We start from the raw sequence: 117,986 nt of genomic DNA on the forward strand, positions 1-117,986 counted from the left end.
TGTAGGTTAATGACCCATTATCAAGAAACTCCCCCAGGAGAATCACATGTTCGCTCTAATAGGTCCTGAAACTGAATCAAAATGTCTCTAATGAGTATTAATGCGCTACAAATCTGCTATGGAGGGCTGTGTGACATGCAGGAAAAATAGAGAGAGAGAGGGGTGGGGGAGCGACGGAGGTAATTATTGAACTGAAAACTAAAGTGCTCTGGCCTAATTGAATACACTTTTAAGTTGAGAGAGAGAAAAAAAAAAACACGTCAAAGAAATTATATTTTCACGCAGTTATGAACCGCGCATGTGATGCGACAGGAAATTCATTTTGATTCTATTAAACCGCGTTGAGGAGAGGAACCTGGAGATTTCGGTGCAGAATAAATAACATGCTCTCAGTCAGTACTACTATAGGTAAGAACTTTTTCATTTCTCAAAACGCCCTTTTCCAGCTTCCATGATCTTCAATGGCAATGCAGACACCTCCATGGCAACACTATGGTAGCATAAGGCCAGCTGCAATGAGGTGAGGCTGGTAGAATGGGACCACAGTGTGATAACTATACCCTTCCCAAATGATCTTCAATGGCAGTGCACACAGCCAGACAGTGGCACTACAATGGCAATGGTTCTGTATTATACTGAGGGGCAATGGAAGCACAAGTATAGGGCAGCTACAATGGGATGAGGCTGCCATTGATAGAATGGGACCACAGTGTGCTAACTACACCCTTCCTGAATGATCTTCAATGGCAATGCAGACAGACAGACAGGGGCACGACAATGTCAATGGTTCTGTATGATACTGAGAGGCGATGGACCCTGTCAATTACACAACAGGTTTCTTCACTTTTCGTTTCTGACCCCCTGAGCTGAGCTCGAGGGGGGCGGAGCTATCCAGAGCCAATAGGAAAGCGTCAGGTTAAAACATAAACACGCCACTCTGAAAGGTGAGGGATGGATTACGGTATTTTGAAAAACAAAGAGCAGAAAAGAGTAAAGGCTATCAGTTATGTTATATTCCGCCACAGGGAAAAAACAAAACTGGCAGTTTTCTTTCAGATTATTATTATTATTATTATTTATTTCTTAGCAGACGCCCTTATCCAGGGCGACTTACAATCGCAAGCAAATACAAATACATTCAAGTGTTACAATATAAGTCATACAATAAGAACAAGAAATACAATAATTCTCAAGTGTGACAAACCACAATTCAATAATACAGCAGATAATAGTGATAGTTACATCAGGATATGATTAAATAGTGATAGTTACATCAGGATATGATTAAGTACAAAATACTACAGATTAAACACTTGGCAGATTACAGTATTCTGAAGTACAGGATTAAATGTAGTAAAATAGGGGGCAGATAAGAGCAAAATAAAGCACATTTACATGAAGGGTGATAGTGTCCCAGGATACAAACAGAGGAGTTCTACAGGTGCTGTTTGAAGAGGTGAGTCTTAAGGAGGCGCCGGAATGTGGTCAGGGACTGGGCAGTCCTGACAATAGGCAATAGGAGTCTTATTCCCATCCCTGTTTTATTTTAAGAAACCAGTTAGTCTGTGGTGTGACAATGTTGTCAGGCAGAAACGATGCCAGACTATAAAGGCTGAGATGGCTGGTTATTTTAAAGCTCTTTGTGAACAATAGACCTGTTGTCTGTGAGCTGCTGTCAGAGTTAGAATTACAGCTCAGAGCTAAAAGCAAAATAAACAGTCTAGATATAGATGTATAAATAAAGATTTGGGTACTTGAAACAGGTTTTTAAAATGTAAAATATGTGTTTGTATTTAATGCATCTCAGAGCACCATCTGCTAGATGTATTAGGGTCACAATTAAGTGACAGTGAAAGCGCTCTGCTTCAGAGAGCGTCTGTCACAAGCTAAAGACAGCCCCACAGATTGAACAGTGTTAGGATATTACAGAAAACATCACTTCAATTCTCCAAAGCTAAATGAACATAGAGGTGAAGTGAATGCGTGTCAGACGACAAGCTTAATACAGTAATCAGATCTTATCAATGAGATCAATGAGTTAAACTGATTAAAATATATATATTAGAACGCGCACGCACTCAGACAGCCTCAAATGGTTTTAATTTAAGCAGTTTTGAGATGGTATTAAGTTGCAGTTTCCCCCACCCACCCCCCTTTTATCAGGATAGTTGGTACGGTCCTGGAGTGGCGACACAGACTCATTAAATAATCATGGTGACCTTGCTGCTCTCCTTGACATCATCGGAACCCGGTAACAGTAACTGCGGCAACGGGCATGGGATGGCAGTTCTGATCCAGTGAAACCTGGTTAATTATCACAGCCCAAGAACCAACAAAATGTCCTTAATAAGGGACGCAGTCGAAATGTTAAAAGAAGTTAACTAAATTGTTATTGAGTTTAGATTTCTCTGATGCAACTGCTCTGATTTAGATGTATAATTCTGAATTCTCTCTTTCGCTCTCTCTCTCTAGATATAGATAGATAGTTCTAATGAATGTTCTAAGAACACTGAGACACAGTTTTGAGGTTGAATTCCAATCCTAAAATGATGCAGGTTCAGTCTATCTATCTATCTATCTATCTATCTATCTATCTATCAATCAAACGAGGTATCCAAGTTTTCAGAGGCTTTGTTTTAAAAAAAAAAAAAGTTTGGCAGCTTCCAGCACACTGTTTTTATTAAGCAGTAATTGAGCAGGGGCTTGATATTCTTGTTGTTAGCATTGGGGGCTGGCTTAATACTGAACATGCTTCACATTGCTGTCAATGGGAGGAGGGAGGGTTCTCCAGTGGTCTTTATATTATTATTTATTTCTTAGCTGACGTCCTTATCCAGGGCGACTTACAATTGTTACAAGATACCACATTATTTTTACATACAATTACCCATTTATACAGTTGGGTTTTTACTGGAGCAATCTAGGTAAAGTACCTTGCTCAAGGGTACAGCAGCAGTGTCCCCCCACCTGGGATTGAACCCACGACCCTCTGCTCAAGAGTCCAGAGCCCTAACCACTACTCCACACTGCTGCCCATAGTAAAACCTGGAATGGGTGAAACGTCTATGCAATAGGAGTCTTATTCCCATCCTTGTTTTATTTTAAGAAACCAGTTAGTCTGCGGTGTGACAATGTTGTCAGGCAGAAACGATGCCAGACTATAAAGGCTGAGATGGCTGGTTATTTTAAAGCTCTTTGTGAACAATAGACCTGTTGTCTGTGAGCTGCTGTCAGAGTTAGAATTACAGCTCAGAGCTAAAAGCAAAATAAACAGTCTAGATATAGATGTATAAAGATTTGGGTACTTGAAACAGGTTTTTAAAATGTAAAATATGTGTTTGTATTTAATGCATCTCAGTGCATTTGAAACACATTGATTTCACTTTGCTTTAAAGGCTTAACGGAAGTGAAAACACACCATTACCCTAATGTTACGATTAGATTAGTTTAATGCCTTGCTTGCCTCCCTCGTTCTAAACTGCGTCGGCTTCAGCTGGTTCAAAATGCTGCAGCCAGAGTGCTTCCTCTGGGTGCGTCGTTCACAGCACATCTTCACTGGCTTCCTCTTCGATTCAGGATTGATTTTAAAAGTATGCTTACTACTTATAAGGCCCTTCTTGGTTTGGAGGTTCTTTCTATTTAGAGGAAATGTTGGCGCCTTTTGCTCCGAGTCGCTCCTTGAGATCTGCGAATGCTTTGGTTGCTCCCTGCCTTTGGGACTCCATCCCAAGTCATAGCAGAGTCTTTTACGTGAAATTTAAAAACATATTTGTGTGCGTTAGCGTGTCCCTGAGCTGGCTTGATTGGCCAGTGTTTTTTTTTATTTTATAGAGTTTTTATTGGAAAGCGTCCTGGGATGCTCCACATGAAGAGGACATTGCTGCTCTAGAAAGAGTGCAAAGAAGAGCAACCAGAATTATCCCGGGTTTAAAAGGCATGTCGTATGCAGACAGGCTAAAAGAATTGAATCTATTCAGTCTTGAACAAAGAAGACTACGCGGTGATCTGATTCAAGCATTCAAAATCCTAAAAGGTATAGACAATGTCGACCCAAGGGACTTTTTCAACCTGAAAAAAGAAACAAGGACCAGGGGTCACAAATGGAGATTAGATAAAGGGGCATTCAGAACAGAAAATAGGAGGCACTTTTTTTACACAGAGAATTGTGAGGGTCTGGAACCAACTCCCCAGTAATGCTGTTGAAGCTGACACCTTGGGATCCTTCAAGAAGCTGCTTGATGAGATTCTGGGATCAATAAGCTACTAACAACCAAACGAGCAAGATGGGCCGAATAGCCTCCTCTCGTTTGTAAACTTTCTTATGTTCTTATGTTCTTAAGAGTGCAATATAAAAGCAGACTGGATTGGATTATATTGGATTGGATTGTTAACTAAAAAAATAAAATATTTAATTTAAGGCAAATTATTTCATATTTGGTTTAGGTTGGAATTTGTGATTTTTTATAGCAGACCCTGATACTGATGTGATACAGCCATCTGAAATGTCTTTATAATATATAGCACTAGACCCTGATATTGATGTGATCCAGCCCTCTGAAATGTCTTTATAATATACAGCGCTAGACCCTGATATTGATGCGATCCAGCCCTCTGAAATGTCTTTATAATATACAGCACTAGACCCTGATATTGATGCAATACAGCCATCTGAAGTGTCTTTATAATATATAGCACTAGACCCTGATATTGATGCGATCCAGCCATCTGAAATGTCTTTATAATATATAGCACTAGACCCTGATATTGATGAGATCCAGCCCTCTGAAATGTCTTTATAATATATAGCACTAGACCCTGATATTGATGTGATCCAGCCCTCTGAAATGTCTTTATAATATATAGCACTAGACCCTGATATTGATGCGATCCAGCCCTCTGAAATGTCTTTATAATTTATAGCACTAGACCCTGATATTGATGCGATACAACCCTCTGAAATGTCTTTATAATACATAGCACTAGACCCTGATATTGATGCGATACAACCATCTGAAATTCTTTGTATCAGATGGACTTAATATGAATATAAGCTATACTGTTTATTATTCTTATGTAACGAAATATCATAAAATCTATAGTGTGTACTGGTGCTGTGTAAGATATACAAACCAATCTGTATCCACTTGTGGTAACCATTCTGACCTCTCAATTGTGGAGTGGACATCAGCTTGCATCGTACCATATTCTATAGAGAAATATTCCTCAGCTGAATATGTTTCAAAGACAAAACAAGAAATGACTGCAGAGATGGAAATAAGACTCCCATTGCGTAGCATTTTGATCCATTCCTGGTTTTACTGGGAGTTTATCAAGATACCCCTGAGCTTGTTACCTATACTCACTGGGGTTAATCAAGCTCGGGGTAAAACCTGGAATGGGTGCAACTGCTCTGCAGTAGGAATTATTTCCATCCCTGCATTGAGAAATCGATTAGTTTGTGTCTGAGGGTGAGGATTAACTAATCTTTTTAATTGGCGTGGCATTAGCAGAGACCACTTTGTTTCAAGACAAATTAGTTTGAAATCCAGCCTGTGAATAATTTACTGTTGTCCGCGAGATAGTAAGATTTCTAATTAAAGTAAATTGCAAGGGCTTGTCGTCAGTGCTGAACTCAAACCAAACTCTAAATCAATCTGAGATACACGCACAAATACAAGCACACACACACTGACACGCACGGACAGACACAGACACATTGAAACTCACACACAGACACACACAAGTTTATAGTGTTTATAAGGACATTGCATTGACTCCCATATGGGGGGGTGGGTGGGGGGGGGGGGGAATCGACACAATAATGAAAGTTTCAGGGGCTGAATAGTCACATAACCAGTGCCCAGCACTTTGGAGTTCTCCAGACAAGCGCAAAGCAGTTCAAAGCCAGGTATGATCAGATTAGAGAATTGAGACTGGAGAAACCTGGGGGACTCCGAATGATTGCAAACACCGTCCAATAGTCGTAAATAAAAATCCATTAAGATGCCATTTGAAGCTTTTTACTGTTTAGAAATTCCCTTTGCAGAGTGTTTTCTTACAGAACCCCTCTCCTGTGACCTGTCCAAGCAAACAACACTTAAAAAAAACAAAACATTTTTGCCAAATAACTCTTTATTTTTTCTTTTTTTCTTTAGAAATGGAAATATTTTGAGGTTTTTTTTTCATAATATATTTTTATATCGTTTATCTTTTTTTTTAGCATGGCACAATGTAGATGACAGTAACATCACCTCAAACAACACAACATAGTTTATGAACTGGAAAAAAAGAGCAATAAAAAACACATCAGAGACAATGATAAAGACCCAAGAAGATCCAATCCACCACTGACACTAACAACACTGTATCCTGGACAGCACGTTCTGGTACAAAAGCACATCATGTCTTTATTTACAGTGGGGTCATTCTCTTCAATTAAACAGCGGAGATCTTTTCAAATTGTGAAGCAATTGAGTCTGTCCTGCATTTCTGTAATAATGCAGGGAGGGACCAAGTTAGTGATAATAAATAGACTTCATTGGTAAGGTAGTCCAAGGCTTGTGCTAATTGGGGGTGAAACCAGCCATCAGAGTATTCATGTATTTAGTTAGTATTTTTATTTAGTGTGCCCAATTTGGAATGTCCCATAATTTTTTCCCCCTCACCATCGCAATCCCACGCACAGCTGCTCAGGAGAACTGAAGGTTCAGCGGGCGTCCTCCAACCCCAGCTTCCTCTTCTACACCCAGGAACTCAAGAGGGGATGTCAGCGAGCTACCGACCTCTGCAGGACAAAGGCCAGCCCTGCAGGTGTCCACTCTGAGCTCACTGGTCACCTGGCAGCAGGGTTTGCCGTAGCGAGATGTCTCCCTAACCCACGGGAGCGCCAGAGCCAACGCGATGCTCCCTTTGGAATCCTCTGCCGACTCCGCACAGCCAGGAACCTGCGCTGTGTGACTCACCCTGCACACCACGCGGCTGCGCTTCCACCAGGTGAACCATTCGGGGACCCCCCCTACCATATTTATTTTTAAGGGGGTTCTTAATTGAAACATTGTGAAACCTGTTTTTTTTCTGCATCGGGTTGCACAGGCTTTCCTTACTCAATGCCATCGTTCTCAATGTATTCTTTGCTTCTGACCAACTCCATCCGGAGCAGAGATCTCCAAGCAGAGGAAAGTCTAATGAAACGGGTGTCAATCACACCTGACGCTTTCCTATTGGCTCTGGATAGCTCCGCCCCCCTCGAGCACAGCTCAGCTGCTCAGAAACGACTCATAAACTGATAGTGGACTAGCCTGTTGTGTAACTGACAGGGTTCATGGGATTCTAATAGAGAGCCCCGGTCAAATGCACTACTCCAAAAGGTGACCTTGCTCTGCAGTTGAGAGGGAAGTGTCTTTTGTCAGCTAATGTAAAGAATACGGATATGTCATTACCTGTTTCAACCACAGGGGTCAGGGTTGGTCCCTGTTTGGGTGCCACTGTAATTAATTGGTATGTCAGCCCATTGAATTTAATGGAAAGGCAAGGGCTGGACACAAACCACAAACCGCAAACCATACGATTCAAAGAGCAAGCTCTGGGGTCTTGGCTGTCTATGTGTGTGTGTGTTTTGGGATAGCAGGGGTACTAGTTAAAGATCAATTAAAAACACTGAAAATAGATATAGATATATAAACATGATCTCACTACTGATGTTGTCATTAAATACAGTGTTTCATTAAATGACTACAAGCTGTACAGGAGTTTCAAACAAACCCTCTTGTTTTACCCAAAGGGTGGTTCTGCTCCATTATAAAACACACACAGAAACAAAAACACACAGAATCAGTTATGAGAAGGATAACTGCAGTCTGCTGCACTGAAGGCTCAGTCACGGATTTGCTGTTTCACCTCTTGAAAACGTCACTAAAGAGACTAGAAGAGCTCTCGTTTGTCCACACAGCTTTCTGTAGAGGCTCGGAGGTCATTCAGAGCGCTAGCGAGTCTAAAGCGGACCGGTACTTTCTTAACCCCTTAACTGCCACTCATTTTTTACACATTGCAATAGTCCAAATCCAGAATACACTGTGATACAAAGGATTCAGTCCACAGCGGTGAAGGGGTTAATGACGATGTGCATTAGTGTGGAAAGGTGGTTCTCAGATTGACAGAGGGAGAGAGAGAGAGGGAGAGGGGAGGAGAAAAGAGTGTTTTCTCTTATGCTATCATTAGCATTTCCTATTGAGGCACATTTTTAAAAAATGTGGATCATCAGAAATAGATTGAAAGAGGAAAGGGAAGATTTAAGGAAAAGGGAGAGAGAACGACTGAAAGAAAGAGGAACTGGGAGAAAGGAAGAAAGAAAGAAAGAAAGCGAGAATAACAGAACGATTGAAAGAAAGAAAGAAAAACACGAGAGAAAAAGAACGACCTCAAAAAACAGTGAAAAGGAGAAAGAAAGCAGGAGCGTGTTGCCTCTCCCTTGTCTCCAGCAGGGCGTTCAGTTCTGCTGGTGTTGTGCGCTGTGTGGCGGTCAGGCTCTCTGCCTGCTCTCCTGTGTGACTCTCCTGTCCCAGTCCTCCCATTGATCTTGGAGAGCCATGTGTTTAAAGTCCTCTGCTGTGCAGCGCCATCGATACGAAACACGTTGCTGCTTCTCTAACACAGAGCAACACGAAGCAACCTGCAGCCACACAAAACAGCCTAGCTGCTTAATCAAGGCTGCCTCTCCCATTCATGTGCATTGAAAACAATGTTACTCTTGTGACGTTTTTACATGCTGGCTGTTAAAGCAGGCTAGTGCAGGTGTCCATTGATACAGGTTTTTGCTTTCAATGGACAGGGCGCTGGGGACTCCCATTCAGTTGCATTGAATAGAAACAATTGTTTGGTTGCTTGATGAAGGCACCCGCTTAATACAGAGGTTTTAATTTCACATGAAGTCTTCAGCACATTTTGCTGGGTGTGAAAATCTGACAGCCCAGTTTGCCACACATTCCTAGCCACCAGCTTTCTAATGCATCCTCCCACTGCACTAAGAGCCTTGATGACTTTGAGAATGGTTTTGGATACAGGTGCATTAACCACACTGGACTGTCATGTTTGTTGCCTTATCTAATACCCGTACTTACAACAGAATGATCGCATGATGTGAAATACATGGTGTTAATGACAGACTCGTGTGGCAAGAGGTAATATTTGAGACTGCATTATAGCAAACGCACTGGGACAGAACATGTTCCTTCTCAGAGGTTCGGCCACTGAGATTGATACTGCACACTTGGAGTGAGCTCAGAAGTTCAGTCTGTGGTGTAATTTGGAGGTACAGTGGCGGAGGCTCTGTCTGGGGTCCCCCCTCTCTCGTGCCGTCTGCAGTTGGAAGGCCTCTTGTCCCCCCCCTCCTCCTCCCCCTCTCGCTCCTCTACCCTCTCGTGCTGTCGCTCCTCTCTCCCAGCAGCCAGTAGGTCCTCATCTTGCCCTTCCCCTTCATCTCCACATCTCCACGCAGCTCCAGCTCGAAGGTGCTGAACTCCTCCAGCACGGCGTGGGTAGCAGCGGACATGTGGATCTTCAGAGCTGCCACACAAAAACATGAATGTGTTGATTTCAATGCAAGAAAAACCGACCTTCCCCCATCTGTACAGTTAGGGGTGTGCTAATACTAGTACCTATACTGGTGATTGCTTTTAGAAGTACTGATGAACCCGTTTTACATCATCTCGCTTAATATCATACCCCGTTGTTTATCACGATTTTTCAAAAACCACTCCAGGTTCTTTGAGAAATTACCTCTCTTAATATCATCTCACAAACCCGCTTATTGTTTTGTGCAGCCTGTCAAATGCTGCGTGGGCGGGCTTTACTAAGCAACCACAGGATAGAATTAATTTCCAACGCAACTAACAACCAATAATCATCTCGGCTGATGAACTGACAGTTTGTGCAGCCTGTCAAATGCTGCGTGGGCGGTCTTAATGGGATGCAGTTCTGTTACAAAACACCAACGTCACCAAATTTTTCTTCTTTAACATAGTCTTATACAAATGCACACAAAACAATATCAAGTGCAACACCTAACTGATCGCTCTCATCAGTCGACAGTTCATGCCTTTTTTAGATAATGACGCAAACTGGTTAGTTCCAGTTAATGATACAAAACGTATTTGTCCTGCAGTAAATGATATGCATTTGATTAAATTAAAGAATGACTAAATGTATTAAAAACACTGCTCTTTAATTCACTGTGAGTTTCTTTTCTCGCACGCATAATGTGCTGTCATAGGCAAACATGAAACCTGGTTTATTTATTTATTTAAGGAGGAAGTCCAGTGATTAAAGTCTAGAGCTTACAACCAGGAGGTCACCGGTTCAAATCCCACCTCTGCCACTGACTGACTCACTGTGTGTGACCCTGAGCAAGTCACTTAACCTCCTTGTGCTCCATCCTGCGGATGAGATGTTAAATCAATGTCCTATTGTAAGTGACTCTGCATATAATGCACAGTTCACAGCCTGCCTCTGTAAAGCGCTTTGTGATGGTGGTCCACTAAGGCGCTATATAAAAATAAAGATTATTATTATGAATTGCAGTAAGAATCGCTCAGAATGATTGCAAACGACTATGGAGTTCCTGAGGGCTCTATGGAGTGTATGGAGTTCCTGAGGGCTCTATGGAGTGCATGGAGTTTCTGAGGGCTCTATGGAGTGTATGGAGTTTCTGAGGGCTCAATGGAGTGTATGGAGTTTCTGAGGGCTCTATGGAGTGTATGGAGTTTCTGAGGGCTCTATGGAGTGTATGGAGTTCCTGAGGGCTCTATGGAGTGCATGGAGTTTCTGAGGGCTCTATGGAGTGCATGGAGTTTCTGAGGGCTCTATGGAGTGCATGGAGTTTCTGAGGGCTCAATGGAGTGTATGGAGTTTCTGAGGGCTCTATGGAGTGCATGGAGTTTCTGAGGGCTCTATGGAGTGTATGGAGTTTCTGAGGGCTCAATGGAGTGTATGGAGTTTCTGAGGGCTCTATGGAGTGTATGGAGTTTCTGAGGGCTCAATGGAGTGTATGGAGTTTCTGAGGGCTCTATGGAGTGCATGGAGTTTCTGAGGGCTCAATGGAGTGTATGGAGTTTCTGAGGGCTCTATGGAGTGCATGGAGTTTCTGAGGGCTCTATGGAGTGTATGGAGTTTCTGAGGACTTTATGGACTGTATGGAGTTTATGTGGGCTCTATGGAGTTTCTGATGGCTCTATGGACTTTCTGAGGAGTGTATGGAGTTTCTGAAGACTATGGAGTTTCTGAGGGCTCGATGGAGTGTATAGAGTTTCTGAAGACTATGGAGCTTCTGAGGGCTCAATGGAGTGTATGGAGTTTCTGATGGCTCGATGGAGTGTATGGAGTTTCTGAAGACTATGGAGTTTCTGAGGGCTCGATGGAGTGTATGGAGTTTCTGATGGCTCGATGGAGTGTATGGAGTTTCTGAAGACTATGGAGTTTCTGAGGGCTCGATGGAGTGTATGGAGTTTCTGAGGGCTCTATTGAGGCTGTGCTCTGAGAGCTCTATTGAGGCCACACTACCGGTTCTGTCTTACCTTCCCCATTGGACTCCATGCGGGACGCAGTGTTGACGGTGTCTCCGAAAAGACAATACCTGGGCATCTTCAAGCCCACCACCCCGGCACACACCGGACCTGAGAGAGGAGAACAAACCAACATTAACACAGCACAGTGAAAGCATGGTAACGAACAGCGAGGTATGGTAATGCATAGTAATAAGCAAGACAAACCAGGATAAACTATGGTAAATGCATACTATAAGCATGGGGGGAAACTGCATATCACATATCATGGTACGCTTTTATAAGGGCCTGCAGGGGTCTGATGGTAAGTTCTATTCACCTTGGCTGCCCTTCCTGTCCTCGGTCAATTTAGAAACCTAAATTCAATGACAAAAGTTTAGACTAGAAGTCTTTCTCATCCGTCTCTGTCTATCTGTCTCATGATGAACATAATCTGATAAACTCTCAATTTCACACAACTACTTAAAGAAACTTCAATTTACTGTCAAGCTTTTAGTATTTCTAAATTTAGTGTTTTATGGATGGATGATCTTTTTTTTTTTTAAGATGCTTTACCACTCCTCTCTGGGCTTTACAATGCTTACCTATGCTTTAACATGCTTTCACTGTGCTTTAACTTTGCTGGGCTTTTATTATGGTTTTATAAGGGTTCGTTTGTTTGCTTTTTACCACACCTCTCACAATGCTTAGCTATGCTTCCCCATGCTGTGCTTGACTACACTGTGCCTGTACTGCTCTCTGCCTCACCGCTGTGAATGCCGATCCTCAGTTTGAGCTGCTGGTCGGGTCTGTGTCGGATCTTGAAGGTTCGGACGGCATCCAGCAGAGCAAGAGACATGCGAGCGATCTCCCGGCCGTGCAGCTTCCCATTGCGCACAGGCAGCCCAGAGACCACCATGTAGGCATCCCCTATCGTCTCCACCTGCAATCAATAATCAATACATAATCAATCACAGCGTCCCACTGCGCACAGGCAGCCCAGAGACCACCATGTAGGCATCCCCTATCGTCTCCACCTGCAATCAATACATAATCAATCACAGCTTCCCTCTGCGCACAGGCAGCCCAGAGACCACCATGTAGGCATCCCCTATCGTCTCCACCTGCAATCAATAATCAATACATAATCAATCACAGCTTCCCATTGCGCACAGGCAGCCCAGAGACCACCATGTAGGCATCCCCTATCGTCTCCACCTGCAATCAATAATCAATACATAATCAATCACAGCTTCCCACTGCGCACAGGCAGCCCAGAGACCACCATGTAGGCATCCCCTATCGTCTCCACCTGCAATCAATAATCAATACATAATCAATCACAGCTTCCCTCTGCGCACAGGCAGCCCAGACACCACCATGTAGGCATCCCCTATCGTCTCCACCTGCAATCAATAATCAATACATAATCAATCACAGCTTCCCACTGCGCACAGGCAGCCCAGAGACCACCATGTAGGCATCCCCTATCGTCTCCACCTGCAATCAATAATCAATACATAATCAATCACAGCTTCCCATTGCGCACAGGCAGCCCAGAGACCACCATGTAGGCATCCCCTATCGTCTCCACCTGCAATCAATAATCAATACATAATCAATCACAGCTTCCCTCTGCGCACAGGCAGCCCAGACACCACCATGTAGGCATCCCCTATCGTCTCCACCTGCAATCAATAATCAATACATAATCAATCACAGCTTCCCACTGCGCACAGGCAGCCCAGAGACCACCATGTAGGCATCCCCTATCGTCTCCACCTGCAATCAATAATCAATACATAATCAATCACAGCTTCCCTCTGCGCACAGGCAGCCCAGACACCACCATGTAGGCATCCCCTATCGTCTTCACCTGCAATCAATAATCAATACATAATCAATCACAGCTTCCCACTGCGCACAGGCAGCCCAGAGACCACCATGTAGGCATCCCCTATCGTCTCCACCTGCAATCAATAATCAATACATAATCAATCACAGCTTCCCACTGCGCACAGGCAGCCCAGAGACCACCATGTAGGCATCCCCTATCGTCTCCACCTGCAATCAATAATCAATACATAATCAATCACAGCTTCCCATTGCGCACAGGCAGCCCAGAGACCACCATGTAGGCATCCCCTATCGTCTCCACCTGCAATCAATAATCAATACATAATCAATCACAGCTTCCCATTGCGCACAGGCAGCCCAGAGACCACCATGCAGGCACCCCCTATCGTCTCCACCTGCAATCAATAATCAATACATAATCAATCACAGCTCCCCACTGCGCACAGGCAGCCCAGAGACCACCATGTAGGCATCCCCTATCGTCTCCACCTGCAATCAATAATCAATACATAATCAATCACAGCTTCCCACTGCTCACAGGCAGCCCAGAGACCACCATGTAGGCATCCCCTATCGTCTCCACCTGCAATCAATAATCAATACATAATCAATCACAGCTTCCCTCTGCGCACAGGCAGCCCAGAGACCACCATGTAGGCACCCCCTATCATCTCCACCTGCAACCAATAATCTATAATCAATAACAGCTTCCCATTCTACACAGGCCGCCCCAAGACCACCATTTAGGAAGGCAACCAGTCAATAATAATAATAGGGTTGTGCTGATACCTGTACTGGTACAATTGAGTACCAAGCCGATTGGAAATGAATGTTCCTCATCCGGGGCACTGACATGTTTACTGCCGAATATTCAGAAGTTAATCGCCACTGATTGGTACTCAATTGTAAAGGTGAGGGAAGGACAGCTTTTCTTGTTTTCACATCATCACGTTAATTAATGGATTTATTGAATACCTGCCGATAAGTGCTTAAAGGAGTACACGCCTAATCAATAATCAATCACAGCTTCCCATGTAGGAATCCATTCATAATCAATAATAACCGGAAAGGTCTGGGGATAATGGGGCCCTCTGATCCTTCGCACCTCAGTGGACGGATCATCTTCTCGAGTGTTTGTGTTCTTTACCTTGTAGACGTCGAAGTTGTCTATGATGGCATCGAAGCAGGTGTACAGATCATTGAGAAGGGTCACAACCTGCGGAGGACAGGGAGGCACAGTTACAAAAACCGGGCTCTCTCAGTGATCTAAACCAGGGCAGAGTGGGACAGCGCCTCCCTGAGCTCTCCTCTAGTGAAATCTTCAGCAGTGAGCCGACAAATAGCATCAAGGTCTCAAGGTCCTTTCCAGAGAATTATACAGCAGTTACTTTGCAATATTACCCACTTATTACAATGCAATCACACTGCTTTCTAATCGGACAATTACAATAAAACCTTGTATGTATAGCAACGGCCAACAATTTAGCATCACCGAGAATTTTAATCTTCTAATCAAAGAAACTACAAAATGAGATCACAAAAGTCTACCAGGAGCCATAACAGCAGTACAGTATTTCGTGTTAGATTTTGAAATGTCAAATTTTGTCAGTTTTCCGTTAACTATATGGAAAACTACAAAGCAGTGTGGAATTCAATATGTTAACGTAAGCCAGTTTCATTCGACTTTATGAAGCAAAAGTAGTTAATTCTATAGGGGGATGCTTTTGGCCAGAGCTGTATGTTTCTAAGTGTTCGGGGCTCTAATCAAGTGGAGAGTGTAAGAGGAAGTCGACTCTCATCTTGATTAGAGGTAACCACCAAACACATTCAATCTAAAAAGCTGATATTAACATATCTATTTATGTACAACCTGGTGTGGTTTTAAACATTTTGAGTGCTGTGTTGTGGACATTCTCAGTGCGACATTATGATATTATAAGCAGTGGTGTAGTGGTAAATAAAAAAGTGGGTACACTGCCCTGTTTGGTAGAGTTGAACAGATAGATTGAACAGATAAACATGAACAGATGCATTGTTACTGGCCCTCAGCCAACCACAGCCACCCACGCAGTTGCTTTCAGGTTCTGTTCATGTGAACAGCCACAGAGCCCATGGTGAGCTTCACTGAACAGTTCGGTGATCATCCTTTCATGGGCTAGGATGAAGTCTACTGGCACCGCCCTGCAGGTCCAGTGTGCCTACCAACATAACATTAACAGAACACAAACAACCAATCATACTCACTCACACACACACGCACACACACACACACAGGACACGCAGTCCAGTGGCCACGCCCCCTTCCTCATGCCACAGTTCAAAGAGAGCTCTCAGTTGTCAGTCTCGCGCCCAGCAACGCAACACAGATCATTAAAATATCTTGTCTTTAATCCAGGATCTGCATGTCACAGGAGAGTAGAAGTGAGTAAACTCTGTATCCCTTATTTGAGAAGATGGGTAAACGCTATATTGCCAAATTAAAAGTGCGTAAATGCCTTTTACATGTGTATACCCTCGACTACACCGCTGATTATAAGTGGAGCTGCTTCCAAGAGGCTCCAATGGGGATGTCACTAATAAAGTCACTTCAAAGGGACAGAGCCAGATGGTGACTTTATCGGGAGTTCACTGATAAACAGGCAAAAAGCAAGTGCTAGTAAAACAAACATGCCTATTTTGATGTGAATAATATGTGCTATGTGTTAATAATACTAACATCAGCATAAGACCCGTGCTGGCCCCTCCACTACGGAGCGCTCTGCAGTTGAAGGGTGAGGCGTTGGGCTCTGAAGCTCATGGTTTGCGGTCCAGCCCTCGTCTCTCCATTCAGTTCAATGGGCTGAGATGCCAACTCATTACAACACGTACTGTAAACCTTACAACCTTTCTCAAAAAGTGAGAGTAAGCTGAAATCAGATGTCTAACGTAGAGTGATATTACCCAGACAGTAACCACAGTGATATGATCAGGCGCTTTGGCTCCCATTATATTCTGGTGATCAGGACTTTCCAATGCGACCATAAGAGTGGAGTAGTGGTTAGGGCTCTGGACTTCTGACCGGAGGGTCGTGGGTTCAATCCCAGGTGGGGGACTGTGGCAATGCGCCCCGCCCCTGTGTGCATTTATGTGTTGTATGTTGCGTGTGTTAATGTTGGTGTATAGATTGGTACACGGGATATAAACGGGTCTGTGTTTCACGTGTGATTTAAAAAGGTAGATTTGTATTTAGGCACGAGGAGGGCACAAATCACTTCACGTGCTGGTTAAATGTAATATGTGAGCACGGGGTTGCACAGAATTAATTCACGTGCTGGGATTCAAGTGAATAATTAATTAGTAATTGAATCCCAGCACAAACAGTATATATAGACACATTTTCATTCAGTCGGTTTTGGGTGTTCGAGAGTGGAGAACGGGAGAGAGAGAAGGAGAAGGAGAAAGAAAAGCGAAATAAAAACGTAAATAGTGTTTGTTCTCACCGTGTTTGTTTGTCTCTGTGCACCGTTTGTTAAGTGTTAGTTCGTTTTGTCTGTATTTATTTTGGCTTAAAGTGCCGTGTCCTGTTTTGTCTGTTCAAACCTTTTATTTTCTGTTCTGTTATTAAATGCTGAGCGCGGTCACGCGCTCAGCTTAACCAAAACCCCAAATCTCTGTCTGTTTATTTCCTGCATCTGGTCTGACGCCACCCACTCCGGCCGTCTTTGTGACAGGGACAGTGCTGCTGTACCCTTGAGCAAGGTACTTTACCTAGATTGCTCCAGTAAAAACCCAACTGTATAAATGGGTAATTGTATGTAAAAATAATGTGATATATTGTAAGACGCCCTGGATAAGGGCATCTGCTAAGAAAGTAATAATAATAATAATAATAATAATAATAATAATAATAATAATAATAAGCGACACTAACAGGGGCACTATCAAGTGGCCGATTGGTTATTGACAGGGAAGAAGGCAGTGAAGGGGTGGGGACAGTTTCACTCTCCAGGTGCAAAAATGTTTTAAAATGAAAATGCATGTGTGCTATAACACGTGTTTCTTTCAAAACTGCACATTTGAGACCTATACAATGATCAGCTGTGCATGGCGGTGAGCAGCGGTGTGTCAGCCCCTTGTTCTGGGGCGCAGCGGGATGCGTACCTGCATTGGGGTGCTCTCCGCAGACAGGGCGGTGAACCCGATGATGTCGCTGAAGTAGATGGTGACGGAGTCGAAGGCTTCAGCCTGGACTGTCTCCCCTTTCTTCAGCTGCTCTGCCACAGAGCTGGAGGGGAGAAGAGAGAGACAGTTGTGTAATGCAGTGGTGAGGTTGCGTAAGGCACTGGTGATACTGTGTCCAGTTCTGTTTACCACAGAACCAAAGGGACACTGTGGCCCTGGAGAGAGTCCAGAGAAGAGCGACCAGACTAATCCTAGGGATTAAAGGACCGAGCTAAAAATAAAGGCTGAAAGCACTGAATCTCAGAACTGTGTCATTCCGGGTCTTACAAGAACTGAATCTATAAGCCTGGAACAACGAAGAATCAGGGTGGGTAACATGATTGAAGTCTTTAAAATCTTACAAGGAGCTGACCTAGTTAAGCCCGACCGTTACTTTAAGTGCAGCACAGAAACCAGGACCAGAGGGCACAGCTGGAAATGAAGTGGAGACAGATCTTAGGACAGAGGGAAGGAGACACTTGTTCACTCAGAGTGGGGAGGGTATGGAATGGGCGACCCAGTCACACTGTTGATGCTGAAACACTTCGGTCCTGCAAGACCCGGACTGACAAAATTCTGAGCGGCTAGGAAGCGGACGAGCGTTGACGGGCTGAACGGCCTCCTCTCGTTCGGAAACATTCTTATTTTGCTATGTTTAAGAGAGAGAACCACAGCGTTCCCACTTTATAACAGTCAGGAGCCATAGCTACCAAAAAAACACCAACACCTTTTGTAAAATGGATCCTCTTATTAACTTTTCCTTTGAATTTACCTGAAGGAAACATTACTGAAACATTACTTCTGTTTTTAATAAATACTCTCAGCACGTCACAGCCCCTGTAGGCCTGCATGCATTATTCAGGGTTTGTGACGCACAGTCTTCTAACCCCTAGTGGCAGACAGACTCACTGCGGCAGTATCTGGTAGAGCAGGGCCTCTGCTCTGCGTTTCTCCTCCAGGTATGCCTGAGTTCGTTCCTCCACGAGCTCCTCCAGGTTGTTGGCGTACTGCTCCATGCGGGACAGCAGGTTGTCCAGGATGTTGGTGCTCAGCTCCCTGGGACACACAGGAAGGTTTAATATCAGTGCAGGACCGGCTGGACTCCTGTTCAAACTCACACAGTCTCAACTCTGGTTGAACTATCTCTCCTGTTTCCCAGTCTCTCCCTGTCCCTCCCATTCCCTATCTCAATCTCTCCAATTCCCTCCCAGTCTCTCCCTGTCCCTGTCCTTCTCACTCCCTCCCAGTCTCTGGTACTTGTTAAATTTGCACAGAATTTTCTTGATATAATTAAACCTGGGTCTCTTCATCCTCTCAGCCCCTCAGCACCTCCCTCAGTCCCCCCCACCCCACCCTCCCAAGTCATCCCAGTCTCTCTCAGCCCCCCCCCCCAAGCCCCTCAGTCTCTCCAATCCCCTCCTCTCCCAGGCCCTGGTACCTGTTGAACTTGCGCAGTATGATCTTGACCTGGTTGAACTCGGGTCTCTCGAGCGTGTCCTCTGCCCAGCAGCGCTGCATGAGTTGCCCCAGCTCCTCGGTGTGGCAGTGCGCGTTCACCAGGGGCCGGAAAAAGGGGTGCTCCCCCCGGACCACCCTGTCAATGATCTCTGAGAGAGAGAGAGAGAGAGAGAGAGAGAGAGACCTGTCAATGATCATAAGAAAGAACATAAGAAAGTTTACAAACGAGAGGAGGCCATTCAGCCCATCTTGCTCGTTTGGTAGTTAGTAGCTTATTGATCCCAGAATCTCATCAAGCAGCTTCTTGAAGGATCCCAGGGTGTCAGCTTCAACACATTATGGGGAGTTGGTTCCAGACCCTCACAATTCTCTGTGTAAAAAAAGTGCCTCCTATTTTCTGTTCTGAATGCCCCTTTAAATCTCCATTTGTGACTCCTGGTCCTTGTTTCTTTTTTCAGGTCAAAAAAGTCCCCTGGGTCGACATTGTCTATACCTTTTAGGATTTTGAATGTTTGAATCAGATCACTGCGTAGTCTTCTTTGTTCAAGACTGAATAGATTCAATTCTTTTAGCCTGTCTGCATACGACATGCCTTTTAAACCCGGGATAATTCTGGTTGCTCTTCTTTGCACTCTTTCTAGAGCAGCAATATCCTTTTTGTAACGAGGTGACCAGAACTGAACACAATATTCTAGATGAGGTCTTACTAATGCATTGTAAAGTTTTAACATTACTTCCCTTGATTTAAATTCAACACTTCTCACAATATATCCGAGCATCTTGTTGGCCTTTATTATAGCTTCCCCACATTGTCTAGATGAAGACATTTCTGAGTCAACATAAACTCCTAGGTCTTTTTCATAGTTCCCTTCTTCAATTTCAGTATCTCCCATGAGAGAGAGAGAGAGAGAGAGAGAGAGAGAGACCTGTCATTGATCTCCGAGAGAGAGAGAGAGAGAGAGAGAGAGAGAGAGACCTGTCATTGATCTCTGAGAGAGAGAGAGAGAGAGAGAGAGAGAGAGACCTGTCATTGATCTCTGAGAGAGAGAGAGAGAGAGAGACCTGTCAATGATCTCAGAGACAGAGAGCGAGAGAGAAAGACCTGTCATTGATCTCTGAGAGAGAGAGAGATAGAGAGAGAGAGACCTGTCATTGATCTCTGACAGAGAGAGACCTGTCATTGATCTCTGAGAGAGAGAGACCTGTCATTGATCTAGTAATGTCTAGCAATGACCATGTCCCTGCCACATTACAGAAATATACAAATGATAGAAGGACAATAAAGCAATCACGCAATGAAGCAATCTCCAACATTGAGAGAGAGACGTTTCCTGCATCGCGGTCGAACTGAAGCAGAGCTGTTAAATGGCTGACCACAGGGGGCGCTGTGTGGCAATCAGCCCTGATCAGCACAGTGGGAAACCAATCAGAAGCAAATCCACTTACTGAAGAATCTCAGTGTGTAGAAAACACTGGAGAGAGTCTAGAAACAGAATGAGGGGGAGGGACGCACGCACAGTGAGTGGTAATTGGTCAGTTTTCTACATGCTTTTCCAATGGTTATAACATACTTAATACATACTTAATATGCTATAACCACATGCTTTACCATCCTTCCCTGAAAGAGGGTGAGGATGAGATAGGGATAAAGAGGGAAAGGGAGAGGGAGGAAGAGAGGGATTGACAGGGTTAGAGAGAGAAGGGAAGAGGAGAGAGGCACACGCTTCGGAGGACAGCGTGTGTTCGTCTTCGCCACTCCAGAGTCAGCGCAGGGGTGGTAGCGCTGAGCTGAGCCTGAAATACAACTGGCTATTTCAAACTGGGAGAAAAAAAAATCAATTGGAGACAACTAAATTTAAAAATAAATAAATAAATAAAAATAAAAGAAAGAGGGATGAGGGAGAAAGAGGTATAGAGAAAGGGAGAAACTGATGAGAAAGCTGAAGCCACTCTAAAAAAAAAAAAGAAAATTCAGTTTCCATGCTTTCACAGATAGCGTCGCACTTTCCTGGTCACCTACTGAGTAAAATGATCCAAAACTAATTAATATACATTAATATAATTATTTATTTCTTAGCAGACGCCCTTATCCAGGGCGACTTACAAGATATCACATTATTTTTACATACAATTACCCATTGATACAGCTGGGTTTTTACTGGAGCAATCCAGGTAAAGTACCTTGCTCAAGGGTACAACAGCAGGGATTGAACCCACAACCCTCCGGTCAAGAGTCCAGAGCCCTAACCACTACTCCACACTGCTGCCCAGAAAAAAAAATATTAATAAAGTAGTGTGACAGAGATCGAATGACTCTTGGTGTTAGATCTCCCTCTCGACCTGTGAGGGCACGGTGCACGAGGAACAGAGTACCCTTAATGAAATGGCACGACAATTTATTCCGTAGGGTAGATGGAAGTCGGGCATTTCGGAAGGGGGCGGAACCATGGCACCCGAGCTCAGTGACCCGGACGGTAAGCGGCGTGGCATCCGAGGACTGGAGGAGCGGATGCGCTCGTTAACCTCGGGGTCATGGGCGAGGGTATAAATAGGGGGCATGGCTTGAGTGATCTGTTCCTTTGTATATGGTTAAACAAACTAACCGAGAAGGAGCCCGTAGCGTGAAGAACTGTGAGTGTTTTCGTGTCTGTGTCTAACCTCTGTGTGTCTTGTGTGTTATTTAGCCACTGAGGAATACTGAGCACGATCCGGAGCTGCAGCCGCAGGCCAGCGACAAACCCGGACTTCACCATTCACGCTTTGCACTGTCCGAACTGTCTTTGTTTTCACCACTAGCACTATAATCACGCACCGTCAAAACTGTGTCTGTGTTTTGTGTTTTGTGTGGGTGACTGAACGGGATTTTTGGGGTTACGGGTCAAACCCGTGGATTACAAATAGAAGTGATACACGCCGCTGTATCATTTCCAACACTATTATTATTTGCAGGTTTGCCTTAAGGCTCTGGACATTTATTGAATTAAATAAACACCCTTGCACCTGTACCAGCGTTGTCTGTGTGATTATTCTGCACTGCACTCACCTGCACGTCGTTACCACTTTGCCAGAAGTAGTTATCAGATATCCCTTATGAAAGTTTACCACTCTAATTTTGTTTTTCCACAGTTTGCCATGTTTATGACTGTTTTCCTGTAACTTTCATGAGGGTGGTGCCTTCCTAACAAACGGGAGAAAGCCCTGGATGAAACGTGTCTGATTGGATAAAGAAAAGGGCAGGCGCTGGCGATCAGATCACTTCAATGATAAAACTGCTTGCTCTGGGTTTAAAGCACCACTCCATCAAATGTTAATGAAGGGTTATTGAATTAGATGATATTTCCCTGACACACGCAGCCTGCCTCCCCTCCTTCTCTCAAGCATGATCTCCCCTCCATCTGGACGGCCGGGACGTTAACAAATCCAATCTCCTTTTTAACTAATCGCATTTGCGGCTCTGCTTTCGAGGCAATGTTTTTGTGAGACGTGATTTAGGGGGGGTCTGCACCTCCTGGCACGGGCTGTTCTAATCCTCTGCGTGTGACGATCGTGCAGGCAAATAAACACTAAAAATAAAAGGGCTTCTGTTCAGATGAATGATTTACAATGCTTCCCTATGCTTTACCACACCTCTGTGTGCTTTACAATGCTTCCCTATGCTTTACCAGACCTCTCTGTGCATTACAATGCTTCCCTATGCTTTACCATACCTCTCTGTGCTTTACCATGCTTCCCTATGCTTTACCAGACCTCTCTGTGCTTTACAATGCTTCCCTATGCTTTACCAGACCTCTCTGTGCTTTACAATGCTTCCCTATGCTTTACCAGACCTCTCTGTGCTTTACAATGCTTCCCTATGCTTTACCACACCTCTGTGTGCTTTACAATGCTTCCCTATGCTTTACCAGACCTCTCTGTGCATTACAATGCTTCCCTATGCTTTACCATACCTCTCTGTGCTTTACCATGCTTCCCTATGCTTTACCAGACCTCTCTGTGCTTTACAATGCTTCCCTATGCTTTACCAGACCTCTCTGTGCTTTACAATGCTTCCCTATGCTTTACCAGACCTCTCTGTGCTTTACAATGCTTCCCTATGCTTTACCACACCTCTCTGTGCTTTACAATGCTTCCCTATGCTTTACCAGACCTCTGTGCTTTACAATGCTTCTCTATGCTTTACCAGACCTCTCTGTGGTTTACAATGCTTCCCTATGCTTTACCAGACCTCTCTGTGCTTTACAATGCTTCCCTATGCTTTACCATACCTCTCTGTGCTTTACAATGCTTCCCTATGCTTTACCACACCTCTCTGTGCTTTACAATGTATCCCTATGCTTTACCACACCTCTCTGTGCTTTACAATGCTTCCCTATGCTTTACCATACCTCTCTGTGCTTTACAATGCTTCCCTATGCTTTACCACACCTCTCTGTGCTTTACAATGCTTCCCTATGCTTTACCAGACCTCTCTGTGCTTTACAATGCTTCCCTATGCTTTACCAAACCTCTCTGTGCTTTACAATGCTTCCCTATGCTTTACCAGAACTCTCTGTGCTTTACAATGCTTCCCTGTGCTTTACCAGACCTCTCTGTGCTTTACAATGCTTCCCTATGCTTTACCATACCTCTCTGTGCTTTACAATGCTTCCCTATGCTTTACCAGACCTCTCTGTGCTTTACAATGCTTCCCTATGCTTTACCACACCTCTCTGTGCTTTACAATGCTTCCCTATGCTTTACCATACCTCTCTGTGCTTTACAATGCTTCCCTATGCTTTACCACACCTCTCTGTGCTTTACAATGCTTCCCTATGCTTTACCAGACCTCTCTGTGCTTTACAATGCTTCCCTATGCTTTACCAGACCTCTCTGTGCTTTACAATGCTTCCCTATGCTTTACCAGACCTCTCTGTGCTTTACAATGCTTCCCTGTGCTTTACCAGACCTCTCTGAGCTTTACAATGCTTCCCTATGCTTTACCAGACCTCTCTGTGCTTTACAATGCTTCCCTATGCTTTACCAGACCTCTCTGTGCTTTACAGTGCTTTCCTATGCTTTACCAGACCTCTCTGTGCTTTACAATGCTTCCCTATGCTTTACCAGACCTCTCTGTGCTTTACAATGCTTCCACTGTGCTGTATTCGTTTGCTGTGCTTTTACTCTGGGAAGCTTTTATAAGGGGTAGTACCAGATATCACGTTTTAAAATGAAAATGTTAAGAATTAAGGCCGACACAGCGAGTGGATGTGCACTGTGGGTAATTTATGGGATTGACAGGTGAGCGAGGCCTTGCTGTCATGGCAACCATGCACAAAGTGCTGTCGCTCGCACCACTGCCCCCCAGCGCAGGCTATTCGCTGCTCAAACACTCCCCCCCCCTCCCCTCACCCGCTCCCTCTCGCCTGTTGCTACGCTATCACACGGATCTGACACATCGAGGAAGGATAAGATGCACTTAGTCAGCACCAGCTTCAGCAAACTGGGGTCTGTGAAACAAAGCCCCTTCAATTAACTCATTCAAAGCATGTTAATATTACAAAATGAGGTCCAAAAACACACGGAGAGTGCTGAGGAGAGCTGGAAAGATACAGCTTAGCTGTGTGGTTCTAGTGAACCTCTTTCAGGAAAAATGTATTTAAGACTGGAGTTAACGCTTTGAAACGATGGCCCTCTGTATTCAAGTACTGAGTGCTTCTGGTTTTGTAAAACTGAATTGGAGACTGGAACTATCAAACACACAACAGTGCTGGACTGAGGAACCCTAAAGGAACTCAGATTGAAAAAGACTTCCACTCCAAACGTTTGTCCTTGAATTGAAGTTTCTTTACATAGCAGTGTGATCCATTCTTGAGTTTAAAAAAGACTCATAATTGAGCTTGTTACCCATACACTGGGGCTAATCAAACTCATAGTGAAACCTGGAATGGGTGAAACTGCTATGCAATAGGAGTCTTATTTCCATCTCTGCTATATCCAATCCAATCAGATAGGCAGGTCCTAATAGAGTGGCCAGGTGGTGGACCTCAGCCATTAAGAGGTTAAGGTAGAAAAGAGAAGCAGGACACCTCAGCATGGAGTTTACATTAGTGTGGGATAAAATGGAAAGTGTCTGTAGTGTTAGTTCACACTGCGATTGCTCCTGATAGTTTCACAGCCTTCCTGTTTATTTTAGGTAATAAATGAGTCCACTCTGAAAGCTTGGCCCCTTTCCAGCACCTCTTAACAACTTTGTTTGGATTTCAAATAGAGCTAACCATGCCAGAATCTGATCTGTAACTCATGGTGCAGCAATCTCCAACATTGCTGTATCTCTCAGAGAAAGACGTTTCACTAAAACAATCTCAGCTCCATTACATGCACTTGTCTAAACACTCCATTCTCAGCTCTCCAGTGCTGTGTCACTGCGTGTGTCAATGGGAGCGCCAGTGTGTGTGTCTCAGTATCTCTATGTGTCTCTATGTGTGTCTATGTTTCAGTGTGTGTCTCAGCATCTCTCTGTGTGTCTCCATGTCTCAGTGTGTCTCTGTGTGTCTCCATGTCTCACTCTGTGTTTCACCTTTAGGGCTTGGCAGGAGACCCTCCAGGTAGAAGGGTCCATTCCTCAGTGCGATCTCCTGCAGGATGATTCCAAAGCTGTACACATCCCCCTTCTGAGTTCCCTGGGGCGGGGGGGCCTCCATGCGCAGGAGCTCAGGGGCTGTCCACAGCTTCTCTATGAGAGGGGAGAGAGGGAGGCTTAAAACAGCACCCCTCAACCAACACAGCACCCCTCAACCCAACACAGCACCCCTCAACCAACACAACACTCCTCCACACAGCACCCCTCAACCAACACAGCACCCCTCAACCCAACACAGCACCCCTCAACCAACACAGCACCCCTCAACCCAACACAGCACCCCTCAACCAACACAACACTCCTCCACACAGCACCCCTCAACCAACACAGCACCCCTCAACCCAACACAGCACCCCTCAACCCAACACAGCACCCCTCAACCAACACAACAATCCTCCACACAACACCCCTCAACCCAACACAGCACCCCTCAACCAACACAACAATCCTCCACACAGCACCCCTCAACCCAACACAGCACCCCTCAACCAACAAAACACTCCTCCACACAGCACCCCTCAACCCAACACAGCACCCCTCAACCAACACAACAATCCTCCACACAACACCCCTCAACCCAACACAGCACCCCTCAACCAACAAAACACTCCTCCACACAGCACCCCTCAACCCAACACAGCACCCCTCAACCCAGCACAGCACCTCACAACCCAACACAGCACCTCACAACCCAACACAGCACCCCTCCACCCAACACAGCACCTAACAACCCAATATAGCACCCCACAGCAGCAGCCCACAACCCAACACAGCACCCCACAATACAACACAGCACCCCTCAACCCAGCACAGCACCTCACAACCCAACACAGCACCTCACAACCCAACACAGCACCCCTCCACCCAACACAGCACCCCTCAACCAACACAACACTCCTCCACACAGCACCCCTCAACCCAACACAGCACCCCCCCTCCCTATAGAGGAGCATCCATTACAGATGCAGCAGCCCTGGGAGCTGGCTGGTGTTCCAGCCCCTTACTGGCGTAGAAGGCGTACGAGTCTTCGCAGTCTACAGCGGCCACGCGGAAGCTGGCGAGCCCGTAGTCCGTGATCTTCAGAACGAAGCGGCTGTCCACCACGCAGTTAGAGGATTTCAGATTCCCGTGCGACACGATCACGCTGTTGTGCAGGAACGCCATGCCCTGTGCAAACATCCCCATCAAATCAATCAAGCAAAATCACAGGGAAGGCTGGGTCACAATACCTGCAGGCTTATCGGATTACAAATCACACATTACAAATCAGCCAATCACAGTCAAGTATTTGCCAAAATTCCAGCACATCTTATTCCTGGTACCTTCTATAAAATGGAGCATCCTCTCAACTTCACTCTTTCTTTACATTATGATGAACTTGATTCTAGTTTCTCCCTTTTTTTTTTTTTTTACTGAAATCGCTACAAATTCCTGCTGCACCGCGACACGTTGATTTTGGAATGAACCATTTCACGACGGGGGGGGGGGGGGGGGGGGGGGATTTATGTTTTACAAAAATAAAAATATTTTCCTGAGTACAATCTTCATTCATGTGATTTCTAATAAGTTAATATGTATAACTCTTACTGTATGAGAAACTAAATTCAGTATGGTTTCGCTCAAACTGCTTGAGATGACACAAAAACAAGTCACTAACACAATACAGTACAGTAAAATACTTTACTCCAATTTTCTCCAATATTCTGACCCCCACATTAACCTTTAAAGAGCTGAGGATCAATCTCAGCAACAGTAAGCACATGTTTGAATGAGAAGTCACTCCATGGTGTGCAGTTGTCTCTTATTGAATGAGATGTCATCTCCTGCAGAGATTTTGGCTGCTCAAACAGTGTGAAATGAGAGACACCCTACACACAAAGTATTGATTTATATTATAAATCACATAAATGAAAACTGTTCGAGACAATAGCTTTAAAATCTAAAAAGAATGTCATTTTTCTATGAAAAATATATTTTTATTTACTCCCCCCCCCCCGGGTCATGAAATAGTTTAGTCCAGAATCAAATGCCACAGTCTGTGAGTAATGCATGCGGGCCTACAGGTGCAGTGAGAGTATTTATTAAAATTAAAAGTGTTTTTCTGATTGCAAATTCAGTAATATTTTCTTCCAAGAAATGTTAGTTAATAGGACAATCCATTTTACAAAAGGTACCAGTTTTTTTTATTTTTGAACATTGGAATCCGGTGTGGTGTTCTGTGCACGACATGACATCATTACACAGGATACGAGGTACTGAAATGCTGCACTGTGATTGGTTGATTCCTGATATGGGGATTTACAAATAAACCGATGACTCTTAAGGCTTCGTTATAATCTGAGGCAGACGAAGAGAATATACATGATTATTATTATTATTATTATTATTTATTTCTTAGCAGTCGCCCTTATCCAAGAGCGAGCACCTGACCTGACCTGACCTTATCCAAGGCGACTTACAATTGTTACAAGATATCACATTATTTTTGCATACAATGACATTATTTTTTACACGTTATTTTTACATACAATTACCCATTTATACAGTTGGGTTTTTACCGGAGCAATCTAGGTAAAGTACCTTGCTCAAGGGTACAGCAGCAGTGTCCCCCACCTGGGATTGAACCCACAACCCTCCAGTCAAGAGTCTAGAGCCCTAACCACTACTCCACACTGCTGCCCCTGGGTTAGGGTCATGATTGTGACCCTAACCCAGGACCCAATGAGGACTGGCGCCCCCACACTCACCTTCACGATGTCGTTGATGAGGGAGTACCTGAACATCCAGTCGAGGTTAATGCTCTCGTTCTCCATGATATCCTGAAACAAACAAGACAGCTCAGTAACACGCCTGACAGCCGGGGCACAAGCTGAGAGAGTCCCAATGCTGAGCTTCAGATTGAAATACGTTGTTCATTCCAGCACACACACACACACCTTCACATTAGGGTCAGGACCAAATTGGGCAAGTCATATATCTTTCAACACTCGATATCGTTGAAAAAAACATCAAAGCTCACAGGAGGAGTTGTAAGCGGTGGGGTGCGGTGATCTCGAGAACAAGTAATGGATCAAACACAACGGTCTCGTGTGTTTGAAAGAACGGAGCACAGTTTACATTGGCCTGTCTTTCTGCACCAGGTAAAGAGCGTGGCCCGTCTTTCTGCGCCTCTGCCAATTTCCCATTATAAATTAAGTTTATAAAGTAAGGTTTGGGAGGAAGGATAGTCCCCTACATGCATTATATCACCCAATTCTGATCTACCAGCTATAAAAACAGACCTTACCCTTCTACTGTGTTCATTCACACCCCTGCTTCCTCCACCTCACCCCTCGCAGCCCCCCCTCGGTACTCTCTGTTATGGGGGGGGGGTCCAGGGTTCGAGGCAATTATTCATTTCTATACATGGCATAATCAATGAAGAATTATTCAAATCCCCGTGTTGTGGTCCCAGGGATGGGAATACGCCTCCCATTGCAGAGCCCTGCCTGTCTGGCAGACCTGCAGTGACAGCATTGGTCCTGCAGGGCGGCGCTCACCTGCAGACTGCCCCGGGGACAGTACTCTGTGATGATGCAGATATTGGGAGGGTCGATGCAGGCGCCGATGAAACGGGTCAGGTGCTCGTTCTGGACGTCCCGCATCTGAAAAACCCCAAAAATATTATTAGGGAAGCTGGCGGAACAGCTCTGCGTTACCCGTCGAGAGATCAGAGTCAGAGTGCCGGCCCCTAGGTACTCACGTGTTTGAGCTCGAACAGAACGTTCCTGGTCAGTTCAATCCTCTTCCTGTTGATGTACTTAATGGCCACGATGTTGCCCTGAAACCCAAGACCAGAGTGGCACACTTTATTACAGCCTGCGTTAACTGCAGTGTGAATTGACACAAAGGAGGATTATCGCTGTGCAGATAATCCTGTGAGTTCACATCCCGGTTTTCTGTTGCTAGCTTGCTACCAATCCCATTGCAGAGTCGTTCTCAGAAGTAGCCTTCTGTGAGCACACTGTGGGTCCTGCTGCCTACCTTGTAGTGTCCTGTCTTGGCGTAAATCTGGAAGTTTCCATCTGTGGTGATTAAGGAGCCATAGTTGGAGCCTCTCTGTCAGGAAGGGAAAGAAGAAGGAAGGCACTGGGACAGTATTGCAATGCATTCTGGTACTTGTAGTCCCCAACCCCCTTTAAAAGGCGTTTAATGAAATAATTTCACACATCAAAAGGCATGAACACATATACTGGATTATCAGACCGGTAGTCTTATCAATGCAGGGATGGGTTCTGCAGAGGTTCTTGAATATCGGTGTGGGGATGTGACTGGTCTATACTGGTCTATCATACTGGGATTGATTCTCACCAGTGACAGTGTCAGCTTGCTCCCAGCACTGCGCAGAGTCTTTTCCAAGTTGCTGATCTGAATGTCCTCCCAGTGGAGTCTCCACAGCTCTGCAGCCAGCTCCTTCTCCAGCTTCATCTTCCTGTCAACACACACACACAGAGGGAAGCATTGTAAAGCACAGAGAGGTCTGGTAAAGCATAGGGAAGCATTGTAAAGCACAGAGAGGTCTGGTAAAGCATAGGGAAGCATTGTAAAGCACAGAGAGGTCTGGTAAAGCATAGGGAAGCATTGTAAAGCACAGAGAGGTCTGGTAAAGCATAGGGAAGCATTGTAAAGCACAGAGAGGTCTGGTAAAGCATAGGGAAGCATTGTAAAGCACAGAGAGGTGTGGTAAAGCATAGGGAAGCATTGTAAAGCACAGAGAGGTCTGGTAAAGCATAGGGAAGCATTGTAAAGCACAGAGAGGTCTGGTAAAGCATAGGGAAGCATTGTAAAGCACAGAGAGGTGTGGTAAAGCATAGGGAAGCATTGTAAAGCACAGAGAGGTCTGGTAAAGCATAGGGAAGCATTGTAAAGCACAGAGAGGTATGGTAAAGCATAGGGAAGCATTGTAAAGCACAGAGAGGTATGGTAAAGCATGGGGAAGCATTGTAAAGCACAGAGAGGTCTGGTAAAGCATAGGGAAGCATTGTAAAGCACAGAGAGGTCTGGTGAAGCATAGGGAAGCATTGTAAAGCACAGAGATGTCTGGTAAAGCATAGGGAAGCATTGTAAAGCACAGAGAGGTCTGGTAAAGCATAGGGAAGCATTGTAAAGCACAGAGAGGTCTGGTAAAGCATAGGGAAGCATTGTAAAGCACAGAGATGTCTGGTAAAGCATAGGGAAGCATTGTAAAGCACAGAGAGGTATGGTAAAGCATAGGGAAGCATTGTAAAGAACAGAGAGGTCTGGTAAAGCATAGGGAAGCATTGTAAAGCACAGAGAGGTGTGGTAAAGCATATTTAAAAATAAATGGCAAACCATGGTAAACTGTAGTAAATGCAGAGTATAACCATGGGACAAGAATGGGGGGAAAACTGCAAAATGATGGACTTTTTCGAAGGATTCCCTGTTATATATCAGCAGGCATTCAGAGTGCAGGGATGAGCCACTGTCTGGTTTGTACCTGGGTTATGGATTGAAGCAGTTCTGACGTTTTCAGGTCGTTATGTTAATATATGGAAAAATGCAGAATTGTGTTTACCACCACAGATGACTACTTTCTATTTAAAATACATTACTAGCAACCTATTTTACTCTTGAAAGTAGACTGAGGACCGCTATTTTCTATTGAAATAGTTCCCTTGCAGTATCCTTGTGTGGGTGTCTGACCGTGCTGGACAGAGGCAGAACGGTCCCCAGTGCTGAAACACTGGAGCAGGAGTCAGAGGGTGTGATTCAAGCGCAGGGCTGCACACTTTTAGTAAATTAAATAAAAAACGAAACACTTTTAAACATGCCAACAATACGTCTCCCCCTGTCACTCCCTGCTACTCACCTGTATATGAAGAAGGTGATGATGGTGATGCTGAACAGGATGAGGCTGACCACGATGCACATGATCTCCAGTGTGAGGAGGGTCTCTGCAGTGAAACAACAGAGAGAACAGCACAGCCCGGTCAATACACACACACACAGCCCGGTCAATACACACAGCGGTCAATACAAACACACAGCCCGGTCAATACACACACACAGCCCGGTCAATACACACAGCCCGGTCAATACACACACACACAGCCTGGTCAATACACACAGCCCGGTCAATACACACACACAGCCCGGTCAATACACACACACAGCCCGGTCAATACACACACACACACACAGCCTGGTCAATACAGACACACACAGCCTGGTCAATACACACACACACACACAGCCTGGTCAATAGACACACACACATCCTGGTCAATACACACACACAGCTTGGTCAATACACACACACACAGCCTGGTCAATACACACACACAGCCTGATCAATACACACACACAGCCCGGTCAATACACACACACAGCCTGGTCTATACACACTCAGCCTGGTCTATACACACACACGACCTGGTCAATACACACTCACACACACTTGTCAATACATACAGACAGCCCGGTCAACACACACACACACAGCCCGGACAATAGACACATACACACAGTCCAGTCAATACACACACAGTCCGGTCAATACATACACACACAAACACACACACACACACACAGTCCGATAAACACACACAGTCCGGACAATAGACACAGACACACAGGCCAGTCAATACACACACGCACACACACACACACACACACACACACACAGAGTCCGGTCTATAAATACATGCAGGATTTGTGCCAAAGTCTGATTTCAGTAGAAGTTCTTGATATATTTTATAAATGAAGTAAATCATGCCACTCCTGCCCTGCTTTCCAGGCAGGTTTATGTTGCGTTTGCAGTCAGACACAGAGCACAGCTGAGCACAGTAATTATGGAGCGTCTTCTCCAACGCTGAGAAATGACAGTAAAAGCAGCAGCACCTCTACAGGTACAAACAAACAACCCTCTCACTAAAGGGATACAAATCTAAACTCCAGGTGGGGGGCCTCACTCAGGATGCCTAATGCCAGAACACCTGGTATAGGCAATTGGGACAGCAATGGACTACAGGATATTATTGATCAGTTGAGCCCTATTCACAACGTATTTCCCACAGTTTATACATAAAAAGGAAACAGAAGATCAGTACTGGGAACTCAGAGCTGTGCTTTTTAGACAGGCCCCTGGCACGGACAGACCTTGGCGGCAGGCGGGGTCCTCGTTCTCGAACCCGCAAACCGGCACGTCTCTGGGAACGCTGTTTCCTGGCCAGTGGATCTCAACCCCCGGGACTGGGATGATGCGTTTGTCAGTGCCGTTATAGTTCGACACGATCTGGGAACGACAACACAGCAAGGAGCGTGAAACATGGCAGCAGTGTGGAGTAGTGGTTAGGGCTCTGGACTCTTGACCGGAGGGTCGTGGGTTCAATCCCAGGTGGGGGACACTGCTGCTGTACCCTTGAGCAAGGTACTTTACCTAGATTGCTCCAGTAAAAACCCAACTGTATAAATGGTTATTGTATGTAAAAATAATGTGATATCTTGTAACAATTGTAAGTCGCCCTGGATAAGGGCGTCTGCTAAGAAATAAATAATAGTAATAATAATGACCGGAGTGTGTGTGGCAGGGCTGTGCTGATGCAGTGTGTGTGTCAGGGCTGTGCTGCTGACTTCCTTATTCTATTCACACCTAACTAGCAGTGACACATTTACTGTGGGAAGCAGAGACTTACTCCCAGTTTATGAGGCAGTACTTACAATGAAAGGCAATGAAATATTAACCTCATAACAAACAAACAGTACAATACAATGATGGTGTCATAACTACAGTGCTGGTGTCAGCGTGTGAGAAACTGTATTGCAGATAGCTGGAGGTGCCATTGACAGACAGGGAGGTTGGGTGTCATTGACAGGCAGGGAGGTTGGGAGTCATTGACAGGCAGGGAGGTTGGGTGTCATTGACAGGCAGGGAGGTTGGGTGTCATTGACAGGTAGGGAGGTTGGGTGTCATTGACAGGCAGGGAGGTTGGGTGTCATTGACAGACAGGGAGGTTGGGTGTCATTGACAGGCAGGGGGGTTGGGTGTCATTGACAGGCAGGGAGGTTGGGTGTCATTGACAGACAGGGAGGTTGGGTGTCATTGACAGACAGGGAGGTTGGGTGTCATTGACAGGCAGGGAGGTTGGGTGTTATTGACAGGCAGGGAGGTTGGGAGTCATTGACAGGCAGGGAGGTTGGGTGTCATTGACAGACAGGGAGGTTGGGTGTCATTGACAGGCAGGGAGGTTGGGTGTCATTGACAGGCAGGGAGGTTGGGTGTGATTGACAGGCAGGGAGGTTGGGTGTCATTGACAGACAGGGAGGTTGGGTGTCATTGACAGGCAGGGAGGTTGGGTGTCATTGACAGGCAGGGAGGTTGGGTGTCATTGACAGGCAGGGAGGTTGGGTGTCATTGACAGGTAGGGAGGTTGGGTGTCATTGACAGGCAGGGAGGTTGGGAGTCATTGACAGGCAGGGGGGTTGGGTGTCATTGACAGGCAGGGAGGTTGGGTGTCATTGACAGGCAGGGAGGTTGGGTGTCATTGACAGACAGGGAGGTTGGGTGTCATTGACAGGCAGGGAGGTTGGGTGTCATTGACAGGCAGGGAGGTTGGGTGTCATTGACAGGCAGGGAGGTTGGGTGTCATTGACAGGCAGGGAGGTTGGGTGTCATTGACAGGCAGGGAGGTTGTGTGTCATTGACAGGCAGGGGGGTTGGGTGTCATTGACAGACAGGGAGGTTGGGTGTCATTGACAGACAGGGAGGTTGGGTGTCATTGACAGGCAGGGAGGTTGGGTGTCATTGACAGGCAGGGGGGTTGGGTGTCATTGACAGGTCTGACCTGGAAGGTTCCGGTCTCGGTATCAGTCATGTCCCAGAGCGAGTAATCAATCTCCCGCTCGCCGTTCTCATCAATCTTCATCAGACCGGTGACTCCTGAGAGAGAGAGAGAGAGAGAGAGAGAGACAGGAGATCAGCACCGGATAATAACATCCATCTGACACACACACACACACACACTGACACACACACACACACACACCCACACACACACTGACACACACACACACACACACACACACACACACACACACACACACACTGACACACACACACACACACACACACTGACACACACACTGACACACACACTGACACACTGACACACACACACACACGCACACACACACACACACACACACTGACACACACACACACACACACACACTGACACACACACACACGCACACACACACACACACACACTGACACACACACACACACACACACACTGACACACACACACACACACACACACACACACACTGACACACACACACACACACACACACACTGACACACACACACACACACACACCCCCCTAATGGACACACTTGAATGCACTGAGGATCAGAATATTAAAGACACTAAGAAAGAAAGCTGTCAGTGAGGTCTCTTATAAAAAGTCTCCCACAGTAAAAGCACAGCAAAGTGTAATAAAGCCCAGTGAAAGCATCGTAAACCACAGGTAAGCATTGTAAAGAATAGCGAGGTATGGTAGACCATATTAAAAAAAAAACATGGCACACCAGGGTGTCTCTGAGAGTGCTGTCAACTCCAACTGTGCGAAACCATTTCTGTAAGAGACACACGATGTGTCTCTTACAGAACTCATCAATAAAATCACCAGCTTTAACAACGTCAAAAGAATTGACCACAGCTTACCCTGGTTTGCCATGTTCATCAATATGCTTCACCATACCTTGCTGTTCTTTATTACAACGCTTGCTGATTCGTTACCATGCTGTCACTGTGCATTTATTATGGGTTTTATAAATTTCTGAGCCACATTTTCAAAGCTTTGACTCTGGTCTTTAATGAACTCCTATTTGTTTGCAAGGCTTCAGGTGTTGAGGGATGTGTGGAGACTCTGGGCCTCATTTTAAGTCTTTTTTGAAAGTGTAAAAAGTTGTCAGGATGTTAACAATGAAAAGCAAAATGACAGGTACGTTATTTAAACAGCAACACGTGGGGACATGGAACGCTAGATTTTTCAGAACCCTGCTACTAAATCTTTAATATTAACTGGAAACAGAACCACAAACCCTCAAATACCTAAACTGGCAAAAGTTCCCATGGAATCTCTCGGGGGGTGAGGTGGGGGGGTTCTCAGCCCCTTCGGAGATGGTAACGAGTTAACCGAAAACACATTGAATAATAAAAAGCTCTCTGGAAACGCATCCTTGAGCACAAAACAGCTTTAAACAGTTACACAACCCCTTGTGAACATCCCGTTCCTCCTGGACTGCTCTCAGACACTGCTGTGAGAGATGTGTCCGCAGCGGAGCATCTGCAAAGCCAAGGCCCATTCCCTGCTTCCCAGCACAGATCAGAGTCAATTCCTCTTTTCAAAATCAATTCCATCTCCAATCCCCACTCCCTTTTAATCAATTCCAACTGATCAAAATTGCCTATAGCAGCATTCTGTTAAAATGAGCTTCTCGGAGTGGCAACACATGACTTCAGTGAAAATGAAATTGGCTTCTAATGAAAGCAGCTGAACAATGACAAAGATTATGATGTCTTTAAAACAAACATTACACTGGATTGGGAATTTTAAAACTGGATTTGGAATTGAAAAACAAGGAACTGATCCAGCCCTGGGACAAATCCCTCCTCCCCCCAACAGCGCCCCCTATGGGAGGGTCAGGGTATTACACCCACTGCACCGCAGCCTGATTCAGCTGCAGCCCGGGACCGACCTTCCTAGTCCGTTCTCAACGGAAAAATCCCACCCTCGGCCAGACCACAGGTCTAAACTTCCCAGGCACCGAGCGATGCTGCCAGTCCCAGTGGTGCCATTTAATTCACAAATAACCTGGACTAAACTGGCTGCTGTTACTATGATGGACCCTTTGTGACATTCTTTCTCCGAACTGTACCCTGTCGTGTTATATTCACAGAATCCCAGGATGGGTGCTGTCTGTATAACGTGCCAGAGCAAGCACTGGCAATGAAACTTTCTGTGAACAAAAACAAAGCATTCCCCGGTACCCAATCTGGGGGGGGGGGGGGGGTCCTATCAGATAGCTTGAAAACACAAAGTCGTGTGGAAATGGGAAAAGATTACTGATATGTTAAAACAATGCAGTAGCAAAATGGTTCATTTCTACTGGACAGCACCAGCGCGGCAACTTTATTGAGAGAATCATAGAACACAGCTTGTGAAGACACTGTCTGAAAGCAATATGGTTTAACATTTGCAGAAATATTGAAGGTTCTCTGCAGTGGGAGTCTTCCGATCTGCCTGTCTATCTATCATCTATACACAGACCTCTAGAGTTTTAGTTTTTGTGCAGACAGATCCTAACTGTGTGGCACAGCTGTCCATATATTTATTCTGACCTTATAAAAGTTTCCCAGAGTAAAAGCGCGTATGGTAAAGCATACTGATAAACACGTCAAGCCAGGATAGACTGTGGTAGAGGCATCGTGGGAAAAGCATTGGAAAATTGCAAATATGTGCACATTTTTTTTTTTATAAATACCGTGGCAAATTTTTATATGGGAAAGATGAAAGAAAAACGTTTCACCATTATCATTTCACCTATTATTACAATTCAGAAACCCAGGTAGAATAAGCGAGGTAACCAGTGGTGTACCACAGGGATCAGTATTAGGTCCTCTGCTCTTCCTAATCTACATTAATGACTTAGATTCTGGTACAGTAAGCAAACTTGTTAAATTTGCAGACGACACAAAAATAGGAGGAGTGGCAAACACTGTTGCAGCAGCAAAGGTCATTCAAAATGAATGACAGCATTCAGAACTGGGCAGACACATGGCAAATGACATTTAATAGAGAAAAGTGTAAGGTATTGCATGCGGGCAATAAAAATGTGCATTATAAATATCATATGGGAGATACTGAAATTGAAGAAGGGAACTATGAAAAAGACCTAGGAGTTTATGTTGACTCAGAAATGTCTTCATCTAGACAATGTGGGGAAGCTATGAAAAAGGCCAACAAGATGCTCGGATATATTGTGAGAAGTGTTGAATTTAAATCAAGGGAAGTAATGTTAAAACTCTACAATGCATTAGTAAGACTTCATCTAGAATATTGTGTTCAGTTCTGGTCACCTCGCTACAAAAAGGATATTGCTGCTCTAGAAAGAGTGCAAAGAAGAGCAACCAGAATTATCCCGGGTTTAAAAGGCATGTCGTATGCAGACAGGCTAAAAGAATTGAATCTATTCAGTCTTGAACAAAGAAGACTACGCGGCGATCTGATTCAAGCATTCAAAATCATAAAAGGTATTGACAAGGACTGAAAAAAGAAACAAGGACCAGGGGTCACAAATGGAGATTAGATAAAGGGGCATTCAGAACAGAAAATAGGAGGCACTTTTTTATACAGAGAATTGTGGGAGTCTGGAACCAACTCCCCAGTAATGTTGTTGAAGCTGACACCCTGGGAACAGCCAAAAACATGGCAACCCGGGGTAAACTATGGTACATGCTGAGTATTATCATGGGATAAGCTAAAATAATGTGCAAATTTACTGTGGTAAACTTTTATAAGGGGGTCCTTGAAGGGCTGTATCTGTATCATGAATGTAGCTCCCCTCCAAAGACAGACAGACAGACACACAGACAGACAGGCGTACAAAGACAGACAGACATACACACACACACACTTACACAAAGACAGACATACACACACACAAAGACACACACACACAGACACAGGCTGTGCTTACAAACACAGCACTATCAGATGTGTGCTGATCGCTATCTCAGTGAAAGCGTATCACTCATCCCTCTCTCTCTTTCCCTCCCCCTCCCTCTGTCCCTCTCCCCCTGCCTCTCTCCCTCTCTCTCTCTCCCTCTCTCTCCCTTTCCCTCTGTCGCTCTCCCCCCTGCTTCTCCCTCTCTCTCCCTCCCCCCTGCTTCTCCCTCCCTCTGTCTCCCTCTCTCTCCCTCCCCCCTGCTTCTCCCTCCCTCTGTCTCCCTCTCTCTCCTTCCCCCCTGCTTCTCCCTCTCTCTGTCTCCCTCTCTCTCCCTCTCCCTCTGCCGCTCTTCCCCTGCCTTGCTGATATGATCTTCAGTGCTGTGGAAGCGCCAGGCTCTCAGAATAATGACAGCAGTTTAATTCTGTGTCCCAGACAGACAATGGAGCACCCAGCGCAGGGCTGGATACACAGGGCTGTGTGAGCTCCTCACCCAGCACAGGGCTGGATACAAAGGGCTGTGTGAGCTCCTCACCCAGCACAGGGCTGGATACACAGGTCTGTGTGAGCTCCTCACCCAGCACAGGGCTGTGTGAGCTCCTCACCCAGCACAGGGCTGGATACACAGGGCTGTGTGAGCTCCTCACCCAGCACAGGGCTGGATACACAGGGCTGTGTGAGCTCCTCACCCAGCACAGGGCTGGATACACAGGGCTGTGTGAGCTCCTCACCCAGCACAGGGCTGGATACACAGGGCTGTGTGAGCTCCTCACCCAGCACAGGGCTGGATACACAGGGCTGTGTGAGCTCCTCACCCAGCACAGGGCTGGATACACAGGGCTGTGACAGCTCCTCACCCAGCACAGGGCTGGATACACAGGGCTGTGTGAGCTCCTCACCCAGCACAGGGCTGGATACACAGGGCTGTGTGAGCTCCTCACCCAGCACAGGGCTGGATACACAGGGCTGTGTGAGCTCCTCACCCAGCACAGGGCTGGATACACAGGGCTGTGTGAGCTCCTCACCCAGCACAGGGCTGGATACACAGGGCTGTGTGAGCTCCTCACCCAGCACAGGGCTGGATACACAGGGCTGTGTGAGCTCCTCACCCAGCACAGGGCTGGATACACAGGGCTGTGTGAGCTCCTCACCCAGCACAGGGCTGGATACACAGGGCTGTGTGAGCACTGTCTGCAGATTCCCAGAGCTATCCGCGACTAATATTGCATGTTCATATAATAAATATTGGCTATAGAAATCCTTATTTCAAACTCCTTGTGAAACATGGTATGCAATCAGCTGCAAACAAAGAGCTTTCCTTTTCATATCATAGGGACATGGAGGGGAGCAAATACACTGGACAGGGCTTCTTTTGCCAAGTCTGTGAAAACTTTCTGAATTTTACAGACAAGGAGGGAAGGAAAGAGAGAGGGAGAGAGGGATGTTTAAACAAATCAAGAGAGATGGAAAGGTAAAGAGAGAAGGATAGCAGGCAGGGAAAGAGGGGGAGAGAGGAAGACAGCAGTTTGAGATCTCTTGTTCCTGCCTGCCTCCCCTAATGGTCCATGTATTAGTGTGTTTGTGTGTGTGTGGGCGTGTCTGTGAGTACATGCATGTGTGAGTCTGTGAGTGCATGTCTGTCTGTGAGTGCGTCTCTGTCTCTCAAATCAGATTACTAGCCATTAGCAAGGAAGCAGATCCGTCTCTGTGTGCGTGAAACTCTACCCAGGTCAGCACAGCAAAAACGCAGGACAGGGTCTTTCCATTGAAGAAAATGAAACACAGAGCACACTAGTGCTTGAAAAATCTTACCTCTTATCAGCTGGATTAACAAACTTTTATAAGGTGGTCCTTGAAGACAGACAGACAGACACACACACACAGACAGACAGGAGTACAAAGACAGACAGACATACACGCACACACACTTACACAAAGACAGACAGAGGAAAGGGATCACACAGCACAGTGCACTGCACCGTGACCCAGGGAGGAAAGGGAACACACAGTTTTGAGAAAATAAATAAACGCCAAAATCTGGAACCAAAATCTGGCCCAATATCACGTGGATGACAGTTTGTTCATACTCATGGCATCCCTCCTGTTTACATAATTATGAAAACGTCAAACACATGTCTGGAGCACCAGAACAATCCTGGGCTTCGCCTCGTCAGTAAAGTCAACATGTGACTCTGCTCTGGCTGCACGATCCGCACATCAAGGCCAGATTTCAGCCAAATTAATTAGCTTTGTTTGTTCTTAACAGAAAAACGACACCTGTTGTTAATTTATCAAGTCTAGAAATTCTAAACAAAATGAAATGATCTTTTAAAGCTGCAGGTCCAATCACGCTCACTGTTTCCTCTCATTGATTGCAGGAGCGCACATTAGAAGGACCAGCACATAATATCGGGTTGCGGTGATCACAGCCTTGACAAGGCAGAGACCACAAGGGGCTGGAAGGTGAATCCACTCAGTCGTTATTATTGACAAGCCTCTCTCTCTCTGTCCCTCCCCTCCGTCCGTCACTGTCTGCAGCACCAGCTGTCTCTTGCTTTCCCTTTGTCATTGCTGATGCACTCTGATGCCTGCTGGAGCAGCCTGACCAGCATCACTGCTTCTGCTACTGTATCACCAACATGCCCCCCCTTCCATTCCTCTCCCAGTGATCAACATGCACCCCCTTCCATTCCTCTTCCAGTGATCAACATGCACCCCCTTCCATTCCTCTTCCAGTGATCAACATGCACCCCCTTCCATTCCTCTTCCAGTGATCAACATGCACCCCCTTACATTCCTCTCCTAGTGATCAACATGCACTCCCTTCCATTCCTCTTCCAGTGATCAGCATGCACCCCCTTCCATTCCTCTTCCAGTGATCAACATGCACCCCCTTCTATTCCATCTCATATCACATCATATGGTCAACCTGATCTCTAATTGACGGCCCTGCCAACACTGCTCAGGATCAATCAAAGCACACATTTCGCCTTCTCTATTCCACGCCACATCTAGAGAAACCCTATTCATGACATCACCACATCAGCGTGCTTGACATCACCTGCTTTAAAAAAATGATACCTGAGCCAACTTTGGGAATTCCATTCAACTGCAAAGTCCCCACGCACACACGTACGTACGCACGCACGCACGCAAGCACGCACGCACGCACGCATGCATGCACACACCAGGAGTTCACAAAGTTCCTGCTCCCTGGTTCTGACGGACTCACCGTTGTAGGCCCGGTTCCACATCTGTTTGGTCACCACCTCCCCGTCAGGGTTCACCTCCCCGCTCTCCGTTAGAGTCTCGTTCACCGCGAGAGCGTACAGCATCACACCGTCATGGAAACCACCAGCAATCAGGTTGACCTGGGGGGGGGGGCGAGAGGGGGCAGTCAGAGCCCAGGTAAGGACTGAGCTCCATGCAGCTTGAACAGCACCACTATTCAACACTCAACACGGCAGAGTTCAGCAACACTGCAACCAACCCAATCCAGCTGTCCAATAGTCATGCGATTGGGCATTAGCATTATTCAGCATAAGCTATTAAGAGGATCAGATTGTGAGGCGCTTGTCTGTACATCTGTCCGTCTGTCTGTCTCACTTACCATGTTTGTATTAACTTGGAGAAATTGGGAGGTCCTTGTCGATTCGTATTCCATGCTATTGTAACAGTAACGGGTTATATTTAAATGGCCAATCAAGGGGTAGAAGTTATAATAATTAGAGATTTTAAATACCATTTATTAACTGAAAGTGAAACCAAGTGCAATGGTTAAAAGTAAAGCAATGAGACTTTGTGGTAGTGTTTCTAGAGGGAATGTTTTGACAGTAGCGCAGTTCCGCCCTGGAGAAGAAGCGAGTGTCTTGTGGACGCTGCAATGTTGGACCCTGATTAAAATCACCTCTGGAATGGTCTTGATTTTTTCTAAACCCTCATGAAGTCTCCGAAACGTCTTCCACTATTCTGTACATCCTGTTCCACTTTTCCATCACACTCACAGACGCCCTCCTGCCCTCTCGCTGACTCTTCTGGCTGAGATCCCAGTCCTTGTTAATTACTCTCATGTAATTACCGTGCTCGAGTGTGTAATTGGTGATCTAATTAGGGGACCTCCAGCCCCTTAATTTAGGAGGGTAAATCATTTCGATTTTTTAAAAAATGTTTTCCATCCCCTTCTGATGTTTGTAATTAACAATAAAAAATCAAAGAGAGAAACACTAGAGGGAAGAGCTATCTCCCATTGATTTAGAAATGTTTGCCACGGTATAGTTGCAGTTTTACCATGCTTTTTTCATGATTATACTGTGCATTTACCACAGTTTACCCTGGTATGCCATGTTTATCGATATGCTTTACCAGACCTCTCTGTGCTTTACAATGCTTCCCTATGCTTTACCATACCTCTCTGTGCTTTACAATGCTTCCCTATGCTTTACCACACCTCTCTGTGCTTTACAATGCTTCCCTATGCTTTACCATACCTCTCTGTGCTTTACAATGCTTCCCTATGCTTTACCACACCTCTCTGTGCTTTACAATGCTTCCCTATGCTTTACCAGACCTCTCTGTGCTTTACAATGCTTCCCTATGCTTTACCAGACCTCTCTGTGCTTTACAATGCTTCCCTATGCTTTACCACACCTCTCTGTGCTTTACAATGCTTCCCTATGCTTTACCAGACCTCTCTGTGCTTTACAATGCTTCCCTATGCTTTACCAGACCTCTCTGTGCTTTACAATGCTTCCCTATGCTTTACCATGCCCCTCTGTGCTTTCCCATGCTTCCACTGTGCTTTACCACACTGTGATGTGCTTTTACATTGGGAAACTTTTATAAGGGTATACCTTTCTGACACTTGCTCCTTTCTGACGTTTATTTTTCAGGGGCTCACAAAATACCGAAAAATACAAAATCATTCCCTCCCATTTTAGAATAACGTATTTGTTTTCCAGTGGGTTTGTAACAGGGTGTAATAGGGGTGTGGGTATGGGCTGACAGACTGGAGAGAGGCTGGAGGCTCAGGAGTTCAGCTGCAGTGGCAGGTGGCCGCTGAGCCACGAGGGTACCAGCAATGACAGCGCTGCTGCGGGAGGACACACACAAACACAGGGGAATGAAAATGATACATAAATGAAACCTAATGAAATGGGTGTCAATCACACCTGACGCTTTCTTATTGGCTCAGGATAGCTCCGCCCCCCTCCATCACAGCTCAGCTGGTCAGAAATGACTCATAAACTGAAAGCAGAGAAGCCTGTTGTGTAATTGACAGGGTTCATGGGGTTCCAAAGAAGAGTCCCAGTCAAATAGGTAGGTTTTTAAACAGGGCAGGCCAGTATGTTTATTTTAAACACAAAACAAGAGAAACACAACCAACCTTCCAGGAGTGCTAAACATTTCCGTTCTACACCAGACAGCTAAGCAGTAAGCCGGTCACACAAACCCATATAATTTTACAAGTGGATCAAACACAGTCCCTTCTGTTTGTTCCAGCTCCCTGGTAGTCTCTCTCTATTGGAGCGTCTGGTTCTCTTTTCATAGGATGTGGCTGTTCCCAATTAGCTCCAGTTATTCCATCTGGGAGCAGCCACGTTCTCACAGGTTTACATACACACCAACGCTATTTACAGACAGGGCTCTAGCGCTGCCACACTTACGAAAGGAGTTCCCATAGAAACTGACAATACAGAATAATGCTTCAGCAGTTGATTCTCTCTCTCTCTCTCTCTCTCTCTCTCTCTCTCTCTCTCTCTCTCTCTCTTCTCTCTCTCTCTCTGCACACAGAGTTTAGTTTCAGTTCAAACTCCTTACCAGAATCCAGGATAATAGATGATATAATTCATCAATCACTACAAATACTTCATGAAGAACAAAAGTCATTGTCGCTGTAGTGTTTCAGCACCAGCACAGAAACTGTTTAAACTGGAAATGAGCGTTTCTGTGAACAAAAACAAGGCATTCCCCGGTACCCCAATCTATCCCTGCACATCATCACAACACACCCCTGCACAGCAGCAGCTACCCCTGCACATCACCACAGCACACCCTCAGCAAGTTAACTGGTGCCTGTGCTGCCGGATGCCATTTTATTTATTTAACTGTAAATCCTGTGTCCCCGATGCCATAGTTGGTAATAATAATAATAATATATTTATTTTTATATAGCGCCTTTCACAGTGGACCACCATCACAAAGCGCTTTACAGAGGTAGGCTGTGAACTGTGCATTATATGCAGAGTCACTTACAATAGGATATTGATCTAACATCTCATCCGAAAGACGGAGCACAAGGAGGTGAAGTGACTTGCTCAGGGTCACACAGTGAGTCAGGTGGGATTTGAACCGGTGAACTTCCGGTTACAAATCCTGGACTTTAACCACTGGACCTCCTGATAACAGGGATCATTTAATTATTTAAATAAAAATAAACAGGACAGAGTCCCTGTTGTAAATAGACAGCAGTGTTGGGACATCTGATTCTTTCCCACTCCACTCCCATCTTGACAGATTATGATGATTATTTTTTTAAGCTCACACCTGGGCTGGCTCACAGTGCTGTGCAATGGGAGTCTTGCTGTGGTCATTGTTACCCTGAAGCTGAGCTCACTCACCAGTGAGTCCTGGATGGTGAAGTTGTAGTTTTGGAGAGCCCCTCTCTTCAGGTCTTCCACAAACACCCCGTACTCTGGGTTCTGGGGCTCACAGTATGTGATGATCAGCACTGCCTGCAGGGGGAGACAGAGAGATGCACAGCTCAAACAGGGATCGACCCAACCCAATTAAACCCCATCCAACCCAACACAACAGAACACAGCCCAACACAACACAACACAACCCTGCACAACCCAACCCATCACAACCCAACACAACACAACCCAACCCAACACAACACAACACAACACAACCGAACACTACACAACCCATCACAACACAACCCAACCCAACCCAACCATACACTACACAACCCAACCCAACTCAACCCAACCCAACCCAACCATACACTACACAACCCAACCCAACCCAACTCAACCCAGCCCAACCCAACAGAACACTACACAACCATACACTACACAACCCATCACAACACAACCCAACACAACTCAACACAACACAACCCAACACAACCATACACTACACAACCCATCACAACACAACACAACCCAACTCAAACCAACCCAACACAACACAACACCACCCAACACAACCCAACCCAACACTACACAACCCAACCCAACCCAAACCAACCCAACACAACACAACACAAACCAACCCAACACAACAACCCTACACAACCCAACACAACACAACACAATTCAACCCAACCCCATTCAACCCAGCCCAACCCATTCAAACCAACCAAACCCAAACCAACCCAATGCAACTCAAAGCAATTCAACTAAAGTAAACCCAATTCAACCCAAAGTACAATCCAGTCACATTCAATTAAAATTCAGGAGGGTGGAAAAAACTGACTATGCCCTATCTGTCACATTCGATTGAATTCAATTCAATCCAGTCTCATCACATTTAATTCAATTCAATTGCATTACATTGAACTGGAGTCAGCTCTGGCAAATTCAGTTCTATTTTCTATATTCATGGATACAGTGTAATGTTCTACACATTTTTAATTCAAACATTATTATTATTATTATTATTATTATTATTATTATTATTATTATTATTCTACACAGTGAGCAACAGTCCTATACACTGATTTCTTTTTTTAAATATTTATATAAAACATTCTGTTTTCCAATGTTTTCTCAAAACTGCTTCTTTCATTCTTAAAAATAAACACTGCTAGCTTTGCGATTTCAAGACCCTGTATTATAACATGTTAACAAAAAATACACACCAAACTTGGGCATGTAAGACTGTAATTCTATACTGGGTTTCTGCAGACAGTGATAAATGACTCTAGTGAGCACTCTCATGGTTTATATGTGCCCGGAAACCCTTGATAGAATTACACGGTTATTCTGCACAGTTGGGTGTACATTATTATTATTATTATTATTATTAGACTTTAAATTTTAGAGGGAAATTCTACCAATCTGATAATTGCAATGTATACTTTTATTTATGTTTAATATTATTATTATTATTATTATTATTATTATTCATTTCTTAGCAGACGCCCTTATCCAGGGCGACTTACAATTGTTACAAGATATCACATTATACATTATTTCACATTATACAGATATCACATTATTTTTACATACAATTACCCATTTATACAGTTGGGTTTTTACTGGAGCAATCTAGGTAAAGTACCTTGCTCAAGGGTACAACAGCAGTGTCCCCCACCTGGGATTGAACCCACAACCCTCCAATCAAGAGTCCAGAGCCCTAACCACTACTCCACACTGCTGTAGTGAAGAACAAAATTAACTGATAAACTGAAAGCTCACCATTTCAATAATTAGCTAACTTTTCTGCTTCCTCTTCCTCAGATAGCCGGTAGGACTGTGTGTGTCTCAGTGTTCTTAGAACATTCATCTGCCAGTCACTTTCACACTTTCAAACTTGCATTGCTTTTTAAATGGAATGCTTGTGCAGTAACTAAAGCCATTGGGTCATTCTCATTTACATAAACCATGACTATAGGTTCTTCCAGTAGTGCGAGGCCATAGCTCATTCATTAATTAGCCACTCCCTCGTTCCTGTTCAGGCAGGAAGCTCCCTCTCTTATTAACCGCACATCTTGTTAATTAACAGGCCTCTTGTTAGTTTTTGTTTCAAGAGGAATGTGTGGAATGCAGGGTGATGTCAGGGGGGGGGGGACTCCCGCGCATCACAGCGAGGTAACCACGGCAATGCAGGACATTCTAGAATGAGGTTAGTACAATGCTTCTGCTAGTTGCACTGTATACTATAAGCACAGCATTTATTCTCAGTGTCTAGGATATTCACTGAAAAACAAACCCTGGTCAGTATGAAGCTGTTTGTGCACAGAGACCCGACACAAACAGCTTCATACTGACTGCACAGCACACCCTGCACAGAGACCCGATACAAACAGCTTCATACTGACTGCACAGCACACCCTGCAAAGAGACCTGATACAAACAGCTTCATACTGACTGCACAGCACACCCTGCACAGAGACCCGACACAAACAGCTTCATACTGACTGCACAGCACACCCTGCACAGAGACCCGACACAAACAGCTTCATACTGACTGCACAGCACACCCTGCACAGAGACCCGACACAAACAGCTTCATACTGACTGCACAGCACACCCTGCACAGAGACCCGATACAAACAGCTTCATACTGACTGCACAGCACACCCTGCACAGAGACCTGATACAAACAGCTTCATGCTGACTGCACAGCACACCCTGCACAGAGACCCAACACAAACAGCTTCATACTGACTGCACAGCACACACTGCACAGAGACCCGACACAAACAGCTTCATACTGACTGCACAGCACACCCTGCACAGAGACCCGACACAAAAAGCTTCATACTGACTGCACAGCACACGCTGAACAGAGACCCGACACAAACAGCTTCATACTGACTGCACAGCACACCCTGCACAGAGACCCGACACAAACAGCTTCATACTGACTGCACAGCACACCCTGCACAGAGACCCGACACAAACAGCTTCATACTGACTGCACAGCACACCCTGCACAGAGACCCGATACAAACAGCTTCATACTGACTGCACAGCACACCCTGCACAGAGACCTGATACAAACAGCTTCATGCTGACTGCACAGCACACCCTGCACAGAGACCCAACACAAACAGCTTCATACTGACTGCACAGCACACACTGCACAGAGACCCGACACAAACAGCTTCATACTGACTGCACAGCACACCCTGCACAGAGACCCGACACAAAAAGCTTCATACTGACTGCACAGCACACGCTGAACAGAGACCCGACACAAACAGCTTCATACTGACTGCACAGCACACCCTGCACAGAGACCCGACACAAACAGCTTCATACTGACTGCACAGCACACCCTGCACAGAGACCCGACACAAACAGCTTCATACTGACTCCACAGCACACCCTGCACAGAGACCCGACACAAACAGCTTCATACTGACTGCACAGCACACCCTGCAAAGAGACCCGACACAAACAGCTTCATACTGACTGCACAGCACACCCTGCACAGAGACCCGACACAAACAGCTTCATACTGACTGCACAGCACACCCTGCACAGAGACCCGACACAAACAGCTTCATACTGACTGCACAGCACACCCTGCACAGAGACCTGATACAAGCCAGGCATGGGCTCCCTGCCAGCAGCACTGACTCCCTCACATTACAAGAAACCAGCTGTGCTGGGACTCCGGCAATCCCAGTGTTATTAACCAGCATACGGCTTCAAACCTTGTGATGCTGCTGCTGTATGAAAATACAAACAGCTTCTTATTTCGGTCCCCATTTCTACCAATGGCAGCCTGCCTCATGCCACTGTAGCTGCCCTTGTGCTACCATGGTATAATACAGAACCACCGTAGTGCCACTGTCTGTCTGTCTGCATGGCCATTGCAGTGCCACTGTTTAGTTTAGTTTAGTTTCTTCACTTTGTGCCCACAGGACCAGCACAGGTACATCTCAATAGTGCAGCACTAATACAGAGAGAGACCAAAGCAGACCAAACTCAGTAATAAATAATACAACAATATTATACATCCAAGTAATATCCATAAAAACACACATATACACACGTGTGTACATCTAATTAACGCAATTAACTAACTAGCGCAGTGGAAATTTATAAACAGAATTGGGCGATTAGAAGCAGAACGAAATGCAGGTTCAAATAGAATAAGGTGAGTTGTTAACTCAATCATGACAGCAGTGTGGAGTAGTGGTTAGGGCTCTGGACTCTTGACCGGAGGGTCGTGGGTTCAATCCCAGGTGGGGGGACACTGCTGCTGTACCCTTGAGCAAGGTACTTTACCTAGATTGCTCCAGTAAAAACCCAACTGTATAAATGGGGAATTGTATGTAAAAATAATGTGATATCTTGTAACAATTGTAAGTCGCCCTGGATAAGGGCGTCTGCTAAGAAATAAATAATAAGGGGGTTCTTAATTTGAACATTGTGAAACTTTTTCTTTTTCAGCATCGGATTGCAGGGGCTTTGCTTACTCAATAGCATTGTTCAAATCCATCCGGAGCAGAGGAAAATCTAATGGGTGTCAATCACACCTGATGCTTTCTTATTGGCTCAGGATAGCTCCGCCCCCCTCGATCACAGATCAGAAACGACTCAAACTGCAAGCAGAGAAGCCTGTTGTGTAATTGACAGGGTTCATGGGGTTCCTAAGAAGAGTCCCAGTCAAATACACAAGCACAAGAGATTTATTAAACAGATCTCAAAAAGCCTGTATGTAGAATATCACAGACACTTCATTTGCTCACAACCCATCACAAAGAAACCCCAGTCATGACACATATTGAGTCTTCACTCTCAATATCAGCACGGCTGACATGACCTGCTTGAGACATTCATAGCTGAATTCAACAGCAAAGTAAATTGAAAACGGTGACCTTGTGTAATGAACACAAAAGCTCTTAGCTGGATTGATTTAACTTGTGTAATAACAACAGAGCAATGCACAGGGGACAGAGAGACAATGTGTGCTTTATATAGACACTCTAAATTATATCTGTGCTCAATCTCTCACAATGACTTTGAATTCCCACAGTGCATGTCAGAAATCACAGCACGCTGCCCAAGGTCATACCAGGTGTGTCTGTTTAATTCAGTGTTACACAAGACCATGTTTTCAAAGGAGTTCACTCCCGTCTTTAAGTTTTTTGAAAGAGGTGAAATGCCTCTTCATTTTAGAAAACTACAGCGGAACAGCTAAGTGATACAGTCCAGGTCTTCCAAGCGCTCTCTCAGGGTGTTTGTGTCTCTTTAACAGTAAAATGATTTTTTCTCCTTTCAAAAAACAGGAGGTAATTCAAGAATGGAGGAAGTGCCCTGAAAATACGGTTCATTGTGTCCAATTATAATGTGAAACTATCGCTGCAGAAAACACCACACACTGCTCAGCTGAGTAAAAGCTGCTGTTATCATTGCTGCTTCTTAAAATCAGGGGTTAATTTGTGTCGGATCGCACAGGACACCAGATTTTTTGACAAAGTGAGAATTATGAAGTTTGCAAACAACGAACCATATGAAAAAACCAAAAAGAACTGTATACATAACATGTAAAATAAAAAAATGCTTTCCTGTTGCATGAATTGAATGACAGCCGTGTTCTGTAACGATATGTTTTAGGAAGCGACGTCTCTCAGTAAGAATATTGCTACTTTTTTTACACCCTGTGACAGGCTGGCTTGCAGTGGTGACGTCACGGACCAGGAAGTAACTGAGTCAAAACAGTGGGTGAAGCTGAATGCAACGGCATTCAGCGTGGATTTATTAATAAACAAACAAAACAGAAACCAAAGGGCACGAGGGCCAAACGAATAAACAGACAAACAAGTAAGTGTCGTGCTGGCTAATCCAGCACGTTTTAGCAATTGTTAATTCTGTAGTATTATTCTCCTCGTGCTCTCTCTCCAATCTCCGCTCTCCCGCACTCTCCTCTCTACACTCAGCCCCGAGTGCAGAGAGCTGCAGGTTTATATACTCTGGCCGAGGGATTAACTAGTTGTTAATTATCTTATTACCCCTCGGCCAGAGTCTGCACGCGTTTGGTAAGGATGCATGACTGTCAGCTAGTTAAATAATCAGTAGCTGATCAGCCATGCATCCTCACAGGGTTTTTAAATATAATAATAAAAGACGCAGCGCTTTTATCCGCGCCGCAAATAATAATAAATAGGGGCGGGACACTCCGCCACACACCCCAAATGGTGAAACGCCAAAAAACTAACTCTCCTCACAACAGCAGTGCCCGGGCTCCTGCTCCTCAGATTAGTCTCCCAGCCGCTGGTATCGTTCAAACATGAAGATGATGTTTAAACACAGCGAGGCAAAGGTGGGCATGCAGCTCCCAACACCAGCAATGAGACACAAAACCTCCCCGATCCACAAGCAGAGGGGAACTTGAAGCATATCTGGGAGCTGCTGTGAATCAAGGGCAGCGCATTACTGTAAACATCTTTGTATAAGTCTATTTTCTAGGTATTTTTAGGGGGTCCTAAAAAGGGGGTAGCGACTTATACACCAGTGTGACCTATAGGCTTTTTCCTGAAATTGTTGTTTCAAAAAGGGGATGCGACTTATACACCAGTGCGACTTATAGATCGTTTTTTACGGGTAGTTCTGGAAACAAAAAATGCATTCCCTTTTCCTTAATTATAAAATCTGTGACTTTCTTTAAAATGTATTTTTACAAATAAACCTCTGCTTAAAATGTAATAATCTCTCATCTTAGATCTCAGACTTTTTTTTTCAGTTCCTAAAGTTCATACAGAATTTGGAAAAAAAAAAGGCATTCAGTTTTCTTCCCTCCCTGCTGAGCTGGAGGGAAGGCTCGGGGCGGGGTTGTGAAAGTCTCACCTGATAGGCCTCCTTTGCGATGACGTCATCGGCGTCGCCCCTGTACCAGGGGCGGGGGGGCTGGGGCTGGAGGCTGGACCCAAAGACGTCGATGTAGAAGAAGGCGAACTCCCCCAGGGGCAAGCCAGCCCTGTGCACGTGCACCATCAGCTGCCGAAAAGTGTCCCACGAGCAGCACACATACACAACTGTGAGACAGAGGGAGGGAGCGGGTGAGCTGCTAGATAGTGTCCTACAGGTATACACACACACTGAGAGAGGGACAGAGGGACCCTTACAAGAGTTCACCATAGTTTTTCCCTCATGCTTTTCCCATGTTGCACTATGCATTTACCATTGTTTACCCTGATTCGGCATGTTTATTAGCATGCTTCGTCATGCCTCGTTTTTCTTTACAATGCTTTCACTGTGCTTTATTATGTATTACTTTTATAATGGAGCTGCTAGATAGCGTCCCACCGTCAGCATACACACAGAGCTGTGGGAGCGAGAGGCAAAGAGGGAGGAGGTGCTAGATAGTCACGCAGTAAAAGCACAGCAAAGTGTAATAAAGCATAGGGAAGCATTGTAAAGCACAGAGAGGTCTGGTAAAGCATAGGGAAGCATTGTAAAGCACAGAGAGGTCTGGTAAAGCATAGGGAAGCATTGTAAAGCACAGAGAGGTCTGGTAAAGCATAGGGAAGCATTGTAAAGCACAGAGAGGTCTGGTAAAGCATAGGGAAGCATTGTAAAGCACAGAGAGGTCTGGTAAAGCATAGGGAAGCATTGTAATGCACAGAGAGGTCTGGTAAAGCATAGGGAAGCATTGTAAAGCACAGAGAGGTCTGGTAAAGCATAGGGAAGCATTGTAAAGCACAGAGAGGTCTGGTAAAGCATAGGGAAGCATTGTAAAGCACAGAGAGGTCTGGTAAAGCATAGGGAAGCATTGTAAAGCACAGAGAGGTCTGGTAAAGCATAGGGAAGCATTGTAAAGCACAGAGAGGTCTGGTAAAGCATAGGGAAGCATTGTAAAGCACAGAGAGGTCTGGTAAAGCATAGGGAATCATTGTAAAGCACAGAGAGGTCTGGTAAAGCACAGGGAAGCATTGTAAAGCACAGAGAGGTCTGGTAAAGCATAGGGAAGCATTGTAAAGCACAGAGAGGTATGGTAAAGCATAGGGAAGCATTGTAAAGCACAGAGAGGTCTGGTAAAGCATAGGGAAGCATTGTAAAGCACGGAGAGGTCTGGTAAAGCATAGGGAAGCATTGTAAAGCACAGAGAGGTATGGTAAAGCATAGGGAAGCTCTCCCAGCCCTAACACTGAGCTGTGCTCTTCTAATTGGAATGAATTAAAAGCGAGATGACCTTTAACCCTTCTGCAAACAGAAGTATGGAATCCTATCCTGATAAAGATCCAGCTCGAGTGGAGCTGGAGAGCTGTGATTAACGCTCATTATTTCTCCTTGGTGTTGTGATGACTATGAGCACGGTCGTCCTCACAGCCCTTATAAACACTCCAGCGGTAATCAGGGGCTCACAGCGGCTTGATGTGTAACACAGCACAGTGAGGGTCGCAGGTGTGGGTCAGGGGGGCAACAGTTACTGAGGGGTCTCTGAACCCACAACCTGTCATTGGTAGAATGGGACCACAGTGTGCTAACTTTATTATTATTATTATTATTATTATTATTATTATTTATTTCTTAGCTGACGCCCTTATCCAGGGCGACTTACAATTGTTACAAGATATCATATTATTTTTACATACAATTACCCATTTATACAGTTGGGTTTTTACTGGAGCAATCTAGGTAAAGTACCTTGCTCAAGGGTACAGCAGCAGCGTCCCCACCGGGATTTGAACCCACGACCCTCTGGTCAAGAGTCCAGAGCCCTAACCACTACTCCACACTGCTGCCCTATAACTATACCCTTCCTGAATCATCTTCAATGGCAAAGCAGACAGAGAGGCAGGGGAACTACAGTGGCAATGGTTCTGTATGATACTGAGGGGCAATGGTAGCACAAGTATAGGGCAGCTACAATGGGATGAGGCTGCCATTGGTAGAATGGGACCACAATGTGCTAACTATACCCTTCCTGAAAGGGGCACTACAATGGCAATGGTTCTGTCTTTTACTAAGGGGCAATGGTTGCACACACACACACACACACACATACACACACACAGGCAGACCACACTAACACACTCTCTCTCTCTCTCTCACACACACATTCCAGTTCTTGCTGGTAATTCTGTGCTCTCTCACTGGTGGGTTCAAGATTGTGACACAGGGGTTTTAATGGTATCTTGTATCCATTGTTCCAGTGTTTTCCTGGAAAAAAGGATGCAGGACGAACACAAAGCTAGCGGGCAGCTCTGCTGATGGAGACACTGACACTATCCTGTGTGAACCCGCAGAGTCCGCTCCCTGCAGGGAGATTTACTGGACCTTCCTTCCCTGACAGCTTCCTCTTCCTTCTTGACTGGAGGCTTGCTTGGGCTGTTCGAGAGAAGGGAAGGAGGGAGGGAGGGAGGGGAGAGGAGAGGGGGTGGGGAGCGGGGGAGGAAGAGTTAGAGGTGAGGAGGAAAGAAGGGAGATGGAAACAGGGAGATAGGAAGAGAGGGAGAAGGGGAGAGGGCGAGGGTGAGGGTGAGGGTGAGGGGAGGAGGTGAAAGGGCAGGTTTGCTTGGGCTAGACAATCACTACAATACACACGGACACACACACACACACTGAGACACACACACTGAGACACACACACACTGAGACACACACACACACACACACACACTGACACACACACTGAGACACACACACTGAGACACACACACACACACACACACACACTGAGACACACACACTGAGACACACACACACACACACACACACTGAGACACACACACACACACACACACTGAGACACACACACTGAGACACACACACACTGAGACACACACACACACACACACACTGACACACACACTGAGACACACACACTGAGACACACATACACACACACACACACACTGAGACACACACATACACACACTGAGACACACACACTGAGACACACACACACTGAGACACACACTGAGACACACACACTGAGACACACACACACACTGACACACACACTGAGACACACACACTGAGACACACACACACACACTGAGACACACACACACACACACACTGACACACACACTGAGACACACACACTGAGACACACACACACACACACACACACACACACTGAGACACACACATACACACACTGAGACACACACACTGAGACACACACACACACTGAGACACACACACTGAGACACACACACACACTGAGACACACACACACACTGAGACACACACTGAGACACACACACTGAGACACACACACACACTGACACACACACTGAGACACACACACTGAGACACACACACACAAAAAAAAACACACACTGAGACACACACACACACACACACAAACACACATGAAGACGCAGACACACACACACACTTTGCAGGCAATTGCCTGAGCTGAGGTTTTATTGTGGGGGAAAGACATTTTCAATAAAGCAAAAAGAAAATTAATTTAAAAAGAAAGAAATGAACCACACTTCAGAAGGGGAGCACGGGGCTGACGTGCGGGACTTTACATGTTGAAATACAGAAATATTAATACGCAGATTGACTTGATGCTTTTGTTTTTAATAATGTTAAAACCACTCACTGTTCCAGGAAGTGAACTCTTTCAGCTCAGCATCCTGTACAAACCATTGTGTAGGATTGACCGGGCTCTACAGGATAACCCAGCGACATCCACACAGCTCCCTCCTCATAGAGAGAGGGGAGAGGAAAGAGAGGGAGAGAGGAGAGAGGGGAGAGAGAGAGGAGAGGAGAGAGGGGAGAGAGAGGAGGGGAGAGAGGGGAGAGAGGGAGAGAGAGGGGAGAGAGAGAGAGAGGACAGAGGGGAGAGAGAGGGAGAGGGGAGAGGGGAGAGGGGAGAGAGGAGAGAGGGGAGAAGGGAGAGAGAGGGAGAGAGGAGAGAGGGGAGAGAGAGAGGAGAGAGGGGAGAGAGAGGAGGGGAGAGAGGGGAGAGAGGGAGAGAGAGGGGAGAGAGGAGAGAGAGGGGAGAGGGGAGAGAGAGGGAGAGGGGAGAGGGGAGAGAGGAGAGAGGGGAGAAGGGAGAGAGAGGGAGAGAGGAGAGAGGGGAGAGAGAGAGGAGAGGAGAGAGGGGAGAGAGAGGAGGGGAGAGGGGAGAGGGGAGAGAGAGGAGAGGAGAGAGGGGAGAGAGAGGGAGAGGGGAGAGGGGAGAGGAGGGGAAAGAGGGAGAGGGGAGAGGGGAGAGGGGAGAGAGAGGGAGAGGGGAGAGGGGAGAGAGGGGGGCGAGGGGAGAGAGGGGAGAGAGGAGAGAGAGGACAGAGGGGAGAGGAGAGAGGAGAGGGGAGAGGGGAGAGATGGGAGAGAGGAGAGGGGTGTGGGAGAGAGGGAGAGGAGAGAGGGAGAGAGGGAGAGAGAGAGGGGAGAGAGGAGAGAGGGGAGAGAGAGGGGAGAGAGGGAGAGGGGAGAGGGGAGAGATGGGAGAGAGGAGAGGGGAGAGGGGAGAGGGGAGAGAGGAGAGAGGGGAGAGAGAGAGGAGAGGAGAGAGGGGAGAGAGAGGAGGGGAGAGAGGGGAGAGGGGAGAGGGGAGAGATGGGAGAGAGGAGAGGGGTGTGGGAGAGAGGGAGAGGAGAGAGGGAGAGAGAGAGGAGAGGGGAGGAAGGGAGAGGAGAGAGAAGGGGAGAGGGGAGAGGAAAAAGAGAGAGGGGAGAGGAAAGAGAGAGGGGAGTGGGAGAGGTGGGGAGGAGAGAGGGACAGGGAGGGGGAGAGAGAAGGGAGAGGAAGAAGAGAAAGGAGAAGAGAGGGGGAAGTGGGAGTAGAGGGGAGTGGGAGAAGAGATAAGAGAGGCGAGAGGAGAGGAGAGAGGAGAGAGGAGAAGGAGAAAGTGCAACAGTATAATTCTCTGAGTGTAAAACGCTCTGACCTCAGCAGCCCCACGTGATGTCTGTCCCTGCGCTCTTCAATGCCATGTTTACATCGTCTCCCTGGTCCTCTCTGTTAATACAACTGCACTGACACACACACACGCAGGCACGCACACGTTACACACTCACACGCACACACACACTCACACGCACGCACGCACGCACGCACGCTCCCACTCACACCGATGTGATGTTTTATTGAAATCCACTCCAGCGCGGACACAGACTTCAAATCTTTAACGCGGACGCTTTTTAAAACTCACTTTCTTTAATTGAAAGTTGCCCTTCTGCCTCTGTGAGTCCCTCTAGACTTTCTCTTTGCTTTAAAAACGGAAATAAAAGGACAAATATATACAATAAAACACTGAGTCTCTGTTAAATGGCCTCTCTAATGACAGTGGGTGCAACGTGCTCGAACCCGTTTGATTTAAACCCGCAGTGGTACGTTCCACCAGGCTGCCATCAGTGCACACCTGAGGAGGAAACTAATTCAGACATACTTTCAATTACTTTCAAACAGAGACCCTTCCCGTGCTGGCAAAAGCACTCCCCCTCTTATCTCTGATTGGCTACTTAACGCAATACAGCTTTCTCATTGGCTCTGGCACTTGAATGAAACATTCTGATTCATTTCAATGAAAAGTATTTTCATGATGAATCTGATATTGGTGCTTGTTTGTGTTTGGGAAGATTTTCTTTATAAAAAGTAGATTCCTGGTGTTCTGGATTTACATTTTAATGACTGTAAAAAAAGAATTTCTCCCGGCTGTCTGTCTGCATTGTAGTGCCTCTGTCTGTCTGTCTGTCTGTCTGTCTGCATTGTAGTGCCTCTGTCTGTCTGTCTGTCTGTCTGTCTGCATTGTAGTGCCTCTGTCTGTCTGTCTGTCTGTCTGTCTGTCTGTCTGTCTGCATTGTAGTGCCTCTGTCTGTCTGTCTGTCTGTCTGTCTGTCTGTCTGCATTGTAGTGCCTCTGTCTGTCTGTCTGTCTGTCTGCATTGTAGTGCCTCTGTCTGTCTGTCTGTCTGTCTGCATTGTAGTGCCTCTGTCTGTCTGTCTGTCTGTCTGTCTGTCTGTCTGTCTGTCTGCATTGTAGTGCCTCTGTCTGTCTGTCTGTCTGCATTGTAGTGCCTCTGTCTGTCTGTCTGTCTGTCTGTCTGTCTGCATTGTAGTGCCTCTGTCTGTCTGTCTTACAAGTTTATCTTATCATCTTAATCACAAGTACCCTGTTTTTTCTTTTTATTCGGCATATTTCTTTCAAACATTATCAGAGAATGAACAGTTATTTGGTCCCTTCTCTTCAGCGAACTAAAATGAAATAGCACTCACTAAGTTGCTTTTGTTAGTCTGAAACTTAAAAGCTTACTGTATACGAAAACGGATTTGGGTTTAACCCAGTATTCGAGGCTGTAGTGCAGCTGGAGTAACAGATGAAGTAACAGACGTGGTGTTTGGTGAAGGAAACAGCTCACAGGAAAATGTCAGATTGTCACTAAAAGTGATGACTTGTACTTGTCTTGCAATACGATTCCATATCACTAGCAAACAGGCGTGATGAATTGATTGATCGGTCGGAGAGCGGACCATTCATCGATCAATAGATGTCGAGATCAAAAACCATTGCAGTGCCACTGTCTGTCTGTCTGTCTGCCAGTGAAGATCATTCAGGAAGGGTATAGTCACCATACTGTGGTCCCATTCTACCAATAGCAGACTTACCCTATTTAGCTGACCTTGTGTTAACATTGCCACTAGCATGACACAAAACCACTATCGTAGTGTTGCTGTTTGAATTGCCATTGAAGATCATACCAGATCAGGACCCCCCCACCCCCCCACACTCAGGACAATAGACAGCCCTGGAATTCTCATCAGCAATCTGTCATTTCCGCACATCCATTATTCAAAGACAATGGCTTCCCTGCAATGGGGGGGGTGAAGAATCCTGCAGGACTCCAGCATGGCAGCCAGACTGAGGAGGAGTCACCAGGGTGAATGGCTGTGCTCTCCATCTATTACATTCCAGTGGCTTCTATAACCTCAACCACATCCTGTTCGATATGCTGCTTGCTTTCTGTTTCATCGCTGTTGTTCAGCTATCCCTCACAAAAGGTTCAGTTTGCTTTTCCCCATGTTTATACAATGCATTTACCAGACTACGGTTTGCCAGTTCTTTTCCATATGCTTTACCAGACCTCTCTGTGCTTTACAATGCTTCCCTATGCTTTACCATACCTCTCTGTGCTTTACAATGCTTCCCTATGCTTTACCATTCCTCTCTGTGCTTTACAATGCTTCCCTATGCTTTACCACACCTCTCTGTGCTTTACAATGCTTCCCTATGCTTTACCAGACCTCTCTGTGCTTTACAATGCTTCCCTATGCTTTACCATACCTCTCTGTGCTTTACAATGCTTCCCTATGCTTTACCATTCCTCTCTGTGCTTTACAATGCTTCCCTATGCTTTACCACACCTCTCTGTGCTTTACAATGCTTGCCTATGCTTTACCACACCTCTCTGTGCTTTACAATGCTTCCCTATGCTTTACCAGACCTCTCTGTGCTTTACAATGCTTCCCTATGCTTTACCAGACCTCTCTGTGCTTTACAATGCTTCCCTATGCTTTACCATACCTCTCTGTGCTTTACAATGCTTCCCTATGCTTTACCACACCTCTCTGTGCTTTACAATGCTTCCCTATGCTTTACCAGACCTCTCTGTTCTTTACAAGGCTTCCCTATGCTTTCACTGTGCTTTATTACACTCTGCTGTCCTTTTAATATGGGAAACTTTTATAAGGAACCTGAAGCAAGAAGTTGCAAAATTCAACACTGTCAAGTCTAGGTCATCGTCCTCCGTGCCGTTGCTGGAAGCTGGCGGTTGCAGAGGCCAGTGCCAGCTCCAGTGCTGGTTGAGGTGAGAGGTTGGCTACACCGCTCCAGGGTTCGGTCTTTGAAAGAAAGCATTGCATTAATAAATATGACTGTTTATTTATTCACCCCCAGAGAGGCTGGCAGGCAGACAGGCTGCTAATGAATTAGGGTCAAGCCTGTGGAGTCCTGCCTAATGAAAGCAGACAGCTTGATCAATCAACTGTGCTGGCACCCCGTCTCACTCCTCTCTCTCTCTCTCTCTCTTCCTTCCACGTCCCCCTCGGCCCTGGTCTTTCTCTCTCCCTCCCTTTCTCACTGTCTCCTTCCATTCCATCCCTCTTCCTCCCCTTTTCTCTACCTTCACCTCTCCCTTCTTTTCATTTCTCTCCTTCCATCTTCCTCCTCTCCATGCCTTCTCCTCGCTCCCAAACACTCTTGCTCCCCCTCTCTCTTCCTGTCTGTCTGTCTGTCTCTCTGTCTCTCTTTCTGCATTTCTGTCTTGAATTCACAGTTTACATATCATCCCTCACTCTTGAAAACCAAATTGAACAGCCCCCCCCCCCAAAAAAAAACTAAGATAAAAAACAAACTGGCTAAACAGGTCCACAGGAAATACCTTCTCATCTGATATTTCTTCACAGTGACCTTATAAGGCAGCAAACATGAGCCTAATATAAAATACTACAAGAGAAAGCAAATAGAAAAATGTCATCTTTAAAAAACAAAACACAACTGGCAAATCAGAACGAGCGAACACCGCTTTGAAAACCGTGCTTAGAATGAGGACAGGAAGAGGTGATTCAGATATCAACATCTTCCCTCTGCTTTACCAGACCTCTCTGTGCTTTACAATGCTTCCCTATGCTTTACCAGACCTCTCTGTGCTTTACAATGCTTCCCTATGCTTTACCATACCTCTATGTGCTTTACAATCCTTCCATATGCTTTACCAGACCTCTCTGTGCTTTACAATGCTTCCCTATGCTTTACCAGACCTCTCTGTGCTTTACAATGCTTCCCTATGCTTTACCAGACCTCTCTGTGCTTTACAAGGCTTCCCTATGCTTTACCAGACCTCTCTGTGCTTTACAAGGCTTCCCTATGCTTTACCAGACCTCTCTGTGCTTTACAATGCTTCCTTATGCTTTACCAGACCTCTCTGTGCTTTACAATGCTTCCCTATGCTTTACCAGACCTCTCTGTGCTTTACAATGCTTCCCTATGCTTTACCATACCTCTCTGTGCTTTACAATGCTTCCCTATGCTTTACCAGACCTCTCTGTGCTTTCCAATGCTTCCCTCTGCTTTACCAGACCTCTCTGTGCTTTACAATGCTTCCCTATGCTTTACCAGACCTCTCTGTGCTTTACAATGCTTCCCTATGCGTTACCAGACCTCTCTGTGCTTTACAATGCTTCCCTATGCTTTACCATACCTCTCTGTGCTTTACAATGCTTCCCTATGCTTTACCAGACCTCTCTGTGCTTTACAATGCTTCCCTCTGCTTTACCAGACCTCTCTGTGCTTTACAATGCTTCCCTATGCTTTACCACACCTCTCTGTGCTTTACAATGCTTCCCTATGCTTTACCACACCTCTCTGTGCTTTACAATGCTTCCCTCTGCTTTACCAGACCTCTCTGTGCTTTACAATGCTTCCCTCTGCTTTACCAGACCTCTCTGTGCTTTACAATGCTCCCCTATGCTTTACCAGACCTCTCTGTGCTTTACAATGCTTCCCTATGCTTTACCAGACCTCTCTGTGCTTTACAATGCTTCCCTATGCTTTACCAGACCTCTCTGTGCTTCACAATGCTTCCCTATGCGTTACCAGACCTCTCTGTGCTTTACAATGCTTCCCTATGCTTTACCAGACCTCTCTGTGCTTTACAATGCTTCCCTATGCTTTACCAGACCTCTCTGTGCTTTACAATGCTTCCCTATGCGTTACCAGACCTCTCTGTGCTTTACAATGCTTCCCTATGCTTTACCAGACCTCTCTGTGCTTTACAATGCTTCCCTATGCTTTACCAGACCTCTCTGTGCTTTACAATGCTTCCCTATGCTTTACCAGACCTCTCTGTGCTTTACAATGCTTCCCTATGCTTTACCAGACCTCTCTGTGCTTCACAATGCTTCCCTATGCGTTACCAGACCTCTCTGTGCTTTACAATGCTTCTCTATGCATACAATGCATCAATATCAGGGTGTAGTGCTGTATATTATAAAGACATTTCAGAGGGTCTAGTGCTATCAATATCAGGGTCTAGTGTTTTATTTCTGTGTTCTGTGATTGGTTGTTTATGGTCTGTTTATGTGTTAGGGACACTGAATTTGCAGGGCGCTTCTAGCCCGCGAAAAGTGCGGGCTAGAAGGGGGAGGGGGGGGGGGGGGGGTTGGCTGAAGGTCAATAATAATGTCGGGTTCGTACGGTCGTGGAAATTATGGAATTTTAAAACAGCTATTTCCAGACCTGGAAAAAGTATTGTAAAAATCATGAAAATTTTGCTTAGAAAAGGTTTAATATTATTTCAACTGCGCTATACAGTAAAATTCACCCTACACGAACATTGGTTTGACCCAAGTCCGCACGGCACTGTTTACAGCTGACGTCAGCAGCAGCGTGTCTGCAGCAAGAGACTCCGACGTTTTGTTTGGTTTTGTGTGCGTGGGTGTGACTTCATTTTAATTTTATTTTTTTATAATAAGTAACAAGGTTTGTATTCCTGCGGGGTTATCGGATTCGCTGTGTAATTACTGTTATTAAGCACTAGTAATAATCCGAAGCAGTGGTCTTTCAAAATAAACAAAATCGTGGTTTTACTTCAGCGAAGTACGCTAGAATGGTGTCGTTTTTTTATTAAAATTTATTTCAGATTTCATATTAAGCTTTTTGTGCTCATTCAACCAAGGAATTTGCTATCGCCGTTTAAAACGTTTTGCAAGTCAAGTAAAACTGGCAAAAGTAAAACCAAATTATTATTATTATTATTATTATTATTATTATTATTATTATTATTATTATTATTATTATTATGTTATTTTATCGACAGACTTGCCTAGCTCCCCAATGTAATGCTGGTGCGCCACTGAATACATACGACATTTAATTCTGAAATATCTTGAAATATCTATTTTAAGACCGTGAAATCCCGTGAAATAAGCTGTATTTTACAGTGAAAAAAAAATAAAAAATACAGCCCTAATTATAAAGACATTTCAAAGGGCTCTATCACGTCAATATCAGGTTCTACTATACAAAGGCTCATTTTAATGAGACGTTGTTTCCACCTGATAGAAGATAGATAAATACAAGCCACCTGAATCAGAGACATTTCTCATGGCTGTCTCACAGCACTAAGTGCACTCGGCTGCGGGTCACGCCCAGTGCTGCGGGTTTACTCACTCCTGCCCTTAGAGCGAATCTCCCTAATGAGCTCCTGGTAGTCGACCCCTCCCGCCTCCTTGAACACCGAGTCCCTGACGGTGATGTTGACTCGGGTCAGCTCCTCGTACAGCCCCTCGGCGGTGAAGTAGCACGGCCGGTCGTCCATCTTCTCGTCCACGTAGAGCATGAGCGCCTGCCGGCTCCAGTTGAAGGCGCGGTGGATGTGGATCACGAACTCGCCCAGCTTCTTCTGCGTGGGGCCGGTGCGCGTCACGAACGAGTACAGCTCCTTCTGCGTGTAGAAGGCGTAGGCCGAGGCGCCGGCCGTGACCATCGGCACCTTCCAGTGTGAGGCGAAGCGGCCCACGGGCGCCGAGGTGTAGTCACAGCCGGGCCCGATGAAGGCCGAGGGGTTGTGGGCGAACTTGAGGTCGACAGCCACCAGCGGCGCGATGAAGTCAGAGCAGTTCCCGGCCGAGTCCTCGCTGCTCTCGAAGACGTAACGCAGGTGGAAACCCCGCAGCAGCCCCGCCGAGCCCTGGATCCGCTCCAGCGCCAGGTCCACGGCAGGGCCCACGCGCGGCCACGCCCAGGGGTAGGCGGTGTTGTAGCGTGGCAGGACCACGGCCAGCGTCAGAGTCTTTGTGGCGTCGCGGTCGGTTTTTGGGAGAGGCTTTTTGCCGGTGACGGCTGGGGGCACCAAAATGCAGCTGAGCAGCAAAAAAAACCAACAGCCCAGTGCTGTCATCTTGACTGATTCTAATATTATTATTATTATTATTATTAGCGATATATCAGGCGACCCTCCCTTGTCTCCTAAAACTATCCGTTTTGAAGCCAATTGCTGTTTTTCAATGAGTGGTTTAGTCGGCTACAACAGTATTGATATTGGTTATATCTACTCTCTACAGCACAGGTCTAGAAGATACTTGGCAATGTCAATTAGCAAAGGCAACCTGTATTATATTAGTGAAAGTGTGATGTGTTGGGCTCTCCGGTTTTAGAAAGAGAGTGTCTTCTGAACTACTCCTTTAGCACTGCAGTAGTTTGAATTTAAAGTTTGAATGAAAGGTCTTGCAGCTGATATCTCTTGGTTGAAATAAATGTTATCTTTCCTATAGACCTCTATACAGCGCTTTGAAAGGGTTAAGCTTGGATAATAATTCATTAAACTGGGATAATATCTTCAGAATTCAGGCTCAGAATTGAAAATGTTGTGTACACAAGTACTCTAAATGCAGTCGCTTAAAATGTACCGTTTAAACTGAAGACATTTCCACTGACAGATTCACGAAGAATCTTGTAGGTAAACCAGACGGTCATTTTGTAAACTAGCAAGCTGTGCTGCTAAACTTAAACAGTAAGAAACCTTTTCAACAAATAACAAAAGTAACTGAACTGATTCTGTGGCTAGTGTCGCCGAGTTTAGATCAAACTAAACTGATACAGAATATTTATGATCTTGTCTCACATTAAAGACTTTATAGAAAATTAGATTAGATTGCATTATATTGTAATCAAACCGATTTCCAACCTGATTTTTTTTTTTATTTAATTTAATGTTAGTAGCTAAATTCCCCCAGCAAAATCCTGTATGGTTTTAATGGCAGCAAAGTTTTTGTTCTGGCAATGATATTTGTATTTGAATGTTCAGAAAGACCTTATCTCTAGTTTGAAATAGTGCTGAGTTAGGTCAGCCCTGCAAAAAAATATAAATATGCATATTTCTGTGTATAAATGTTTCAGTTGCTGCTCAGCTCTTGCAGAACAATACTGACCATCCGAATACAAAAACTCCAGCTTCTCCAGATAGTCCTGGTTGAAATATCTCCAAAACAGACATCAATTTGGAATTTTCAAAGAAAAGAAAAAAAAAACAAGCTCAACAGGATCAGTCTATGATGAACAAAACAGGGATCTGGGTTCAAAAATAACTCCTGTCCCAAAGGTCCTGAAAGTTGATCTAAATAACAAAGGTATTTTTGATCAGCTTGAGCATTCAGTGATCCAGGGTTCCTTTAAAGAGAAGCTGTCATTTACAGAGAGCAACAGAAAAAAATCAATCAGTCTCTTACAGTGCGTCTGTGTTTGACCACTCAAACCAGAGAGGGCTCGCACTGTTTTATATCCTTAAGGCGAAACAGTAAAACAGCAGCTTGGTTTTCAGTCTCCCCCGTCTCTCCTAAAGGTCCCACAGGCAGGAGGGTTGCTGTGGTTCTCTCTGCATGTCCTGGGCTGCTCGCTACAGGAATCACATTCTGGATATCGAGCGTGATACAGCAGACAAGCAACGGTGCAATCCCAGAGCCACTGCAGCTGGTATCTCCCTCGTTCACTCTTCCTTCCTTTAGCTATCTCTCTCCCGTTCTTTCTTTCCTTCCTTTCAACTTCAAAACATCTTTTGTTTTAATCGTCCGAGAAAGAAATTCCTCTGAAGAATGAATTGGCTTTTTTTTTTTTTTCTAAAAGTAGTACACTACTTCAAACAGGACTGGTTTGTTCAGCATGGGACGGCATGAGGCATTGTTAGAAGCATCACAAGTATTACCTGCCCTGCCCTGCCCTGCCTCTGAAACTCCAACACGATCAAACAACAGGAAAGAATGAAGCAGGACTCCCCAGAACATCGGAAAACACCTTCCTTCAGAGGAAAAGTCTGCTGCAGCCAAACTTTCCAGTCCCAGGGCTCATTCCAGTCAGGCAATCTTCTTAATGCTAGCGCTGGAGTTTTTCAAAGGAAAGCTTCTCTCAAATATGCTACTGGTTGCATTAGCAGAGAGATAACTGCAAGGATATTGCATGACTCTCTCTCTCTCTCTCTCTCTCTCTCTCTCTCTCTCTCTGACTCCCCCCTCCCTGCCTCCCCCTCTCTCCCTCTCTCTCTCTCTCTCTTGCAATTGGCCTCTCAATGTATTCGCTATATGTAGAAGCTATTATTGGTCAGTGGGTGTTTGCTTTCCCCCCCCATCTCCTTTATAGTTCAGTTCAGCACAACAGCTTTCCACTACAGGCTGCGTGGGGCAGTGGGTGGGTGAGTAACAGACAGGATTCTGTGTATCAAAATAAAAAAAAGGCCAGCGAATGCTTATTCACCAGCATTTCTACTGAGTGACACGGACTGGCTTATCAGCAAAGACACACACAGACTGCCCGCCCACGCCACCTTCTCCATTGAGATGTGGATGGGTTCTGTATTCACTGTGGAGGATTGCAGCGAAAGAGGTGTATTTAAAACATGAAAGAATTGAGTTTTTATTTTGAATTTGAAAATGTTTTACTAAGTTCAAAATAAATGTGTATGTTTGTAGGTTATAATTTCTTGAGACTAAGTTGTTTAGTTTTTCAGAGGGTCTTAATTCGCTTGAAAGGCATTCTTGAAATAAATATTATTATTATTATTATTATTATTATTATTATTATTATTATTATTATTATTATTATATAATTTTTTTTCAAATGTATTTTAGAGCATGTTTTTAGTATCTCGTATTTAAATCTCGCTTATTTCAATCTTAAAGCTGGATGTGAGCTGACATCGCACAGAAACAACGCATTTATTTTTTAGGGCCTACAGTAAGGATATTTTCAAATGTAAGATAACGCTGTATCATTTTGGACGGATGGGGGTGGCAGTCGGCAACACAACAGGTTTTGAAATATCACAATAAAAACACACATTTCAAAAAAATAAAAGCTTTTTTTTCTCGTGAGTTAGCATATCGTGTAGTTCTGCAAACACAGCGTGGAAACAGACACCCTCTGAGGAGTCATTAAATCATTTGAAAAGGTAATTATCCGTAATTAGCTCCAGAAACCACTTGCAGGAGCTTGCTTATTTAATTATTAACACGTGAGCGAGAACATTGTGTTCTGCCTGCCAGCTATCCCAAAGCACGGGGTCTTCCAGATAAAGTCCGCTAAACCAAACTTGCAAACCGCGCTCAATCGATTTCCAATGACGTGTACGTCAAGTGGCGAAGAGAAACACAACGTGTACCACACGTTTCTATAGCACGTTTTAAGTGTTTAAATGCAACAGCTTTTAAACACGGATTGCAGTTCATTAATTGTTTTAGACTCACGGAAATAAACACACTGCAATGTAAATTATATCAATGATATAGTACTTGCATAGGACTTAAACGTTTACAGTAAACGATCTCTGTTGCTGTCACTCGAATGCATGCCTGCTGGTCTCGAAAATTAACCGTTTAGTTTTACTGTGAGTGCAAATCTCATTTTAAAAGGCCCTGTTCTGGGATCCTGAGTTAAATGCGTTTCGTTGCAGTGTTTTAAAATACCGCAGATAGAAAGGCAACCTAGTTTCAATCATTTCTGAAGTACGTGATTTGATAACACCTCTTGTGTTATAACCTGAAGGAAAAACTCATTTTAATTGTTTAATTTTAGAATTTCATTTTTAGAATCATCATTCTTAGGCAAAAAAAAAACACTCTGCCGTGCTCCCTTGGCAGGGTGCGAAGTTATAAAGCCATTTCAAACAGTTTGTGCATATTGGAGAATGAATAAAATATTGTTTTCATTCATAGCTTTCATAAAGATTAGTCGCTTATTAACATGTCGCGATCTCGTTTGTGCCTTCTGTTGTCAATCAAAAAATGAAGGCTTGACCAATTTAAAAGACAATTTAGTTGTTTCACAAAAAAAAAAACGTTAAATGAAATCAATTTTACTATTAACACGTTTCTCAGTGTGATTGAGATACACGAAAGGCTTAACGGGTATCAATTGAATTCTTAAAGGAGAGGAGAAAAGTCGCGGTAAAGTATGGAAAACCGGAAGCCCTACATTATAAAGACATTTCAGAGGGCTGTGTCACATCAATATCAGGGTCTAGTGCTATATATTATAAAGACATTTCAGAGGGCTGGATCGCATCAATATCAGGGTCTAGTGCTATATATTATAAAGACATTTCAGAGGGCTGTGTCACATCAATATCAGGGTCTAGTGCTATATATTATAAAGACATTTCAGAGGGCTGGATCGCATCAATATCAGGGTCTAGTGCTATATATTATAAAGACATTTCAGAGGGCTGTGTCACATCAATATCAGGGTCTAGTGCTATATATTATAAAGACATTTCAGAGGGCTGGATCGCATCAATATCAGGGTCTAGTGCTATATATTATAAAGACATTTCAGAGGGCTGGATCACATCAATATCAGGATCTAGTGCTATATATTATAAAGACATTTCAGAGGGCTGGATCGCATCAATATCTGGGTCAGATATATATTATAAAGACATTTCAGAGAGTTGCATTGCATTAATAGCGCCCAGCATGCTAGATTGTGGAAGTCTGTCGAGAGCAGCACCAGGAGTTCCCGTTTATGGTCAAATCCTCCGGGGCTCCGCGGATCTGCAGCCGCCCTCCTCGCCTCTCTGCTCAGAGGGACGTTTGAGGACGAGCGCCTTTATTCTGTTTGTTTTCTGTTTTTTGCTATCGATAAAAAACTATTTCTCGGAACCACCCCGAGCTGTGCCGACTAAACGAAACTTACTGTTCAGTATTAGTGATCGGAATATAAAACAACTTGCAGAATAAAATGTGTATTTGTAAATTTATGTATGTTACGAAAGGAAACATTGTGGTCTTCAAATATGGTCAGTTTATATACTTACCATTAAATTAATGCAATATTTGTTCAAATGTGTCGATAATGACTCCTGTTATCTAAGTAGTGCTCATCGGTCAATTAGTGCGCTTTATTATATAAATAAATAAATAAACAGCGTTTTGCAGAGGCATTAGAGAAGCCTTATTATTAACAAAACGGCTGATAATCTTACTGTAGCTCAGGAGATACAGTATCACGCAGAAACGCTGAGCCACATTAAATATTGAACGGGGACAGGAATGGCGTTCCAGTATTCCCGTTGGATTCAGTGTTGCACAATGCACCGTGCCACGACCGCACGGGTTTGTATTTCAAGAGGACGTGACCCCCAGCGGCCAGTCTGACAAACTGCACCGTCTGGGATTAGTCACTCACATTGCATCGATATTGCAGGGTACTGTTATGAAATATACATCTGTGTTTGTGGAATAATACAACGTGGCAAAATCGCCTCAAATCTAAACCCTAAATGGTCGATTCTGATGTCGTGCAGTTCTGTATAAACACTTACAGTGTGGAGCGTAAGATCCCAACACTCACGCCACAGTCCTGAAATCTGAGTGATTATTATTTATTTCTTAGAAGACGCCCTTATCCAGGGCGATTTACAATTGTTACAAGATATCACATTATTTTTACATACAATTATCCATTTATAAAGTTGGGTTTTTACTGGAGCAATCTAGGTAAAGTACCTTGCTCAAGGGTACAGCAGCAGTGTCCCTCACCTGGGATTGAACCCACGACCCTCCGGTCAAGAGTCCAGAGCCCTAACCACTACTCCACACTGCTGCCCCCCAGCAGAATTACGTCTAGCTAATTCTATTTTAGGATTGTTATAAATCGTTACAAGATCGATTTTTTAAAAAGAAACCTAACATCTTTGTTGTTTTTTAAATTCACATATTTTTTTTTGAACTTATGAAAATCATGCACAGAAATGTATTTGTTCTAGTTGGTACGATATCGCAAGCCTTTAATCTATAGAAATTGCTAGACTAACTCAGTATCTTCTATCTAGAGGGGCAACTGCAGCTGCTTTGGGTTCGTTGCAATTGAGACACATTTTAATAAGCAGTTGGGGGACTATCTTCAGCTGCTTGGTTTGTTGCAATTGGTATTATCTTCCGTGCTGGTTTAGTACCGTCCTCTGTACGGGATCACCCCCCCGTTAGGACGCTCCTTTCAGTTCGTTACAATTGACCCAAAACGACCGGAACTCCAAATATTAACGGGAGGAGCGACGCGTTTGTTTCTGCACACACATATACATACATATATCCTGTGACGGTTATTTAAAAGGTGAACCAATTCCATTGCTGTAATTGATTTCGCATTGTTTGTAGGCACCGTTTAGATCATTATTTTCAACATCTGTTGAACGTTTTGGTGATGATGGTCAAGACAAAAGGAGTTGGATTCACGTTTCAGAAAAGCACTCCAAATTCAACTGAAACGCTTGAAAGAAAATCAGACACCCGAAGAAAATTAGATACAGCAGGAGAATGGTCTCCAAGCCAAGGACTTGAATAAAGATTTAGAAGCGCCAGGCAGGCTAATGCAAGAACTGTACAAAGACTCCTGAACGCAGAAGATCTGTCTAAAATGTGACAAGAAATATGAACAGGAAACTGAAGCATGCAACAAAACACTCTGGTCCAACAAGACTAAAATATAACATTTCCCCCAAAATGGAACATCTTCAATGAAAAAAAACTTTGTATCTACAGCTACACATGGAGGAGGTTTGATCATGATATAGGGGAGTTTCAGCAGTTCAGGGAGTGGAGATATTCATGCGATTGAAGAAGGAATGAATGCAGCAAAACATTCTACCAACACGACAACGACCCAAAGCATACAGCTAAGTCAACTCTGGAATTCTTGAAGAAAACGAAGACAAGAGTTCAGGAATGACCTTCGCAAATCACCAGATCTCTATCCAATAGAAATGCTTTGGACTGATCTGAAAAAAAGCTGCAGCCAAGCATTGTGTATCCAGTCTGTCTGAGCTGAAGAAATATGCAAGACAGAATGGGCTCAGATTTCACCAGCAAGATGCAACACACTGGATAAGAATTATCAACGTCTGAAAGTCGTATCAATGCAAAAGGAGGACACACGAAATACTGAGGGTCTCCACTACCTTTGTCATGAACGAGTACTTTAAATGAAATATGTTTTTGATCAAGATTTGTTACATTTCAAAGAGTGTTTTGCTTGGTTCTATTATAAAATGGTTAAATTCTACTACATGCTTGTCCTTAATCTGTCACCTTGAATTCTGGTGTAAAGTGTAGTGGGCCAATACTACAGTCCGCAAATGTGCAATTAATGTTTATATCTATAGGGCAGCAGTGTGGAGTAGTGGTTAGGGCTCTGGACTCTTGACTGGAGGGTTGTGGGTTCAATCCCCAGTGGGGGACACTGCTGTTGTACCCTTGAGCAAGGTACTTTACCTAGATTGCTCCAGTAATAACCCAACTGTATAAATGGGTAATTGTATGTAAAAACAATGTGATATCTGTAAAAAAAAAAAAAAAAAAAAAAAAAAAAAAAAAGTGAAATAATGTATAATGTGATTGTAACAATTGTAAGTCGCCCTGGATATGGGCGTCTGCTAAGAAATAAATAATAATAATAATAATATAACATGAACCTAACGTCGAAAAATGAAATCCATTATCTACATACTTAAAAGTTAACTGGATTTTTTGTTGTTGAAAGGAGTGTGGGTCTCAGAGTGGGTGGATCATTATTCTTCTGTTACTTCACATTTGCTATTTAATTGGAAATGTAATCTAAAAACGGCTGGTCCACTGGATTGGGTCAGTTCACCAAAACGTGTGACACAAAAACACACAACGGGTTTGCTCGCTGTGTACCAGGTGAAGCAATCCTCCATCAGACAGCCTCCCTCCCCAAAAACACATGGAATAAATTCAAACCAAACAAGCTCCGAATAAAACCAACACACAAACTTTTAATTTGTCACCACGCAAACATCTTAAAACAAAATAATAAAAAAAAAAAATACAAATGATGCAGACGGTTTGGGAGGGTTCAAGAAAGTCGGGTGACAGGTCTCGGTTGGTCCAGGTCAGTGCCGAATAGTCTGTCCGCTAAGGAACTGCAACAGCAGATGCCTGAGGAAGAAAGAAAAACACAGGAGTTTACACAGCAGACTCATAAGAAAGTTTACAAACGAGAGGAGGGCATTCGAACCATCTTGCTTATTTGGTTGTTAGTAGCTTATTGATCCCAGAATCTCATCAAGCAGCTTCTTGAAGGATCCCAGGGTGTCGGCTTCAACAGCATTACTGGGGAGTTGGTTCCAGACCCTCACGATTCTCTGTGTAAAAAAGTGCCTCCTATTTCCTGTTCTGAAAGCCCCTTTATCTAATCTCCATTTGTGACCCCTGGTCCTTGTTTCAGGTCGAAAAAGTCCCCTGGGTCGACATTGTCAATACCTTTTAGAAGTTGCCCCATTGCTCCCTGTATATACCCCTAATCTCCCCCCATTGCTCCTTTGGCTGGTCTCTTATTTAAACCCAGGTCTGGATTGAATCAAATCGATGTGACCGGCATATCCATTAAAAGAGGTATAGCGGCACCATACATCAATTTAATTCAGGCCTGTTCTGCATCGCCAGCGCCCCTGCTTTAGAAAAAAAATCATAGAAGGCATTTTTGCTCTAAAACAGGTAGATACAAAATCACCAGTTCCAGAGGTAAAAATGAATGTTATTGGAAAGCGCACGTGGGAGGGACACATTCAATGTCCAATTAAAAACTAGCAAGTTTGGTTTGTTTTTGCCTCTCCATGCTACAGCAAATCATTAAGCTTAGCTTTTGCAAGTCCACATCCTCACAGCTACCAACTCTCCAAGCAGTATAAAAACCTGAAGGCTTTTTTCACAACCAGGTCCCCAGATAAAGAGCCTGTTGGCTGATTCTGAAGACCATGGGAAAAAAAAAACAAAAAAAACACACACAACTCATTTTTAGCTGCCAAAGCCCCATGAAGCTGGCAAGCCAGATACGAGAGGGGACAGCTCACAAATATTCTCCCACGCCAGCCCCAGCTTTGAAGAGAATGACAGTTTGCACAGCCTCTGGCACTGACAGCAGGGGTCTGGCACAGCTTAAAAACACGCTCTGCACTCGTTACAGCAGGTTTAAGCAGGGATCAGTGTAGCGACTGGCAGCAGAGGCATCCTGCCAGTGTAGTGACGGGTATCAGGAGGTGCTGCAGGGTGCGATGCTGGAGCAGGCAGGGGGTGTGAAACCAGTCCCAAGAGACTGGCATGAACTATTGGCACTAGCCTTGTGGTCCTTAAACATTAATCTTGTAATAATGATAGAAATGTGTGAATGTATGACCAATAAATCCTGGTAAAGGGTCACACATCTAATTGCTCCAGCACCTTGAAATTGAGACTAGGCTGGCCTTGTAACCATAGCAATAAGTCATCCTAATTATTTATGTTGCTGCAGTTATGACAGGTATGCAAGTTCAAAAACAGGTATGGCAAATGACATTTAATAGAGAAAAATGTAATGTATTGCATGCAGGCAATAAAAATGTGCATTATAAATATCATATGGGAGATACTGAAATTGATGAAGGGGACTAGGAAAAAGACCTAGGAGTTTATGCAGGAGGAGACTGGAAATGTAACTGTTGGCACAAGCCTTGGAATAACAATCTCATCTGGAACTATGATTGAAACGTGTTTCTGCTTTAGTTTGCTTATTTCCTATGCAAGTGTGTGATGAATCCATCTCTGCTCTGTATCCATCTCAGGTATCCGCAGGGGTGGATTTCCCTCACACAGATTCTCTATTTCACACAGAGGCGATGCAGATTCACCTTCACACATTACATGCGACACCTCGGTTAAACACCTACACTGTTGGAAAGCGCAGACGAGTAATGAGAGTGGTGTGTACACAAGCACAGATTTCCAGTGTGCAGAATGATGCCAGCCCTGTATTAGTTTCCACGGTGATAACACCATGCTGATGTATGGGAGGACCCCCCACATTTTCCAGCACAGACTGCAACGCAACTTACTGGCATATCAAGCAAAATGTCACAAGAAACACGTTTTGCATTAAAATAATCTCGAGGGGTGCTAGACAAGATTTCAATAGAGCACTTGGGGATTTAATGCACTACAACACGAGGGTCAGTCTTGTACTGGCTGAACGTGATCATGGCTATCTGAAGACAGGTTTTAAATCTACCCTGGTTGCTTCCTCACACTTTTCTTGAGTTTGTTGGCTTTGAGTCACCATTGTTCTTTCCAGCACCACAGGGATATTGAAATAACTCGGATGCCTGCTTTAGCGATTGCAAATACAAACGTCAGTATAGTAAGCAAGACTCAAATATCCAGCACAAAGATTGTTCCAACCCCATTATTGACTGAATCTCTGAACATTCCTGACTGTTCAGAGGAGCATAGTTTAGAGGCACTCACCTCTATTCCTGTGTCTCCATGCTCTCCTCCTCTCCCTCTCCTCCTTCCTCCAGATTCTCCTCTTCTCCCTCTTTCTTCTCAGGGGGCTTCTCGTAGGCTTTCTCTGAGGGGGTCACAATCACTCCGTCCCACGTGGACATTTCAGAGGCCAGGTCTAAAACAAGCAGAGCAGAGTGCGTTACAAAGAGGATTACACTGCAAAGCCACAGACAGTGCAATGTGGGTTATAATGAGAATAAAAAAAAAATCAGCAGGGGAAAGGAATTATGGGGCAAATGGGGGCCACAACCGCATCGCTTTATAACCGGTTCTACAGTATAGAGGGCCACCTTAAAGGGGGGAGCAGTTTTAAGAAAGGTAAGGGAGTTGAAAAACTGAATTGGTCAGCAATAAGGGAAACATGGATAGCCTATCTAAAGAAAACGAACGGCTCTGCGTCACAGGTGCAAGAAGATTCATTCAATCTTATCAAAAGGAATTCAAAAATAGAGAACTGTAATCCAAATACTCAGCTGTCAATGACGGGCAAGGACAGAGAGTATTGCTGGAATACTCAAGCACACACACAGCCTAATAAATGCAATCCCTAAAATGCATCTTCCACTAATCCCTCTTGAACAGGGAGCCCTTCTGGCAGTGTTCGTGGAATCAACACTTCAGAAATCTCAGTTGATGAAAATAATGATCCGAGGGTGCGTCACACTCGACACAGGTGCAGATGCGGGCAGCCGAAACTGAGCTGGAGTTCCGGAAAATGTGAACGAGCGATTTGCTGCAGCAATCAGAGCTAGAGTGCCTGTATTGGGATGTACTGCAGAGTTCTGCGAAATGGATTGAAATCTGCAGATAGAAGCAAGCAGCACAAGGACAAAGGAATCCTGTGCTATTAGTATAATACTGTGGGAGTGCGTGTGCAGGAACCCACACACACCATCAAGCAGGAGCCACACGCTACTGAAAAAACTGTACAACAAAGTCACAAGGTTTCAACGCACATGCATTTTAAAAAGCAGTCTTGTGGTTTGCTTTTTTCAGGGGACAAATGTAAGCTTTCAATAGTGTCTTGCGAGGTCCTAGTCCACTTTCAGGCACATCAGCACTCCTCGAAAGGAATTGAATTCACACCCATCCCCTTATTTGTCTGACAAAGTTCCGTTTGGATGAGGGGGGGAAGTCAATAATACTCCTAAAAAGGTGACGCTAACCCTCATGTACACCCTCTCTGCCTGGCTGTTTTAAATAGATTTACTTACAGCTGGCATCTCCTTCCAGCCCCAGGATCTTCCTGTAACCCCCATGAGAGAGGATCCTGACGAGGGACTGCGCTGTGAAGCACACCATGTCCTGCAAGACAAGACAACCCATTAGAGACGAGACTAGCGCCGCACCCTCCCATTACTGGGACTGAGCTCCGCCCAGAAACCAGGCGAGGGTCGCCGCTGTGGAAAAAAAAAAATCGGGTTAATGTACCATAGAGCGGAACGAGTGTAGGAACAGCCGCTTGGGTTTGTGTGGATTGTTGTTCTCCACGGTTAAGAAAAGCAGCAGAAAAATCACAAGTTTGAAACGGTAGAATCAGATTCAAGTCAACAGCAATGACTCATCCGACCCGATTTCTGTGGAAAGCTCAACCCAATAAATCTGTTCATGCAGCTCTGCCATGCGCAGACACATTAACCCCAGCGTGCTTAACAGAGGTGCAACAGTTCACGGTGTACATTTGTTACATGGGGCATGATCTGTAGAGACAAGACCAAAAGCACACTATAGCTCACTGTAGTTAACTGAACAGTTCTTCTATGAAGTGCTGTTTATAGTTGGTATGAACACACTTTCCCATTTCATTTGTCTTAATGGTCCATTATTAAATCATGCAAGCAGCCCATCACGTGTATGGAGACACTCGTGCATCGTTACACATCCTAGTGCTCAACCTCACCCGGGAAGAGATTTGCACAGAGACACTTTCCTACACGTAGCAATGTTCCCTAGGCTTGTGTACAGGTGTGGACACGCTGGAGGCTCAGTGGTTTACATGTTCAAATTGAATGTGGGTAACAGCCCAACCTTGTGGCAGAAAATGGTAATGTGTTCAAGTTATGCAATGATTTAGGAACTAAAAGCAACCTTATGCTAGTACAAGATTAATACCAATCAAGGTCTATGCAAGTCAGCTGATCTTACCCAGCACCCTATACTGTATGTTTTTGCAGTATCGCCAATCCTAATGTGACAATTTCCACATGATACAAACTGATATACAGCACCCTACACTATATTCTTCATATATAGTTAAAAGCATGATTAAACCATATAGCCAAGTGTGATGGGAGGTCATACCAGGATCTGCTATATATTGCACACAAGCATGCTAATACAAAGCAAGTCTTGTAGTCTGAACTCCAGTATTTCTGTTGGTAACCGCGTTGTTACCTGCTGCTCCAGAGTCATGACCGTGTGCACGCGGAAGTTGCCGCTCTCACAGGGGTCTGTGATTCCAACAGAGCCAGGCAGGAAGAGACCAGCGGCCAGCATCTGCAGGCACCGTCTGCAAAGAGACATAAAAAAAAACACAGCAGCGTTAAACTCGCAGGAAGAGACCGACTTCAACGCTAAAACATCCCGTCCTTAAGCAACGACTGCAGGAGAGCTTACGAGAACATTTGTTTTCGGAGTGGATAACTACCAGCAAGGGACACAGTTCTCTGCACAGCCTCTTGTTATAGCCAGAACTTGACAACTGCTGGAGTCTCATACTCAACTTGAAACAATGGTATCAATTTTCAGAGTGGGCAGCTCATAAGCAAACGCCATAGTGAGAGAGAGAGAGAGAGAGAGAGAGAGAGAGAGAGAGAGAGAGAGAGAGAGAGAGAGAGAGAGAGAGAGAGAGAGAGAGAGAGAGAGAGAGAGAGAGAGAGAGAGAGAGAGAGAGAGAGAGAGAGAGAGAGAGAGAGAGAGAGAGAGAGAGAGAGAGAGAGAGAGAGAGAGAGAGAGAGAGAGAGAGAGAGAGAGAGAGAGAGAGAGAGAGAGAGAGAGAGAGAGAGAGAGAGAGAGAGAGAGAGAGAACGGAAAAATTCAGGCTCGTAGCCCATTTTGTATAAATGGGATAAAGGAAATATCTGGGGTAGAAACTTCTGTACATCAAGTTTATGAAATCTAAAGCGTTTTAGATCTACCTGCCACCTTCCACAGTGCAAGTTCTGTATAGTCACAAGCTACTACAACCTGCCCTATACTGTAACTGTCTCTGTCATGAATCAGACAAAGGAAGGGAAGCTCACCTGTAAGCGACATTGAGGGACAGGGGCTGCCTAGAGGGGTTGTTCATCACTGCAGAGTGTCCCTGGAGAAAGAGAAGAGAATTAGAGGCCGTCCTTGCCGTCCTTAAATAGTTAAGTATTAAGAAGCAAGTGTATTGATGTTATAAAAATTACATTTGGAAGTCTATGCTGGATCCTGAGAGATATCCATGTATTTGGTTAAGTGTTTCATATAATGCTTCTCATTTATAAAATGTAAGCTTTTATAACCTTTACAAAAGAAACCCTTGTGTGTTTTGCATGAACTGCAGCTGTTGATTTCACACAATCGACAGCGTGTTTAGCCAGCAGCTAGAGGCTTCAGATTCTTTTATGAATAAAAAAAAAAAAAGTGCCCGGCTGATCTGTTCTGCAGCGGTGCGCTGCTGAAACGCTTCCCCGGTTCCTCTCCCACTCACCAGCAGGTCTATGATCCAGGGTGTGAGAGGCTCGAAGCCGGGGAAGCGGGCTCGGAGGTCCTTCAGGAGACGGATCAGAACCTTCACGCTGCAGGGAGGAGAGGCAGGGTTAGGAGTGCAGGCTTCCTTTTAAAAAACCAACCACTGGACCTGGGGTCAACATTCATAATTACAATGGAACTGAATCGAGGCACACCAGTATACTTCAAAATATATGTGAATGGCTAATTATGAGCTCTATAATTAGACACACTTTTCCAAGCTTAATTATTAGCAGTTAATTAACCGTGCTGTGTTTTGCATTGAACAATCACTCACATTTTCCAACCACTGTGTGTCCCCATTCAGGGATGGCAATAAGACTCCTATTGCATAGCAGTTTCACCCACTCTGGGGTTTCTTATGAGCTTGATGAGCCACAGTGTATAGCTCAGGTGTGTCTTAAACTCCTAGCAAAACCAGGAATGGAGCAAACTGCTTTGCAAAGGGAGGCACTTCCATTCCTACCATTTTTGGTTTTAAAAATATGTATAGAATGTCTGTCGGTACCTGTGATCACAGGATTAGAATTGCACTTTATTAGAATAAACATGTTGGGTGTTTTTTGTTACTTTAGAATTGCGATTACTGCAGACCAATTGTAAGCACTATATGAAGCGAAGAGGAAAAGCGTTCTTACGTGGACTGCGACGCGTTCTCCTCGAACCAGCGCGCGTGGCGGATCGCTGCGAGGGCGCTCTGAAGAACCTTGATATCCACTGAAAACAGAGCAACAGGACAGTCACGTGGGGGACAGGACTTACAAGAGCGATAGCCAGTTAGATCATTTTGGCAAAAACGCCCCACCCCAGAACCGATTACAGCCGCACAAACCGATTATTCAGATAAGCTCACCCCTTGCGAGGGTCACTGGTGTTGATCGGGCTAAAACGTACTATCCCAAGTGAAGAGAGACAGCAGCTTGGGTTTGTGACGACCAGGACGGCTGTTTTTCTTAAGATTGCTCGGAGAACAGCAATCCGCACGAATCCAAGCAGCTGTCTCCACAGATTAGTAAAATCAGCCCAAATCACCAAGGACCCTCGGGGCCTGTGGAGAGCTTCATCCAAATCGTTTTGTGCAGCTCAAACAGATACCGGGTTGGGGAGAGGAGTATGTTAAGTGTAACAGAGTGCAAGAGACAGAACTATCCACAAAGGCTAGTCTTGCAGACAGTGAAAAGGCAGTAAAGCGTGCGACGCACAGTGCAGCTCTGCATCCAGCTTGCGCAGGTTCGGAGGCACCGTGGTGATGAGGATCTTCACAGTGGCGTCGGCAGAGCTGATCTCAAAACCGGTCTCGTTGGTGAGCATGGACAGCACTGCGGGGGAGACGGAGCAGAACATGTAAAAGACACCAAGTTAAAAGCACAAGATCACGCAAGGCTTTGAAAACCAAAACAGTAAGACAAAAACAAAACAGAGAATTCTTGTTGAAACGTTAGAGGTTTCGTTCCTACATAAACAATGCAGGTGATGCAACTTAGGTTTACTCCAATTAGTTAGAATGGAATTGTACAGGTAGTCAGGAATGAGACTCAAAGCAGATTGTGGAAACTAATTCTGTACAGACCTTCTGCTGGGTCCTGTGTTCGGAGGGTCTCTACAACTTTGTTTCCAAGAGCTGCAACGGCTTCAACTAAAACAAAAAAAAAATCACAATTAGCTGGAAGCAACACTTCAGAAGATACTAAACGGTGCTGCATGAAAACAATGCGGATTGAGAGCTCTGCTGAAATCAGGTGAGAGTTATCGGTGCTGCTTGGGCTAATTTACCATTCAAAATTAAACAAGTGACAAAACAGCTGCTTGGGTTTGTGACGATCGCTGCTTTTCTTACTCTGTGGAGAGCAGCGAACCTCACAAACCCAAGCAGCTGTTTCTTCACTTGGAATAGTAAAATTGCCCGATCAACACCAAAGATCCTCGCCTGTAGTGAGCTTATCTGATTAATGTGTTCGTGCTACACTAAAAACCAAATACTATAGTCTCCCTCCCGCCCGCTGAGACCCTGGCGCTGCGGAGATACCCACGTGTGGGCAGGATCTTGAGAATGACGACCAGGTCTGCCACGTTGTGCCCCGTGGTCATGGTGCCCTTCTTGTAGGAGCCCACCTGGCGCACCTCCTCAAGTTGCTAGAGAGAGAGAGAGAGAGAGAGAGGGAGAGGTCAGGCACAATTAAAAGAATAATGTAAAAAAAACTAACACTTTCAAATTCACAGACACTGTTCAAATGCAGGGTTAGGAACTCGTACTATTTCTGCACCCAGTCCTGGGGTTCAGAACTCCCCTTGTTCAGAAATATTATTAAAATCAACAGGTGCCAGGAGTTTGAACAACCAGACTCCTACTAAATCTGCTCTGAATGAACTGTACATGTACATTAAGTGATCATGCGTGAATAAGACACGCCTGCATCTGTAGGTTGACTGTCAGGAATTGTTCATGCAGCTATACAGGAAGAAACAATATGTTTAACAGGGGGTGCTGAAACTCCTGGCTACTGAATCACTTCAATTAGACTTAGAGGGGAGCTCTGAACCCCAGGACTGGGTGCAGCAGCAGCAGGGCTAGCGTGAGTTTAACCCTGCTCAAACTCCTGGCTCCTGATCATGTCAATATTAATAGACTTCATTGAGGGGAGCTCTGAACCCCAGGACTGGGTGCAGCAGCAGCAGCAGCAGGGCTAGTGTGAGTTTCTAATCCTGAACTGGGTTGGATGTTTCAAGACATTTTCTCCAAGCTTTGTCAACTTTGTAGAAAATCATTGCAAACTGCACCACTTTTGTGTTCCATGTATTACAGTATATATAGAGTCACCACTGGAGCACACGGCACACCACGCTGACAGACACAACACGCCACACTCACCACTTCGAAGTTACCGGGGGCAACAATGAGGTTGTCAATCACGTTATTGATCTTTGTGACCAGGGACAAGATCGAAGACTGAAAGAGAGAGAGAGAAATAAAATGAACAAAAAAAAAAAAAAACACAAAGTCTACCACCAGAGGGAGACTGACGCACTGGAGACACAGTAACCTGTCTAATCTGGCATCAGTTGGGAGCAGGAAATTTTAGCGGATCCTACAGTGTGCTGTTCCGGATTCTAGAGGGGATCACACCATGCATTCCAATAGGGATTTGGCCAGGACTGAAAAGTCATGCTGAATTATACAGGATGCCAGTTTATAGAGGGGCTGGATTAACCAGGTTTCACTGCACACACACACACACCTGCTCTGTAGGGGTGGGGCTGAGGTCCTGGTTCCTCTTCAGCAGACACTCGCTGAAGGCTGTCTCATCAGGTGCAGGCTTCACTCGGGGGAAGGCCATTTCACACTGGAGCAGAGACGAGAGAGAGAGAGAGAGAGAGAGAGAGAGAGAGAGAGAGAGAGAGATGTATATAAATAGAGCTGACAGGGTGTGGGGCAGCACAGGAGACAGTAGGAAGGTGTTGAGAAGCCATTTCATACTGAGCAAGCACACAAAGACAGCAAGCAACTACAGGTGCGACATGAGTAAGGAGACAAGACACAGAATATATAGGAGGGAGACCGACAGACAATACACATCAATGAAGGACAGTCACTGCCTCACATTACCCAGCACAGACCAGTGTCTGCAGTCAACAGCTCGTGGTCACAGATAGTGACACGTTTCCAAGTCTATAGTCTAAAAGCAAACACCTTTGACACTGCAGTTCTAGTGCAGATGCTACTAAAGTCCACATTACAGATCAACTAGACAAGTCTAGTTCACATTGTTTTAGTTTAAAAGATTGTGCAAGCGCATATATATATTTTCCTTAGCAGTATTTCAAATTGCACTCGAGGTCTGTAGAGAGATTTGAGACTGCTTGCCATCACCACCACTACAGAAACACACAGTATTATTATTATTATTAGTTTATTTAGCAGACGACTTTATCCAAGGCCACTTAGAGACTAGGGTGTGTGAACTATGCATCAGCTGCAGAGTCACTTACAACTACATCTCACCCGAAAGACGGAGCACAAGGAGGTTAAGTGACTTGCTCAGGGTCACACAATGAGTCAGTGGCTGAGGTGGGATTTGAACCGGGGAAAGCCGGATGTATCCATCAAGCATGGAGAGACAGACAATGACAGGCGAGAAACAATTTCATACTGAGCAAGAGAACACGCATGCGAGAGAGGGGAGACGGAAATAAGACTCCTATTGTGTAGCAGTTTCACCCATTCCAGGTTTTACTTTGATTAGCCAAAGTTTATGGGTGTGTTATTAAACTCGGTAAAAACAGGAATGGATCAAACTGCTACGCAAGAGGAGTCTCATTCCCATCCCTGGAGAGAGACAGATGACACATGTTCTTAAAACAAAGGCCAGCCCCCGACACCATTAAGAGGAGACACGCATCCACTCACACGGTGATTCAGTGCATGTCTAGAAAAGTATTCTAGGATGCTACACAAGACAAAGTACTCACCACATAGAAATCAAACGGTATGTGTGGAACAAAGGGCCTGTACCTGCAAAGCAATGCAAACTGTCATTCAGAGAGAGGCTCCAGGGTTAAACACAGCCTCCAAGCTTGCTAGAACATGTCCAAAGTGTTTTTGCCATCCTTGGTCACTCAAATTCAGCCACTGTAAGGTTATTGATTTGAAGTCACTCAGTTTTATTGGGTAGGAGGGCAGAGGAACGAAAACAGACCAATGCCAGACAAGCTTTAACCTTGTCCATCAAGTTCAGCCTCAGCTGTCTAGATGTTTTTTGCAGTGAAAGATGGGAGAAAGTGTGTTGGTTATTTTTTATTACCAACACTTTTGGTTGAGAGTTACAGTTTCTGTTTTGAACAGCCGTATGGTCTCTTGTGTCCAACACCCTCACCTACCCCCAGGGGCAGTTCATTGACCCCAGCTGAGCAGCACCTACCCCTGAGCGGGACCTCCTCTGGAGCCGAACCGCCCTCCACGGCCTCGGCCTCTATCACCTCTGCAGGGACAAAGACAAGCATTAGCGCCACACTGTGGAGGAATGGAAAATTAATACAGAACACACAGACACAGAGAGGAGAGAGGAGAGTGGAGAGAGAGAGAGAGAGAGAGACACAGACAGACAGACACAAAGAGAGAGATCACACAAGCTGCATATGAAGTGACTGACATGCAACACACATTAGATAAACGTGGATTAAAGCCAATGGCAACATGGTTCAAGTTTATGGTAGTGTTATTTTAGCAAGAACATTGTGCAAAACAATATTTTAGGCCACTGCAGCTATATGCAAATCAGCCACATGCCCAAACACACTTGTTTATGTAAAGAGAAAAAAAATTAAAAGATAAACACTTTATTCTGGAGAAAAACGCCAGAAAGTGAAAATTACAGGAGTGACTGATATGGGGCTTATTACCAGCACACCTTCTAATGACAGTGAGAAACAGGCAAAAGACTGCTGCCGGTAGTGTAAGCAATTATTGAATTATTGGGCTCAAGCTTTCAGAAGAGTTTAGTTGAAGGAATCAACGAATTTGTTTTGTGGGGCTTCTGGCTGAAGTCAGGTCGTGTAAGTAAAATAACATCTGCCTGCAACACAAGCAGCTCAGCCTGCCTAACACAGTGCGACACAAGCAGCTCAGCGTGCCTAACACAGCGCGACACAAGCAGCTCAGCCTGCCTAACACAGCGCGACACAAGCAGCTCAGCCTGCCTGACACAGCGCGACACAAGCAGCTCAGCCTGCCTAACACAGTGCGACACAAGCAGCTCAGCCTGCCTAACACAGTGCGACACAAGCAGCTCAGCGTGCCTAACACAGTGCGACACAAGCAGCTCAGCCTGCCTAACACAGCGCGACACAAGCAGCTCAGTCTGCCTAACACAGCGCGACACAAGCAGCTCAGCCTGCCTAACACAGTGCGACACAAGCAGCTCAGCCTGCCTGACACAGCGCGACACAAGCAGCTCAGCCTGCCTGACACAGCGCGACACAAGCAGCTCAGCCTGCCTGACACAGTGCGACACAAGCAGCTCAGCCTGCCTAACACAGTGCAACACAAGCAGCTCAGCCTGCCTAACACAGTGCGACACAAGCAGCTCAGCCTGCCTAACACAGCGCGACACAAGCAGCTCAGCCTGCCTAACACAGTGCAACACAAGCAGCTCAGCCTGCCTAACACAGTGCGACACAAGCAGCTCAGCCTGCCTAACACAGCGCGACACAAGCAGCTCAGCCTGCCTGACACAGCGCGACACAAGCAGCTCAGCCTGCCTAACACAGCGCGACACAAGCAGCTCAGCCTGCCTGACACAGCGCGACACAAGCAGCTCAGCCTGCCTAACACAGCGCGACACAAGCAGCTCAGCCTGCCTGACACAGCGCGACACAAGCAGCTCAGCCTGCCTAACACAGCGCGACACAAGCAGCTCAGCCTGCCTGACACAGCGCGACACAAGCAGCTCAGCCTGCCTAACACAGCGCGACACAAGCAGCTCGGACAAGCACAATTCAAGTGGAATAAAACGAAACACGAATTTAACTGCAGCACACGTTGTAGAAACGGAAAACTAGCGCAGGGCTTACAAGAAAGATATGTTATATTTAAAATGCAGTACCCCCGCCCCCTAAAAACACGATATTTAACAAATTAAAAGCGAAATTCAAGACAGCTGAATGAAACAACACGGTAATAAAACAGAACTGAAAGTTAGTTCAGCCGTCCATTGGAGGCTAAACAGAAACATTGCATTGCTGTGCCACCGGGAGCCCGTCTTTGTACAACAAAAACGTCCAGTTACGGGATTTATTTGGGCTGTAAAGTCGTGTATATACACGAGGGGGGGGGGTGATTCAAACGAGGCCGTGGGGGGTAAATAATATAATATCGACTACCACAAACCCATTCATTGCAAACAACGGCGTCTAGGAAGTTCGCCCGTTTCTAAAAACAGACCGTATCCACTTTCCTCGATCATTATCCGCTACTTTATACCGTACCGCTAGAAAGGGAGGGTGCGATAAAGTATTTCCTCGCGAAAACCAAGAAACAAAACGTGGGCTCCTACTTGCGAGTCAGTTCACTCGAGCTTCGGGGATTCAAGTGGGCCTACGGCCAGTTCTCTCCCCTACCCACAACTCAACAGTTCATGATATTGTAAAAAACATTATTATTTTTAAGATAAGTTGCAGTTTAGTATTTACCTCATGATTGTGTACGACGTTGTGGATGTTTTTTTTGAAACGCTGAGAGGATTGAAAACACAAGCCCGCTACACGCTGCTTGCAGGCCCACTGGAGTCTTTGTATCGCTGTACGGTCGCTTAATCTAGACCCGGCTGCAGCCAATCACATGCGCTGGGGGTGGACACAGTTAACGATGATTGGCTGCTTGGGGCAGAGAAGGCGGAACATGGTTGGGACGGTGCTGTTATTCGGGAAACTTTCACCAGGTGGCGGTGTCGACACAAATGAGATTAGAGGCTTTTAAAGGGAGTCAAAATAACATGAGCTCCGTGTGGAGCAGAGTGGCGCAGCGGAAGCGTGCTGGGCCCATAACCCAGAGGTCGATGGATCGAAACCATCCTCTGCTAAGAATTATTATTTTTTTTTTAATTTTTTTTTTTTAATGTAATTTTATAGATAATATAAATAAAATAATTTTAAAAAAATAAATAATAATAATAATAATAGCGAGCTTCTGGACAACAATCTACATGGAAAACAAAACATTCTGTTCTGAATATTCCAGCGGCTTCATCATGCTGCATTAAACGAGCGTCATTTATTTCCAGACATTTGTTGGGAGATCCCTAATATTTTAAAGAAATGTCTTATTTATTTATTTATTTATTTATTTATTTCACATTTATGCATACACGCCGACAGTCCCTATATGGTCGGGACAGCCCCGATTTCCTAGCAAATGTCCCGCGTCCCGATGCATAGGAAGAAAGTCCCGATATTTACCCATAGAAAAAAAAAATCATTTATTCTGCACAGTAGAGTTAGTGAAAACCACACGCTGTGCGCTTCGTTATGTGTGTTTTTACTGTCATGATGATCGTAAAAAAGACATGCTTTTGAGATATTAATTTGCTGTGTGTTTTTCTCCCTTTTGAGTTGTGTTGAATGCATTTGTACTGTGGGCGAAATTTCAATGCAGACTTTTTATAGAAACGTTTTCACACTAACTTTTGTACTTGATAACATTAATTTATAAATCCTATTGATGCCTATGATTAATACGTTTTGTGACTAATCCGAAGCTATTAATACGTTTGAATAATAACTAAGTCGAGTTACTAACCATGTTACATACTTGATTTATTAAAATGTTTGGATATAGTTACCTGATTGATTACTGTCTTGTTCAGTCATCTTAAAATACTGAGGACATGGGTCGATATAGAATTTATTTTGTGCAGCTCCGTGAAGCAGCGCACTGAGCTGCCTTAGTGCCTGCAGAAGCCCTCTGGTAAGAACGCCTGCCTGGCTGCAGGGTACCAGTTCACATGCTGTGGGACTCCTATTGCTAGAAGACAGGTCACCTCGTGTGGTCTGGGTTCAGCCTCCTCAAACTGCACGCAATCATCTGTTATAACACAGACCCTACTACACTCACTTTTCATAAATCAAAAAAAAAAAAGATTGTACTCATGAACCACTAAACATATTTTATTAATAATAATAATAATAATAATAATGCATGTCCTAAACACAGGATAAGATGCATTGGAATTCAGACAAACTCTTACCCGTTCATTTCTCATGTGATTTATAACAGACTTATGCTTCAGGGGTGTGATTATATACACTAATGTTACTATATATATATATATATATATATATATATATATATATATATATATATATATATATATATATATATATATCTCGATATGACACGCATAATGGCCCTGATGGGATACTCCCATAACATATAAGATCAAATGATCATTTAATGAAGGACTATTTTGTCAAAAGTAAAAAATAAGTAAGAATTAGGCAGAATATGTATACCAGCTGTAAAACACACATACTCTTCTTTCAAGAAACACTGTGCACTGTATAGTGAGAGAGGTTGTGTGTTGCATCCCTGATATACCTCTTATGAACCCTTACACCCCGTTACACATGGTTTACGGGGCAGAGCACACCATTCTAGTTTGAATTATCATGAGATAACACCACAGTAGCAATCTACTTAACACTTTTTGGTCCAGTGGTTAAAGAAAAGGTCTTGTAACCAGGAGGTCCCTGGTTCAAATCCCACCTCAGCCACTGACTCATTGTGTGACCCTGAGCAAGTCACTTAACCTCCTTGTGCTCCGTCTTTCGGGTGAGACGTAGTTGTAAGTGACTCTGCAGCTGATGCATAGTTCACACACCCTAGTCTCTGTAAGTCACCTTGGATAAAGGCGTCTGCTAAATAAACAAATAATGATAGATAGATATATAAAAATGAACGGACCATTAGAGCTCTATTCTAAATAAACTAGCATTCCTTACAATCTGTCTTCAAGAGTAGGTAACATTAACAGCAGACAAAAGTGTAACATTCAAACTTTATAATTAAACTTTTTATTTAAAAAAAAAAAAAACAACTAATATATAAAAAATAAAACTGGAGAATTCACACAGAACAGGCTTAACATCCAAAAGGATAGGAGGGTCTGCAACATTTTAAAACCGTCAGTTCAATTCAGTGAGAGGGAGGTATTCCAGAACTCACAAAATAGTGTGTGTGTGTCTACAGGGGGGGGGGGGGGGAGCTATTTAAACAAAACAAAACAAAAAAGGTCACCCAAGTTAGCATGCCCAAAAAATTCAACTGGCAGTACATTTGTGTTTCCCCAGAAACAAGATTCGAGGCACTCCATATCTTGTTGTCGTTCTCTTCACTGCAGCTGTGTGTTGGGTCTGTGTGCGTGCGAGAGGGAGCGGTTGCGAGTGTGTGAGTGTGTGTGTGTGGGAGTCAGAGAGCAGGGTATTTACAGTTGGGCTCCAGTGTCTGGGTCAGTGTTATTCATTGCCGTCTGCTTCTGCCTGGGCCATATAAGCGTCCAGCTCTGCATCCAGGTGTCCCTTGGTTTTGGACATGTAGGCGTCCAGTTGATTGTCCAGCTGTTCTCTGGTGACGTTGGGGTGTCCCAACGCCCTCCCGCGGCCGCGACCCCTGCCACGCCCGACAAACCCGCCACGCCCTCGGAGCCCCATTCCTCCACGACCTGGAAACAAAGCCACGAGAAAGGAACTGGCATTCATGGGGTGTGAATCATTTTTTTGCTCATTTACAAACACCCTTTTCTTTAAATTCCACGAGGAAAGCTCAAACTGTAGAATAACTTTTGTATAACACAGTATATTCAAAGTAGTCATTCGTTTTCTATAAATGAAAGGCGCATGATAGCAGTAAGTGTAGTGAACCCAGATCCTACAGTTCACGTTAGTGCTGCAGAAACAGATTATTCAGCTCGAGCTCTCTATAGAAATCAGGCGAGGGTCGCTGGTGTTGACTGAGCTGATTTAGCATTCAGACTGAAACAAGTGAAGAAACAGCTGCTTGGGTTTCCTATGACTGCTGCTTTTCTGAAGCCTGGTACACACTGCCCGATGCCATCTCAACGAAGGAAGTCGAATCGCTAATACGTTAGCGAGCGGGCATCACACACTGCGGGAAGGGACGCACAATTTGTGAGTTTTTCCTCATGTTTCACTTGCCCTGAATGCACAATGGGGCGAACCAATACGGCTATGGCAGTACTGATATCTACAGTTTTTGTCGTGTGGACAAAACAATGGATCACTAGGAGGCATGAAATCTGAAGACCCAAAGGATTATCGCAGCTCCTTGCGTAGATATACAGTCCTTTGACTTTCTGCTGGAGTTATTATTAAGCACAGATCCACAGTACCGTGTTGGTAAAAAGCACTATTGGGACATTTGTGCCAGAATCAGAGGCTATATATCAAGTTCTTGAAAGTTGGTGTGTGTCTATCTTCTGCAAACAAGCTCTGACATCCCATAAGCATTGTACTTTAACTATTAGCGATAATATTTACAGAATACTTAACTGCTGCTATAATCATGCTGGATGGCTCATTGATTAATAGCATTACAATTATACTAAATCACATTAATTTACAATGAAGAGAAAACGTATAATTAGGGCTACTGATTTGTTGTCAGATAGACAATCTGTTGGCTCTGATTTGTGTTTTAAGGAGCTAGGCATTGAGAACGGAATTAGGCATTTTGGGAATAGAATTTTGCAGCGTTGTGTTTTCTCCTCATAACTGCAGCATTTTTTTAAATTTTCTTTTGCAAGACACCCAGCCAAGCTGAGTCAATCCATCATGTGACTTCACTCACGTGTCTGCTGCACCGACAAAGAAAACACATTTTTGAAAAGCAAATGTTTCAGGCAAAAGACGAGAGCTAAAACATTTTCTGATTATCTATAGGAGGATGGTGGGATACTATTTTGCAAAGTTTGCTGTAATTCGATTGATCACGTACGAGGTCAACACCATTAATCCTTTCCGGTCCGACATTACAATTTTTCCTTTCCGGTCCAAAGACGTCAAGCACAGGTCTCTAGTCCAGAGAAAAAAGCTTTCAAATAGCCGAGTGAGGACAATAGAAGCCAAAAAAACACAAATACCATGGAGGCACATAGACCCTTCACCACAGACATTACACGGACAAAAACAAGACAGCTGCTTCCGCATCCAGCGCTCAAAGAATATCACTGACATTTGAGACGTTATAGTAATAAAATAATGACTTGGACACAGAGAGAATAGATGGATGTCTCCAGTCATACGACCAGCACAGTGAACTCTCTGGCTGTTGACCGAGACTTGTTATTGGGTATAACACACTAGCTGATCAGAGGGAAATCGCATCACAAAATATGAAACGCGTTTTAAAAACGTAGCGCGCCGACAAAACCGTCGATTCTGTAAAAATCGCTTTGCAAAGCAGAATACACTGCCTGAAGTGACAAAAAAAAATATGTAAATCGCACTGGGCAGCGTGTCCTGGGCTTTAGACTGCGGAGCACAGCAATCCACACAACACGCAGCAGCTGTTTCTTCACTTGGATGGTAAAATCGGCCCAGTTGCCTATGGAGAGCTAAATCCGAACAAAAAATAAATAAAATAAAAGCAACTGCTAAAATAAAATGGAATTTGACTCCAAGTTTCTCAACACAAATTGGATTTGGACTCACCTCTGCCTCCCAGTCCTCCTCGGCCCAGCCCCCCAGCCCCTCGGCCCATTAGAGCCGCTCCGCGCCCCATCATCCCTCCACGCTGCCGCAGCCCCCTTCTCAGAGCCAGCCTGGGGGCACCGCCCCGGCCGCGCATCATCCCTGCACCTGGGAGAGCGAGACAGGAGAGGGTTAGTCACACAACAGCACCACACAAACAAATATTACTGCTCTCCTTAGAACCAATGTGCAACCACTGCTAACGCGCCATCCTCGAGAGACAAAGAGATTGTGATGCAATACTATTAAAACTGCCTTTGTCTGCAGAGCCCAGTGAAGTCTGACCGCCAGCTCTAGGAAGAATATTTAACAATTACAAAAAACCTTTTATATGTAACGGTTTAGCAATTTTTTTTTTTTAAAAAGCTACTTAAATCGGGTGGTTGGCAGTAGGTATGTAAAGCTATTGGTTGACTTAATTACTTTTTAATTAAACTTTGAAATCACTCCATAGCACCACACTCTCACTACACTGCTACCTTTTCTGAATTTTGACTCGACTCTCCGCTGAGTACCCTCAGTCTCCCACTGAAAACGCCCACAAAACTATTATTTCTCTTCATCCAATGGCCATATAGGAAACCAAAACATATTGAACAAGCGTGATCTCCATTCTTCTGGGTAATGAAGTTTAGAAACCAATCCTTTAACCCTTCCGCTCCGGTGAGCATTCTACCTGTTTGAGGTCTGACTGACATGACTTTCCGCTTGTGTATCAGGACAAATATCTACCGAAAGTATAGATATTTCTAAACAGCTGAGAATCTGAAGATTTATTAAGAGAATAACATTTTTACTCTGATGAAATACCACATGATTACCTAGTTTGAATGTAAAAAATAAAGTTTTGAAATGTACTAAAATCTTCAGAAATGTCTCAAGTGTCATTTAATGATCTCCTACCTAAAAAGTCCGACGTATTATTTTGTGTTTCATTTTTGTGCACACAAATAATTAGACGGGCTCATTTTTGTTTTGACTAAATTACGTTTTCATTACTTGATTTCCTGAAGCAAATTATTAAAATCGCTAATTGATTGCGTTCATTCTTTTAATAAAAGCAAAGTCCTCATAAGTGATATTTTATTTGTGTGTGTTTTGTGCGACGGTGAGGAGGCAAGTAGATTTTTCTAGCGTTTTGTCACTCGGACAAAATGCCTTTTTAAAACCTTGGGAGAGATCGGGAGGAGGCGACACACCACACAGCATCCCGAGATTCAGACTGCATGCAAACCAAGGGCATTCAATACAGTGATTAAAAAAAAACGAAAAGGATTGCAAAAATAACAACTTCAGAAGGACAAAGGAAAAAGACAAACCCTGTGGAAATAAAAACCACCCTTCTGTAAACTCACCTCTGAGAGCCAGGGCACCCCTGCCAGGCCCTCCCCTGCCTCTTCCTCTGAAGCCCGCTCTGGTCACCCCTCTGAGACCCCCCATGGGGAAGCCCCTGCCCCCTGGACCCCCACGCAGCAGGCCCCCGGCGGGCCGGCCCAGCCGCGCCTGGATGTTGCTCTTCCCCAGCCTCTGCTTCAGACTCTGGTGGGAGGAACGGAGACATTCGAACACAGACACCAGACACCCCTTCAGCGCCTGCCTGGGACGATGGTCAGGGTAGCAAAGCCCAAACCAGATGCAGAAACAATACTCAGCCTGCCGTTGAACTGCTCAAAGGCACCACGCAGTTGCATTTCCGTGGCTGTTCACAGGCAAGAACAATAAGTTTTCATGCAGGAGATGTGAAAAGGCAGTCCGTAGCAATTTAGCGAACGCGGCTCAAAAATCAACTCAACCCTGTCTGTGCTTACTGTCAGCCTTTCTATAAAAGGGCTTGTTCAACAAAAGACTTTATTTTTTCTGTTTTTCCCCCAAACCGACATTCTGTATCATTAATCATCATTTTGGGTCCCAACCTAACCCCTCTTGGAATTCATAAGAACATAAGAAGGTTTACAAAACGAGGAGGCCATTCGGACCATCTTGCTCGTTTTGGTTGTTAGTAGCTTATTGATCCCAGAATCTCATCAAGCAGCTTCTTGAAGGATCCCAGGGTGTCAGCTTCAACAACATTACTGGGGAGTTGGTTCCAGACCCTCACAATTCTCTGTGTAAAAAAGTGCCTCCTATTTTCTGTTCTGAATGCCCCTTTATCTAATCTCCATTTGTGGTCCTTCATCTTTACACAGGGCACATATGGAAGATGCAAACGCACCATGACCTCAAAAGCAATGGAAAACATTGTATGAAATACTGCATGCGTGAAAGGGTTGAGGGTGAAGGGGCACACGCGTGCCTCTCCCCAGCGCGTCTCACCTGCTTGAGTTTGAGCGCCGCCTGCACGGACGGACGGTTCTCCATCTGCTGGGCCAGCCGACGGTTGCGGGCGCTGGCCGTGTGGTGCTGCTGCATGCTGGCGCGGATATTCACCGGCAGCGGCTGCTTGTTCTTCAGCATGTTTGTGAAGCTTCAAAGGTTGAACACAGAACGGGAGGGAAGGTTTACGAAAGCAAAAAAAAAAAAATAAAACCCACCAACCAAGAGAGAAAAAATAGGGTAGTTATATCATCCTTTCACAGTGGAAGAGGCAGCGTCCTCCTCTCTCGCGCTCCATTTTATACAGACAACTGTTTGATCATCTCCAGAGGGCTGGATGTGCATTTTCAAGGTATTTAGACAGACACACGTGCAGGAGGTACAGAGGAGAATGTTAAAGGCAGAAAAATCTGTCTCTGCAGAGGAGACAGCTGGGCTAGGAACAAAAGAGCGTAGTAATGAGGAAGGGAAGAAAGATGGCCCGCTAGAACAGATCTCAGTAGGGAGCAGAGATTGCTGACATCCACACACACACAGTTAAAAGGGACAAAAGCCAAGGGTTAAAACATCTTTCAACACCCCCATCCCACACAAATAACTGCTGCACTGGGAGGGAGTGAATCTAGTACGGAGGTGGCAGGATAGTCTTCATCCAAAAAAAAAACTAAATATGTCTACAGTACATATACATACGGGACTTGTGAAATTGCCAACAAAGGGTAGAGAAAATACCAGTTCAGGGAGTGTGTGGAAGCTGGCAAGCTCCCAGTTCAACATTCAGTACGCCCAATACAATACAGAGAGGCACAGCAATGAACTGCAGGTGGATGAGGCAGCTAGAGAAGGCGACAGACCCACAAGACCAGGTATCAGGACAAACATTTGCACGAGCGATGGATAGCAGCAGCAACGAGAAACCATAAGAGCGACAGAGGAATGGAAAACAGGCGAAAGCCGAAACAGACAGACGGCCTCTTACAAGCCCCGCCCCCTCGCTCTCTCGAGCTCTACAGCACAGACGGAGGGGAGGGTCTAAGGGCCTATTGTCCAGTCGCCCCGCCGCTTACAGCACAGACCGCAGACGAGCGTCTGAACCAGGACCGAGCGACCAGATTACCCCCCCCTCGGTGAATAAGGGGAGGCTACATCTCGAGAGACATGGTGGAGAAGGAGGAGTGGGAGGGTAGCGAGAGAGAGAGAGAGAGAGAGAGAGAGAGAGAGAGAGCCCATCTTTGAACAGACCTTACCAGGACAGCAGTGCCGGCTACAGATCGCGACACCATGCCGCCCCACCATTACACCCAGTACAGCGCGACTGGCCGCGTTGCTGGTACCGCGCTGCAGGCAGGTCAAATAAAACAAACCCCCAGAGCCTTGCACGGCTCCTCAAAAGGCTATGCCTTCGCTGGTTTACATGTGCGCTGCCCACGGTACACCCAGTGCCTGTGCACAGGGTGGTGCTTCCCTATCAGGGGTTGTTAGGTGCTGCCAGGCTCCTCACCGCTCGTTCAAGGACATCTTGGTGGTGCTTTTCAGCACAACCTTCTGATTGGATGGCGCGCTCATTTTCCTTCAGCAACACTGCACACCTGCAGGGAAACAAGGAGAGAGAGGGGGAGAAGCAATTAACTACTTATTACAGTAGTCTCTGCGTGTAGGAACACCTCCTAAGAGAACACTTTGACTAAGGGAACGCTGCCTGTGTTTTGCAGTGCCTATACATTTATTTATTTTTTAATTATTATTATTATTATTATTATTATTATTTATTTCTTAGCAGACGCCCTTATCCAGGGCGACTTACAATTGTTACAAGATATCACATTATTTTTACATACAATTACCCATTTATACAGTTGGGTTTTTACTGGAGCAATCTAGGTAAAGTACCTTGCTCAAGGGTACAGCAGCAGTGTCCCCCACCTGGGATTGAACCCACGACCCTCCGGTCAAGAGTCCAGAGCCCTAACCACTACTCCACACTGCTGCCAATCTTTCAATATTGGAAGGAATTAACCTTACAATCTATATATATATATATATATATATATATATATATATAGTATGTTGCATCATTACAAGTGCAGGCATGGTGCAATTTCGCATTTTTCCTCTCTCGACTATTATAAAATGATATTTCATTTTGTACATTCACATTATTTTAATGTCTTACAGTAAATGGGCATTATTTATTAAGTCAGGTAATATGTATTGTATAAGTCTAAATGTTAAATCCAATCCGAGTACAATGACCCCCCCCCTCTCTCTGCTTCACAAACGGTTCCACATGCCGAGGGAGGGGGGTATAGTTTAATATAATATTCTCCTACCATACACGTTCGTCATAGATAGCTAAATCAAATGTTTATATATATATATATATATATATATATATATATATAGTATTATATTTTATATAGATATATTTTATTACGTAAAATGTAGACAGATTTAATCTTGATTTGTTTTATTATATAACTACAAAGACATTAATAACGGCAAAAAAAACCTTACTACATGTTCATATATTTATGTTTACTGTATTTTGAATTACAATTTCAACGAAACACAGAAAGATAATCCGACTTACTCTTTTCGCTCCGAGAATAAAACTTTTTTTCCCCGTGTCTTTATGGTCGAGGTAAGTGGGCGCTGGGTTGCTTTTTCTGTCTGCTTTATTAAACTCGGAATCAAATGTTTTAAATCGCGCTTGTTTTTATAATTGAATTGATCTCTCCCTAAACGAAACTCACTCCCTCTCAGCGACGACAAAATGGCGAGCAACAACAGAAAATGGAGCCTGTTATACGAATGCGTCATACGCAACAGCGTGCGTGGAGTGCGTAAAACGCGTCATGCAGATGAGCGTCGCCACTCGACCAACTTTCTTTAGAAAGAAACTCATTAAATAATCAAGTATCATTTAAGAGCCCACGGAAACCAAAATCCCCCTGCGCATTATAGACCCAACTAATGTGTTCATCCATTTAGAGCAGGGGTGCACAATTCCGGTCCTGGGGGGGCCGGTGTCCCTCCTGGCTTTTGTTCCAACCTTGCCCTAAATTACTTAATTGGACCAATTGTTACCAATTATTTGTCTAATTAAGTAATTTAGAACACAGTTGGAACAAAAGCCAAGAGGGATCAGGCCCTCCAGGACCGGAATTGTGCACCCCTGATTTAGAGTATGTTTTTTTTTAAAAAAAAATTTGTTAGACTACATTAGCTTAAAGACTCAATTTCCCACTGTCCTCTGCGTTCCCCTGGCGTGGACTACATTCCCCACACTCCCCTGCGCTCCCATTCATTCGCCTCCCTTTAAGGACTACATTTACCATGACGCCTTTCTGTGCTGCTCGCCGGTTTGGACTACATTCCGGCAGCGACAAAGACTACATTTCCCGCGACCCGCCGCTCTTCCTGGGGGGGTAAAAAATGTCGGCTCTGGCGGTGGTTGAAACTCCCTCCGGTAAAGATGCTATTGCCGAGGGTCTGCTGGATCTGTTAAAACCGGCCGTTCAGCAGCTGGACCTGCACGTTCACGCCGTCAGGTAAGAGGGGCAACTCGGTCTCAAAATAAATCTGTCAGGCAGTTTAACAAGGACGGGCCTCAGCTGGTGAGAAGTGTCGGGCGTCCCGTGATGTGTTTCGGGATCTCCCATCACAACAAACCGATGAGTTTCAATCCCGCTGCAGACAGAGAACCTGCTGTCTAAGGACCTGTCCACACTATGCCTTTAAACCGGATTAGTTGCATTTAAGCCGGTGCTAAAAAGGCTAACAAGATGCTCGGATATATTGTGAGAAGTGTTGCATTTAAATCAAGGGAAGTAATGTTCAAACTTTACAATGCATTAGTAAGACCTCACCTAGAATATTGTGTTCAGTTCTGGTCACCTCGTTACAAAAAGGATATTGCTGCTCTAGAAAGAGTGCAAAGAAGAGCAACCAGAATTATCCCGGGTTTAAAAGGCATGTCGTATGCAGACAGGCTAAAATAATTGAATCTATTCAGTCTTGAACAAACTACGCGGCGATCTGATTCAAGCATTCAAAATCCTAAAAGGTATAGACAATGTCAACCCAGGGGACTTCTTTTGACTTGAAAAAAGAAACAAGGACCAGGGGTCACAAATGGAGATTAGATAAAGGGGCATTCAGAACAGAAAATAGGAGGCGCTTTTTTACACAGAGAATTGTGAGGGTCTGGAACCAACTCTCCAGTAATGTTGTTGAAGCTGACACCCTGGGATCCTTCAAGAAGCTGCTTGATGAGATTCTGGGATCAATAAGCTGCTAACAACCAAACGAGCAAGATGGGCTGAATGGCCTCCTCTCGTTTGTAAACTTTCTTATGTTCTTAAATACGGTTTGCGTCCACACTACAGCAGCATTTAATACCGTTCTCGATACCACCTCAGGAGGTAGTCTCGAGTCCGGTTCTTATTAGATCGCATCAGGTCGTGCGGTTTATCACAAGTGTGGACGCTGTAATACCGAAATACATGTTTTTGTGTATCCTCCAATATCCCAAATGCTTTGTGGTATGTTTAGTGAAGAGCAGGCGTCTGAAGGAGTTGCTGTCAGTGTCCACTCCGCACTAGGTAATCATTTTTATGCTTCAAAAAATCTGTCAGGACATCTCTCTTAAACTAGTGGGGAAAATAACAAAAACACAACGTTAAATTAGGCGACTGCGAAAATGAAATGCGAGTTAAAAGTGGGGTCGGGGATGAACAAATGACGTAATGTGTCACTTCTGTTTGAAATATAATTAAGAGGACCAGAATTAGGCTCAGGCAAGATATGAAGGTAAAAACAAAGATTGTTTTGTAATTGACAGCTTTTTCTGAGTTTAATTATAAAACAGAATTGGCTCAATTTGTTTAAAGGGACTCCACCTGATTAAAAATAAAACGTGAAAACTTCAAGCCCTACTTGTGTGCGTGTGTGTGTGCGTGCGTGCGTGTGTGTGTGTGTGTTCGGATTTACTTTTTCTACAGTACTTGTTATATTTCATTTATGCAATATGGATCTCTGTTAATATCGGGCATAACACGTTATTTTAAAATACAAATACAGTGCATGGTGGGATACTGACTAAACATGAAACGGTGCTTCAGTGTGGACGCTTTGAGCTGGATTAATTAGAGCGGTTTCGAGCACGGTTCTTCAGATCGGTTCTGTAGTGTGGACAGGGCTTTAGTTGCGTTATTAACTTCAGGGCAACATCAGTGTGTGTGTGTGAGTGAAACACAGGGACGCACACGGATACAGAGGAAAGTATTGCAAGTCAAAACACTGGAGCTAGTACAGTATTTGGTAATTTGTAAAAACAGCATTCCAAAAACACTTCTATCGTACTTTCTCATTCTGTAGCAAAGTAATCTGAATTTGTTTAATCGTTCCTGTTAACCTGGCTGCAGATCAGCAATTCTTATAATAGCAGAAAACACTAGCGGAGGCTTTGAGGAAATTGCTGATGCTCAGAATGCATCGGAGTAGAAAAATGCAACATGTCTGAGACTTTTGCACAGCAGTGTGTGTAGCATAACAGAATTACAAAATCGATTTCAAAGGTCACAGAATTATAGATTGTTTCTTAAATTTCCTGTACAGAATTAGGAATTGCAGAAAAGTCTGTTTCTTCTGCTGCCTGTAGTGATCGAGTCATGGGATCGCACGATTGAACCATGGGATTGATTGTCCTGTCCTTGTCATGAACCCGGAAGTGAGTTCTGGTTTTGCTGTTGTTAACTGTGTGCGCCTGGCGTTTTTGTTTTTTCAGAGAGAGTCAAGTTGAGCTGCGGGAACACATTGACAATCTGGCTTCAGGTAGGAGACCCCACCCACCCTCTCTTGTTCTACCTCCCTCTATCTCCCTCTCTCGCTCTGCCTCTCCCTCTCCCACTCTCTCGCTCTGCCTCTCTCTCTGGTTCTCTATTTCTCTCTCTCTCACTCTCTGCTTCTATCTATCTATCATCTCTCTGCCTCTCTCGCTCTCCCTCTCTTTGTCTCTATCTATCATCTCTCTGCCTCTCTTGCTCTCCCTCTCTCTCTTGCTCTGCCTCTCTCTCTCTCTCTCTCCCTCTGCCTCTCTCTATCTCTCCCTCTCTCGCTATGCCTAACTCTCTATCAATTCAATTCAATTCAATTCAAATTGGCTTTATTGGCATGACAATAAAAATAATTGTGTTGCCAAAGCACATACATGGCATAACCAACTCAAATATACAGACAAAGAATTTTTCTTAATACTAACAGTATCCCTCCTCCCTCTATATTAATACAGTAAACAGAATCCCTCCCTTCCCCTCTATATCAAACAGTACCCCCTTCCCCCCTCTATATTAAACAGAATCCCCCCTCCCTCAATTATACAATACCCCCTCCCTCTCTCCCTCCCTCTTTCTATATTAAACAGAATCCCTCCCTCCCTCCCTCTCTCTTTTCCCTCTCTAGTGTGACGTGTTCACGGTCTGTCCCTCAGGCTATGACAGGTCTCCACGTATTGACCAGCCAGTCTGGCTGTGTGTTTGTCTTCCCCCAGCAGGATTGACAGCTTCTGGGTATCACACATTTTTGGGAATTCTGGGACTAAATCACAGAATTTGGGGAAGAAAATGTCCCTTATGTTTTTATATTTTTCACAGTGTGTCAGGAAGTGAATCTCTGTCTCGACCTCTCCTGTCTCACAGTGACCACAGTGCCTGTTCTCCCTGGCCAGCCAGGTTTGCCTCTGTCGGCCTTTTTCAATGGCCAGGTTGTGGTCACTGAGCCGGTATTTGGTCAGGATCTGCCTCTGCTTTGTGTTTCTGACAGTTACCAGGTATTCTGCCAGGGTGTAATTTCTATTTAGGGTCCGATAGCACTCTAGTTTGTTTTGTGTTTTAGTATTTGTATCCCAATGGTCCAGATAGGAGTGTTTCAGGTGTTTTATAATTTGGTTTACACTAATTGGAATTGTTTTTGCAGTGCTGTCCTGAAGCTGACTGATGTCAGTGTTGCTCAGCTCAGTGAGCTTCAGGACCAGCTGGCCGAGGGGACTCTTTTCTGGGCTGAGCTCTTGGTATTGCAGGGCTTTATGATGGAGTGAGTTTGGATCACTAGTTTTTAGATGAATCCAGTATTTTAATGCTCTTTTTTGGATGTTAATAATCAATGGATAAAGGCCTAATTCAGCCCTGCATGCATTGTTTGGTGTTTTTCTTTGTAATCTCATGATGTTTTTACAGAACTCTGCATGCAGGGTTTCTGTGGGGTGTTTGTCCCATTTTGTGTAGTCCTGGTTGGTGATTGGACCCCACACTTCACTGCCATAGAGAGCAATTGGCTGAATTACACTTTCAAAAATTTTGAGCCAAATTTTGACGGGGGGATTTATATTGTAGAGCCTCCTCTTTATGGCATAAAAAGCCCTGCGTGCTTTCTCCTTTAGTGCATTCACTGCCAGGTTAAAGCTCCCTGATGCACTGATGGTCAGACCCAGGTATGTGTAGCTGCTGGTGTGCTCTAGGGTGGTGTTACCTAGAGTGAAGTGGTACTTATTTCCCTGAGATCTGGCTTTCTTCTGGAATATCATGACTCTGGTCTTGTTCATGTTTACTGTCAGGGCCCAGGTCTGACAGTACTGCTCTAGCAGTGCCAGGCTCTGCTGCAGCCCCTGCTCTGTGGGTGACAGCAGGACCAGGTCATCTGCATAGAGCAGAAACTTGACTTCAGTGTCATGTAGAGTGAGGCCAGGGGCTGCAGACCGTTCCAACACTGTGGCCAGCTCATTGATATATATGTTGAACAGTGTTGGGCTCAGACTGCAGCCCTGTCTCACCCCACGCCCTTGTGTGAAGAATTCTGTTCTTTTGTTGCCAATTTTCACACCACACTTATTTTCTGAGTACATCGATTTTATGATGTCATAGACTTTACCCCCTACACCACTTTGAAGAAGTTTAAGAAATAGTCCTTTATGCCAAATTGAATCAAATGCCTTTTTAAAGTCTATAAAGCAAGCGAATATTTTTCCTTTATTAGTTTGATGGACGTGTTTATTGATTAGGGTGTGTAGGGTGTAAACATGATCAGAAGTGCGGTGTTTTGGTAGAAATCCAATCTGACTCTTACTCAGGACACTGTGTTCGGTAAGGAAGGCCAGTATCCGGGCGTTAATGATACTGCAGAACACCTTCCCCAGATTACTGCTCACACAGATGCCCCGGTAGTTATTGGGGTCGAATTTGTATCTATCTCTCTGTCTCTGCCTCTCTCTGTATCTATCTCTCTCCCTCTCGCTCTGCCTCTTTCTATCTATCTCTCGCTATTCCTCTCTCTCTTGCTCTGCCTCTCTGTCTATCTCTCTCTCTCTCTCTCGCTCTGCCTCTCTATCTCTCAATCTCTCACTGCCTCTCTCTCCCCCTCTCTAAATTCCCCTCTAATTGGCACAGTAACAACATGCAGCTATATGCAACACCAAGCCTTCTGCTCTCTCTCTCTCTCTCTCTCTCTCTCTCTCTCTCTCTCTCTCTCTCTCTCTCTCTCTCTCTCTCTCTCGTCTCTCTGCTCTTTTGTTCTTTTCTTTGTTTTTTCAATCTCTCCATGATCATGAGGTAAGCCCTGTATTGCAATGCTGTAGTGTACAGCACCAAGTTTCCTTCCTCTCTTCTCTCTCTTTGGGCAGTAGACTCAGACAGACCGCGCGTGTGTGCGCGCGCACGCACACACACACACACACACACACACACACGCACACTCTCTCACTCTACAGGGCTGGAAATACAACTCCTATTGCATAGCAGTTTCACCCACTGCAGGTTTTACCTCGAGCCCCAGTGTATAAGTAACAAGATCAGGCGTGTCTCATTAAACTGACAGTAAAACCAGGAATGGTTCAAACTGACCTGCACTGCTGCGTTTTCTCTATAGAGCTGTGCAGGATCAATGAAGACCAGAAGGTGGCGCTGGACCTGGACCCCTATGTGAAGAAGCTGCTGAGTGCACGGAGGAGGGTGGTCCTGGTAAACAACATCCTGCAGAACGCACAGGTGAGAGGGGAAGCGTGGTAAAGCACAGAGAGGTGTGGGGTATTATATGACAAGTGAAACTGTGCTAAATGTATAGCCATGATTCTGCACCATCACAACCTTTCCAACCAATCAGATTCCTCCATTGCCGTAGGATCTGTCACGATACGCTCCAGCTTTTGAGTATGGAACTGAAAAAATAAAACATTTCATCACTACGGCAACCGTGCAGACTAATGATTTGTTTTTAAGTGCAGTGAACTCAGAGGTAAGCATTGAGAATCGTAGTAACGGACTCTGCAGCCTCCTTGTTCATCTCGCTTCTCTCCTCGTACGCTGCGCGTCAGAACTGATCATCGCTTTACAGTTAGATCTACTGTTTAATTCATCATCTTGAACCGTGTGTTTTGAAAAATATAGGCTGCTGTGTAAGATGCAGTCTCATTCCCTGTCCTCTTCTCCCTCCCTCCCTGTCTCTCTCTCTCTCTCTCAGGAGCGTCTCCGACGGCTAAACCACAACGTCGCCAAGGAGACGGCGCGCAGGAAAACCATGCTGGAGACTGCAGGGGTGTTTACCCCCCGATCCCCGAGCAAATAACAACACAGTCCAGGGCCTAACCAACCCCCCCACCCCACCACATAGCAAATAACACCCCCGCCTCAGCACCGCTTGGTACAGCCTATGGCCTAACCCCCCCTCCCTGTGCACAGCTTGGTACAGTCCAGGGCTGGCTTGTCATTGTGAGAAATGCTCCCAGTACCAGGTACATTGCAAAATCGGTGCTTTAGTTTGTACTGTAAAAATGCTTTGGTTTCCTTTATAAGCCCATGCAAGAGATGTATAAATGCAAGCTTGGGGGAGAGTAACTTGTGACAGTCTCATTAATCGACCACTTTAAAGCCTGGCGATTTGGACAGTGCTGCTTTCCTGTGTGAACTGAACTGAGACAGCTCTAGAAACCAAAACTGATGCCATTGCAGCCCCTGCTGGACGGTATTCGGAATGCAGTTGCTGCCTTGGGCCATTAGAGGGCAGCATTGCCTTCCAATGGGGAGCAGAAAGTTGGGATTCTGAGCAGGAAAGCGTTTTCAGTGGGGTTCCACATGTTCGCATACAGGCATGGGTGCAGTCCTAGACATCTGCATTGGACGTGTTAAACACAGTGCTGATTTTGACCCACTTATGTTGCTGAGACGTCGCATGTGATTAAGAATGTGAGCAAAGCCTAGGAGAGGTCAGAGGTCATTAGGCCACGCCTCGTGTTTTTTTAACACAATTCTTCTGAAGTGTGACATCCTAACCCTGTACACAGTGACCCGGTTCAATGATATTAAAGAAGCAGTGTTGGATTTAACTGGGGTTCGGGCTACTTAGTGAATGAACAGCTGCAATAATAATAATAATAATAATAATAATAATAATAATAATATGAATTGTATTGTATATAATGTATTAACAATAAAGATCATTCATTTCCTTGTTTAAGATGTTTTGTGTGATTTTAATATTGTTTTCATTTCTTGATATTTATTCCAGTTTGTTCCTTCATCCTTTTTTTCAAGCGACCGCTGTGATAAAACTGTCTCTTAATCTTCGTCATCCCTAGCTGTTAAACACTCAATAGAGCTGCATTTAGAAACACTAAAGGAGCAAATACCAGTGCCTACCGTTTTCACTGAAGACGCTTTCAGCTACAAGACATTTCAAAAGACTTCCAGTCCAAACGCGTGTCGCTGGATTTGTTCTGTTCTAGTGTAATATTCGGGTCGCACAGAAGACCGAAGTTGTTTCAAGATGGTAATCTCTGTACAGTGTGAGAAATCGTTTTGTTCACTGATCGGATGAAAATTAAAGTCTAAAAATAATTTTGAATGACCAACATTAATATGCTAGACTTTTAAAAATGATTTACAAAACCAATTTCACTGTGATCTATTATTATTATTTGTTTATTTAGCAGACGCCTTTATCCAAGGCGACTTACAGAGACTAGGGTGTGTGAACTATGCATCAGCTGCAGAGTCACTTACAACTACGTCTCACCCGAAAGACGGAGCACAAGGAGGTTAAGTGACTTGCTCAGGGTCACACAATGAGTCAGTGGCTGAGGTGGGATTTGAACCGGGGACCTCCTAGTTACAAGCCCTTTTCTTTAACCACTGGACCACACAGCCTCCTGTAACAGTTTGGGATGTTTCGGCATTCCAATTGGAGTAGGACATCAGGAAACGTCCTGAACTTTATAATAAATCGGTTTGGGTTCATTTTAAACTTTTACTGTGTAGTTTGTATCAGAGGGAAACGTCACGTTAAAATGAGCTGTGCTGTTGAAGCCGCTGAACTCTTAGTCATTAAAAGCTGAATTAAAAACAGATGAAAATCCGATATTAACGCCCTTTATCGGTTTCTGTAGAACCTGCTGTGGTTGAAACGTTTGGAATGCTTTGCCGGTGACACCCCCGAGTGCAGATCCACACTCTCAGCGATATTATAAGTGTAGGTTAATAGGTTCCAGTGGGGACGTGGGTTTATAATCGAGGTGCTTGTGATAACAGATCTGAAGAGCCGAAACTATCACATTGACTGCGATACACAAATCCTATCACTGTCGCTGCTTCCCATTCAGTTCTCATAGGAATAGGTCCCTATACCCAGTACTGAGCAGGGATGGCAATCAGACTCCCACTGCATAGCAGTGTGATCCATTCCTGGTTTTACTAGGAGTTTAATCAGACCCCTTGGAGCTTGATATCTGTACACTGTGGCTAATGAAGCGTTTAGTAAAACCTGGAATGGGTTAAGCTGCTATGCAATAGGAGTCTTATTTCCATCCCTGCTGCTAGAAGATTACCCTTTTCTTTAAAATAATGTTTCAATGAAAAACTAGCAGAATCCTTGTAGCTAATTATTAAAATATTGAGTTTTCAGCGTATCAGTGGCTTTTCTTTTTCATGAAGTATTTCTAGTGATTGATGAGATTCCTGCTTGTTTTTGAATTCTCTCTCCCTCTCTCTCTCCCTCTTCTCCCTCCCTCTCTCTCTTCTCCCTCTCTCCCTCTCTCTCTTCCTCTCTCCCCAACCCTCCCTCTCTTCCTCTCTCTCCCTCTCCCCCCTCTCTTTCTCTCTCCCACTTCTCTCTCTCTCCCTCCCTCCCTCTCTCTTCCTCTCTTTCTCTCTCTCTCTCTTCTCCCTCCCCCTCTCTCTTCTCCCTCCCTCCCTCTCTCTCTTCCTCTCTTTCTCTCTCTCTCTTCTCCCTCCCCCTCTCTCTTCTCCCTCCCTCCCTCTCTCTCTTCCTCCCTCTCTCTTCCTCTCTCTCCCTCTCTCCCCCAACCCTCTCTCTCTCTCTCTTCTCCCTCCCTCCCTCTCTCTCTTCCTCTCTCTCCCTCTCTCCCCCAACCCTCTCTCTCTCTCTCCTCTCTCTCTCTCTCTCTCTCCCTCTCTCTCTCTCTCTCTCTCTCTCTCTCTCTCTCTCTCTCGGTACAAATAGGAAACACGTAACAGAAACACACAGAATAAAATAATGGCGCGTCAACAGTATTGGGAACATATTGCTCTATTTTTTGGTTGTACTTCACGGACGTCAAAACTCATCTTAATTCACTGCTGCAGAAAAAAAAAAGCTCTTCCCTAAGTGCCACTCGGGGCGCCTGCCACTCCATCCCCACTCGAGATTACTCCACACTTAAAGAGACCGGGGGGGGGGGGGGGGGTTGATCTCCTCGGCGCCACCTTAAAAAAACAAACCCGTCTAAACCGCAGACCCCGTCACTCAGACTTGGCCCAGACAGACTTTCATGTGGCTGGGTGTGAAAGCTCCCGTCTGATTGGCCGGGTGGCCACGGTCCGAATGAGAGCGGCGTCGCCATTGGCCGAGTCGGGCTGAGAGACGACGCTCCACGCTCACCATGTCTCCTTTTGCTTTGTAGCGAAAAAAAAAAAAAAAAAACAAGTTATAGAGAGAGAGAGAGAGCAGCGCGAGCCAGGATGGGCAGAGTGAGACAGAGAGACTGACACACAGATATACAGATAGGTAGAGGAGGAGAAAAAAAGAGAGAGGGAGCGTGAGAGAGAGGAGAAGGAAGCCCGGAGCCCTGGTCGAGACTGTAAGTAAAGTGGTTTTGCGTTCTTCGGTGCCGTGGTTCTGTGAGTCTTGTTGTATTTGTAACGCGGTTCGTCCTTTCACAGCTCGCCTGAGTGCTTGCATTGCTCGAGTCTTCGTCATTACTGTAGGGTAGGAAATGGCTGTTTTGTTCAGCATGCTATAAACACTGGATACTGTAGGAAGTGCACATTAAAACCAAGAATTAGAGCCTGTGTTACAATAACAATAACAATAATAATAATATGATTATGATTATTATTATTAAATAATGCAGATCAACACGGATGCACGGTTCGTTTCAGCAGCGTGCATTGCATTGCGCTTGCCTGTGCGATCGATTCATTGAAATGGAGTTTCTTGTTGTATACAGTGGGATTGCATTGTGTGCGGCAGCTGCACGCCTCGGTGCTGTCTCATAAAACACACTCGCACAAGTTCTGACACCGACACTGTCAAGTCAACAGCGATCCCTGGACATGCAAACACTGGCGGCAGCCTCCATGCGTTTCATTCGGTTCAGTTTTGAGAGTCTAACTTCCAGCACACACACTACAGTGTATTGCAAACGCTACCAAATGTGTCTAAATAACCATTTCTTTCTTTCTTATTAGTCAATACCACAAACCTAATGGTTTAAAAACGTCAGTCGCAAATAGGGATATTTTCTGGCCCTTGAGAGTAGAATTTTCCTTTCTAATGGCAGTAATACCCATGCAGTCAGGATATTGCCATACATTACACAGCTGTAACATGGTTCTCAAACTCCAGTAATGCCCGCAGTGCCAGGTATCATTGCTTAACTGTTAAAGGATTTATTTGTTGTGTAACTTCTAGTATAGAGAACTGTACTGGAGATCTGAGAGCCAGCTAATTCAATACAGTCTAGTGTAGAGAACTCAGTGCTGTACTGGGGATCTGAGAGCCAGCTAATTCAATACAGTCTAGTGTAGAGAACTCAGTGCTGTACTGGGGATCTGAGAGCCAGCTAATTCAATACAGTCTAGTGTAGAGAACTCAGTGCTGTACTGGGGATCTGAGAGCCAGCTAATTCAATACAGTCTAGTGTAGAGAACTCAGTGCTGTACTGGGGATCTGAGAGCAGCTAATTCAATACAGTCTAGTGTAGAGAACTCAGTGCTGTACTGGGGATCTGAGAGCCAGCTAATTCAATACAGTCTAGTGTAGAGAACTCAGTGCTGTACTGGGGATCTGAGAGCAGCTAATTCAATACAGTCTAGTGTAGAGAACTCAGTGCTGTACTGGAGATCTGAGAGCAGCTAATTCAATACAGTCTAGTATAGAGAACTCAGTGCTGTACTGGGGATCTGAGAGCCAGCTAATTCAATACAGTCTAGTGTAGAGAACTCAGTGCTGTACTGGGGATCTGAGAGCCAGCTAATTCAATACAGTCTAGTATAGAGAACTCAGTGCTGTACTGGAGATCTGAGAGCCAGCTAATTCAATACAGTCTAGTATAGAGAACTCAGTGCTGTACTGGGGATCTGAGAGCAGCTAATTCAATACAGTCTAGTATAGAGAACTCAGTGCTGTACTGGAGATCTGGAATATATAAAAACACATTGCGAACGTTGAAGAGAGCTTTCAAATGGCTTCAGTTGTATCTACCAGCTTTAGCAGGCATGGCAGTAAGACTCCTATTGCATAGCGGTGTCACCCATTCCAGGTTTTACTAGGAGCTTGATCAGCCCCAGTGTACATGTTTCTGTAGGTTTGCTAATAGGGGATGTTCATGGCATGCAGTTATTTGGGAGGTTTGTGGAGTAGCGGTTAGGGCTCTGGACTCTTGACCGGAGGGTCGTGGGTTCAATCCCAAGTGGGGGACACTGCTGCTGTACCCTTGAGCAAGGTACTTTACCTAGATTGCTCCAGTAAAAACCCAACTGTATAAATGGGTAATTGTATGTAAAAATAATGTGATATCTTGTAACAATTGTAAGTCGCCCTGGATAAGGGCGTATGCTAAGAAATAAATAATAATAATAACAACACAGTGCTGCTCCGCGACGCAGGATGTGAGCCGAGCAGAGAGCTGTGTTTTGTCTGGCTGTGGCCGTGGGGGCTGGGAGGGGTGTGGGGGACACACTCCGCTCTCCACTCTCTCAGAGACAGCGACCTCTGACCAGTACAGCTGCCACTGATTCCTTTATTCAGTTTGATTATTGGGACCCCCTGCTCCACAGAAACCAGGTGCTGACAATCCGGCGAGAGTCATCGGTGTCGATCTGGCGGGTTCACCATTCAGAGTGAGACGAGTGAAGAAACAGCTGCTTGGGTTTGTGAGGATCGCTGCTTTTCTTAAGACTCTGCGGAGAACAGCGATCCTCACAAACCCAAGCAGCTGTTTCTTCACTCGTTTCGCTCTCAATGGTGAATCAGCCCGATCGACACTAAAGTCATCAAAGACAGGGTTTAATACTGAAACTCTCACACATCGAAGGCAAGCTGGTTTTAATTGTGGGGCGGCCTTTTATCAAGCTCAGGTGTGTCTTATTTAACTTCTAGTAAAACCAGGATCAAACTGCTATGCCATGGGAGTCCTGTAGCTACCCCTGCCTTTTGAGCAGCAGATCAACCCCCTTTTCCCCTTGGAAAAGTCTGCACTGTATTTAGCAGTTTTCCTCGAATGCATTCAAACATTGCTGTGTTTGTTTTTCTATGCTTTGGTGGACCGCTCCAGGCTGTGGCAGTGCTTGCCTGTGCTTTACCATGCTTTCACTGTGCTTTATTACACTGCGCTGTGCTTTTAGCTTCTATACATTCAGCAGCTTGTAAAAATCGAACTCGCAGTACATTCTGACAAGACAGCTCAAGTATCACCTCAAAGTCGTGGAGAAGCTAAGAAGAGTTACTTCCAATATCCATCCAGCTAACCAGCTACCTGCCTGCCTCTATCTGTCACAGTCTGCCTGGCGGCTTCTACAGGCTGTCTGAGGAAGGGGAAGCAGAAACGTTGTAGCTAATTATTAAAAATAGTGTGTTTTCAATTTATAAATGACTTTCGTTCTTTAGAAAGTATTTCTTGTGATTGATGAGCATCCTGATTCTCCTTGGATAGAGAGCTGTTAGCTGTTTCTGAATTCTCTGTGCTGTATACAATAAGAACAGAAGATTCCCAGCGAGAGAGCAAAAAGAATACATTATTTCAGTGTTTGGGACTTGTATGAATTCATACTCCATTAAAAAGCTGTTTGGAGAGAGCAGCCCCCCCATCCCATTGTCTGCCCCCCTCCAGAGTCTAATTCAGCCTGACAGGGACACAAACAGGGCAGAGTTTCCACGAGGGGCGTCCAAACCGCCTCTTTCAGTCATGGGACAGGGGGACGCGACTTTGAACAGCTGCTGTGAATCTGTGTTTAAAGAGATGAAGGCTTGTCTAATGTGACAGAGCCCCATAGCACACGAGTCTCCACTTCCCTCCCTTAAGCTGTGTGGGTCTGTGGAACTGCCCATGAGCGTTTACACCTGGAATTGATTGATTTCCAGTTCTTTAAACTATCATTGTAAACCTTTTGAGCGTGTGTGTGTGTGTGCGGTGCGTGCGTGCGTGCGTGCGTGCGTGTGTGTGTGTGTGCGTGTGTGTGTGTGTGCGTGCGTGCGTGCGTGCGTGTGTGTGTGTGTGTGTGTGTGTGTGTGTGTGTGTGTGTGTGTGTGTGTGTGTGTGTGTGAGGTTGGCACGGGTTGAAAATCGAGAACCGGGTATCCGCTATGAAAAATACCCGAGTACCCAGATCCTTTTCGGGTGATGATTTTAAAAAAAATAATAATAAAAAAAAATATCACATATATTTATTATTATTTATTTCTTAGCAGACTTTCTTATCCAGGACGACTTACAATTGTTACAAGATATCACATTATTTTTACATACAATTCCCCATTTATACAGTTGGGTTTTTACTGGAGCAATCTAGGTAAAGTATCTTGCTCAAGGGTACAGCAGCAGTGTCCCCCCCACCTGGGATTGAACCCACGACCTCCGGTCAAGAGTCCAGAGCCCTAACCACTACTCCACACTGCTGCCCATACATTAATATTTTAAGTGCATGACACAAATTTAAATACTATGTAGTACACAGATTGAGTCCCTTCAGATCTGTAGATCTTTTTTCAGTACTGGAAATAATAATAATAATAATAATAATAATAATAATAATAATAATAATAATAAACTATCTCTGTTTAAATACAGTTATTAATGTTAAATGCGTATCATGCTAAATTCTGTCTTGTGAATACACAGCAGTGGCACCCAAGCAAAAGTGTTGGCTGGAATGTCTTTTCCGAGCAGGAGAAAACAGAATTCACGAACTCTACCAAGGAAGTATTTCATTCAAAAGGGGGACGCACACTTCCTTAATGCGTTCCACGTTATTTTATTTTGATTTGATTTATTTTCGCATTTCTTCTTAAATTAAGATCTGTTGGTAAGACACTATATCTGCGTGGTCACTGTAGATGAGGCGTTCTGTGTTGGAAGCCACGCGGTTATTATGAATGGATCACAGAGTTATCACAGGATGTTGTTATGTTGTTTCGCTTCGGTTCCTCAGAAGAATAGTGGCTGCAGTTCTTATTATTGAGGTGTACTTGCTGCCCGCTGTGTAATTGTTTTCTGTAGAACCTTCATATCCTGTCAGTTAAGAAAAAGCTGGTTTTAATGTTGTCTTTATTAGACCCTCGTTTACATCTGTATCGTCGTATTTTCTACATCTCCTTTAAATTCTCAAATTAATAAATAGAAACCCGGGTAGTAAAAAGAGACCCGGGTAATTTCAAACCCGCTGGGTACCCGAATTGCCAACCTCTATTATACATATATATATTATATTTGAGTTTCATTGCAATGCTGCCCCTCTCCGTGCCCCCCCCCCCGCAGCGCCATGTCTCTGAACCCCCCCAGCAGTGGCGACGCCTGCCTCAGCATCGTGCACAGTCTCATGTGCCACCGGCAGGGCGGGAGAACGAGTCCTTCGCCAAGCGCGCCATCGAGAGCCTCGTCAAGAAACTGAAAGAGAAGAAGGATGAGCTGGACTCCCTCATCACAGCCATCACCACCAACGGAGCACATCCGAGCAAGTGTGTGACCATCCAGAGGACCCTCGACGGGCGGCTGCAGGTACGAGGAGGGGGGGAGAGGGGAGAAGGGAGTGGAGAGGGAAGTGGGGAGAGGGGAGTGCAGTGTGGTTTGCAGTGTGAAGTGCAGTGTGGTGTGTGCAGTGTGGTGTGTGCAGTGTGAAGTGCAGTGTGGTGTGTGCAGTGTGGTGTGTGCAGTGTGGTGTGTGCTTTGTGCAGTGTGGTTTGTGTAGTGTGAAGTGCAGTGTGGTTTGTGAAGTGCAGTGTGGTGTGTGCAGTGTGAAGTGCAGTGTGGTTTGTGCAGTGTGAAGTGCAGTGTGGTTTGTGCAGTGTGAAGTGCAGTGTGGTTTGTGCAGTGTGAAGTGCAGTGTGGTTTGTGCAGTGTGGTTTGTGCAGTGTGAAGTGCAGTGTGGTTTGTGCAGTGTGAAGTGCAGTGTGCTTTGTGCAGTGTGAAGTGCAGTGTGCTTTGTGTAGTGTGGAGAGGGTAGATGGACAAATGAGGAGTTTCTGAATTAGACCCAACCAAGTGTCAGCCGCTGTGCTGTAGCTGCGTGACATCATGGTTTAAAATGCAGCACTGAAATGAGTTTTTGTTTATGTCCCTGTTAAAACTTTATATATTCCTCTTGGCTCTAAGCACTGAGCCACACTAACTGCCTCCCTCCCAGTCCCCCAGCTCTAACCACTGAGCCACACTACTGCCTCCCTCCCATCCCTCAGCTCTAAGCACTGAGCCATACTAACTGCCTCCCTCCCAGTCCCCTCAGCTCTAAGCACTGAGCCACACTAACTGCCTCCCTCCCAGTCCCACAGCTCTAACCACTGACCACACTAACTGCCTCCCTCCCAGTCCCTCAGCTCTAACCACTGAGTCATACTAACTGCCACCCTCCCTCCCAGTCCCTCAGCTCTAACCACTGACCACACTAACTGCCTCCCTCCCATCCCTCAGCTGTAACCACTGACCACACTAACTGCCTCCCTCCCAGTCCCTCAGCTCTAACCACTGAGCCACACTGCAGGGCTCTTAATTGGCAAAAAAAAAAAAAGATTTGTGTGGGATGTTCTGTAATGTTGTTTAGGATTCATATATAAAGCTGATTATTAGCCACAAAAAAGAAACGACACAGTTTCCTCTGTCAATGTGTAATTGTATGAACTGTCCCTGTGGGCTACTGGCTTGCTGGCATGAGGGTGACTTTTGGGCCAGACTGCCTCTGTACAGCTTTAGTTCAAGGGGCTGTCACAGCTCCCCTGTACAGCGTCTCCATGGCAATGTCACAGCTCCCCTGTACAGCATCTCCATGGCAATGTCACAGCTCCCCTGTACAGCGTCTCCATGGCAATGTCACAGCTCCGCTGTACAACGTCCTCCATGGCAATGTCACAGCTCCCCTGTACAGCGTCTCATGGGCAATGTCACAGCTCCCCTGTAGAGCGTCTCCATGGCAATGTCAGTGATCATGTTTATAAAGCCCATGTGTTTGCAGTGTGTGCAATGCCTTCTCAATTTATTTTGGATGGCATTATTACTCATGGTAGAAATCCATGTGCTTTTCAAAGGGTCGCGTTTGTTGCCTTTTCTTTCCCACCCATGCGAATGGTTCGTTTAGACTCAAACACTTCCTAGTTTGGTACGTGCAGGCGTCTCTCAGCTCTGACCGCTAGGCCCCATCACCTCCCTCCCTCCCAGTCTCTCTCTCGCTCTCTCCTGTCCCAGTCTCTCCCTCTCTCCTCAGTGTTTGTCGAGCGCCTGTCTCTGTTCAGTGTTTCTCCTCCTCGCTGCGTCCTTGAGGGAAGGGATTAGTTTAGTCATTAGGGAGCCCCCCGCCCCCACACACACCCTGAGCTGGGAGGGGGCTGAGGGGGATGTTTGTGTCTGGAGCGACAGGAAAGGGGCAGGGAGAAAAGTACGCTGCTGTGTCTCTGTACTGCTGTGTGTGAGGGTGTGAGTGCATGCGTGTGTCTGTCCGTGATGAGTTAGCATACATTTAACTGTGTGTTTGTGAGTTTTAGAGTGAGTGTCTGTACTGTACGCATTTTGCTGTGTGTGTGTGTGTGTGTGTGTGTGTGTGTGTGTGTGTGTGTGTGTGTGTGTGTCTGGATGATTTTGACATAAGCAGAGTGTAGCTGGGGGGGGGGGGGGGTCAGATAGAGGGGTCGGGTTTCACATTGGGGGGGGTGGATCTATTGGAATGTCGCCTGCCTGCCTGTCGCCTTTCAACAGCTTTGAAACACCCAGCTCAAAACACACACACACACACGCACACACACACACACACACACTCTCACACACGCTCACACACACACACACACCACACACACACACACATTAACCCCTCCCTCCCTGCCTGCCGTTGCTGTTGCATGTCTTCTTTTTTATCCTTTTTGTTTGTTAATAGAGTACCATGTTTTTTTTGGTTTTGTTGTAGCATGCCTCCCATGCTTTCACTGTGCTTTATTACACTGCGCTGTGCTTTGGGAAACTTCAAGGGCTGCAGTACTTTTGAATGAATGTGTTTACTGTGTGCACTGGCTGTTGTATAAGAAGCTTTGGACTTCTCTGTGTAAATATTGTATATGGAACCAAATATTTATGGATGCAAATTGTTAAACATTTTCTGATATAACACAACAGTGAAAGCATGGTGAAGCCCCTGCCCTGCCCCCCAATCACGCACACACACACGCACACACACACACACACACACACACACACACACACACGCTCGCTCGCTCGCTCGCTCTCGCTCTCTCTCCCTCTCTCTCTCTCTCTCTCTCTCTCTCTCTCTCACACACTCCACACTCTCTCACACTCTTGCTCACACACACACACACACCCTCTGTCACACACGCTCACACACACACACACACTCTCTCTCACACACACACACACACACACACACACACACACACACACTCTCTTGTCACACACACGCTCACACACAGACTCACAGGCACACGCACAGGCACTGACACACACAGGCACGGGTGTGTGTAATTAGTCAGTTTTATGCTGTAGTGCTTTGTGTGTGTGTGTGTGTGTGTGTGTGTGTTTGTTTAGGTATGTGATTTTGCTCACACTATAACTCCCTCCTCCTCCTCTCCTCTCCTCTCCTCTCCTCTTCCCTCCTCTCCCCTCTCCCCCTCTCCTCTCCTCTCCCCTCCTCTCCCCCTCCTCTCCCCTCTCCTCTCCTCTCCTCTCCCCCTCCTCTCCTCTCCTCTCCTCTCCTCTCCCCCTCCTCTCCCCTCTCCTCCTCTCCTCTCCCCTCCTCTCCTCTCCCCCTCCCTCTCCTCTCCTCTTCCCTCCTCTCCTCCCCTCCTCTCCCCTCCTCTCCCCTCTCTTCTCCTCCTCTCCCCCTCCCTCCTCTCCTCTCCCCTCTCCTCTCCCCCTCCCTCCTCTCCCCCTCCCTCTCCTCTCCTCTCCTCCTCTCCCCTCCCCTCCTCTCCTCTCCTCTCCCAGGTGGCGGGTCGGAAAGGGTTCCCTCATGTGATCTACGCTCGCTTGTGGCGCTGGCCCGACCTGCACAAGAACGAACTCAAACACGTCAAGTTCTGTCAGTTCGCCTTCGACCTGAAATACGACAACGTGTGCGTCAACCCGTACCACTACGAGAGGGTGGTGTCACCGGGCATCGGTATGAGCACAGGGACCGGGCAGAGTGCAGGGCACAGGGCACACACACACACACACAGGGATAGGGCACAGGGCACACACAGGGGATAGGGCACAGGGCACACACACACACACACACACACACAGGGATAGGGCACAGGGCACACACACACACACAGGGGATAGGGCACAGGGCACACACACACACACACACACACACACACAGGGATAGGGCACAGGGCACACACACACACACACACACGGGATAGGGCACAGGGCACACACACACACACACACACACACACACAGGGGATAGGGCACAGGGCACACACACACACACACACGGGATAGGGCACAGGGCACACACACACACACACACACACGGGATAGGGCACAGGGCCACACACACACACACACACAGGGGATAGGGCACAGGGCACACACACACACACACACACACACACAGGGGATAGGGCACAGGGCACACACACACACACACACACAGGGGATAGGGCACAGGGCACACACACACACAGGGGATAGGGCACAGGGCACACACACACACACACACACACACACACACGGGATAGGGCACAGGCACACACACACACACACACACACGGGATAGGGCACAGGGCACACACACACACACACACACACGGGATAGGGCACAGGGCACACACACACACACACACACAGGGATAGGGCACAGGGCACACACACACACACACACACACACACACACACAGGGGATAGGGCACAGGGCACACACACACACACACACACAGGGGATAGGGCACAGGGCACACACACACACACACACACACACACACACACGGATAGGGCACAGGGCACACACACACACACACACACACGGGATAGGGCACAGGGCACACACACACACACACACACGGGATAGGGCACAGGGCACACACACACACACACACACAGGGGATAGGGCACAGGGCACACACACACACACACACACACACCACACAGGGGATAGGGCACAGGGCACACGCACACACACACACACACACACACACAGGGGATAGGGCACAGGGCACACACACACGCACACACACACACACACACATACACACACACACACACACACACACAGGGCTTCTGAGTTTCGGTTTTAACACCCCCGATCCAAAAAAATGAAATCGCTGTATAACCAATAAAGCCTCGGAAAACACTGGAAAATGGTGACTCAGTTCACGTTGACTTCACCCCTTTCCAATAAAAAAACATTTACTCCTGTCTGTCACTGATTCGTCGGAATACTGTAAACCCCGCCCCAACTGCTGAGTGGCAGTGCATTCCTGCATTTCTGCCCATTGTATTTCTTAAAACAGAATTGCAAATTGGGGCGAAATGTCAAACCACGCCTAGACACAAAAACCCCAGAAGAATGTGCCCGTGACTGTAAGGATTTCACTGGGGAAGACAGCAAAGGAAAGAGGGCGCAACTTAAGTGTGCAAGTGCTGTCCAGTTACTGTATTGTGACAGAAACCCGCCCAAGCATTTTGGAAAAGCAACCGAAAAAAGCAATCATTTCAAACAGCAGATAGTTTTGCATCAAACGCAAAAATAGCTAAAAATTAATACAAACCAGAAAACAGAAACCCTGATTATACCGCCTGAGAACAGGACTCTGAGTAAGAATAACACATGTGAACAGTTCAGTGATGCAGTGTTGTGCTTGTCTGTAAGTAACGCTGTGTTTTCGGTTTTTTTAAGCAGGTCTCAGCCTTCAGAACACAGGTGAGCTCTCTCAGCGTTGTTCTGTTCTGTCTCTGTAGTCTGTGCAGGGTGAGGCGGGTCTGTCTAACCCTGTGCTTCTCGTTCCTCCTGCAGTCTCAGCCTTCACAACACGGGTAAGGAGAGCAGCGTGCGCAAACCACACGACCCCCACAAAATGCATGCTGTTCGTTTTCTGTTGATCTTTATTTATTAGTATTATTAAGAGGATGTGTTTTGTTATGTTATTCTGGTTCTCAGTGTAACCCTGCCCCTCTCCCCTGTCTCTCTAGCACCCCCTGGCAGGCTCATCAAGGAGGAGTTTATCCATGACTGTGTGCAGCTGGACGGTCCCCTCGGCCTGCCCCCCCAGCCGGACCCTCACTCCATCGGGATGAAGCACGGCCCCCCGGATCCCTACGGACAGCCCCTGCCCCCCCTGCAGCTTCCCGAGAGCTCCAGACCCCCCCCTGGCAGCCTGTACCCCAACATCCCGCTCTCTCCAGCCAGTAAGACTGCAGACACTCGCTTTCAAACTGTAATTCAAATGCTTTATCAGCAGGTCACACGAGCGTTGCTAAATGTATTCAAATGTTTCAGATTATCTGAAAATATACAGACCCTGATATTGATGTGATCCAGCCCTCTGAAATGTCTATATAATATATAGCGCTAGACCCTGATATTGATGCGATCCAGCCCTCTGAAATGTCTTTATAATATATAGCGCTAGACCTGATATTGATGCGATCCAGCCCTCTGAAATGTCTTTATAATATATAGCGCTAGACCCTGATATTGATGTGATACAGCGCTCTGAAATGTCTTTATAATATATAGCGCTAGACCCTGATATTGATGTGATCCAGCCCTCTGAAATGTCTTTATAATATATAGCACTAGACCCTGATATAATATATAGCACTAGACCCTGATATTGATGTGATCCAGCCCTCTGAAATGTCTTCATAATATATAGCACTAGACCCTGATATTGGTGCGATACAGCTATCTGAAATGTCTTTGTATCTGATAGTTTGTAACAGACAGAAATGACGTCACTTTACAGTTAGCTGTACTGTTTAATTAATCATCTTTAACTATATATTTTGAAAAATATAGGCTGCTGTGTAAGATACAATCTCATTTCCTCTTCTCTCTGCTCTCCTCTCCGTCTATCCCTCTCCTCTCCCTCTCTCAGCCCCCAGTTCTCTCCTCCCCATGTCAAGTCACTCTGAGAGTCTCCTCCAGATCGCACCCCCCCCACCAGCAGATGGCTCCAACCCCCCCTCCCACCACCCCCACCCACCCCGCTGCACCCCCCCAGCAGAACGGATACAGCACTCCGAAACAGGGCCAGCAGCAGCAGCAGCAGCAGCCTGTCGGAGCACCGTACCACAGTGAGTACCACAGTCTGAGAGGGAGTGCAGTACCACAGAGATACAGTGGTGATAGATAGATCCTTATCAATTATATATATATAACAAACTAAAAACCCTGGTGTGTTAAAATAAACTATCTTGAAAAGCTCCTGTGTTGTTTTTAAATCCTGCAGTGTATCTGTTGGAATGACCCCCTGCTCTCTCTCTGTGCAGACACCACGGCCACCTGGACAGGCAGCAGCACGGCCGCCTACACTCCTGTAGGACCCCAACAGAATGGGAGGAGCCACCAACAGCCCGCCCTGCACCACCCCAACCACTTCTGTATGTGCATCACACAGCACAGCACAGCACAGCACAGCACA

General features: G+C 45.3%; 4 protein-coding genes and 1 pseudogene across 4 annotated transcripts; 2 read left to right on the forward strand and 3 right to left on the reverse strand.

Annotated features, from left to right (window-relative positions):
- Positions 1-6,131: 6,131 nt before the first annotated feature.
- Positions 6,132-66,007, reverse strand: LOC117395595 (atrial natriuretic peptide receptor 1-like). The gene is made up of 21 exons (XM_059020179.1): positions 63,220-66,007; positions 51,934-52,121; positions 45,022-45,135; positions 41,637-41,775; positions 34,512-34,606; positions 32,827-32,962; positions 31,538-31,622; positions 30,019-30,139; positions 29,692-29,766; positions 29,411-29,488; positions 29,208-29,312; positions 28,416-28,487; positions 26,673-26,835; positions 25,606-25,761; positions 19,030-19,198; positions 18,501-18,647; positions 17,532-17,655; positions 14,539-14,607; positions 12,303-12,477; positions 11,568-11,666; positions 6,132-9,561 (listed from the first exon to the last, which is right to left on the reverse strand). The coding sequence occupies exons 1-21, from the start codon at positions 63,947-63,949 to the stop codon at positions 9,407-9,409; spliced, it is 3,195 nt and encodes a 1,064-aa protein (XP_058876162.1). The 5' UTR covers positions 63,950-66,007; the 3' UTR covers positions 6,132-9,406.
- A 5,797-nt stretch (positions 66,008-71,804) lies between these two features.
- Positions 71,805-85,424, reverse strand: LOC117968708 (interleukin enhancer-binding factor 2 homolog). The gene is made up of 15 exons (XM_059020180.1): positions 85,278-85,424; positions 83,009-83,068; positions 82,560-82,602; positions 81,329-81,433; positions 80,962-81,039; positions 80,123-80,225; positions 79,663-79,728; positions 79,295-79,411; positions 78,731-78,809; positions 78,052-78,139; positions 77,615-77,676; positions 76,767-76,881; positions 75,587-75,677; positions 74,334-74,487; positions 71,805-71,993 (listed from the first exon to the last, which is right to left on the reverse strand). The coding sequence occupies exons 1-14, from the start codon at positions 85,280-85,282 to the stop codon at positions 74,336-74,338; spliced, it is 1,164 nt and encodes a 387-aa protein (XP_058876163.1). The 5' UTR covers positions 85,283-85,424; the 3' UTR covers positions 71,805-71,993; positions 74,334-74,335.
- A 2,499-nt stretch (positions 85,425-87,923) lies between these two features.
- Positions 87,924-95,582, reverse strand: LOC117395586 (chromatin target of PRMT1 protein). Its single transcript, XM_059020178.1, has 6 exons — positions 95,254-95,582; positions 94,165-94,252; positions 92,664-92,814; positions 91,706-91,889; positions 90,312-90,458; positions 87,924-88,303 (listed from the first exon to the last, which is right to left on the reverse strand). The coding sequence occupies exons 2-6, from the start codon at positions 94,227-94,229 to the stop codon at positions 88,098-88,100; spliced, it is 753 nt and encodes a 250-aa protein (XP_058876161.1). The 5' UTR covers positions 94,230-94,252; positions 95,254-95,582; the 3' UTR covers positions 87,924-88,097.
- Positions 95,583-96,054: 472 nt separating this feature from the next.
- On the forward strand, positions 96,055-103,166 carry snapin (SNAP associated protein). Its single transcript, XM_034916523.2, has 4 exons — positions 96,055-96,214; positions 98,452-98,498; positions 101,583-101,701; positions 102,174-103,166. The coding sequence occupies exons 1-4, from the start codon at positions 96,099-96,101 to the stop codon at positions 102,276-102,278; spliced, it is 387 nt and encodes a 128-aa protein (XP_034772414.1). The 5' UTR covers positions 96,055-96,098; the 3' UTR covers positions 102,279-103,166.
- A 7,517-nt stretch (positions 103,167-110,683) lies between these two features.
- On the forward strand, positions 110,684-117,986 carry LOC117968709 (mothers against decapentaplegic homolog 4-like; annotated as a pseudogene).

The sequence above is a fragment of the Acipenser ruthenus genome, unplaced genomic scaffold (assembly GCF_902713425.1).
Source record: "Acipenser ruthenus unplaced genomic scaffold, fAciRut3.2 maternal haplotype, whole genome shotgun sequence".
Classification (NCBI taxonomy): domain Eukaryota; kingdom Metazoa; phylum Chordata; class Actinopteri; order Acipenseriformes; family Acipenseridae; genus Acipenser; species Acipenser ruthenus.

What these genes read in the sequence shown, in the direction of transcription:
- LOC117395595 (XM_059020179.1), bottom strand. Translation starts at nt 63,949, where the DNA reads ATGACAGCACTGGGCTGTTGGTTTTTTTTGCTGCTCAGCTGCATTTTG. An exon ending in CCAAGACAGGACACTACAAG is followed by an intron (nt 29,489 to 29,691) that starts GTAGGCAGCAGG and finishes CTTGGGTTTCAG; the next exon opens with GGCAACATCGTGGCCATTAA. An exon ending in GAGGATCGGCATTCACAGCG is followed by an intron (nt 11,667 to 12,302) that starts GTGAGGCAGAGA and finishes CTCCTCTCTCAG; the next exon opens with GTCCGGTGTGTGCCGGGGTG.
- LOC117968708 (XM_059020180.1), bottom strand. An exon ending in AGAGGAGGTCCCGCTCAGGG is followed by an intron (nt 82,603 to 83,008) that starts GTAGGTGCTGCT and finishes ATTGCTTTGCAG; the next exon opens with GTACAGGCCCTTTGTTCCAC. An exon ending in AACACAGGACCCAGCAGAAG is followed by an intron (nt 79,412 to 79,662) that starts GTCTGTACAGAA and finishes TCTCCCCCGCAG; the next exon opens with TGCTGTCCATGCTCACCAAC.
- LOC117395586 (XM_059020178.1), bottom strand. Translation starts at nt 94,229, where the DNA reads ATGAGCGCGCCATCCAATCAGAAGGTTGTGCTGAAAAGCACCACCAAG. An exon ending in CGGCGCTCAAACTCAAGCAG is followed by an intron (nt 91,890 to 92,663) that starts GTGAGACGCGCT and finishes TCCTCCCACCAG; the next exon opens with AGTCTGAAGCAGAGGCTGGG. An exon ending in AGGAGGACTGGGAGGCAGAG is followed by an intron (nt 88,304 to 90,311) that starts GTGAGTCCAAAT and finishes CTTTGTTTCCAG; the next exon opens with GTCGTGGAGGAATGGGGCTC.
- snapin (XM_034916523.2), top strand. Translation starts at nt 96,099, where the DNA reads ATGTCGGCTCTGGCGGTGGTTGAAACTCCCTCCGGTAAAGATGCTATT. An exon ending in CTGCACGTTCACGCCGTCAG is followed by an intron (nt 96,215 to 98,451) that starts GTAAGAGGGGCA and finishes TTGTTTTTTCAG; the next exon opens with AGAGAGTCAAGTTGAGCTGC. An exon ending in ACATCCTGCAGAACGCACAG is followed by an intron (nt 101,702 to 102,173) that starts GTGAGAGGGGAA and finishes TCTCTCTCTCAG; the next exon opens with GAGCGTCTCCGACGGCTAAA.